At 46.4% G+C, this 144,179-nt stretch overlaps 2 protein-coding genes across 2 annotated transcripts in view; both read right to left on the bottom strand.

Annotated features, from left to right (window-relative positions):
- Positions 1 to 35,517, bottom strand: part of myo10 (myosin X) — a 312,484-nt gene extending 276,967 nt beyond the window's left edge. Inside the window, exons 1-10 of the mRNA XM_085988751.1 lie at positions 35,437 to 35,517; positions 29,627 to 29,730; positions 23,167 to 23,296; positions 22,623 to 22,741; positions 19,145 to 19,291; positions 18,821 to 18,921; positions 17,814 to 17,880; positions 16,395 to 16,487; positions 1,072 to 1,140; positions 820 to 902 (exon numbers count right to left, since the gene is read on the bottom strand). Coding sequence (XP_085844877.1) covers positions 820 to 902; positions 1,072 to 1,140; positions 16,395 to 16,487; positions 17,814 to 17,880; positions 18,821 to 18,921; positions 19,145 to 19,291; positions 22,623 to 22,741; positions 23,167 to 23,296; positions 29,627 to 29,728 — 911 coding nt within the window. The 5' untranslated portion in view covers positions 29,729 to 29,730; positions 35,437 to 35,517. The remainder of the gene's footprint in view (positions 1 to 819; positions 903 to 1,071; positions 1,141 to 16,394; positions 16,488 to 17,813; positions 17,881 to 18,820; positions 18,922 to 19,144; positions 19,292 to 22,622; positions 22,742 to 23,166; positions 23,297 to 29,626; positions 29,731 to 35,436) is intronic.
- A 5,922-nt stretch (positions 35,518 to 41,439) lies between these two features.
- LOC147117617 (unconventional myosin-X-like) lies at positions 41,440 to 111,700 on the bottom strand. Its single transcript, XM_085989386.1, has 5 exons — positions 111,662 to 111,700; positions 97,618 to 97,776; positions 76,171 to 76,358; positions 42,763 to 42,897; positions 41,440 to 41,672 (listed from the first exon to the last, which is right to left on the bottom strand). The coding sequence occupies exons 1-5, from the start codon at positions 111,698 to 111,700 to the stop codon at positions 41,537 to 41,539; spliced, it is 657 nt and encodes a 218-aa protein (XP_085845512.1). The 3' UTR covers positions 41,440 to 41,536.
- Positions 111,701 to 144,179: the final 32,479 nt, after the last annotated feature.

The following is a 144,179-nucleotide window of genomic DNA, read 5'->3' as shown; positions in this document are numbered from 1 at the left end:
GTGGCTGAGAGAGTGGTGTGGGAGACAGGGGTTTCAATTCATGGGGCACTGGCACCAGTACTGGGGAAAGAGGGAGCTGTAATGTGGGTCAGAAAAACTAGGCCCTTTATGCTTCGTTTGCATGTTTCCATGCTCAAAACTGTATTTACACTGCTCTTCGCTTTTTGTACTTTCCAGGCCTTAGAAAAACTCCTACCTCATCAGTAGAAAAGTGACTATCTTGCTCTAGCCCTCCCAGTTCAACCAGGCTCACTTCTTCCACCCTCATTCAAGTGGATAATCCTCCCACTCCTCCCTCAATTCAACCCTGCATGCTTCTCCCTCTTCAACACCGTTCAAGCTGGTACTCTTTCTACCCTCCCAGTTCAAGTTGGTATTCTCACTTACCCTCCCAGTTCAAGCTGGTACTCTCTCTCTCACCACCGTACTTCAGTTCACACTGGCGCTCTTTTGTCCCTACTGAGTTCATGCTGGCACTCTAACCGCTCCACTCCAGAGTTAGTGCTCTCACCCAAAAGCACCACTCTTAGCTTCTCCTCCTTTCCCCTTCAGTGTTAGTAAGTTGCAAGCAGAAAACAACTTCAACTGTATCCGAGATAGTGAATGAAAATGAGAGTCCATAAGCAAACTCTCTCGCTGTGATCCCATTCAGCCAAAAGTTTAAAACCTTTTTAGAATACAACTGCAGTGAAAACAATTTCTGCTATTTTAGGAATGAGTGGAGAAAAAAATCCCATGTATGATTCAGGCTCTACTCCCATCTCCCCCTCCCCACCAAAAAAAAGTAACTGTAAAATACATCTGATTCAAAGTTAGTACCTGCTTTCACGTAACAAGTTCAGTACATCATGCCTGAATGTGTCCCTGTTCTTCTCCAGAATCCCCTTTACATGGTATAAAACCTTTGGGATGGAAAAAAAAGTTTGTTTGTAACGGAGAAGTAAAAGGAAAATTGATAGAACAATGCTGTGAAGAGATTTGTGAAGTTTCCCTCAGTCCATTATTAATAGTCATACTAAAGTGCTGCTGAAAATAACAAGATGAAAATTAGATGAGATACAGCATAAATACCTCTCCAGCATAGTGTTTCACTCCAAAATAATGGTCAATGACTCTGGGCTTCACATAAAAGGGATTGTTCTAGGAAAAAAGTACAACATAGATTAATTTACTAATGGAACAGTGACAAATTAAAACATTGTGAATTGATCACAACTATTCTGCCAGCAGGTTGCTTTGAGCTTATTGGGGCAGAAATTCGGATCGGGGGCTTGCCGCGCGTGCAAGCCCCCGATCTGCACTTACCCGACGCGCCTGCCGTTCACCTCCAGGGACACCTGGAATTCCTTTTTGAAAGAGAAGAATCCCGGGCAGCGTCTGACGTCACGCCACCCAGGAGTGCAGCCAGCGCGAAGCCTGGAGCGCGCTGTGCAACTGAGACACGCCCCTTGAGGTCTCAGTTTAATAGGACATGCCCCCAATGTTTCTCACAAGCTGCTACGCATTTTTACATGCAGAGCAGCATTTCAAATAGGTTTTTGGTATTTTTATGAAGCTTTTGGTAACTTTTATAAACTTTTTAAAACGTTTACATTATTTTGAAGAATCTGAAGTAGTTTTAAACAGAATTAAAGCAATTTAAAGACTTTTAAAAGCCCTGAAAGAATTTTTTTCATTCCATTTATTTATTTAGCAACGTCGTCGTCATACATGTCTTCACACTGTTCCCTTTGGGGAACTGTATGAAGTGGTGGAAGGATTTATGGCCGTGATTAACGCTCCTTCCGTGACCGTAACCATCTTTGTACCAGCCATTAGGGTGGTTAGTCCTATGGCGGGAGGGTTTTACGGGCTCCCACAACCTATACGAGGAGGGGGGCCACCCACACCCACGGACGCAAATATCCCACTGGATGTCAACCCAGAATTTAGAGCCGGAGCTCCGACTCCACTTGCCGGGACTGTCTGGAGCGGGGTTCGAAACTCTACCCCGTCTGGCCCAGCGGCGGGGATCCTACCGCTACGCCAAAGGCCCACTCCGATTAGCAACGTGAAATGGCTGGAATGAGCACAATTCATGGCATTAAAAGAACTCACAATTGGACTGATGATGACGTCAGCAATCTCCTCAACGAGGTGGAGGCGCAGCGCCTGCTCATCATTGGTAATGAGAAGTCCAAGGCGCCGCAAAAAGGACAGATGATAGCTTGGTCTTTCAAGTGGCAGCATAGGGCTCCAGTCACGGGGAGGGAAAAGGCGCAGCAAACGTATGGGTGTCACCTTTTGCGCGGAGTGGGCCTTTTGCGTAGCGGTAAGCATCCCCGCCGCTGGGCCAGAAGGAGTAGGGTTTCGAACCCCACTCCAGACAGTCCCGGCAAGTGGAGTCGGAACTCCAACCATAAATTCGCCGGTTTCATTCATGCTTTCAGTGAGGTTAAGTCCTTACAACTTACACATGAAAAAAGCATGAGTACAGTTGCTCCAGAGGCTGCGGAGGAAGATATATTTGATCGTGGAGTTTCTGAAAGGCAATATTTTTGTTTGGGAAAGGGAGGAAAGTTATTTTAAGAAATGCTGAGGTAAGTTTTAAAGTTTATTTTTGTTTTTTAAAACGGGTTTTCAGTACTGTAGGTAGAAGGAGCAATTGTGGCTATGTGAATTGAATTTGCTGTGTTTATTAAATGTGAAAATGACTCCAACATTTTTAAGAAAGAAACTTTTCATCAGTAATATATTCTTTTAAGTAATTATGTATGTATGTCTGTATATATTCCTTTGCGTATATGTATATATTCCTTTACTTATGTGTATGAATGTATGTATTTAATTATGACTTTCAGAGAAAGTAACTTATTGGAAAATCATAATTAAATACATACATTCATACACATAAGTAAAGGAATATATACATACATATACGTAAAGGAATATATACGGACATACATACATAATTACTTAAAAGAATATGGCCTAGAAATTCAGTTGGGCGCGGCAGCCGTTAGCGCCTTGGGAGGAGTAGATTTCGAGCGCTAGGCGCTTAGCGGCCGGGCGCAGCGCGATCTGCGCCTCGCCCCAACTTCAGTACACATTTAGCGCCGGCGCAAAGTCTTAGCGCGCGCCCTGCTGCGCGCGCACATCATGGCGTCATTTGCTAGTGCAACGCCTTTTGTGCGCCCCGAACCGGAACTTCACTCGCGCCGGCCCATAGTCGCTCGGGCCGCCTGGCGCACAGTGAAGTGGAACGGTACACAGCCCAGCCGGGCCGCGGGGAGCGCAAATTAAAGGGCACTTACCCAGCAGTATAAAGGCCAGCCATTTTGCAGCATTCACTCTTGTGCAACGGTTTTTTGGACAGAGACCAAGGAGGAGAGTTTACTGGTTTGGACCAACACTTGGACAGGTATTTTTGGCTCAGGCCAGAGCTTACCAATTATCTTTGCCTTCATTCAGAGCTCAGTGTTTGCCAGCATATAATGGGGGCTGCATTGGGTGGCAACGCTGAATTTCAGCCTTATGCCAGAAGGGCTTACAGACGCCGTGAGAGAGTGGCAGCCCTGGCTAGATGCAGAGGGGGCAACAGGTGTCGCCAACTGAGGCCTTACCCACGCAGGGTATACCGCCAGCAGACCTCCTATCTGACCATGTCTGCCGCGATGTGTGTTAGGAGGCTGCGATTCCGAAGGGAGGTGGTTGCAGACATCTGCCGGCTGCTTCAGAGAGATCTGCAGCCACAGCTGATGCGCAGGACGTCTCTGTCGGTGGCAGTGAAGGTGACGGTGGCTCTCAACTTCTATGCCTCCGGTTCCTTCCAATCCGCTACTGGGGACATCGCTAACATCTCCCAGTTCGCCGTGCATTGCTGCATCCGCCAGGTGACCGAAGCCCTTTTCAGAAGGAGACATCAATTCATCTCCTTCCCCATGACCCTGGACAAGCAGCAGCAGCGTGCAGTGGGGTTTGCAAGAATAGCGGGCTTCCCCATGGTGCAGGGCGCCATTGACTGCACGCATGTGGCTTTGCGGGCACCTCTTGAGCATGCCGAGGATTACCGCAACCGGAAGGGCTACCATTCCCTCAATGTACAGCTGGTGTGTGACCACAGGCAGCGCATCCTAGCTGTCAATGCCCGCTTTCCAGGCAGCAGCCACGATGCCTTTATCCTGCGACAGACAACTGTGGCTGACATGTTCCAGGCACAGCCTCCCCCAAGAGGATGGCTTATCGGGGACAAAGGCTATCCTTTGTGTACCTGGCTCATGACCCCGCTCCGCGCACCCACGACCCCTGCTTAAGAGGCATACAACGAGAGCCATCAAGCGACGAGGAACCTCATAGAACAAACAATCGGCGTGCTCAAGCAACGGTTCCGCTGTCTCGATCGCTCCGGGGGAGCCCTCCAGTATTTGCAGGATCGAGTCTCCCAATTCGTCGTCGTTTGCTGCATGCTGCACAACCTGGCTATCCGCAGGACTCAGGCACTGCCACCTCACGTTGGACCACCACCTCAGGAGGAGGAGCAGGAGGACGACAAGGGCGAGGAGTACCAGCCCAGGAGGGAGGCACAAGGTCCAAGGGCCGCCCGTCGGCGGCTTATTGAACATCACTTCTAGGCCCGTCAGGGAATGGCTTGTGCCAATGATAGAACATGATTGCAGCCGCTCCGCAAGCCCTCAGCCGGTTAAGGCAACAAACACTTCAAAGATCAAACATGGACAATGTGAATAAATAAAATGGTTTATTGTACAAACTCTGGGCCCTTCCCACATGAAAACCAAAAACAGACGAAACCCCCAAAAAACACTCAAACACATTACTCGCTCCCACAACCTGGAGAGGATTAACAAAATAGGGCAACTAAAATGGCCGTCATTCTCGGCCTTCGTCAAAAACAAACATCACATCATCGGCCTTCAAAAAACAAACATCCAATTCTCGGCCTCAAGAAACAAACACAAATGGCCACACATTCGACTATTTGGCCCGCTAGGGCGATGCCTTGGCCATCTTTGGGTGGCCCCTGCCCGCCCTGCTGCTCCGCCTCAAAGTAAGGCCATTGGCTGCTGCAAGGCTGGGGGCAGGCTCCTGAGGGGCACATGTCGTGACGGCAGATGCCCTTGGGGGTCGGCCTAGTCGAGGTCTGGCCGTCGAGCGGGCGGCTGTTGATTGCTGCAGCTGTGGCTGGCCAGCATCAGTCACTGCAGCAGCTCCTGGCAGCTCCACTGGGGGACTGGCAGTGGCGGCTGGAGGAATGGCGGCAAGCTGGCGGATGGCAGGCGCTCGCTGGTCGCCTGAGACACTGGCACTCGCCCGGGCCAGCACTGCAGCATGCGCACCAATCTGCCGAGGGACAGACCGCTGTGCTGCTGCAGCGCGCCGGGTGCCCTGGCGATGCCTGGCTGACACAGCGAGTGTGGCAGCAGTGAGTGCCCGTGTTGACCTGTTCACTGACCGCATCAGAGCAGCCAGTGACTGGATGGCACCACTGATCACCTGGCCAGTCGCTGACAGAGCTGCCCCGAATTCCGCCCGACTCGCTGCCTGATCTGCCCGGTATTCCGCCCGACTGGTGGCCTCGGAGGGCCCGAACTCGGCCACACTCCGAGAGAGGGAATCGATGGACTCAGGCAACCGTGCCACTGCCGCCATGAGCTCCGTGTGCCGGCGCTCCGAGTCCGCGGACAAGTCTTCGAGGCGTTCCATCTCCTCGGCGAAGAGCATCTCCTGACTGGAGGCCGGACTCTCCCTCTGGGGAGAAGGCCGCCGAGCTGGCCGACCCTTCCTGCATTGCTGGAGGCCGCTGGGCCCAGCAATTGGACTCCCCTCCGACGCTTCCCCCCTCTGTGGAGAAGGCTGCCGAGCTTCCACCCCCCTCCCGCCTTTCTGCAGCCCGCAGGTCCCAGGAGCTCCCCTCCCCTTCGACACTTCCGCCACGCTGCCCTCCAGGGAAGACGTGTCCCCTACATTGGCCTGGGTGGCCGCGGCTGAGGGTTCCCCTGATGGGCCGCCTTCCTCTTGCTCCTCCTCCTGCTCCTCTTCGGAGGGTCTGTCACTGGCAAGTTCAGGGACCTCCTCTTCACCATCTGAAAGCAGGAAGGCACAAGAGTAGCTTTAGAGTGAGGAGAGGGCGTCAGTGCGGGATGCATGAGTGGTGGCATTCAGCGCATTGGTCGGACAGTGGCAAAGGATGTAGATCTGATGCGCAAGTGGGACGAGAGAGGTGCAAAAGGTGATGTCCTTACCAATGCTGCCCAGAACAGGGTCGGCATCTCCACATGCAACGGGCCCAATCACCCGGCCACCCATGAGGCGCTCCACGCGATGTTGCAGGTCGGTGAGTGGCTGGATATGGGGTCGGCCTCCCCCGGTCGCAGTCCAGCTCCTGCGATTATTCGCCAGCTTGGCCTGCAAGAGAAAGGACGGCCTCTAAGTACAGTGTGTCGCCGTGATCTTGTGTGCACTGCCTCCCATGGTGGAATAGCCTGGCCAGTGTGTCGCCATGATCTGGTGTGCAATGCCTCCCATGGTGGAATAGCTTGGCCAGTGTGTTAAGTGCAGAATGTGCAATTGATGCTCATGCCTGTCCCATAGCTGCTGGATGAAGGCTGGCCATTAGAGCTTTCAGGTCCCTTTGCCCATAATGTGAGGTGCATATGCAAAGATGAGGAGGTCACTGGAAAGGGTACTCACCCTGACAATGCGTGTGAGGTCATTTAACTTTTTGCGGCATTGGGCACCGCTCCTGGGGACGTCGCTGTTGGCTGACAGCTTGGTGGCGACATGCCTCCAGGCTCTCCTGTAGACGCGGACCGTCGCCTTCTTGCCATTGTCCGGGTACAAAACATGGCGCCTCTTCTCCACAGCAGCAAGCAGCACACTCAGATCACGCTCTGAGAAGCGCTGCGCACGTTCACGGGCCTTCTCCATGTCTTCAGGCGCTATTTGGGTCCAGCAGCAGTGTTCAGGCCTAGCTGGAGGGCTCCACTATCCAGGGCGTGGCAGCAGACACAGTCGACCCTTCCCCCTTAAGAGCTGGCCGGCGCCAGGGTGTCTGCTGTCAATCACGAGATGGCCGCACCTGCGCTGCGCCCGGCCTCGGCGCTATCGATCACCACCTCCGGCTTAGCGCCCAAAGAGAGGCGTCCAGCAGCAGTTTTAGTGCTCGCCCGAACTCCTAGGGCGAAGCTAATGAATATCGGAGAAGTGGCATCGATTTGGCGGCGGCCGCAAACTTTAGCGGACGCCCCACTTTAGTGCCCCAAAAGTGGCGTCAATGAATTTCTAGGCCTATATTACTGATGAAAAGTTTCTTTCTTAAAAATGTTGGAAATGTTACATTATTCATTTTAGAACAGTCATTTTCACATTTAATAAACACAGCAAATTCAATTCACACAGCCACAATTGCTCCTTCTACCTGCAGTACTGAAAACCCGTTTAAAAAAAAAAAAAATTAAACTTTAAAACTTACCTCAGCATTTCTTAAAATAACTTTCCTCCCTTTCCCAAACAAAAATATTTCCTTTCAGAAACTCCACGATAAAATATATCTTCCTCCGCAGCCTCTGAAGCAACTTTACACATGCTTTTTTCATGTGTAAGTTGTAAGGACTTAACCTCACTGAATCCATGAATGAAATCGACGAAGTTCACTGCGCACGTGCTGCCTGTGCAGTCGCACGCGCTGTGCCTCTGAACCCCTTCGTTCAGAGGACAGGAAATGCCGGTTTTCCCCGCATGTGCTGTGCATGCTGAAAACCGGCATTTCCTCCGGCCAGACGCGTGAGTGCCCCGACCGTACTCACGCGTTTGGAACGGAATTACTGGGCCATTATTCCCACCCGAAGCTAAACATTGACCATAATCATACACTCTAAACAAAGAACAATTTTAAATAAATTGTTCCTCACAGCACAGGACAACAAATACAACTCGACCATATCAAATAAAAATCAACAAATGTTATACAGTTAAACTGCGTATTTTATACCATTTACCTGCTGTGGTAGAACGGTATACAAGCCACATCCAGAAAGGTGACACAGATAATTCAAACAATATTAATGCAAAGGGTTAAATCAAATCAAAACAAATCAAATCAACTTTTATTGTCATTGTTAGTGCACAAGTGCAGTACAATGAAATGTAGGCTTGCGGCTCCCGAGAGTGTACATTTAGATTAAGACATTTAAACATTCAACATACATTTGGTTTGTAATACATTAACATAAACATAACCATAATAAAGTGCACTGGCAGAAGTGCAGGCTTTAGAGTTTATTTGTGGAGTTCAGTAGGATGACAGCCCTGGGAAAGAAACTGTTCCTAAATCTGGTCGTACGGGTGCGAATGCATCTGTAGCGTCTCCCAGATGGCAGGAGGGCGAACAGACTGTGGCTGGGGTGGGTAGGGTCTTTCATGATGGACCGTGACCTCCATAAACAGCGTTTCTGGTATATGTGCTCTATGGTCGGTAGCCGGGTGCCGGTAATGCGTTGGGCAGTTTTGACTACCCGCTGCAGGGCTTTCCGGTCATAGTAGCTACAGCTGCCATACCATACTGTGATACAGTTTGTCAGGATGCTCTCTATTGTGCAGCGGTAAAAGTTAGAGAGGATCAGGGGTGACAGGTTACATCCCTTCAGCCTCCTTAGGAAATATAGGCGCTGCTGGGCCTTCTTCACCAGAGAGGAGGTATTGAGGGACCAGGAGAGGTCTTCCGTGATGTGCACTCCGAGGAACTTAAAGCTGTCCACCCTTTCCACCACAGCCCCATTGATGTGGATGGGGGTGTGACTTCCGCCTTTAGACTTCCTGAAGTCCACAATGATTTCTTTGGTTTTCTTGATGTTAAGGGCCAGGTTGTTATCGGCGCACCACTTCACGAGATGCTGGACCTCCTCCCTGTAGGCTGACTCATCGTTGTTGGTGATCTGGCCTACTACCGTGGTATCATCCGCAAACTTGATGATGGTAGCATGATTTTCTTTTTATTGAAAATAGTAGCATGATTTTCTTTTTATTGTGCACTTATCCCTATTGATTTAGGAAGCCAGCAAATTAAATAAAAAGGAACCAGGCTCCCGATGAGTTCTTTATTCAGTTCAAGGTTCCTAAATGCAAATGGTATGTTAGCCTTTATTACAAAGAGATTGGAGCACAAGAGGCCGAAATTTTTACTCACGGACGCACTGGCAGCGCATGGGGAATCCGGAGGTTTCAGCGGCACGCTTTGCAGTGGCTTTTTAATGAAGAAACTGCATTTGCATCTGACTTCTGGGTTTCCCAACCAATTCATGTGAGCGAGCATGATGACGTCATGCATGGGTACAATTCAGCTCAGGTATTTAAAGAGGACAGTTGAAGGTTGGTGGAGGTTGCAGAGGCATTGGTGGGAAAGAGATTGGTTTGGTTGGAGAGACATTGCTTTGGTGGGAGAACAAACAATGCGTACGAAAGCTGCCCCAGTGATGCCTCCCTGGAACTCCTGCTGTAAGGAGTTAGGGCCCGCAGGGAAGTGTTATTCCCTGCTGATGGGAGGAAGAAGCCAGCCTTAGACACCAAGGAGGCATGGCTGGAGATTACGGCAGAGGTGAGCAGCAGGAGTGTGATGGCGAGATCTTGGATTCAGTACAAGAAGAAATTTAATGACCTCGAGGTCAAGAAAAGTGACCTTCCATTCACTGGCGAGGCCCAGGAAGCCGGGAATCCCATGCACACCCTTGAAACTCAGGTTAAAAAAGGCTCTTTGTAGCCTCTTAGCTAACTCTAAATTGCTAACTCACCTCTCCAGTGGGATTTTCTCACTCACAGTCGAACATGCTCCAGTTAAATACAGAAGCTGGCGGGTTGACGCCGACTTCCCGATGCAGTCAATTTCAACGCATTTAACCTCCCACCCACTCCCAAACGCACTCACTCTTTCCTGTTAAAATTCCGGCCAGTGTAAAGAAGTCTTACTACAATTATATAGGGCTTTAGTGAGACCACACCTGGAGTATTGTATACAGTTTTGGTCTCCTTACCTAAGGAAGGATATACTTGCCATAGAGGGAGTGCAACAAAGGTTCACTAGACTGATTCCTGGGATGGGGGGATTGTCCTAGGAGGATAGATTGAGTAGACTAGGCCTATATTCCCTAAAGTTTAGAAGAATGAGAGGTGATCTCATTGAAACATGTACAATTCTGAAAGGGCTTGACGGAGTAGATGCAGGGAGGATGTTTCCCCTGGCTGGGGAGTCTAGAACTAGGGGTCACAGTCTCAGAATAAGGGATCGGCCATTTAGGACTGAGATGAGGAGAAATTTCTTCACTCAAAGGGTGGTGAATCTTTGGAATTCTCTACCCCAGAAGGCTGTGGATGCTCAGTCGATGAGTATATTCAAGACAGAGATCGCCAGATTTTTGGATACTACAGGAATCAAGGGATCGGGCGGGAAGGTAGAGTTGAGGTCGAAGATCAGCCATGATCTCATTCAATGGCGGAGCAGGCTCGAGGGGCCAAATGGCCTACTCCAGCACCTATTTCTTATGGTCTTATGTTGTTATTAAGACAGAATCACAAGATGGAACGCTACAGTGAATTCCCATGGTCTGGGCCCAGACTGCATGGCGTTAGAAACCGCTCCAATTGTCGGGGGTGGGAGTGGCAAGAAAGTGACCACAAATGCAATCTTGAAGTTGCACAAAAGCATTATGGGGAAATTTAACATCATGCAACCAAATATATCAGAACACATATTTAGGTACGCATTTATGAAGGCCCTATTTATTCTATAAATTCAGTTAAGCCTTTAAAAGGCTGCACGGAGAAAAACCTTAGCCTGCAAAACAAAAACTATGTACTTGAAATTACCTGAACAATTCAAAACATTAAAAAATCTATATAGGATAAAATATCTAATACATATGTAAAATAATGCATCATACATTGGTAGCTTCTATCTCTAAAATGAGACTTAAAACTCTTTGGGGGGAATTTTCACAGGAAAAAAATGGGTAGGTTGGAGGCGGGGGGGAAGTGAAAGTTGGAAAAATCTAAAACCCGACCCCAACCCACCCAGGAGGCAGGTTGGCAATTTAAATATGATAATGAGGCCTGAAGCTTTCACTTCAACCTGCTTTGCAGGTTTAACTGCAGGCGGCCGGGGATCCCGGCAACTGCAACGAGGTGGTCACAGCCTCGGGGAACAGCCCTTGTGGGCCGGGAGGAGCAGGAGTGCTTCCTCCCGGGCCCCCAAACTCCCCCCACCAGCAGCCTGCACCTCTCCGGGGTCGGGGATCGAACTCCCTCCGCCCAGGCTTGGATACATCCCCCCCCACCCACACCCTCACCTGGACCCAGCACATCTACCTGTTGCTGCGGTGTCCAGCCTGCGTTCCCTGCCCAACTGGAAGCCAGCCTGTCAATCAGGCAGATTTCCAGGTGAGGAACCCGGCCATTACGTCACTGATGCGCCATCAATTACTCAAAAGACTGAGGTTAAGCGAGTAACAACCAGGATTTTATTAACTAAAGAATGAAGGTCTTGTCTCGAGTGGTCGACCCGTCCAGAATACTAAGGGACTGGGAGGTAGTCGCTTATATACCTGGAATAGTGGGAGGAGTCAGCCGAGGCATGTCCACACCTGTACCTAGTGGAATACACATACACTTACAGACAGGTATAACAGTGGTTTACCACATTCACCCCTTGTTTAAAAATGAGTCCGGCGGGGTGAAGTGTATTTAAAAGTTCGTGTATTGGAGTCTCTCCGGAGGTCTTATCTGCCGCTGTGATCGGCGTGGCGACGGCAGGGGTGGTGGAGCTTCCGGCGTCGCGTCCCGTGTAGGCTGGTGCACTGGAGTGTAGTCCTCGTGGGTGACGGGCTCAGGCGTGCCGGCTGCTGGGGTTGGATATCGGGTCGTGGGGGGGGGGGGTGGTAATGGGTAGTGGGTTACAGCGGTCCCCGAGGGTGCGAGGTCTCGTATGGAGACTGTGTCCTCCCGCCCGTCCGGGTACGCAATGTAAGCGTACTGGGGGTTGGCGTGGAGGAGGTCGACCCTCTCGACCAGGGGGTCCGTTTTATTGGTCCTCACGTGTCTTCTCAGTAGTACCGGCCCTGGGGACGTCAGCCATGGCGGTAACGATGTCCCCGATGTGGACTTCCTTGGGAAGACAAACATTTTCTCGTGAGGGGTGGCATTGGTGGCAGTGCAGAGCAGTGACCGAATCGAATGGAGCGCATCGGGGAGCACCTCCTGCCAGCGGGAGGTCGGAAGGCCCCTAGACTTTAAGGCTAGTAGGGCGGCCTTCCAAACTGTTGCATTCTCTCTTTCCACCTGTCCGTTCCCCCGGGGGTTGTAACTGGTGGTCCTGCTTGTGGCTATACCCCTAGCGAGCAGGTACTGGCGGAGTTCGTCGCTCATAAACGATGAGCCCCGGTCGCTATGGATATAGCTGGGGAAACCGAACAGGGTGAAGAGGCTGTTCAGACATTTAATGACCGTGGCACTGGTCATGTCCGGGCAGGGGATAGCGAACGGGAAACGGGAGTACTCGTCAATGATGTTGAGGAAGTACACATTGCGGTCGGAGGAGGGGAGAGGCCCTTTAAAATCGACGCTCAGGCATTCGAAAGGGCGAGTGGCTTTTATCAGGTGGGCTCTGTCTGGTCTATAAAAGTGCGGTTTGCACTCAGCGCAGACTTGGCAGTTCTTGGTCATGGTCCTGACCTCCTCGATGGAGTAAGGCAGGTTGCGGGCCTTGATGAAGTGGAAGAACCTGGTGACCCCCGGGTGGCAGAGGTCATTGTGGAGGGCCCTCAGCCTATCGATCTGCGCGCTGGCGCAGGTGCCACGCGATAGGGCATCTGGGGGTTCATTGAGCTTCCCAGGCCGATACAAGATCTCGTAATTGTAGGTGGAAAGTTCGATTCTCCACCTCAAGATCTTGTCATTTTTGATTTTGCCCCTCTGCTTGTTGTTGAACATAAAAGCAACTGAACGCTGGTCAGTGAGCAGGGTAAATCGTTTTCCAGCCAGGTGGTGCCTCCAATGGCGCACAGCCTCCACAATGGCCTGGGCCTCCTTCTCGACCGCGGAGTGTCTGGTCTCCGGGCCCTGGAGGGTTCGTGAGAAGGCGGCCACAGGTCTCCCCGCCTGATTAAGGGTGGCGGCCAGGGCAAAGTCGGACGCGTCGCTTTCCACCTGGAAGGGGATGGATTCGTCCACTGCGTGCATGGTGGCTTTGGCAATGTCCTCCTTGATACGATGGAAGGCCAAGCGGGCCTCTGCCGTCAGGGGAAAAGAGGTGGACTTGATCAGCGGACGGGCTTTGTCTGCATAGTAGGGGACCCACTGAGCGTAGTAGGAAAAAAACCCTAGGCACCTCTTCAGAGCTTTTAGGCAGTGGGAGTTCCATAAGGGGACGCATCCGGTCCGGGTCGGGACCGATGACCCCGTGTTCCACAACACAGCCAAGGATGGCGAGGCGGTCTGTGCGGAATATGCACTTCTCCTTGTTATATGTCAGGTTCAGGAGTTGGGCGGTGTGGAGGAATTTCTCGAGGTTTGCGTCATGGTCCTGCAGGTCATGGCCGCAGATGGTCACATTGTCTAGGTAAGGGAAAGTGGCCTGCAGCGCGTTTTGATCGACCATCCGGTCCATCTCCCTTTGGAAGACGGAGACCCCGTTGGTAACGCCAAAGGGAACCCTAAGGAAGTGATAGAGGCGGCCGTTTGCCTCAAAAGCAGTATACTGGCGGTCTTCAGGGCGGATGGGGAGCTGGTGGTACGCTGATTTCAGGTCAATGGTCGAAAAGACGCGGTACTGCGCGATCAGGTTGACCATGTCAGCTATGCGGGGAGTGGGTAGGCGTCCAGCAGGGTGTAGCGGTTTATTGTTTGGCTGTAGTCGATGACTAGGCGTTGTTTTTCGCCGGTCTTAACGACCACAACCTGGGCTCGCCAGGGGCTGGAGCTGCCCTCAATAATCCCCTCCTTCAGGAGCCGCTCCACTTCGGTTTTGATGAAAACCCTGTCCCCGGCACTGTATCGCCTGCTCTTTGTGGCGATGGGCTTACAGTCGGGGGTGAGGTTAGCAAACAGTGGGGGGGGGTGGGACTCTGAGTGTGGAGAGGTTGCATCTGGTGCGCGGCGGGCAATTTGGAGGCTGCTGGCTGCGGACTGTGAGTGGGGGGAGGGGGCCACCGTACGCCATCGTAACGCTTTTGAGGTGGCACTGGAAATCCAACCCCAGTAGAACGGCAGCGCAGAGGTCGGGCAGGACCAGGAGTTTAAAATTATTGAACACAGTCCCGTCTACTACTAGTGTCACCACGCAGTAGCCGCCAATGTCCGCTGACTGGGACTCGGAGGCCATAGAAATCCGCTGGTGCGCAGGCAGGACTGGGAGAGAGCAACGCCGCACCGTGTCGGGGTGGATGAAGCTCTCTCTGCTCCCGGAGTCAAAAAGGCAGTTTATTGCATGGCCGTTTACCTTAACGTCCATTTTGGACCGAGCTAGTTGGTGCGGTCTCGTTTGGTCCAGCGTAACAGAGGCCAGCGTAGGGGTCGGTGTGTCGCTGCGGGTATCAGATGGGGGGGGGGGTTGGCGGCCTGCTGCGTCCCGGCTGGTGTCCAAGATGGCGGCGTCCATGATTCCCATGTGGCTGGAGTCGTCCAAGATGGCTGCTGCTGCGGTGGTTCGCACATGGCTGGGGAGGCCCAAGATGGCGGCCCGCACGGCCCACACGCGGCGCTGTAGGGGGCCCAAGATGGCGACTCGCACGGCCCACACGCGGCGCTGCTGGCGTTCGGGGTGGCTTTGGCCTTGCAGACACTGGCGTAGTGTCCCTTTTTCCCGCAGCCCGAGCAGGTCGCATTCTTCGCCGGGCAGCGCGCTCTGGGGTGTTTGGCCTGGCCACAGAAGTAGCATTTCTGGCCTTGGGATACTGCTGTCTGGCTTTGGGACACTGCTGCGGTAGTTGGGCCGTCGTTGGGCTGTGGCTGGGGTGGCACGGTGCTATGGGGCTGTCCTACCGTGTCCCAGGTTGTCGTTCCCCGCGGCGTCCACGGTGCAGAGGAGTAGGCATCCATGCCCCGGTAGGCTGCGTCCAGCGTTAGTGCAATTTCGGAGGCTTTGTCGAGGGTGAGGTCACTCTGCTCCAGCAGTCGCTGTCGGGTGTAGTTGGACCTGTGGCCCGCTACGAAGGCATCCCGGATCAGTTCCTCCGTGTACGTAGTGGGCGTTACCGCCTTACACCCACAGGCCCGGCCAAGCACGGACAGAGCTTGGAGGTATTCCTCAGTCGATTCCCCAGGTTGTTGCTTGCGACTCCCCAGTAGGTGCCTGGCGTATACTTCGTTCACAGGGCGCGTGTACTTGGTCTTGAGGAGCTGGAGGGCGGCTGTGTACGAGGTCACGTCCCGGATGACTGAGTACACTTGGTAGTTCACCTTGGAGATCAGGACAGGCAGTTTGTTCGCATCCGTTACGACCGCAGTGGAGGCAGTCAGGAATGTATCGAAGCACATGAGCCAGTGAGCAAACTTGGTGGAAGCGTCCGCTTCCCGACTGTCCAGGTCCAGGCATGCTGGTGTGAGGATCTTCTCCATTATAAAAAATTTAGTTAATAAAATTGATGCGCCATCAATTACTCAAAAGACTGAGGTTAAGCGAGTAACAACCAGGCTTTTATTAATTAAAGAATGAAGGTCTTGTCTCGAGTGGTCGACCCGTCCAGAATACTAAGGGACTGGGAGGTAGTCACTTATATACCTGGAATAGTGGGAGGAGTCAGCCGAGGCATGTCCAGACCTGTACCTAGTGGAATACACATACACTTACAGACAGGTATAACAGTGGTTTACCACAGTCACACACACGTTAAAACTCCACATCGTGCGGGGAAAGGGTTTCCTGCCGTCTACCGGTCTCTCCCCGCGCACCATGCGGGTGGAAAACGGGAAAATCCCAGCCCTTGCCTTTTATGCCTACTTTTTATAGCCTGAAGTACCACTAGGTACATCTTCCACCCAAACACAATAACATCAACAGGCCTGCTAAAGGCCACTATTTTCATCAGTGATGCATAATTAATGAAAATTTCAATCAAAAGTAGACTGAATGAATGACACAGTTGCATACTTCCTTGGCTGCATTTTTAGTGGGAACTTGGCAGAAGCACGAACCGCCCAATTTCCCCATCCTTGCGCACCGAATTCAATGGTTGCCATCCACCAATCAGATAAGTCGCACTCAAAACTAGTAGCAGCAAGCTTACTGCATACGATGCCACTTAGATTTAGACTCTCTGCAGGATGATCGATGGTTTCCAAATAACCAGTTGTTAGTGAACACAAATAGTAGTCAGCTGACATAAGTAATACATATTTGTCAATGTAACACCTACCAAATGCTGACTGTGCAACTTTTCCAGCAGAGTACTGTCGGTGCCCTTTGGAAAATGACTCTCCTCGTTGATAAGGGCCAGAATGCCCATTTTCTACGAAGAAAATATTAAAATTAGGACTTCGAAGTAATTTAAGCTTTACACATCAAAAGCTTTATGTGATGAAAAATAAATACATACAAAACATCAAACTATTTAGGCAAACGCACAGCTAAGTATTTCTCTCTTCCTCAGTTAATCAATAAGTCCAACAAAGTCTAAAATAAAACTATTAATGAAAGTTTGTTTCTATCTTTAGCAGTTGCATTTCCAATCTGTAAGTAGATCAGTCAGTAACATATTTCCCATGCACATGTCCTGTAATACCTTTTCACACAGGACAAATATACGATGATTAAATTGCTGCCTTTCATCAATTTACAGGTTAAAAATTCCTAGCATTGCAGATCCTTAGGAAGATGAACTATTTATAGACCATGATGACAATAAAGTTTGGAACTGAATTTGGTTATGGCTATTGAATCCATTAAAAACTTATAGGCCTTTGTGAAATCTTCGAATCAAAAATGTCTACATAATAATGAAACATCAAATTGCACAAGTACCAATATTATACTTTCAATATAATTAAAACTCAGTTTCACAAACACTCAAACTTCAGGGGCAGAACCTAACTGGAAAGTGAAACTAGAACAGTCCTCAGACAATCTGGCTCCAATCAATCATTTGAGAGTTCCTGGATGCTACTTAATAATGCCACCCTGTACTTACATATGTTAGTAGTGGATTACATGCATGAGTTATCCAAATAAGGTGCTCCCTATATGGTTTTGAACCTATACCCAACTTGACTTGTTAGCAGAAGCCCGGGATCTACTACCTTTCTTTCCCCCCCCCCCCCACCACAGTGTCCCCAGTATTCCATGCTGCTTACCTCCCAATGATGCATGTGGTTTAAAACAAAGCAGAAAGTTACAAGCAACAACAGATCAGGACAGCACTTTACAACCCAACTAGAAAATAGTGAAGTAACATTTCTTCGGCACAGTTGAATCAAAATCCTTTCAGACTACTAACGCGCGCTCTGCTGACACTGTAAAGGTTGCACCCTGGAGCCAAGCCTTGCTAGATGGATCACAGGTTGGAGAATAAGAGAATGGAAAATCGGGCTTTTGGGGTAAATTTAATGACAGTGCTCTCAGCATACAGACTTGAGTGTATATAAGGAATTTAGCCACCCACATTAGGCACAAAATTCTGAGCCCACATAATTTTCCAACCATTAATCAGTTTTAATAGTCCCATCTCCAGCTCGCACTCCCGCCTAGCAAGGTTCCACTACAGGATCACGGCCTTACTGAGTTGCTCTCGTATCTACATGACTCGCATGTAGTGATACCAATAAATTGTAGACATCACCTTCTCGATGAGATCCAAGCACTCCCCATTGTCCATCCAATTAATGTCTTCCCAGACCAATCCATCTCTAGTGAAAAATAAATCTTGATCAATGAAATAAATACATCCACACCAGGTTTCCAGTTTGCTAACAGGGCTGATTATTATTACTGCAAGTATTAAAAGTGCAGCAAGACTCCCATTCACTGCTGAACTTTTACAACATATGTTGTCAATGGCATTCACCATTAGCCAGTTCTTAAATATTTCTCTCCAAATTATTGGGCACTGAATTAGATGGCCTGGTAGCCCTGAATTTGAAACCACTCAGCTATAGATTGAAATCAAATTTTAAAAAATGTTCAGAATAAGTCACAGCAAAAATGACTGATGATGCCTGAAATAAGCGATTAAAATGGTGATATAATAGGATGCATTTCAGAATCTAACTCTTTCTTGTGACTACCATTTTTATGTGAATGGAAGTGATTTTGGATATGCATCAATGGCGGTTCAACACAGGAGACTACTGAACACACTAAAGTTCGAAAGGTGTGAGCCCCAGGTCAGGCGGCAGCCTCATACTGTTCAGAATTACAGAATCACAGAAACCCCACAGTGCAGATAGAGGCCATTTCGGCCCATCGAGCCTGCACCGACACATATCCCACCCAATTCCCCGCAACCCCTACACCAACACATATCCCACCCTATCCCCGTAACCCCACGTACTTAATCCCCCTAACACTAAGGGTCAATTTATCATAGCCAATCAACCTAACCCGCACATCTTTGGACTGTGGGAGGAAACCGGAGCACCCGGAGAAAACCCACGCAAACACGGGGAGAATGTGCAAACTCCACACAGACAGTCACCCGAGGCCGGATTCGAACCCGGGTCCCTGGCGCTGTGAGGCAACAGTGCTAACCACTATGCCACCACTATTTCTACCAAGTAAAGTCAGCCTTAACTGTAGTTCAACTTTAATTATTTAATTTTTGAAGTGCAACTAACACAAGTTGCTTACCTGTTGTATTCCAGTTGTTCCAAGGAAAATATGTGCTTGTTGAAATACTCCTGAAGTTTTTCATTTGCATAATTGATATTGAATTGTTCAAACCGATTTATCTGTTGACAAATTATCAGTTATAAGTTAAAGAGAAATAAAGTGAAAGAGAAAATGTAAAACAGAGAAAGAGAAAGGCAGAGAGAGAGAGAACAGAGAAAGCAAATGACAAAGTGAGCGAGAAAGCACGCCAGACAGAAAGTGAGGGGGAAAAAAAGAGATAAAGAAAATGAAGAATTTTTCATGACAGCATTGTGAATAAAAATAAACTTCTATTTACTATACCTCAAAGTTTTCAAATCCAAATATGTCAAGGACTCCAACAGATTTGTAGTCCTCCTTTCCTTTTACTCTACTGTTGATTTTTCTAATGATCCATGCAAAACATTGGGAGTAAAGTGCCATGGCCATTGAATCTCTGGAATCTACAGCCTGTGGAGAAGGCAACATCATTTAAATTTCATTTACATCTGATCAAAATGTTTTAAGATTAATTAGTATCTCCAATGCAGATTTCTATATACAATTGTAACCTACCTACAGGATATTGCACAAATGCATGAAAGGCAACCGGTAATTCACTGATAACTATACAATATTCTACCTCACTCCCTCTTTACCAAAATGAACAACTTTCTTTCCAGCAGTCATGAATTAATACTATTCATATAAGGATAAAAGCAATGAATCCAACAACATACTATTCATATTTTAAGAGCCAGATCTTGTACAGATAACAAAAAGCACAGTGGTGGTCACACCATCTGTGACTCAATATTGGCAGAAGAATGCTGTTGGATTTTTTTATTCGTTTGCGGGATCTGGGCATCGCTGGCAAGGCCAGCATTTATTGCCCATCCCTAATTGCCCTTGAGAAGGTGGTGGTGAGCCGTCTTCTTGAACTGCTGCAGTCAATGTGGTGAGGGTACTCCCACAGTGCTATTAGGGAGGGAGTTCCAGGATTTTGACCCAGTGACGATGAAGGAACAGAGATATATTTTCAAATCAGGATGATGTGCGACTTGGCGATGAACGTGGAGGTGATGGTGTTCCCATGCGTCTGCTGCCCTTGTCCTTCTAGGTGGTAGAGGTCACGGGTTTGGGAGGTGCTGTTGAAGAAGGCATATGGGATTGGGGGCAAGGTAGTGACTTGGATAGAGAACTGGCTGGCAGACAGGAAGCAAAGAGTTGGAATAAACGGGTCTTTTTCCGAGTGGCAGGCAGTGACTAGTGGGGTACCGCAGGGATCGGTCCTAGGACCCCAGCTATTCACAATATACATTAATGATCTAGACGAGGAAACTAGATGTAATATCTCCAGGTTTGCAGGCGACACAAAGCTGGGTGGGAGGGTGTGCTGTGAGGAGGATGCCGAGAAACTCCAGTATGATTTGGACAGATTGGGTGATTATACTGCATCTGCCATGCATCTGCCCAATGTGGATAAATGCAAGGTTATCCACTTTGGTGGCAAAAACAGGAAGGCAGATTATTATCTGAATGGCAATAGATTGGGAAAAGGGGAAGTGCAACAAGACCTGGGTGTCCTTGTGCACCAGTCACTGAAGGTAAGCATGCAGGTGCAGCAGGCGGTTAAGAAGGCAAATGGTATGTTGGCCTTCGTAGCGAGACGGTTCGAGTACAGGAACAAGGATGTCTTGCTACAGTTGTACAGGGCCTTGGTGAGGCCACACCTTGAGTATTGTGTGCAGTTTTGGTCGCCTTATCTGAGGAAGGATGTTCTTGCCATGGAGGGAGTGCAGCGAAGATTCACCAGACTGATACCTGGGATGGCAGGAATGACGTATGAGGAGAGATTGGGTCAATTGGGCTTATACTCACTGGAGTTTAGAAGAATGAAAGTGGATCTCATTGAAACTTATAAAATTCTAACATGACTAGACAGACTAGATGCAGGAAGGATGTTCCTGATGGCGGGGGAATCCAGAACCAGGGGTCACAGTCTAAGGATAAGGGGTAAGCCATTTAGGACAGAGATGAGGAGGAATTTCTTCACCCAGAGAGTGGTTGAACCTGTGGAATTCTCTACCACAGAAGGCAGTTGAGGCCAATTCATTAAATATGTTCAAGAAGGAGTTAGATATATTTCTTAAGGCTAAAGGAATCAAGGAATATGGGGAGAAGGCAGGGACAGGGTACTGAGTTTGGATGATCAGCCATGATCTCATTGAATTGCGGAGCAGGCTCGAGGGGCCGAATGGCCTACTCCTGCTCCTATCTTCTATGTTTCTATGCCTTGTCGAGTTGCTGCATTACGTCTTATAGATGGTACACACTGCAGCCACAGTGTGTTGGTGGTGGAGGGAGTGAATATTTAAGGTGGTGGATGGGGTGCTAATCAAACAGGCTGCTTTGTCGTGGATGATGGCGAGCATCTTCAGTTTGTTGGAGCTGCACTCATCCAGGGAAGTGACTTGTGCCTTGTAGATGGTGGAAAAGCTTTGGGGAGTCAGGAGGTGAGACTCTAGCCACAGAATACCGAGCCTCTGACCTGCTCTTATGGCCACAGTATTTATGTGCCAGGACCAGTTAAGTTTCTGGTCAATGGTTAGACCCAGGATGTTGATGGTGGGGGATTCGGCGATGGTAATGCCATTTAATGTCAAGGGGTGGTGGTTAAACTCTCTCTTGTTGGAGGTAATCATTGCCTGGCACTTGTGTGGCGTAAATGTTACTTGCCACTTATCAGCCCAAGCCTGAATGCCGTCCCTGTCTTGCTGCATGAGGGCATGGACTGCTTCATTATCTGAGGAGTTGCCTGAACTGAACAGCTGGGGACATGCCAAAATTGAGAGAGCGGTCCCAAAGACTATTCAAGCAACAGCCTGACATGGGTATAATTCTGTGAGTATGACTTTCAGCCAATGTCCCAGACTCCTCCACCATCCTCGAGTATGTCCTGTCGCACCGGCAGGACAAACCCACCAGAAGTGGTGGCACAGCAGTATAGTCAGGCGGGAGTGGCCCTGGGAGTACTCAACGTTGACTCCTGACCCCATGAAGGCTCGTGGCTTCAGGCCAAGCATTGGCAAAGATACCTACTGCGTTCTGGATGGCGAGCAAGGGCAGGTCTGGTGCGTACCATCGTGTGTGTCAACATTCTCAGCAATTACTCTAATGAAATCAAATTACCGCTCACAGCTGCTGGACAAAAACCTACACCCAGAAATTTGGGATCATCCATATTTGGGCGCTCAAGTAAAAACTGCAAAGTTTTACTCTGAATGGTGATAGAGGTTTGTTAAATAAATATATATGTGAAGTACATTTACCTGTATAGTGTGTATGGCATTTTCTATTAAAATTAGTGCATGTGGCTACAATGGTGTTACCGTAGCCACACCTGCAGCTAGTCAGCAGTTTCTGTTGGACAACATTGTTTTAAAAGTTGCTCACATTTGAAACTTTATAATGCAAGTTTCAAATTTTAATTGCAGCACACAATGGTTTCCTCCAATGTAATAGATTCACGAGCTTTGTGAAGTTTCTCGTGTAAAATGGCCGAGCACGCTAAGGCACTGCATTTATGTAAAATACCATTACATCTATATTTCAACAGTCTTCCATCTAACTATGGAGCTTTAAATCAGTTTTAGGTTACCAATAGTTTTGTGATTCTATAGCGAACTTCATTCGTCTTTTCATACTGATTGGTTTGCATATCTGTCAATGTAACGAGGCTTATGTAGTAGACTCGACTATCAAGTTATGGTTATTATATCAATGTTTTCTCCATTCTTACCTGCTCTACTGTGAGTGGAGTACTGATCTCCTCACCCCTGAGAATCATGGACCGGTGAGTCAGCACTTCTGTGAGCTGCATGGCATCCAGCCCAAGCAACTCAGCTGCGCTCCCCAATGCTAAAGAGGAAGAATTAGAGTTGAATAAACTGGCTTTTTGCATCATTCTCATTTTGCCAGGTTAAACCCTCATTTATTTTCTCTGATCTATAATCGATCAGAATATATAGTTCTGCGATGTAACAATCATTTTGCCAAGAAAGGTTGGGTTTAGAACAGAACCTATTGTATATAAAATATATAATCTGCCTGTTCAGCCATATAATAACTCACGATGAATGAGAAGGACAAGAATCGCATTTCAGAATATTTCTATAGACGGTTCCAAAATCCTCAAATTGTAATACAAAACCCACTGCATTCAGAAGGTTTACAATACAGGTCATCCATGCTCCTGAAACATTCATAACACACCATTCACCACAGTGAGTTAAGCTGACATTTTCTTTTTCTCTGGCGGAAATCTATTCACATATAATATTTACCCATTTTTGAGGAAACCTGTGCCCCTCCAGCAATTACAAATTCGATATTCCCGAGATGTAGGACACCAGCGAGTAGCTTCAGTACCTCTCGAGTCTCCTCAGTTCTGAACTTCATTACTCTCATTGCGGTCTGGAATAGTGTGCAGAGAAATAGGCAATTGAAAATAATGTACAAATCAGACAAATTGTGATGGTTTTTAAACAATTCAGTGTTAGTAAATAAATATATTTTGCACAGCTGTTTCATATCACAGCCTAAATGTTTTCTGCTCCACCTCACTATATGCGTGGGTGATGTATGAAACATTCAAACAGCCACATACACGTGATTCTGTATCAACAAATTAATTTACAGCAAGGGTAGAAAAATGACATGATAAGGACACAAATATTACATTTTTACCATTTTATGACTTCCAGGAGTTAACTACTCAATTTCTTCACAATATTCATTTCAAATTACGTGCAATTAGAATATATTGTTAAAATATAGAATCTTACCAATTTATTGAAGAAAACAAATTAATGAACAGAGGAACTCTTTAGCCACCACTTACCTTTACAATTTCTAGTGCTAATCACATTACAACAGGTACGCACTTTGCTTCAGGTGGGTTTTAACTGTGACAGTAGAAACAGGAAGGCAGATTATTATCTGAACGGCAATAGATTGGGAGAAGGGGAAGTGCAACGAGACCTGGGCGTCCTTGTGCACCAGTCGCTGAAGGTAAGCATGCAGGTGCAGCAGGCGGTTAAGAAGGCAAATGGTATGTTGGCCTTCGTAGCGAGAGGGTTCGAGTACAGGAACAAGGATGTCTTGCTGCAGTTGTACAGGGCCTTGGTGAGACCACACCTTGAGTATTGTGTGCAGTTTTGGTCACCTTATCTGAGGAAGGATGTTCTTGCCATGGAGGGAGTGCAGCGAAGATTCACCAGACTGATACCTGGGATGGCAGGAATGACGTATGAGGAGAGATTGTGCCGATTGGGCTTATACTCGCTGGAGTTTAGAAGAATGAGAGGGGATCTCGTTGAAACTTATAAAATTCTAACAGGACTAGACAGACTAGATGCAGGAAGGATGTTCCCGATGGCCGGGGAGTCCAGAACCAGGGGTCACAGTCTAAGGATAAGGGGTAGGCCATTTAGGACAGAGATGAGGAGGAATTTCTTCACCCAGAGAGTGGTGAACCTGTGGAATTCTCTGCCACAAAAGGCAGTAGAGGCCAATTCATTAATTATATTCAAGAAGGAGTTGGATATATTTCTTAAGGCTAAAGGGATCAAGGGATATGGGGAAAAGGCAGGGACCGGGTACTGAATTTGGATGATCAGCCATGATCTCATTGAATGGCGGAGCAGGCTCGAGGGGCCGAATGGCCTACTCCTGTTTAAAAGGGAGTACAGGCTCAAACTGGTGAAAGGCAAATTTAGGACTGATGTTGGAAAACTCTTCACACAAAATGATCAACACTTGGCATGCACAAAGGTTGTAATCTCTGGATTACTCCCGGTGCCACGTGCTAGTAAGTATAGGAATAGGAAGATAGAACAGATGAATGCGTGGCTAAAGGGATGGTGCAGGGGGGAGGGCTTTAGCTTCTGGGAAAGGTGGGACTTGTACAAGTCGGATGGTTTACACCTGAACCAGGGGGGAACCAATATCCTTGCGGGGAGGTTTGCTAGCACTGCTGGGGAGGGTTTAAACTAACTTGGCAGGGGGTTGGGGTACAGAGTGGAGCTATAGTAGGGGGTGATTTACGGCCAAATACAGAGGGAAAAACAAGTCAGCTGGGAAGGCAGAGCAAATATGTGAAGGCAAAAGAGAATATGGCAGGGCTGGAAGGCATTTATTTTAATGCAAGGAGTCTTGCAAATAAGGTGGATGAACTGAAGTTGTTGTTGAACACATGGGAGTACGATATTGTTGCTATCACGGAGACATGGTTGAGGGAGGGTCAGGACTGGCAGCTCAATATTCCGGGGTATAGAATCTTCAGGCGAGACAGAGGGGGGTGTAAAAGGGGAGGGGGTGTTGCAATATTAATTAAGGAGTCAATTACTGCTGTAAGGAGGGATGATATATTAGCGGGTTCCTCTAATGAGGCCATATGGGTAGAACTTAAAAACAAAAAGGGGGCAAGCACTTTGCTGGGAGTGTACTATAGGTCCCCAAACAGTCAGGGGGAGATAGAGGAACAGATATGTAGGCAAATCTCAGAGAAGTGCGAAAATAATAGGGTAATAATAGTGGGGGATTTCAACTTCCCCAATATAAATTGGGACAGTCAGAGTGTGAAAGGCTTAGAGGGTGCAGAATTCTTAAAGTGCATCCAGGAGAGCTTTTTGAGCCAACATGTAGAAAGTCCTACAAGAGAGGGGGCGGTACTGGACCTAATTCTGGGGAATGTAGCCGGGCAAGTGGTGGAAGTCTCAGTAGGAGAGCATTTTGGCGACAGTGACCATAATTCGGTGAGATTTAAGGTGGTCATGGAAAAAGACAAAGACGGCCCGGAAATAAGGGTTCTAAATTGGGGGAAGGCCGATTTTAATATGATAAGGCAGGATCTGGCCAAAGTGGACTGGGAGCAGCTGCTTATAGGAAAATCCACATCAAAACAGTGGGAGACTTTCAGAAGGGAAATAGAGAGAGTACAACGCCAACATGTTCCTGTAAAGGTCAAGGGTGGGACCAACAAGCAAAGGGAACCTTGGATGACAAGGGATATACAAAAATGCATTAGAAATAAAAGGGGGGCTTTTGGCAGTTACAAAAGACTAAAGACAGAAGAAGCCCTAGAGGAGTATAAAAAGTGCAGGGGCATACTTAAAAAAGAAATTAGGAGGGCGAGGAGGGGCCATGAAATAACACTGGCGAGCAAAATAAAGGAAAATCCTAAGATGTTTTATAGTATATTAAGGGCAAGAGGATAACCAGGGAAAGGGTAGGGCCCATTAGGGACCAAAGTGGCAATCTGTGTGTAGAGCCAGAGGATGTAGGCGGGGTTTTAAATGAATTTTTTGCATCTGTGTTCACTATGGAGAAAGACGATGCAGACATAGAAATCGGGCAAGGGGACTGTGACATACTTGAACATATTAGCATCGAGAGGGAGGAGGTGCTAGCGGTTTTAGCGGGCCAAAAAGTGGATAAATCCCCAGGCCCGGACGAGATGTATCCCAGGCTGCTGTGGGAGGCAAGGGAGGAGATTGCAGGGGCTCTGACACTAATTTTCAGAACCTCTCTGGCCACAGGGGATGTACCAGAGGACTGGAGAACAGCTAACGTAGTACCATTATTCAAGAAGGGTAGCAGGGATAAACCAGGGAATTACAGGCCAGTGAGTCTAACATCTGTGGTGGGGAAATTATTGGAAAAAATTCTGAGGGACAAAATTAATCTCCACTTGGAGAGGCAAGGATTAATTGGGGATAGTCAGCATGGCTTTGTCAAGGGTAAATCATGTCTAACAAATCTGATCGAATTTTTCGAGGGGGTGACTAGTGGGGTGGATGAGGGAAATGCTGTGGATGTGGTTTACATGGACTTCAGTAAAGCTTTTGACAAAGTCCCGCATAGGAGACTGGTCAAGAAGGTAAGAGCCCATGGGATCCAGGGTGCCTTGGCACGTTGGATCCTAACCTGGCTGAGTGGCAGGAGGCAGAGGGTGATGGTCGAAGGTTGCTTTTGTGACTGGAAGCCTGTGTCCAGTGGGGTACCTCAGGGATCGGTGCTGGGTCCCTTATTGTTTGTGATCTACATAAATGATTTGGATGAGAATGTAAAAGGTATGATCAGTAAGTTCGCAGATGACACGAAAATTGGTGGGGTGGTAAATTGCGAGGAGGAAAGCCTCCGGCTACAGGACGATATAAACGGGTTGGTCAGATGGGCGGAAAAGTGGCAAATGGAATTTAACCCTGAAAAGTGCGAGGTGATGCATTTTGGACGGACAAATAAGGCAAGGGAATACACAATGAGTGGTAGGACCCTAGGAAGTACAGAGGGTCAGAGGGACCTTGGTGTACATGTACATAGATCCCTGAAGGCAGCGGAGCAGGTAGATAAGGTGGTTAAAAAGGCATATGGGATACTTGCCTTCATTAGCCGAGGCATAGAATATAAGAGCAGGGAGGTTATGATGGAGCTGTACAAAACGCTGGTGAGGCCACAGCTGGAGTACTGTGTGCAGTTCTGGTCGCCTCACTATAGGAAGGATGTGATTGCTTTGGAGAGGGTGCAGAGAAGATTCACCAGGATGTTACCTGGGATGGAGCGCCTCAGCTATGAAGAGAGGCTGGACAGGCTGGAGTTGTTTTCCTTGGAGCAGAGAAGGCTGAGGGGGGACCTGATTGAGGTGTACAAAATAACGAGGGGCATAGATAGGGTAGATAAAGAGGAACTTTTCCCCTTAGTGGGGGGGTCAATAACAAGGGGGCATAGATTCAGGGTAAGGGGCAGGAGATTTAGAGGGGATTTGAGGAGGAACTTTTTCACCCAGAGGGTGGTTGGAATGTGGAACTCAATGCCTGAAAGGGTGGTGGAGGCAGGAACCCTCACAACATTCAAGAAGCATTTGGATGAGCACTTGAAATGCCATTGCATACAAGGCTATGGACCAAATGCTGGAAAATGGGATTAGACTGGACAGGGATGGATGGGCGGTGCAGACACGATGGGCCGAAGGGCCTCTTTCTGTGCTGTAAAACTCTATGACTCTATGACTTCTGGGTAGAGTAGTGGAGTCAAATTTAATTTAAGAGATAGTTGGATTAGATGCTTTCAGTTTTTCGAGATGGATGCTCCAAGATAGGTGAAATGGCATCTTCATCCATATTTAACATATGATCTTGCAACGATAAGGTTCGAGGATGTTCTAATCAGCATCCTGGTGGCACCATGGGCTGTTGTCCCAATACACAGTGGTAGAAATTAGGTCTCTGTCTGAAATTTCATTCATTAGGAGCTCATTATCTCAGCTAGAGCCAGCTGGTTAAGCAGAGAGCCATGGCGGAGTATTTGCACTGAGGGGCGAAGTGCCAAAATTGGAAAGGGAGGGTTGCATAGCGATTTTGTACCAATATTTCTAGGATTCAGAAACAAGCTGCTGAGAAATCGTTGGGTTGGAGATGGGTATGTGGTGAACTGGATCTCCATGAAAATTAAAAGTCAAAAGCATGAGTTTAATATTCAGCATCATTAGAAATGAATGAAAAGTAAAAGATAAAGGGGGAAAAATTTGGTTGATTTGCGCTTCCCGTTAGGGCACTAATGGGGCGCAAAGCAACTAGCGCCTGGGTGCGGCGCCACCAACGCCTCTCGCGAAATTCAGCGGGAGGTTAGCGGCGGTGGTAACCGTTAGACCCCACGGCGCTGCGCCTCCGGCGAGGACATTATTGCTATGCGCAGCGCCCTGCTCGTGCCCCGGCTGCGATCTTCAGTAGCGCCCTCCTGACTTACCGCCGGACACTATGTCTGACAGTGTCAGGGGGGCCTACCTGCGGCCGGGGTAGCGCAAATTAAAGAGGTGCCGGGCGGCCATTTTTGTTGCTGGCCGCCTGCCAGCACCTGCCCCCGTTGCTGTCCCCGGCCTTCTGTGTAGCCCCCCTGCGGGGTGTTGGCTGCGCTCCGTGAGCCTGGCACTTCTCTCAAGTGCCAGGCTCCTTTGCCGGCACTCCGTTCCCTGGTGGCCCAGCTGGGCCCCGGGTCGTGCTGCGCTAGGCCCCCTCCCCTTTAATAAGGGGAAGAAACCCTGCAGTATCGCAGCGCAACAGCGCCATGATATTCACTTGCAGTGCCCCAAGAGGGAGGCGGGGCACTTCCAGTAGCGCCCCGCCTCCCTCTTGGGGTGGTACCAGTGAATTTCGGGCACAGGGTGCTAATTTTTTCGGGGCGCTGGCACGACCCAATTTTTCCCCCAAAGTGTCATGCAGATGGACTGTGCTATAGTGTGTATCGTCACTCTCGCTTATGCCCATCTTATACAGTTGCATAAGCCGATCCCCTGACCAAAATCCTTCAGCATCACTACTGTGTTTGAAAGCAAACTACCCAGAACAGTAATAAAAATAAGCTTAGGCTAAGTGCACCCTTTAAAAAAAAAAGTCTCATCATGTAATAGATCTTTAAGACTAAGAAAAAAGTGTATCAGCTGTATTAGATCTGAACTCTTATTAAACAGTTATAGCAAGCAATATAAGGGTTAATCTTGAAATACTTAAATGCAATCGCAGCTACTATTGAAAAGCATGGGCCAAATGTGCACAACAATAAATCTGAGTGACACTTCAATCTAAAGGGCCAACAAAAGCTTCCTGAAAGGTTCTGCTGATAAAAAAACTTGGAACTACATTTACAATTCTAGTAGTAAATGTAACTTTTATGACTCTGCAGTAAGGTGACTAAGAACGGTCATTAAGAATTGTAGAGTGTTCCCACCAAGAATCTTCAACATCTTACCATGACTTCCTGAAAGGTCTGTTTGTCATCAATTGTACTGTCCACAATACATCCAGACTGTCTTAAGTAATAGTAATTCTCCGCTTCAGATAAATAACACATCTCTGCAGAATAAAAATTAGAATGCGTTTAATTCTTGGTAGCACTGAAGATTACTTTTATTGCAAAGTATTAAATTCTTTGTTTTTTCCAAGTGTACAGAGATTTAATAGTGCTCTCCAGTTGTGAATATATTTATTGAAAGTTCATATTAGACTAGATAGTACTGGAAAATTAAGAAAACATCCCTGCTTCAAAGTACCTGTGAATTAATTTGAGTGAAAAGGGAAAAAAAACTGTAAATGCTAAAAACACACGGGCCCGTCAGTCGCTGTGCACAGAAAGACAAATTAACATTCCAGGCAAACTCTTCTTGCAGAACCAAAGAATGTTTTTAGCTCTGAAGACGGATTCTACTGAAATGGGAACCTGTCTTTTCTATCCACAGATATTGATTGAACTGCTGTGTAAAATTTGATTAATGCAGCTGAAAATGAGTTTATTACAAAAAATAAGCATTTTAAATCAGTGTCAATCCATCACCTGAGTAACTCAATTATAAATTACTGAAAATGTCCTTAATATATTTATAAAAAGCTATTTTCTAGTAAGATTGGGTACAGTAGTTAGTTCTTTAGTGAATTAAAAATAAAGTTCATTCTAAACCTTTCAAAATGTACCTATTAGTGCCCTTGTGCCCAAAAGATCCAGCTTAATTTTTGAAGGCCTGCTCATGAGCGCAATTAGCGGAAACTCCCAATGGTGATTAATTCGCCCTGGGGGCATGGCCAGTTCTTGTGGGCGGGACCAGCTTCTAGCACAATGTTTTTAAAACACTATTTGTGGTGTCCCATAAGCAGCCTGAGCATATTGTTCTGGAAGTTGACTCACAGAGTTGAAATCTACTTGTACAACAACTTAACCCAGGCATGAAACAGTAGCACCTTCCTGTGATCTGGACTGGAAAGTTGTGTCTTTTGCGCATGTGTTTCTAAAAAATCTGAAGGTAGACTAAGAAGAAGGCAAGAGAGTGGCAAAGAGGGTGGGGGGCAAAGGTGGTGGGAAAGAAGGAAAGAAAGGGAGAATGAAAGAAAAAAGAACAGAATGAAGAGAAAGAAAAGGAAAGAAAGGAAAGTTAAAAAAGTATTGATAGTGTGCCTTTCATGCTCTCAAGATGCCACAAAGTGCTTCACAGCCAAAGAAGTATTTTTGAACTGTTGTAATGAAGGAAATGTGGCAGGCAAACTTTGCACAGTTAGGTCCAACAAACACAATGGGGGGAATTTTTCAGGGGGTCAGGTGGGAAAAAAAAGTTTTGACAGCAGGTAGGCTGTCAACCTGCCTCCATGCTAGTCTCCCAGATGTCGGGTTGGTCATTGCTGAACAAACCCGACACCAAGCGGCAGCGGAGGCAATTTAGATTATTAAGAGCTTGTTAACAGGCACTTAACTATTTTAAGCTCAACTTTAGATTTTAAGAGTTCACCCACAGCTTCCCCACTGCTCGGGGACCACGTCAGGTAAGGAGTTCGGGAGTTGTGTCAGCATGGGATGATTTCTTAACTTGACAGCTGCAAATGTTCTACAATAGCTCCCATTTCATAGATGTTCACTTTCCAAGGTTAGAAGCTGTTGCTTACTGCATTTGGAAGACAGATTGAGCTTTATGCAGCTTGCAAGTGTTTAGAGCAAACTCTGTATCCAGTGTCATCTCATTGGAACAACCTCTCTCACCAATGACAGATCGCTTCTATCATTTCAACTTCTATTTCATCAGCATCAGTGCCCTTGAAACACTCTCACCTTGGTCCTCAAAATCTGACCACGATCAGCCCCAACACCAGCAGCACCAGGCACATCAGCAGCACCAACAACAATACCAACCTCTAGTACGATAGCAAAATACTGCAGATGCTGGAAATCCGAAATAACAACAGAAAATGCTGGAAAAACTCAGCAGGCCAGGCAACATCCGTGGAGAGAAATTAGAGTCAACGTTTCGGGTCAAAACCCTTTATCAATACCAACCTTCTCTGCAATCAACTGTTGCTGCAGAGGACACAGGGCATCAGCAGCCAACCACATTGCTGGCCGGGACACCAGGGATGGCCTCACCATGGCCAGATTTACTTCACTTGACGCTGTACACCTAAATGGCTGCCACATGATGCGTCAGGTTGGTACCACCACACACCAACACCATAAAGCATCCCTACAATGCCAAGCCATTCCTTTCACACGCATCGCCATTGCGGGGGTACCGTTATGTCTCGCCATTCACTGCAACTCACTAAGCAACTTCCAAATGTGCACTCAAATCTGTCCAAGAACGCAAAAGTGTTGAAAATAAAGATTTCAATGTTTGACAGCACATTAACGGAAACTTCACATGAACATTGGCTAAAACACACAAGTGCCTACCCTTGTGTGTTATTAGTTGGTATGATTAGACTAGGATGAGGGTGAGTGTGAGGGGTGGCTAGTGAGATGGGGAAGTGATAATGTAGATAGAGAGGGATGGTTGGAGGTGCAAGGTAAGCTGGTGTGAGTAAGGATGTGCAGGAGTAGGGTAGGGAAGGCAGAGTGATGGGGATGCGCTGAGTGGCACAGCAGGATGAGGTTGGGTGTGGCTTTGCAGTAACGTGTCGTGATCTGCTGAGATCATTGAAAGGTTTGTGCCACTGCAGCCTGGCCCTCCTGACGACATCCCTGCTTGTGCCTTCCTGTGCAATGTGCAACCAGGCTGCATATGGAGGGAATCATGGGAGAGCCTGGCTGCAGCCATGCAACTCTGCGCAGTGCTTGTCAGTGTTTTCAACACCTCAATGCTGTAGAATACTGACAACACAACTGTCAAAATCAATTTGCGCATGGTCCCTTTAAGGAAACCGGCTGATGACGTGTCATAGTGACATCGTCAAACCCGCTTCCTTCAATTGGCTGGGAAACGCGCTGGGCGGGCTTAACAAGCCCAATCAACATAAAATTATTTCACAGAGCGGGCTGGAGCCAGCAGCGGGGTTGCACCCCGCCACCGACCTCGGCCGCACCGGACCCGCCGAGGTAGGTGAAATCGCGGCCAATGTGATAAATGATCAGATAATCTATTTTTTTTTTTAGTGATGTTGGCTGAGAGATAAATATTGGTCAGGACACTGGTAAGGACTCTCTTTCAAAAGTTCCATGGGATCTTTTATGCCTACCTGAAAGGGCAGTCGGGTCCTCGGTCTAAAGGATAGCAGCTCTGACAGTGCTGCACTCCCTCAGTACTGCACTGAAATGTCAGCCTGAATTACATGCTCAAGCCTTGAAGGGTCTTGAACGAACGACCTTCTGACTCAGCGAGAGTGCAACCACTAAGCCAAGGTTGATATCTTATTTCACCGTAAGGTGAATATACAACCACAATTATGATCAAACTCACTTAAGTCAAACAACTTATCTTTGCTTAATGCTACAAAATAAAATGTGCCACATTTTCCTACAACAGTGGGGCATCTTACTTGGCTTAAACAAAATGGCCCAGATTTTGCTCTCAGTGGCGAAGGAATTGCTTTCGCCATTCACCTCGCGTAGTTGACCAGAGACTTTTTGCAGGCTGGTCAGTGGGGATTTCCACTAATTGGGCATTTGATCCAGCACGCTGCCCTCTACAGGGGATCTGTGACATTTATGAATAGGACAAGCAACAGCGAGGCACTTCAACCTATCAGATTGAAGGATCCTTATAGACACCGACTGCAAACTAGGTAGCAAAAAACAGGAAATATAAATTACATTTAATGCAGAACTAATGGGTAAGTACCACAAGTTCACGACATTGCATGTCTTTCACTTCAGAGTCTATCGGTGCATCACAGGAGTATTATAAGACAAAAAATTTGTCACCGAGCCACATAAGGAGAAATTAGGGCAGATGGCCAAAACCTTGGTTAAAGAGGTAGTTTTTAAGGAGCGTCTTAAAGGAGGAAAGAGAGGTAGCGAGGAGGAGGGGTTTAGGCCGGGAATTCAAGAGCTTAGGGCCTAGGCAACAGCGATTATAATCAGGGATGCTCAAGAGGGCAGAATTAGAGGAGCGCAGATATCTCAGAGGATGTGGGGCTGAAGGAGATTACAGAGATAGGGAAGGGCGAGGCCATGGAGGGATTTGAAAATAAGGATGAGAACTTTGAAACTGAGGCGTTGCTTAACTGGGAGCCAATGTAGGTCAGCAAGCACAGGGGTGATGGGCGAACGGGACTTAGTGCAAGTTTGGACACAGGCAGCTGAGTTTTCGATGACCTCAAGTTTACGTAGGGTAGAATGTGGGAGGCTAGCCAGGAGTGTGTTGGAATAGTCAAGTCTAGAGGTAACAAAGTCATGGATGAGGGTTTCAGCAGCGGATGAGCGGAGGCAAGTGCAAAGATGAGAGATGTTACAGAGGTGGAAATAAGCTTTCTTAGTTATGCCGTCGATATGTGGTCAGAAGCTCATTTCAGGGTCAAATATGACACCAAGGTTGCAAACAGTGTGGTTCAGCCTCAGACAGATGTTAGTGAGAGGGATGGAGTCAGTGACGAGGGAACGGAGTTTGTGGCAGGGACCAAAAACAATGGCTTCGATCTTCCCAATATTTAATTGGAAAAATTTCTGCTCATCCAGAACTGGATGTCAGACAAGTAGTCTGACAATTTAGACACCGTGGGGGGGGGGTCAAGAGAAGTGGTGGTGAGGTAGAGCTGGCTGTCATCAGCGTGTGTTTTCAGATGATGTTGCCAAGGGGCAGCACGTAGATGAGAAATAGGAGGGGGCCAAGGATAGATCCTTGGGGGACACCAGAGGTAACGATGTGGGAGCGGGAAGAGAAGCTGTTGCTGGTGATTTTCTGGCTACAATTAGATAGATAAGAATGGAACCAGGTGAGTGCAGTCCCACCCAGCTGGACGACGGTGGCGAGACGTTGGAGAAGGATGGAATGGTCAACCGTGTCAAAGGCTGCAGACAAGTCAAGAAGGATGAGGAGGGATAGTTTACTTTTGTCAGTCACATAGGATGTCATTTGTGACTTTAATGAGAGCCGTTTTGGTATTGTGGCAAGGGCGGAAACCTGATTGGAGGGATTCAAACAAGGAGTTGCGGGAAAGATGGACACGGATTTGGGAGGCAACAACACATTCATGGACTTTGGAGAGGAAAGGGAGCTTGGAGATGGAGGGTTGTTTTTTGAGAGGGGTAATGACGGCAGATTTGAGGGAGAGGGGGACAGTACCTGAAAAACTTACAAGAATAACGCTTTATTAAAAAAATCCCAAGTCCTTGCTCTAAAAAAAACTGGCCAAAACAAATCCCAAAATTTGACTGCGCTCAACAAACTTTTGTTTCCATACAATCCCATGTTCCTAGTAGGGAGTGATATTTGAAGGAGTGCAAGTTGGAAAGAGTGCTATAGCACTACAGCACCTTTTTTTTTTAATTTTAACTCCTTTCAAACATGGCTCTCAACTGGGAATGCAGGATTGGTGAATTAACCCCATCATTTCATCCTGCATCCTTGCTGCTCATAGAAATGTCATTGGGTTTAGCAATGGGAAATGGTCAAAACCAAAACCTTATCCACACTAACCCACTAACCCACCAGAGTAATGACTGCGCAGACACCATTGGAACCAACAGCGTCACAGTGGTTAAAAAAAGCTGGAGCAGGTGTCTTGTACAAAATCTTCTTGGTAATTTTAATGAGAGATTACACCTCCATTCAAACCCTGCTTACAAGGAATTGGTTCATCACTCACCTTCCTGCTCTTTATCTGTTCCAGCCAGCAGTGCATAGAAAATGTGATAATTCCTCTCCCCGGGGTTCTGTCTGACTACACGGTTCTACACAAAAGTATAAGAAGCATTTTCATTTCTTGAATCTTGCCAAAAGCGACTAGCATTTTGTTGCTAGGAAAATTAAAACTGCATGAAAAGTAAATATAACAGTTAAGTGTTTCAATCATGAAATGCTCTTACCTTTTCTAATAAATCTTTATTTAAAAACATCAGTTAAGAAAAACAATTTACAGCACAGCTTCTTTATTGTTGTACAAGCGCAACAAAAAAATGAAATTCTAATAAAATTAAACATGAAGAGGGAGAAATTCAGTAGGTTGCGCCACCCATTAACGCCTTAAGAGGGCACTAAGTGGGTCGCAAGCCAACTGGCGCCCGGGCGCGGCACTGCCCACGCCTCCCGCTAAATTCCACGGGACGTTAGTGGTGGCGCTAACCATTAGCGCTGCGCCACTGCCGATGATGTCATCGGTGTGCGTAGCGCCCCGCTGATGCCCCGGCCGCGATATTTGGCAGCGCCCCCTGATTTACCGCCGGACGCTATGTCCGACTGGTTCAGGGGGGCCTACCTGCGGCCGGGGAGGCGCAAATTAAAGGCGAGGTGCGGGGCGGCCATTTTTGTTGTTGGCCGCCTGCCAGCACCTGCTTGCGCTCCCGTCCCCGGCCTCCTGAACACCACCCCCTCCCCCCCCCCCGCAGAGTGCCGGCTGCATTCCAAGAGCCCAACACTTCTCTTCAATGCCGGGCTCTTTTGCCTGCACTCCCGATCCTCGGGGGCCCAGATCGCGCTGCACAAGGCCCCTCCCCTTTAAGAAGGGGAGGAAGGCCTGCAATACCGCAGCGCGATGTGCCGCAGTGTGTGGCGCTGCGGCACGTTGCGCCACGGTATTCAGTCGCAGTGCCCCAAGAGGGAGGCAGGGCACTTCCAGTAGTGCCGCGCTTCCCTTTGGGGCGCAACCACTCAATTTCCGGTGGGCAGGCGCAAACGTTTCCGGGGCGCTACTTTTAGCACCCTAGCGAGGCTGGCGCCCCAAACGGGGCTACACTCAATTTCTCCCCCGAAAAGTCTGAAATTTATGGGAATCAACAAAACAATGCTTTTAGTCCCTTGAGACTGACACTTTGCCTCCAAATATAATATTACATTAGTTTCTCAATTTTCTTGAAGTGGGCCACATTTTGTTTGGCTGTTCTAATTAACTTTTCCATTGTCCTTGGGGATTAAAGAAACATATGTATTTGCAAAGTGTTTTTCACAAAATAAACAGTTGTGGCGGAACTACCAGAGGATTATGGACAATTGTATATAATTCCTTTTACAGCAATGTAGTACAGCTGGGGGCTGCACCTTTAATGTATCTGTTAACTGTACTAGCTAGGGCTTCTTTCCTGTACTCCGCGTGATGACGTCATGCCGTCCGTCACGTGATCTCTCAACGGCGGGAAGAACGTGATGACGTCATGACGTCAGAGCTCGGAACCTCTAGCAGTTGAGCTCGGAACCTTCTAGCAGTTTCCAGAGAGGCTTTCAAGCAGACCAGACCTATTTACATTGTATCCTACAGTTTCCTGTACAGCTTCGTTTGTTCATTAAATTTTGTTTTTGATTTTCTGAGTCGATCTCAATTCTTCGGCTAGGAACCCCAGTTCCTACAGTGGTGACCCCGATTTCTTCGAACAATTTTCGTTGAAGTTACATCATGGACACGAACGCCGTCACCCTCAAACTGCCGCAATTTTGGGAGCAACAACCGGCCGCGTGGTTTTTCCAGGCGGAAGCCCAATTTGCAATCTGGAGAGTAGCAGCGGATTCGACCTGTTATTATTACGTGGTCTCCGCCCTCGACAGCACCACAGCCTCGTGGGTCGTCAGCCCCCTCGAGAGTCCACCGAACGATGGCAAGTACGAAGCTTTAAAAGCACGTTTACTGCAGATTTTCGGCCTGTCCAAGTCGGAGCGCGCTCGCAGACTTATCTCCATGCTCGGCCTCGGGGACTCAAAACCCTCAGAGCTCATGAGCCAAATGCTCACTTTTGGGCTCGGAATCGCAATGTTTTCTGTTCTGCGAGCTGTTTCTCTGTCAACTACCAGAGCCAGTACAGGCGGCCTTGGCTAATTCCGCGATCACGGATTGTGCTGAACTCACCGCAGAAGCGGATAAAATATTCACCGTCTCACAACAATCTTGTGCAGCCACGAGGCGCCCATCCCCCACAAGAGCGAATCCGACTTCTCCTCCTGCAGGCTGGTGTGCATACCACGCTCGTTTCGGCGCGAAGGCCAGAAATTGCTGTCCGCCCTGCAGTTTCTCACCAAAAAAAAAACCTACCTCAAACCAGCGGTTTCTGAGAAGATCAATAAGGCCTAAGGGACGCGCCGGAGTTGCGACGGCCGTCGGGTCCGCAGGGAAACTCCTATACATTACAGACTCCGTGTCAGGGCGACGTTTTCTCTGATACTGGCTCCCAGTGCAGTATCCTACCAGCGTCAAAGCTGGATCTTCAATCCAGCGGTCAAGGTCCCCCCCTCGAGGCAGCCAATGGTGCAGCCATTCGCACGTTCGGAACGTGTAGGGTCCAGTTGAGTTTTGGCGGCCAACGTTTTGTTTGGGAGTTCATCACGGCGAAAGTCTCACAGGCCATCCTGGGGGCAGATTTCTTCTGCGCAAACGAGTTTCTCGTTGACGTCCGACACTGCCGGCTAATCAGTGCCTCCACTTTTCACTCGGTCCCCTGCCACCGAAGCACCACGATGTCTTGGTCAGTTGTCTGTGCAGTCCCATCTCCAAATGAGTTCTCTCGTCTTCTGAGTTCCCTGAGCACACCAGGCCCACATTTTCTTCTTCAGTCGCGAGGCACGGTGTGGCGCACCACATTACCACGACAGGATCCCCGTTTATGCAAGAGCTCGAAGACTGGAACCTGGTAAACTCGCGGCCGCCAAGGCGGAGTTCCATACAATGGAACGCCTGGGTATTATTCGACGTTCGAATAGTCCTTGGTCCTCGCCATTACACATTGTTCCTAAGCCGGGCGGCAGATGGCGACCATGCGGCGACTACAGATGCCTGAATGAGGCTACTACACCGGATCGGTACCCAATTCCTCACATTCAGGATTTTTCGGCCCATCTGGCAGGGAATTCCATCTTTTCCAAAGTAGACCTCGTCCGAGGCTATCATCAAGTGCCCGTGCATCCTCAGGACGTCCCCAAAACTGCCGTCATCACACCTTTCGGGCTCTTGAGTTCCTTCGTATGCCGTTTGGGCTGAAGCATGCAGCACAAGCCTTCCAACGTCTCATGGATTCCGTGTTGCGCAATCTGCCGTTCATCTTCGTCTACCTAGATGACATCCTTATTGCCAGTAACAGCACGAAAGAACACATTACGCACTTGCGTACCCTTTTTTCTCGTCTCAGCCAACATGGCCTTATTATCAACCCGGCCAAGTGCCAGTTTGGGTTGCACAGCATTGATTTCCTGGGACACAGAATCACCTCAGAAGGCGCCGTCCCGCTGGCCACGAAGGTGGAAGCAGTCACCTCGTTCCCTCTTCCTCAGACCATCAGGGCCCTCCAGGAATTTCTGGGAATGGTCAATTTTTATCATCGGTTTGTCCCCAAAGCGGCATTGTTGATGCAACCTTTGTCCGAGGCCCTCAGAGGTAAATTGGGCAAAGACCCGATCGATTGGACACCCCAGATGGACCAGGCTTTCCTCGACACTAAGAACGTTTTGGCTGCTGCCACCATGTTGGCACATCCCCTTCCGGGCGCAACCATTGCCCTTACCACCGACGTATCTGATTATGCCATCGGGGCAGTAGCGGAGCAGTGTGTCGATGGCACATGGCAACCATTGGCTTTCTTCAGCCGCCAATTGCGGAAGAACGAACGCAAGTATTGTACTTTTGATAGGGAGTTGTTGGCATTGTTTCTGGCCATCTGCCATTTTCGCTTCCTACTGGAAGGACGCCCATTCATGGCTTTTGTAGACCACAAGCCACTTACTTTTGCGATGGCCAAGACAGCGGAACCATGGTCGGCACGGCAACAACGTCATCTTACGTACATATCTGAATTTACAACCGACATACAACATGTCTCGGGCAAAGACAACCTAGTGGCAGATTGTCTCTCCCGCGCCCAGCTCCACGCAATACACCTGGGAGTCGACTATGTTGGTTTGGCAAAAGAACAGAAGGCAGACCCTGAAGTGCAGGCATACCGGACCGCACCTTCCAGCTTACAAGTGGCTGATGTCAGTTTCCAGGCCGCAGGGACCACACTCCTGTGTGACATCTCGATGGGCATCCCACGTCCAATCGTTCCAGTCGAATGGCGCAGGAGAATTTTCGACACTATCCACGGGTTGTCACACCCTGGCATAAGAGTGTCACAACGACTCATGGCAAAGAAATTCGTCTGGAAGGGCATGCATCTCGATGTCCGTGACTGGACCAATACCTGCGTGAGTTGCCAGAAGTCCAAGATACAACGCCATGTTAAGGCCCCAGTCGCCACTTTTCCGGTTCCGGAGCATCGATTCGACCATGTGCACGTGGACCTGGTTGGTCCGCTCCCTTCCTCTCGCGGGTACACTCACCTCCTCACCGTGGTAGACCGCACCACCAGGTGGCCAGAGGCAATCCCTTTGGTTGCCACCACAGCGGCAGACGTCTCCAGAGCCTTCATCTCGTCGTGGGTAGCTCGGTTCGGGGTACCGGCAGGCATCTCCTCCGACCGGGGGCCTCAATTTACCTCTGAGCTTTGGAACGCCGTAGCTCAAGGTTTGGGCACCAAGCTTCATCGTACCACTGCCTACCCTCCACAGGCGAACGGTCTGTGTGAAAGATTCCACAGGTCCCTTAAAGCCGCACTGTGTGCTGGTCTCCGTGGGCCTAGTTGGGTGGACAGGCTCTCTTGGGTGCTGCTAGGTCTTCGCACGGCGCCTAAGGACAACCTGCATTCTTCTTCAGCAGAGCTGGTTTACGGCCAACCACTCAGAGTGCCTGGCGATTTTCTTCCTCCTCACACGGAACCCTGGTCCCCAGTTCAGCAGCTCGTCAGCCACCAGGAAGCGGCTAGGAATTTCATCCCAGTGCCTACGTCGCATCATGACCTGCAGCGCTCCCATGTCCCGGTGGATCTTAAGAGCACAGAATACGTTCGGCAGGATGCTCGCAAAAACCTGCTCAAACCGCCTTACACAGGTCCGTTCCACGTCATCTCGTCAGGTGACAAGTCCTTCACAGTCGACGTCGGCGGTAAGCCTGACCACATCTCCATCGATCGGTTAAAACCGGCGCATCTGGATCTGAGCGAACCAGTCGTCACCGCTCAGCCGCCTCGTCGTGGTCATCCACCGTCGACTGCCGGTCCAGTACAGCCACAGTCATCCGTCGAGTCGCCAGTGCCCGCCTCACTGGGTCGACCACAGCCGGCCTCCTCTTCTCCTCCGCCTGCGGCGTCATCACAACCACAGCCAATGGCCAGTTCGTCTTCTAGCGCTCCGTTGCAGCTGCCGGGGTATCGCAGTCGGTCGCACAGACTCGTCAGACCCCCTTCTCGCCTTACCTTCTCTGTTAAAAGCAATTCTGGGGGGGCGCATGTGGCGGAACCACCAGAGGATTATGGACAAGTGTATATAATTCCTTTTACAGCAATGTAGTACAGCTGGGGGTTGCACCTTTAATGTATCCGTTAACTGTACTAGCTAGGGCTTCTTTCCTGTACTCCGCGTGATGACGTCATGCCGTTCGTCACGTGATCTCTCAACGGCGAGAAGAACGTGATGACGTCATGACGTCAGAGCTCGGAACCTCTAGCAGTTGAGCTCGGAACCTTCTAGCAGTCTCAAGCAGACCAGACCTATTTGCATTGTATCCTACAGTTTCCTGTACAGCTTCGTTTGTTCATTAAATTTTATTGTTTTTGATTTTCTGAGTCCATCTCAATTCTTCGGCTAGGAACCCCAGTTCCTACACAGTCATCATTTTACTTTAAACTAGGGAGCATTGTTAGAACTTTTTTTTAGGGTGCATTGTGACGTCAGTCACATTAAAGGATACAATCTATGATTCTGCCTCCCTGAATGTTGCCCTTCTGACAGAAATTTAGCTGAATGAACTTTCCAAATCGACTGGAGTTGTTGTTATAGACAGTCTTCGCATTACCAAATGCTTCCATGATGGGACTGTTGGTTTAAAGATAGGTTAGAATTCAGCAAGTAAAAGTTAAGATTAACTCCACATAAAATAATGATGCACACAGACTGACTAATCGCTTACTTTATATCAGATATTTTTAGAATGAGGTACAGGATTATAGGAAAAAAAACTAATTAAAATATCTAAAGTACATGTAGTTAGAGTGTCTGCGAAAAGTTTATTACAATTAGCAAGTATAATAATTGTGAATGTTAAATGTAATAATTTCTACTTGTACTATAATTAAACTATAGGTGAAATCCATTATAGGCACAGCCACAGAAGTTTGAAATGCAGCCTCCATGGATTGGAGTTATGTTTATTTTGAGGACAACATAGGTTGAACTCTGCAAGATTAGTATTTGTAATCCAGTTGTCAGTGTTTACACTGATAGTTCAAGGCCCCTAATCCAAGCAGCATAATTGTAGACCTCAACTTTTGCACATCCAAAACTTTGCCTCTTGAATAAAAAAGCCAAATTTATTCGTGTAAATGTGGAGATGCATTTGCAGCTTTGTATTGTCTGCTTTCAACTGGCCAACGTATTAGTGTAGGACAATATTTGCAGAAGCAGGCAGGAAAGCAGCTAACACTAATCCTACCTCACAGAAGCATCACCTTTATTGATCAAGAAAATCCCAGGTTTCATCCCTAGTCTGTGCTGATTAAGTAGATTTCGATTGGGAGTGCGGACACTACCATTGGTCTTAGTGTCCCCAGACTGCTGAGGGAGGAAATAAATTGGATAGGAATTCAGCTCCAGACTGCTAGCCACTGGAAAGGTTCCGGTGCCCATGGAACCATATCCTAACATTACTTTCAGAAGAGGAAGGATAAGGGGAGAGGGACAAAAAGGAAAGGCTGCATTTAATGGATCATCATAAAAATCTCTGCATCTGGATAAATTGCCTCCTGGCTGAAGAAAAGGCTAAAAAAGCACAATAGCAGGAGTTGCCAAGGATAGCAGGGCTTGATGTTAGACAGAAGCATCACTAACATTATAGTTATAACAAATTTACTAAAGTAGGTTAAGATTTGCAAACTCTGAGTAATAACATTTGTGCACTTATCATTACCTGCTTTCCAAAATAGCCTGTTCAACATAGGAGATCTTTTCCTTTGCTGTTGCTTCAAGGGAATGTTGGCTCATTGCTGATAAATACTTCAGGATAAGTTTTGTGCTTTCTGTTTTTCCAGCACCACTTTCTCCACTGAGGGCAGAACATAAGAACATAAGTAAGAGCAGGAGTAGGCCATACGGCCCCTCAAGCCTGCTCTGCCATTCAATAAGATCATGGCTGATCATCGATCTCAACTCCACTATACAAAGTTAACACTAATAAAACATGATGGCAATGCTCAATAAATTACTCCGCAACATCACTCACTTTTGCTCTACTACATTCCCACTGCCGCTGAAACAATTACCCATGCTTTCATTACCTCAAGATTCTGCTTCCTAAACTCTTCCTTACACAAACTCCAACTTGGTCAAAATTCCATTGCCTGCATCCTGTCCCACACTAAATCCCATTCACCAAGCAGCCCTGCCCTCATCGGCTTGCACTGACTTCCTGAGTCCCAGTTCACCAAATTCTTGCTCTCCTTTTACAAATTCCTCTATGGCCTCTGAAACATCCTCTTTACAAGCCAGCTCAAGTCCTCTGACTGTGGCTTCCTGTGCAACCCCTAATTGCAGCCTCCCACCCCACCCGAGACATTCTTCACCGGGTTACAGAGCTTGCAACTGCCTCAGTCCTACCCGCTGGAATCCCCTCCCTAAATCTCTTTGCCTGCCTCTAGACTTAACTTAAGTCCAATGCTCTCCTGGCCGGCCTCCCATCTTCCACCCTAAATAAACTTGAAATTGTCAAAAACTCTGCTGCCCTTATCCTAACCATTGGTGGCCATGTCTTTAGCTGCCTAGACCCTAAGCTCTGGAATTCCCTCCTTAAACCTCTTCTTTTTGACTATGCTTTTGGTCAACTCAGTCTGTTCTCTCCGATGGGAAGCACACTGAGATATTCCATTATGCTAATGGCTCTATACAAATGTAAGTAGTAGTTGTTGAGTTACATATACTCACAAAATTCTAGGTTGTTTGATCTCTGAATAAACTCTACAGAAGGGGATGCTTATTTCTTACTAATTAATGCAGCTTTTAATGTTTAAACTCTCTAGGGAATCTCATTATATTGACACCAAAGGTGAATTTGCCTCATTTAAATACAGCTAAAACATTCCAGGAAGGATAACTGTGTAGAAAACCTATTTCTCCCATTATAATGCATTATTAAAGGCAATATTACAAATAAAATCAGTTAAAACATACACTGTAAAGCTCCTGGTTGACTGGAGGTTATTTCTTTATTAATTTGCAGTGATGATGTTGCAACTATTAATCTTCCAATGTGATCATCAAACAGCCTGCAACCAGTGCAAAAATAATCCTCCTCCAAAATGGAATATTGCAAATAATAGTAGCAAATAGGCAAATTTAATCTCGAAAGTTCTTGAGCTTCATTCTGAGAATTTATGTTGTTTTACCCATCCTATTGACAACTATTTTACAGTCACACCTTAGTCCTCCATTATTATTTACATATTAACCAGTAAGTGCTCACCTTTACAAACTGAGTTAGCTTATAATATTTTGTGATCAAAAACCAGTGATCACGCTCCTCAGCTGTAACCACGGCGAGGTGGGAGATGAACCGTATGGTGATTGAAGTGCCTGACCCCATGTGCATAATGCTGGAAGGCACCCGTTCCAGTATCAGTGCACTATGAACAGCCACCAGATGGGGTTACGATTGAAATGCGGCACTGGATAGCCATTTGACTGCAAAGCTGCCAGGTCCAGGAGGAATTTTGTTTTGAAAAAAGTTGAATTCACACACACACACACACACACACACACACACACACACACACACACACTGAAAACCCAGCTTCAGATAGGATACTCAGCAGCATTAGCGGATTACACCCCATTTCCTGCCCCTGCTCATCCCAGTTACACTGGCAGTCTGCCCCAATCCCAAAGGAAATTTGGGACTTTTAAATTTAATTCATTTTCAGGGCAATAAATTTCATTACAAATGTCAATGTACTATCTTGTGCTCTTTTTTCTATCCTATTCTGAATGAACCATCACTGGGATTTAATTGCACATTTGTTGCGGAATATGCTGCTCATCAGACCAAGAAAGAAAAACCAGACTAGAACTTGAAAGTTGGCATGGTTTAAAAAAAAGTGCTCCATCTTAATTGAGTAGGCCAATTCCAAATTGCATGCATCACCTTAAACCACAAAACATGTCCTGTGGTTTCTGAACTTTTAACAAACTCATCGGGCCTGAATTTGCATTCGGAGGCTTCCCACAGACGGATGCCTCCGACCGGCAATAAATCTATAAACATATCTTCTGCCTCGGGATCCACGGACACTTGCGCTCCTGGGTCTCTATGCATAGAGGCCCACGTATCCCAGGGATACAAGTGGTTCGCGAGTGCCCCTGGGATCACGTGGGCCAGACCAACGAATAACAGAAGGGGGATCCCATTCTTTATTATGGAGGTTCCGTATGTACAGAAACCCCGTAAGTATGAATGGGAATTGTAACGTCCGTGTGTAATTGAGACACGGACTGCAGAAGTTGGTTATAACAGGTGTTTACTGAATGGAGACAAAACTGTAACTACTATACAAAGTTACTGCACAGGCTTATATACAGGGGTGGTCACTACTGGTACTGCAGTATACAGGGGCTGCAGAATATAGTTCCTTCTTCAAGGTACATACACTACAATTCCTCCCCTTTTTAGCTAAACAGTACATAACATTCGATTAATAATTAAATAACATATTTACAATTACAGTTGCTATATACATTAGCTGAAGTTAAGCAATTATAAATTCAGTCTTTGAGGAGGCTTCCTGATTCTGTCCGGATAACACCTCTTTGGGGTATCAGGTTCTTCTGGCAAAGTTGATTCGGGATCAACGTCGTTGTTTGGTTCGTCTGCTTCCAATATCACCGATTCTGAGGTAGATGCAATTGGTACTTCGGTTTCATCACCAGGTGTATAGGATCGTGGTGTAGATTTGACTTTTTCCAGTGACTCTAGAATCTGGTCAGCATGGCGTCTTACAATGCTCTCTCCAACGTCCACGGTATACATTAGAGGTCCTTGCCGTGTGCAGATCGTTCCTGGCTGCCATTTCTCTGTGCGGTAGTCCCGGGCCAAAACTGGTTGACCTATCTTAAAACTCCTGGTTGGCCTTTCATTCATATTCTGAAACTGCCTGTTCTCCACATCTCTTCTGACGTTTGGCTTAACCAAATCCAAGCGGCATCTTAGTCTTTGATTGAAGAACATCATGGCTGGAGTTTGGTTGGTAACCGCATGTGTCGCATTCCGGTAGGCAAACAAGAAGTTATCCACCTTGTGTTGTAGGGGTATGTCTTCATTACACATTGCCTTGATAGCCTTCTTGAATGTTTGAACGAACCTCTCAGCCAATCCATTGGTGGCTGGATGATATGGGGCGGATGTGTAATGCTTAACACCATTGTTCTTTAAGAACCTCCGGAACTCTTCAGACACAAACTGTGGTCCATTGTCGGAGCAAATCTGTTCAGGCAGCCCATTTCTGGCGAATATGGTTCGTAAGACTGTGATAGTTTTTTCTGTGGTGGTTGAGGACATTTTTATTACCTCTGGCCACTTTGAATGTGCATCCACCGCAATTAAAAACATCGAGTCCATAAATGGACCAGCAAAATCAATGTGTACCCTTTGCCATGGAGATGAGGGCCACTCCCATGGATGTAGAGGGGCTTGTGGTGGGGCGTTTTGGACCTTCTGGCATCCTGTACAGCTCTTGGTCATCTCTTCAATTTCTCGATCGATTCCCGGCCACCACACAAATGCTCTGGCTAAGTTCTTCATTTTTACCCCTCCCAGATGACCCTCATGAAGCTCATTGAGCACTCTATCCTTCAATTTGGGTGGAATTACTACTCTGGATCCACACATCAAGGTTCCTCGGCACACTGACAGCTGTTCTCTTCTCGGCGAGAATGCTGGCAACAGTGGTTCGCCATGTGCTGGCCATCCCTTCACCGTTAAATCATAGACCCTGGAGAGTGTCGGGTCATTTCGTGTTTCCTTTTCTACGTTTGCATTCGTCACAGGTAGACATTCGACTATGGTCGAGTGGAATATCTCCACAGGATCCAGTGCAGGTGCTTCTTCCACCGTCGGCAACGGTAGGCGCGACAATCCATCAGCATTCCCATGCTGTTTAGTTCCTTTGTACTCGATGTCATATTGGTGTGCTCCTAGGAAAAGGGACCACCTCTGTAGCCGTTGTGCTGTCATTATCGGGACGCACTTCTTAGGGTTGAAAATGGAGACAAGAGGTTGATGATCAGTTAGTAGAGTAAATTTCTGTCCGTGCAGGTAGTGATTGAACTTCTTCACCCCCCACACCAGGCTGAGGGCCTCTCTGTCAATCTGGGTGTAGTTACGCTCGGCTGCAGTTAACGAGCGTGATGCAAAAGCTATCAGCCTCTCTGAACCATCAAGGGATTTATGTGACAGTACCGCTCCAACGCCGTAGGGAGACGCATCACACGCCAGTCTTATCGGTAGTGATGGGTTGTAGTGAGCCAATACTTCTCTTGAAGTGATCAGGCCTTTACACTTCTGAAAGGCCTGCTTACATTCATCGCTCCATTTCCATGCTACTCCAGTTTGTAGCAGGGCGTTCAGTGGGTGCAGAATTGTGGACAAATTCGGCAAAAACTTATGGTAGTAATTCACCAATCCGAGGAATGACCTCAGTTGCGACACATTTTCAGGCGCTGGAGCCTTAACTACCGCTTCAATTTTGTCAGGGGACTTATGTAACCCCTCTTCATCAATCACGTGGCCACAATACGATATTTGTTTCTTAAAAAACTCGCACTTGGGGCGATTGGCTCGTAGCCCATGTTCTCTTAGTCTAGTGAGCACCTGCTCTAGGTTGGCAAGGTGTTCACTGTCATTTTCACCTGTCACTAAGATGTTGTCCAAGTAACAGAGTCCCCGGAATCCCTTGCAGGACTTGTTCCATCGCTCTTTGCCATATAGCCGGAGCTGATGCAACTCCGAATACCAGTCGATTATACTGGTAAAGACCTTTGTGAGTGTTTATCGTGAGATATTTCCTAGAGGATTCTTCAACCTCCATCTGCAAATATGCTTGCGCTAGGTCAATTTTTTTAAAAACGTTTCCCTCCAGATAGTGAGGTGAAAATATCTTCGGATACTGTACTGTGTGAAGGACTGGGTTCACAGTCACCTTGAAGTCTCCACAGATGCGAACCTTCCTTGGCTCCTCAGACTTATTGTTTAACGTTTTCTTCATGACAGGAACGATGGGTGTCGCCCACTCGCTCCAGTCTACCTTAGTTAACACGCCTGCATTCTCCAGCTCTGCCTCGACGGCTGGGCGAATTGCATACGGTACCGGTCTTGCTTTGAAAAACTTGGGAATTGCATTCTCTTCTATTTTTATCGAGGCGGTTACGCCTTTAAGAGTTCCCAGTTCTTGTTGAAATACCTCTTTAGCGTTAGCCAAGATTTTTGACAATCGTCCAGGTGTGACGTCGTCATCCTTTTTACCAGCCACCATCAGTGCCTGAATGGAGTGCCAGTCTAAACTTATCTTTCTGATCCATTCACGTCCCAATAATGGTGGTCCACCATCTTGCAGTATGTACAGATACAATTTCTGTATTTCCTTGCCGTTGTATTCGACAGGCACCCTTATTTTCCCTCTGGGGTATACTTTCTGCCCCGTATATGTCTTCAAGACAATGGATGTGTCTTTCAAGGGTATGGGTGAGAATAGCCGCTCGTAGTCTCGTCGATTCATGACGGTCAGGGCTGATCCTGTATCCAATTCCATTTTGACTTGGGACCCTGCTATCGTGAGGGTGACCCAAATGGTTCGGTGATCCTCTTTTGTGATTACGTTGTGTAGTTTGAGACAGCTTAGTCTCTTGTTCCCGGATTCACTATCGCTCTTCTGGTCTTCGGAACTACTGTCCGTCATCTTTTGTACTTTCCTGTACTTTTCCTTAGTAGTCTTTTTGTTGTCGTTAGTCTTCTTCCCGGACCTGCAAACTCATGCAATGTGTCCCATCTTTCCGCATTGCCTGCATGTTTTGTCCTTGGACCAGCAGTCCTTCTGGTCATGGGTTTTTCTGCCGCAGCGATAACATTTTTCAAACCCCCGTGTCATTTCATGGGTGCCGTATTCCTGTGGCTTTTGCTGTATTTCCGCAGCTCCCCTTGCTGCTGCTTCGTACGATACTGCCACGCTGAAAGCCTTATCTAGCGTCAGCTCTTTCTCTGAGAGTAACCTCTTCTGGGTTCCTTCACTCAGGAGTCCACAGACAAATTTGTCCCGTAGGGTATCTGCCAGTTCTGCTCCGAACTGGCAGTGCTTTGATAGCTTGCGTAGTTCCGTAAGGTAATCAGCATTGCTCTCATCTGTATGCTGATTTCTCTTGTGGAATTTAAATCTTTCTGCTATCAGCAGCGGTGTAGGATTTAGGTGTTCCTGTAGGATATCAACAATTTCGTTAAAACTCTTCGCCATCGGTTTCACTGGAGTGATCAGGTTCCGCAATAGGCCGTACGTTCTTGCGCCCATTAAGTTTAGTAGTACCGATGCCTTTTTCTCATCGGCTACTTCATTTGCCTTGCAATATACTTCGACTCTTTCCACATACGTGGTCCAGTCTTCTATTGCATTATCGAAGGCAGTGATATTGCCAGTCTTCGGCATCTTGGAGATCTAAGATGGCGCCTCCCGCGCTTTGCCTTCTTCCCCGATTGAACAAAATGGCGCCTCCCGCGCTTTGCCTTCTTCCCCGCTGGATTAAGATGGCGCCTCCCGCGCTTTGTCTTTTCCGCTACTGCTAGCGTTTTTATGCCTTGATGGCGGCGCCCTATGGTCTTCGCACACTTCCCCCCCGCGCTGCTGCCAACGCCGCTCTCCGCGGTCCCCGTGGCAAACTGCAGCTCCTCGCGGCTTTCTGCGCTTCTAATTTATTTTATTTTAATTACCGTTCCCGTTGTCAGAGCAGACCCTATGGGACACTTTCCTCCCTCTTCTCGGGTCTGTACGCTGCCCGGCTTCGTAGCACCGGCCGCGCCCTGTGTGCTCCACCCTCTCTCTCTCCTCTTCCCGACAACGCTGCTCGGCCCCGTTGAAATGCCACCCGATCGAGCTCTAGCCCGCCGCAACCCAGGAAGGATCAGTGTACTACCTGCCACCAGCCCGATTAGCTGGAACACCATAGACTGGATAACCAAGCCCAGCTCTCGACAGCCTCTCCTGCAAATCTTCAAATTCGATGAATCAGGGGGCAGTTGCCCACGGTCGACGCCCGTTTCTTCTGGGTTTTTTTCTTTTTGAATTTCTTCCTTCTGGCCTCGACCTCTTAACAACTTCGCTTCAGAGATGGATCCCCATGAGGTGGTGCAGAACTGTAGGTAAGTTCGGATCTGTTCGTCGCCAGTGTAACGTCCGTGTGTAATTGAGACACAAACTGCAGAAGTTGGTTATAACAGGTGTTTACTGAATGGAGACAAAACTGGAACTACTATACAAAGTTACTGCACAGGCTTATATACAGGGGTGGTCACTACTGGTACTGCAGTATACAGGGGCTGCAGAATATAGTTCCTTCTTCAAGGTACATACACTACAGGAATACCCCAAAAAATACATCTACACATCAAAGAAATTTGTTTTAAATCACATTGAAAGTGAATTAAAATGACATTTAATTCAATATTTTAAACAAAAATTTAGATTTTTTGAAAAATAAATTTACATGTTTTAAAAGGGGCTAAAAATAAACTTAGCTTATTTCACAGGTTTTTAAATTTATAAATTATTGCAAATTTTTATTTTTGTTTTTTTAAAACTCATGCTGGTAAAACCGTTACTTACGCCTGCTTTTACCAGGCATAAGAATTTCACGGGCATTCACTGGGCAGGAGTTGGGCAACTCTGCCCTTTTCCCAGAGATGTGGGAGATCGGTCAAGAAAATTCTTAACAGATCGCAAGTTCCGGGTTTTAGCGCATGCCTAAACACCTCGTACGCAGTCGTAGGGGCCGCAAATTATGGTCCATCATGTTTGCCTGTTCCAGAACAAAGAGTCCCTTTTCAGAAAGCAGCCTATGATTGCTTTTGCATGCACAAAACCATTTGTCAGCTACTCCAACAAAAGAAACTGAACAACTTTATATACACACACACAAAAAAAATCTTGGACTGAACAAAATTTATACCCTAATAGAAATCTCTTTACTTCTCCATCACATTTGATACTTCTGTGCGGGTGCAGTTAGCAAGGTGTTTAACACACAGTTCATTGACAAAACAGCATTGTTCAATAAGAGACAAGTTTTAGAAGCATCCTTGCTGTTGCTGGAGTTTCAGTAAAGCACAATGGTGGTGAGGGGGGAGAGGTATAATATTTTTATACTATGTCCACTTGAACAGCGAACAGGCAACCAACAGTGCAATTATAGATTTTATCCTTTCAAAGTTAGATTGTGTCCTCAGAGACCATTTTGAACTAGAGTGATGGGAGCAATTTGAGGTGATTAATTGAGAATACTGGACAAATAGCCAATCGCACATTATTGAGTATTGGCTAAAATACAATTTAAAAAATATATATTAGTGCCCAGCACTAATGCTACCTATTGAGAATATTGGTTCTGGGAGGAAGCATTCCCACAGAGTATCCGATTCCAAACAGCGCACCTCAAATTTGCAGGGTTATGTATGTTTTCTCTCATCTACATAGCAACATAAATAAATCTTCAAGTAAGAGAATTATTTATTTTCAAGTTTCTGGCACACAAAAAAACACTGAAATAGCATCTTAGGTGGTGTTAACATTAGAAGGATTGAAGAAGACATACTTGTTACCTTATTGCCATCTAGTGTGAAAGAATTTCCTTGAACAATAATACCAGCACAAGGGGAAAAATAAAATGCAGATTGAGATGGTGGGCGTGATTTTCAACTGCTGGCTGCTCGTTTCTGGCTTGAAAATAAGCCATCCAGTAATTGAAAAATTCCGGTTGGGGGGCACCTCTGCTGCCTCATTGATGTCCATAGTCCGCCAGATGCAATTTTCAGGGGGGCCGGTAAATGGGTGGGAGATTGCTTAAATGAATGCCGTGCATGCTCCGTCCATTTGAATTACATGGGGAGTGCCCTCACTAGTTGTCTTTAAAAAGTGCAGAACCTCTTCCAGTTCCCATTGAGCCAATTTCACCACGTTAATTTTGTGGGACAGATTTTGACACCTGTGACAATTGCTCAAAAAGCACAATGTGACTTTAAAGCAACTGTACATGAGCAGCTGCTCAAAGTCACCTGCATGGCTACGATTCTTACCATAGACCTTCCCCAATGTTGGTGACAAGTCCACAGGAGGGGTGGGGCAAGAATGTCAGTACCACATTGCTGGTCTGTATAGGTTGGCTGAGAGCTTGCCCATCTACAATTAAATAGTAGCTACAACAGCCATCATCAGAGGCAGCGAAGAAAACTCAAGAGCTATTTCTCACTGTTTCTAGAGTACCTCCTCATTTAGATTACAGCACTGCCACAGAAGTAGGAATGATGCACTGAATAGAGGTGATGCACCAGATAGAAAATCAACAAATACCATCATAATGTTGGTTCTAGAGTTGTTCTGATAAAATAGTGAGATCAGATCATCTGACCACCTTCACAGTTCGAGATTTTCACTCAAATGTGGGAGAGGATGAGCCTATAATATGTAGAATTTATGGCTGCGAATTTAATCGCGCGGGTAGGAAACTCGCTGTCAACCCGCCTCCATGCGAGTCTCCCAGGTATCAGGTCTGTCAGCACAGAACTGATCCGACACCAAGCGGTGGGGGAAGACAATTCTGGTAGTTAAATGGTTGTTAAGAGCCAATTTAAGATTATTTTGAGGCTTACCAGTAATTTTACCTTCTCCTCCATTGGTTACCCGCTGTTCGGGTGTGTTCCCGTGTTGTGTTCCCGCTGGCATGCTGCCAGCTCAACCTGCCATGTTTTGAGTTTGCTCTGATGTTTGTGAAAAGCTGGCAGCTGCAGAAGTGGTGTCAAGGATGCCATGTTGCGGATGGTGAGTTTCAGAGCACAGAAAATGTTGGTTACTGCATTTTTAATACATGGAGACTTCTTTAGCTTACAAGTTTTTAGATCCAACTCTATGTCCAGTGCCACCTCATTGGGAGAACCTCTCTCACCAGTGACAGATCGCTTCTGTCATCTCACCTGCAGCTGCCATCTATTCCAGCAACATCGGAGCCAATGAAACAATCAGACCATAGTCCTCCGAATCCTTCCACGATCAGCCCCAACACCAACATCACCAGGCACACCAACAACATCACCAAACTCATCACCAACCTTCTCCGCAATCACCTGATGCTGTACTGGACACAGGGCATTAGCCCCTGACAAAATTGCTGGCCGGGAGGCCAGTGATGGCATCATCATGGCTAGGTTTTCTTCCCTTGACGCTAGAAACCCTGGCTGCCACATGATGCGCCAGGTTGACACCGTCCCACACCAACACCGTGAAGCATCCCTTTAATGTCCAAGCCATTCCATGCACACTCATCACTATAGCGGGGGGGGGGGGGGGGGGGTGGAGTTATCTTCTTCTTAGGCAGTCCCTCGGAACCGAGGATGACTTGCTTCCACATTAAAAATGAGTTTGCAGGTGACTGATGAGTCCAATGCGGGACCTACAGTCTCTGTCACAGGTGGGGTAGACAGTGGTTGAAGGGGCGGGTGGGTGGGGTGCTTGGGCTTGTTAAATCTCAAGAGTTTAATAACCTTGCTTGCAATAACAATTAAGAGAGTACGCAGGAGACAGAGTTCAGTTAACAGCCATCACTTTCCAGAGAATCTTCTCAACTCAATGCACTCTCTTTCCCATAGTGCATTGCACATCACAACTCCAGTAAGCTATGTGGGATAATTCAAATACAACATTCAAAATACACAACATCTCCTCCCGTCTTACATTAGATGTCCCAATAGAATACAGTGTAGTTGCTGTAACACTGGTTTCCATAGCGATGGTGGAATAACCACTCTCCTCCCCCACAGCAAACATCCAGACTGCACCAACAGTTCGTTTCCCCTTTAGAGATATGGTTTCAGGTTTGGGTCATCGCTGTCAAGCTTGCCCCTGACGATAATGTCCAGCACTGCAGACAACACTGGGTCGTTTCTGGTGTTTCGTCGGACCTGTGTCGAAGTAACAGGCACGTTCTCCACCTGCCTAAAATAGCAGATGTCCATGCTATGCGTCATAGGCTTGGTGACAGGCAGCGGCAACCTGGAAAGACCGTTGGCGTTGCCGTGCAGGTCAGACTTGCGATATCTAATGTTAAATGTGTGTGCAGACAACAGCAGCGCCCACCTTTGCATTCTGCTCGCAGCAAGTGACAGAATCCCTGTATGTGGCCCGAAGATGGTCGTGAGAGGGCGGTGATCTGTTAGTAGGGTGAACTGTCTCCCATACAAATATTGGTGAAACTTGCGAATGCCAAAAACGATGCTCAGTGCTTCTCGTTCTATTTGGGCGTAGTTAGTTTCAGCTCTGTTCAAAGTCCTAGATGCGAATGCTATCGGCTTCTCTTCCCCGTTTGGCATGATATGAGAAACGACCGCTCCCACACCATATGACGATGCATCGCAAGCTAACTGTATTGGTAATGAAGGGTTAAAATGCATCAAAGTCTTTGACTTCAGGAGCGCGTCCTTTGCTGTCATCAACGCCTCCTGGCACTTGTTAGTCCATTCCCACTTCTTGTCTTTACATAGCAACCAATGCAGCAGCCTCAGCATCGAGGCTAGGTTCGGTATGAACCGTCCATAGTAGTTCAGTAACCCTAGAAAAGAACGCAGCTGGCTGATATTTTCGGGTGCTGGGGCATCCACGATTGCCTTGGTCTTGGACGGTGCCTTGTGAAGGCCTGTGGCATCAATCACATGACCGAGGTACTCAACTGATGCCTGAAAAAAATCACATTTATCCCTGCGAACTCTGAGTCCGTAATCCCTCAGTCTCTGTAGCGTTGCGTCCAAGTTATGCAGATGGTCTTGGTCATCACACCCAGTAACTAAGATATCATCTAAGTAGCACTGGACTCCAGGCAATCCACTAAGGATCTGGTCCATAGCACGTTGGAAAGCGCTAGAGCTGATGCAATTCCGAAAGGAAGTCGACGATACCTAAATAGGCCCTTGTGCGTCACAATAGTCAGCATTTCTCGTGACTGTTCATCCACATGCATTTGCAGGTAGGCTTGACAGAGGTCGATTGTGCTAAACTTCTGGCCCCCAGCAAGTCCCGCAAACAAATCATCAATATGGGGAAGCGGATATTGCTCCACTGACAATACAGGGTTAACAGTTACTTTAAAATCTCCACATATCCTAACTCCACCCCCTTTCTTGAGCAGTGGTACGATGGGCGTTGCCCATTCACTCACGCTGACTGGTTCTAGTACTCCGCTTTCAACTAGGGCTTCTAAGCCAGCCTCGACTTTTGGTCTGATGGCATAAGGTACGGGTCGTGCCTTCATGAACTTGGGTTTGCTATCCTGCTTAATACGAAGCTTCACAGTAATATCTTTCATGCTACCCAGTTCTCCATTAAAGGCTTCTGCATGTTTTTTTAAGATGGCAGGTAAGCCTGGATCATTGTGTGACATCATGTAGACTGATGACCAGTCTAATTTTATTCTCTCCATCCACGAACGGCCCAGCAGGGAGGGGTAGTCTCCTTTAACTACGTAGAGTGGTAACTTCCTAGTTTGTCCATTCAACTGAACTGTGACCTCAGTAATACCTCTCACGGTTACTCTTTCACCGGTATATGTCTTTAACGCTATGTTAGCTGGCTGAAGTGGAAGGTGCTTTAATGTCTTTTTGTAGACTTATGTCAGAGACAGAGATACTGCTGCCCCGGTATCGATCTGCATTCGCACAGGCTGCCCCTCTAGCAAGGGTGAGACCCAGTAGCCATGCGAATCCCCAGTTACAGTCAGCACGTTCAGTGATAGTTCCTCCTCTGAAGTGTCACTTGCCTCTGTTTTGTCCTGTTCTACAGAGCGGACATGCTTCTTTATCTTTTGTCTGAATGTTTTTTTTCTTCCTTCCGTCTTTGACGTTTTCTCTGTGTCCTTTTTATTTCTGCATGCGCACTGAATATGTCCCTTTTTACCACAGCTGTGGCAATCCATGTCCACACACCAGCATGCAGACGCAAGATGCCCCGTTTTGCCATAACGGAAGCATGGCCCTTGGCTCTCTGTTGTTACTTTGTGCACTTTTTCTGTTGCACCCAACTGCTGAGCTTCCTTAGCTACCAATTCCATGGAAATACTGATTTCAATGGCCTTTTGCAGAGTCAGATTACTCTCCGTTAATAATCTCTTCTGTATGGCTTCAGTTCTCATACCACACACTAGCCTGTCTCTTATAGTATCATTTAGCACGTCATTAAACTCAGTGCTCTGATAGTCTTTTTAGTGCAGTTACAAACATGGTCACTGTTTCTCCTTCTTCCTGGTTACGCCTGTGGAACCTAAACCTCTCAGCTATGACTAGGGGTTTGGGTGAAAAATGCCCTTTTAGTATCTCCACAATTTCGCTCTATTGTTTAGTCCCTGGTTTATCTGGATGCACTAAAGTACGCAAAAGATTGAAAGTCTTTGGTCCCATCACACTTAACAATGTAGGTACTACTTTGTTCCCTCCAATGTCATTTGCTTGTGTGAAGTATTCATTTGCTTGTGTGAAGTATTCAAATCGTTCTGTGTATGAGCTCCATTGTTCGACATTCTCATCAAACGGTCCAATGTTACCGATAATTCCAGCCATTTTCCTTCTCTCAGGCTCCTAATTATCATTCACTAAGGATCCTTTCAATGTTGAACTCAACTAAAATCACTTTAGTGCTTCAATTCACAGATCGTTTCACAGTTGAATAAATGTCCTTCCCGATTTACTCACTGCTTTTCCTCCCCTTCCTCAAGTCGTTAGTACTTTATACGCCGTCTCGTCTTCCCGCCATTGCAAGCTCCTTAATCCTCGAGCCAGCCTCGCCTTAATTAACTGTCCACGGCAAAAATAACAGTTTAAACACGTAAAACCCGACTATCTTCCGCACAGCAGAGCCACGTAAGTTCAGATGTCCTCGTCGCCACTTTTGTTAAATCTCAAGAGTTTAATAACCTTGCTTGTATAACAATTAAAAGAATACGCAGGAGACAGAGTTCAGTTAACAGCCATTACTTTCCAGAGAATCTTCTCAACTCAATGCACTATTTCCCATAGTGCATTGCACATCACAACTACGGTAAGCTATGTGGGATAATTCAAATACAACATTCAAAATACACAACAGGGCTGACGTGCACTCCTTGCGCTTGCTCCCGGCGAAGAGACTCGAGGTGTTCATAGAAACATAGAAGATAGGAGCAGGAGTAGGCCATTCGGCCCTTCGAGCCTGCTCCGCCATTCAATGAGATCATGGCTGATCATCCAAATTCAGTACCCTGTCCCTGCCTTCTCCCCATATCCCTTGATCCCTTTAGCCTCAAGAAATATATCCAACTCTTTCTTGAATATATTTAATGAACTGGCCTCCACCGCCCTCTGTGGCAGAGAATTCCACAGGTTCACCACTCTCTGGGTGAAGAAATTCCTCCTCATTTCAGTCCTAAATGGCTTACCCCTTATCCTTAGACTATGACCCCTGGTTCTGGACTCCCCAGCCATCAGAAACATCCTTCCTGCATCTAGTCTGTCCAGACCTGACAGAATTTTATAGGTTTCGATGAGATCCCCTCTCAATCTTCTAAACTCCAGTGAGTATAAGCCCAATCGACACAATCTCTCCTCATACGTCATTCCTGCCATCCCAGGTATCAGCCTGGTGAATCTTCGCTGCACTCCCTCCATGGCAAGAACGTCCTTCCTCAGGTAAGGTGACCAAAACTGCACACAATACTCAAGGTACGGTCTCACCAGGGCCCTGTACAACTGTAGCAAGACATCCTTGTTCCTGTACTCGAACCCTCTTGCTACGAAGGCCAACATACCATTTGCCTTCTTAACCGCCTGCTGCACCTGCATGCTTACCTTCAGCGACTGGTGCACAAGGACCCCCAGGTCTCTTTGCACTTCCCCTTCTCCCAATCTATTGCCATTCAAATAATAATCGGCATACCTGTTTTTGCCACCAAAGTGGATAACCTCACATTTATCCACATTATAGTGCATTTGCCATGTTTCTGCCCAATCACCCAACCTGTCCAAATCGTACTGGAGTTTCACGACATCTTCCTCACAGCTTACCCTCCCACCCAGCTTTGTGCCGTCTGCAAATTTGGAGATATTACATCCAATTCCCTCGTCCAGATCATTAATATATATTGTGAACAGCTGGGGTCCTAGGACCGATCCTTGCGGTACCCCACTAGTCACTGCCTGCCACTCGGAAAACGACCCGTTTATTCCAACTCTTTGCTTTCTGTCCGCCAACCAGTTCTCTATCCAAGTCAATACCTTGCCCCCAATCGCATGTGCCTTAATTTTGCACGCTAATCTCTTATGTGGGACCTTATCGAAAGCCTTCTGAAAGTCCAAATACACCACATCCACTGGTTCTCCCTTATCTATTTTACCAGTTACTTCCTCAAAAAATTCCAGTAGATTAGTCAAGCATGATTTACCTTTTGTAAGTCCATGTTGACTTTGTCCGATCCTGTCACTGCTTTCCAAGTGCTCTGCTATTACATCTTTTAAAATAGACTCTAGCATTTTCCCCACTACCGATGTCCCCGCTCCTTCTCTACCACCTTTTTTGAATAGTGGGGTAACATTAGCTACCCTCCAATCCACGGCGCCTTCTCTGATGCGTCTCCTCCACTTTGTGCGGTCCTGGGCCAGGGATTCCCAGGTGTCGATGGGGATGTTACACTTTTTCAAGGAAGCTTTGAGGGTGTCCTTGAAGCGTTACCTCTGCCCACCTGGGGCTCTCTTGCGTCATCAGACCCGCTTGCTGTTAATTGGCTGGTAAGCCTGCAGGGCGGAGGCAGTTGGGAGTGGGACCGGAACCCGGAAACCAGCTTTCCCACCCCCTTCCCGCCTCCTCAATTAAATTCGCAGCCTATATTTCATACACATTTTTAAAATCTTAATCCAAAAGTAAAACTTTATCATATTCAAGAAGGAGTTGGATATATTTCTTAAGGCTAAAGGGATCAAGGGGTATGGGGAGAAAGCAGGGACCGAGTACTGAACTTGGATGATCAGCCATGATCGCATTATATGGCGGAGCAGGCTCGAGGGGTCGAATGGCCTACTCCTGCTCCTATCTTCTATGTTTCTATGTTTTACATGCTGTCCATCATTCAAACAATTGTGCGGAGTGTGATCACTTGTCTCAGCACATACAACAATGAAGCAATTCATATTAAAATGAAGTAAAAATCTAACAATCCTAATGTCAGCTGATGAGTTAAATTTGTGACGTTCAGGCTGGATTACAAGAGGCTAGGCCTCTCTAGTTTGTTGGATCGGGGGAAGGGAGAACCCAAAAAAAAGTAGTTTTAAATTTTAAAATATAAAGTTATGAGAGAAGGAAATAAAGTTCAAGTCTGTCCAAGACTTAAATCCTACTGCCATATCTAGGAATGCTTTTACAACAGTCTACTGGTTATAACACTGGACTAACAACCCAGAGGTCATGAGTTCATGACAAGTTGTGAAATTGAAATCTGTTAAGTTCCAAACTAGCACCTGAAAATGACCATGAAAGCTGCTGTTTTTGTTGCAAGTTCACTAATGTTCTTCAGGGAAGGGAACCCGCTACCCAGACCTGGTCTGACCTACCTGTGACCCCAGTCCCACACTATGTGGTTGACTCTTAATACCTTCAAGCCAACTTAGAACAGGATACAAGCAAACTGTGTCTTCTGATAGGCAACCACACTCTCACCACTAACCACACTCATCTTTTTTCTTTCCTTCCTCTCCAATCTTTAGGGCTTTTAAAACTCAAACTTGGTGTCACAATCATTAATTCTCAATTCAGCTCATGTTTTCTCTCACCGTTTTCAAGCTTGCTGGTAACCTGTGCTTTGGATAATAGCGCTTCGTTCAAGAATCTCAATAAAACAAATCAGTACAATACAGTAGTGTGTCTGGATCAAACTCAACGTAGGCAGAGTACAACAGTGTATCATTTAAAATAAACTTTTTTTTACTTTTTCTAAAACTTACTCTTTACATAGATGAGACAAACTTTGACTCACAGTATTTCACTTCACTTCCACTACTTTTTAGGTGTTCGCTAATGTACAGAAAACTGGACTGCTCATTGTTTGAAACGTCTACCTGAATAACCTCAGCTTCAAAAAAAAGTCTTCAAATTCCCCTTCATTACTTTACTGAGTGTGCCTCAGAATCTCCATTCATGCTCCCAGGAAGGAGAAAATGTTGGGAGGGGAGAAATAGGGGAGAGTTAGGATCTATATTAGACATAGACTTAAAGCTCTTCAATATTCTGAACTAAACAAGTGCCATTGTGGGGGAGCAGTGTCTATGCTCCACACATTTAGGCCCCGATTTTCCCGAAGGTGCAGGGAGTTGTCGGGTTCCGACCCGAATCTAAATAGGTCAGCCAGCGGCACGCAATTTTCGCTGAATTGGCCAATTTATTTCCAGCGTGTGGGCACCCTTACTAATTGTCCATTTCCAGTCAGAAAGCCCCACAGTATGATGTCATCATTCGTGGTGCTTTTAAAGTGTCCAGCAAGCTTTTCAACCTCTGCAGGCTTCCCAACCAGTCATACAGAATGGCAGAGGAGCCTGCACCAACTGCTGCCAGCGGCAGAGGCCGAGCTGCCGCCAAGTTTGACGAGACATCACTCCAGACATTGGTGGATGGGGTTAGGGCCCACAGGGAGGTCCTCTTCCCTAGCTCAGGGAGGAAGAGGCCTCCCAAAGAGACCAGGGCGGCATGGATGGAGGGAGTCACCCGCCGGACCTGGATCCAGTGCAGGAAGCGCTTCCATTACCTTCACCGTACAGGAAAAGTAAGTATGAAGTTTCCATCACCCTCAACCTGATCCCCATTGCCTTTCCCCAGCAGCACTCAGCTTCAGCAATCTCTTCCTCCACATCCCACTTCACAGTCACATCCATGCACCCTTACCCATTCCCTCTCTCTCTGTGCTCACATTCACAGAACTATTCCACCATGCAGCGCACTCACTGCCTCTCACTCTGATGCTTGGAACACAACTGACAACACATAGGGAGGGCCCTTGGTCTTGCAGCCTCACACCATCTTTGTCTCCTTCTAAGTATCTATGCTATGCAATCTCTACACTCACTCCTGCACTCTCACTCAAACTCCACTTGTCTCCCTCATTGCAGGAAAAGAGAGCTCACAATAGGAGAGAGCATTCGAGGACTGGAGGAGGACCACCCTCAATCGCACACCTGAGCCCCTGGGAGGAAGCCGTGATGGAGATTGCTGGGGGTGACATGCCTGTGGAAGCTGGGGCAGGAGAGACAGGAGCAAGCCCGCAAGCTGGTGACAGAATAGTTTCCCATCTCTCTCATTGACATAGCATGAGTCGCTGATATGACTCTGAAGCTGCATCATTTGGACTTATGAGCATATGCCAAATTTTTTGAGGATGTAACTGGTAAAATAGATAAGGGAGAACCAGTGGATGTGGTGTATTTGGACTTTCAGAAGGCTTGCGATAAGGTCCCGCATAAGAGATTAGCGTGCAAAATTAAGGTACGTGGGATTGGGGGCAAGGTATTGTCTTGGATAGAGAACTGGTTGGCGGACAGAAAGCAAAGAGTTGGAATAAACGGGTCGTTTTCCGAGTGGCAGGCAGTGACTAGTGGGGTACCGCAAGGATCAGTCCTAGGACCCCAGCTGTTCACAATATATATTAATGATCTGGACGAGGGAATTGGATGTAATATCTCCAGATTTGCAGACGACACAAAGCTGGGTGGGAGGGTATGCTGTGAGGAGGATGTCGTGAAACTCCAGTACGATTTGGACAGGTTAGGTGATTGGGCAGAAACATGGCAAATGCACTATAATGTGGATAAATGTGAGGTTATCCACTTTGGTGGCAAAAACAGGAAGGCAGATTATTACTTGAATGGCAATAGATTGGGAGAAGGGGAAGTGCAGAGAGACCTGGGTGTTCTTGTGCACCAGTCGCTGAACGTAAGCATGCAGGTGCAGCAGGTGGTTAAGAAGGCAAATGGTATGTTGGCCTTCGTAGCAAGAGGGTTCGAGTACAGGAACAAGGATGTCTTGCTGCAGTTGCACAGGGCCTTGGTGAGACCGCACCTTGAGTATTCTGTGCAGTTTTGGTCGCCTTATCTGAGGAAGGACGTTCTTGCCATGGAAGGAGTGCAGCAAAGATTCACCAGGCTGATACCTGGGATGGCAGGAATGACGTATGAGGAGGGATTGTGTCGATTGGGCTTATACTCACTGGAGTTTAGAAGATTGAGAGGGGATCTCATCGAAACCTATAAAATTCTGTCAGGCCTGGACAGACTAGATGCTGGAAGGATGTTCCTGATGGTCGGGGAGTCCAGAACCAGGGGTCATAGTCTAAGGATAAGGGATAGGACATTTAGGACTGAAATGAGGAGGAATTGCTTCACCCAGAGAGTGGTGAACCTGTGGAATTCTCTGCCACAGAGGGCGGTGGAGGCCAGTTCATTAAATATATTCAAGAAAGAGTTGGATATATTTCTTAAGGCTAAAGGGATCAAGGGATATGGGGAGAAGGCAGGGACCGGGTACTGAATTTGGATGATCAGCCATGATCTCATTGAATGGCGGAGCAGGCTCGAAGGGCCGAATGGCCTACTCCTGCTCCTATCTTCTATGTTTCTATGTAAGTAGCCTTGGCATCACATCTCTAACTCTTCCCTTTACTCCCCCACAGGACCATCCGGAGCCCCCGTCCCCACTGTGGAGGAGGAAGAGGCTTTGCAGCCAGACTCCTCAGAGAAAGCCCCAGCCTCTGAGGGCGCAGCGTCAGCAGAAGTAAGCGCACCCAGCACCAGCACAGACACTCACATCTCGGGGGGGGCCTTCGGGACATAGAGTAGTGTTGTCACCTGGTGTTTCACAGCTCACAAGTGAGCATCAGCAGATTGTGGAGACAGGGACAGCAGTGGATTGTCCTCGTTGGAGGGCGCAGGACTCTGCCAGCTCAGCTCAGCTGCATGTCGACCCTATGCCTCTGGGTCCATCCGCAAGAGAGGAGGTGATGGATCTCCATGCACAGATGCAGGAGTCTCTGGCAGGTTTTGTCTCCAGGGTCGCTGCGAGTGTGCAGCGTATGGAGGAGTCCATGGCGAGCATGAGCACAGCCTTATTGGAGTCATTGGCGCATCAAAGCATCACCATGGAAAGGATGGCTACCTCCGTGGTAAGGCTGGCTGCAGCCAAGGAGAGGAGGGCTGCGGCCGAGGAGAGGAGGGCTGCGGCCGAGGAGAGGAGGGCTGCGGCCGAGGAGAGGAGGGCTGCGGCCGAGGAGAGGAGGGCTACGGCCATGGAAAAGCTTAGTTGCCAGGTTATCGAAAACATGGTGAGTGCTCAGAGTAGAATGACATCTCTTGAGGAGCGATGGGCATCTATTGAGCACCGAAACCAGACCTTCATGGAAGTCCCTCTGAGCAGGACTTCCAGTGCAGAGACGGATCCCCATGGCCCCCCTGACGTGCAGCAAGGTGCTCTCCAGCCACTTGCAGGCACTTGAGGGGGAGCTGACCCATGAGAGGGAGGTTGTTGGCACACCTCAGGGAAGTGGGAGCTCCTCTCCACGCGCTCTCACTTCCGTGCTACTTCAGAGCCCTCGGTCAGAGCCCCGCCGGAGTCCACACCCAAGTGAGATAGGAGTCTCAACCCCTGCACAGCCGCAGGAGCAGCAGACTGCTGGCGAGCCCTCACAGGCTCGCCACCCCAGAGGACGCCCGCCAAAGGTGTCGAGACAGGAGCAGCAGCAGCAAACTGAGCAAGGAGCCTCCACATCTGCTGAAGCCACAGGGGTACCACTATGTAGGAGCACTCGTAAGAGAAAAATAAAGCACCACTAATCACAAGGGTAGTCACTTGGGCGAGAAGTCTTGTATATAGTTTTAATTAATGCCATCACTTTGTTGTACATAAAAAATCTGGTGGCAACTGTCATTTGGCAAATGCGGATTTCACATTGAGGCCTTAGGATTACTTGCAGATGTCAGCAAGCTGGTCCAATAGGTAGAAATGCGCAGGGATGGGCCACTGTCCATGTTCAGTTAAGAAGCAGCGAGGCTACAGTGTTTGAGGTACCAGGCTACGCAAATTGGCCCAGGATGAGTGCATTCCTTGCATTCCGCGCAGCAATGTTCTCGCACACTGGTGCCGCTGGTTGACGGGCCTCTGCAGGATGCTCGTTTCCGTCCTCCTCCTCCTCCTCAGCATCATCCTCATCTGAAGCGGCTCTGTGAGGAGCCTCTTGGTCCTGCGGAATCGGCAAGCCACGACGCTGTGCCATGTCGTGAAGCACACAGCATACCACAACGATTTTGGAGACCCTGGCTAATGAGTACTGTAGGGCTCCACCTGATCTAGCGAGGCATCTGAAGCGCATCTTTAGCAATCCGATGGCTTGCTCGATAATGCATCTGGTGGAAATGTGGCTGGAGTTGTAGCGCTCCTCAGCTTCGTTGGCTGGTCTCCTCACCGGCGTCATTAGCCAACTCTGCAGGGGATATCCCTTGTCTCCAAGTAGCCATCCCTGAAGCTCGTTTGGCAGACTGAATAGCGGAGGCACAGTAGACTGGCGCAGTATGAGGGAGTCATGGCAGCTGCCAGGGTACTTGGCACAAACATGCAAAATCACCTTCTTGTGGTCACACACCAGCTGAACGTTAAGGGAGTGGAAGCCCTTGCAGTTGACAAAAACTCCTGGATTGTGATGGGGTGCCCTAAGGGCCACATGTGTGCAGTCAATGATGCCCTGCACCCTTGGAAAGTCTGCCAGCTGAGCTAATCCACGTGCTCGTACCCTCACACTAGCGCGATCCTGGGTGAATAGGATGTGATTGTGTGCGAGGGCAAAGAGGGCATCGGTGACCTGTTTGATGCAAGTGTGTGCGGCCACCTGGGAGATGCCGCTGATGTCTGCTGCTGATCCCTGGAAGGAGCCTGAGGCATAAAATTTGAGTGCGGTGGTGACTTTGATGGCCACTGGTAAGGAGTGTCGACCTGGTGCTCTGGGCTCCAGGTCTTGCTGTAGCATTGCGCAGATGTCAGTCACTACCTCTCGCGAAAGTCGGAGCCGCCTTTGGCACTGCTGCTCAGTCATATTGAGGTAGCTCACCCTGTGTCTGTACACCCTGTTTGGGGGGTATCTCCTGCGTCGACGGCCTGCCATGCGCTGGCCCCTTCTGGCCTGTGCTGCCTCAGGTGGGTGAGCCGCATCCTGTCACTCCTGCTGGTGCTGCTGTTGTTGCTGGATCTGCTGTTGTTGCTGGATCTGCTGCAGCCTCCTCTGCTGTTGGAGATCCTCTAATGCCAAGAAGGGAAGGAACAAAAGGCCTCCCATGCTTGTGGCAGATGCCTCCGTTGAGGAGGCGCTGAGTTAGGGTGCTGAGAGGGGCTTCCCAGGAGCTCACACTGGAGAAGTGTGTGAGGCTCCAACCTTCCACAGCTGTGCCTAAGCCATCAACAAGTTGCCCCAAGCCTGGAGCTACAAGGTCCTGCAGCATACAAATGCTGGCTGATTAAATCTCTTCAGTCCTGATTGACCTGCAGCTGAAAGCAAGCAAGCCAACATTGTTCACGCCAGGTTTAATCAGCGGTGTTCCCACCTGGCGTGTTTTACGTGGGGAAAGGCTGAAAATTCCAAGGGCCCCATAAAATAGGATTAAACATGCCAATTATTGGTCATTAGGCTCCTGCCGACCATTCCCGCCTGCAGCGGGCAGGACTGATTCGGGTCGCACTGAAACACGGGTGCGAAAGTCGGGTGGGATGGGGAATCGGGCGGGGGGATCGCGACCCCCTATTTCTGCGATTTTCAGCTCCCGCCCGCCTGAAACCCCGCCCAACGGCTCCAGGAAAATTGGAGCCTTAGACTATTAAAACAGTCTTCCTGATCCAGGAAGGAAAATCATCGAATGCCATGATCACACACACACACACACGCGCACACACACACACAGACAGGTTGGATTTCTGCAGGGGCTTCCCACTCGTGCACCATAACTTTGGTGGAAAATCTGCAAAAACTCCAGAGAAACAGAGTAAACGCCATTTTTCCAGGAGGTCCCATGGCTCTTCCACCGAAGTTACAGCAGAAAATTAGGAGAACCCTCACAGAAATTCACTCCCATGTAGTTAAATTTTACATCAAAGGCAATTTATTACAGGTTAGGTAATGTTAAAAGATCCAAACTTTATTAGTACCATCCTTAGAGATGTGCTACATTGAAGTGCATTTCAAATGATCAGTGGTTGTACTCAGCAAAGTTGCTTTCAGGGAAATGGGTATAGAAAGACTATTTTAAATATCTTTAAATGCGAACCAGTTTAACAGAGCTAGCTCACAGAGGAAGAAACAATCACATCAAATTTAGTCACTTTAAACAGTAGGTTATTACTAGATGTGTTTGAAACACGATCAATGTCAGAGGTATTTCATTTGTTTAGGTAACAGAGAGCGCTGCAAGCACGCCAGGCATTTGCAAACAGCTGTCTTCCATCTGTGGTCTCACTGGTCTAATCTAATCATTCATGATTTCTTTCACACTCCCCATGCCTTTTTCTTCCTCAATTACTAATTGCACCTGATGTGACCTCCTCAATTGGCCTTTTGCTGGAAAGGGAGCAGTGACCCACTGAGAACTATGGTCAACTACTTCACCATCACACCACAGAAATTCTCCCAGCACCCTGCCCCGATCATATATAGTTCCTGCAACACAGAGGCAAAGCCATGACTTATCATTTTAACTTTACAAAAGCAGGAACAAGAAAGATATAAAAGTTATTATGGGGGTATAGGGTATCAAATGCAACTCATTTAAACTTTCAAGGTAGATAACTCATGAAGCTACACCCAACTTAGTTGTAGATCCGAAAATCTATATTTCACTAATGTTCATACAGTATTTTAATGTCACTCTCAAAGTTATCATTGCAAACATCTCCAATGATCCAGGAGTTGCTTGGGAATCTGCTTCTATCCTGTACCAGTAAGAACATTTAGTGGAGACTGCTCTTTAAGTGGCGTAGACAAAAGGAAACTACAGGCACCAAAGAGATTCAAAGATTTCAGCTACACAATTTTAGCTACAATTTTCCTGGAAAATTGGGTAGAATATATAATGGACAGCCAATCTGCTACTTCCCATTATATTCCCCCAAAGTTGAAAGTTTTGCCCTACATGTGGTAACCAAGAAACAAAATTAAAACTAAAATGAACATGGCAGGAGCACGCCAATCTTGAAGGAGACACTTGCAATAACGTAACATCGGAAACTAGGGAAATTGGAGCAAAAGAAACCCAATAACTGGGTCTGGACCTGGAATTATCAAGACTTCATCTTGAAATAAATTAGAAAACTTCTCTCATCCTATTGATTTATGGGGAGAGGCAAAAAATGGAAAACAACATGCATTGTTTTCCCATTTGAGCAGTTAAAACAAATGAGAACTATTCTAATTATATTGTTTGATTTTAAGGTACCTTTACAATAGGCTACTATTGTTCTAATTTGGAATGATAGATCAACTGCCAAGTTCTCTGAAGCCATTAGCTCAACTCCCTGACACCATCTTTTAGAAGTTGAAAGACCCTGTCATGTGATGATGTTTTCATTTTTTGTCATATATTCTAGCTCTTAAAAAAATCATAAAATCAGCTGTGCACTTCCCAAACATTCTCACATACTTAGAAGTGTTCTCATTAACTGCTACTTTCCCTCAAAAGTGACAGTAAAATCACACTGTTCCTTCCAATTAGGCAAGCATCAAAGCAATTATAAAAGATAATATCTGAAAATGAATTAAATTGCTGTATTAATACTACTAATCAGGCCAGAAGGGTTGCTACATGTCAATGAATTAGTTGTCCAACAAGCCAAACTATCAACACTACTGAAGAAACCATCGCAACCAAGTTTGGATGTTAGGAGGAAGCCTCCTCAGCAGACCAAGGCAGCCTGGCTGTGCATTGCTGAGGAGGTCAGCACAAGGTCCATATATGCACGCTCATGGATCCAGTGCCGAAAAAGGCTTAATGATCTTGTGCGAACATCAAAAGCGAACATCACACTTGCCTTCAATCTGCTTCCCTTCTCTTCTCATCACCAGCACTCTGTGTTGTAAGCCTCCTCCTTCACATTCCACCTTACCCTTACTTCCCTTGCACCCTTACCTACTCCAAGCTTTAGTGTGTGGAGAACCATTGGAAATATTGATTATCCCAACTTCCAAAAGACCAAAGCAGCAAACCAAAAGGAAAACACTGCCATCACTGTAGTAGATTTGCTTTATTAGTATCCAGCAACAGAAATAACATGCTGGTAGGTCAACAGAATACTTCAGAGCACAGGGGTGATGGGTGACTGGGACTTGGTGTGAGTTAGGGCAGCAGAGTTTTGGATGACCGTAAGTTTATAGAGGGTGGAAGATGGGAGGCTGGCCAAGAGTGTGTTGGCATGGTCAAGTCTAGAGGTAACAAAAGCATGGATGAGGATTCCAGCAGCAGATGAGCTGAGGCAGGGGCCGCAGGTTTTCTTCACTAAATGCATCAGGGAACCAGTTAGGCTTTTACTGACAATTCATGGTCACTTTCACTGATAGCAGCTTTTTAATTTCCAGATTTTTTCCCCCAGATTTTGAAAAAAAATCACGATTCAGTTTTTCAAACAGCCATGGAAGGATTTGAACTCATGGGGCTGGATTTTAATTGCCGAGGCGGTTTGGAGTCGAGTTGAGTGGTGGGCAGGTTCCGGAGCCGCTTCTGGCATCTGATTTTAATAAAATGAGCTTGTTGATTTCAATGAGGCGTGCTGGCCAGTCCAATGAGTGCGTCGGGTTAGCTGGCCATGTCTGATGACATCATCATAGCTGCTGCTTTTCAAGCTGCCATTCAGCCCAAGCCTTTCTCTTGTGGATTTCTGGACTCATTAATCTTGATTTAGATGCAATGGCTTATTCCAGAGGCAAGGCAGCTCCTCATTTTAATGATGACTCCCTCCATGTACTTGTGGATGCTGTCAGAGGGCGCAGGGAGATTCTCTTTCCTCCTCATGGCCGGAGGAAGCCTCCTCAGCAGACCAAGGCAGCCTGGCTGTGCATTGCTGAGGAGGTCAGCACAAGGTCCATATATGCACGCTCATGGATCCAGTGCCGAAAAAGGCTTAATGATCTTGTGCGAACATCAAAAGCGAACATCACACTTGCCTTCAATCTGCTTCCCTTCTCTTCTCATCACCAGCACTCTGTGTTGTAAGCCTCCTCCTTCACATTCCACCTTACCCTTACTTCCCTTGCACCCTTACCTATCCATCTCTGTCTCTGCACTGAATCACTTCAGCATCCTGCCTATGCACCCCTTAGACTTGCTCTCACAGTCATGCAGTGACAATAACTAACAACGCATAGGGAGCTAGCTTCCCCTTGGCACCTAAGTCCATCTTCGTCTTCTCAAAACTTTTATGGTAGGGATTCTTTGACACTCACTACATCACTGTGGCTGAAACGTCGCTTGTGTTCCTCCTTGCAGGAAAAGATAGCCCACAATAAGAGGGAGAGAGCAATGACTGGAGGAGGAACACCTACCCTAGCCACATTGGCCAGTGCTGAGGAGGCTGCATACCAGATTAAGCACCTATAGTCACAAGGGGAGTCACTTGGGTGATTTATCTTTATTTTCTGACTGTTCTTGGTTTATTATCCTTTTGTGATGTGATGATTATGGCAAACAGTTGATCGTGTGGCCTATGTGTTCTGGGAAATGGCAAAAGCACATTGAGGGCTCAGGATGACTTGCTTTTGTAATGCTGATGGTAAAAGTGATAGGAAATAACAGGGTATAGCAGAGGTGATGTATGATGTTGGACAAATGTCACCTGCATTAAACAGAGCCTTATGGGTAGCCACCTATGGTTGAAGAGTAAGCTTATTCTAATGTGGCATGGCAGCGTGCATACCCTGCTTGACGGGCAGCAGTGAACTGGAGGGATGCTGCATTGGTCACAACAGGGCATGCAAGGCGCTCCTCGTCCTCCTCCTCCTCCTCTTCCCAGGAAGATCTGCTGAGCCACATGGCTGCTACTCCTCCAATTATCCTCCGATTGCGAGGACCAGGATGAGAGGGCATAAATTTTTCCCATCCCCTTGCTATAGATTTCATTTGAGACAACAAGCTTGCAAGTCGAAGCAGCATGAAATTATTCCATTCGTGTCACACTGCAGATGGGAGTCAGCTTGAACAACCACAAGGTCAGTAGATGTGCAAAATCTTATCCCATATCTACAACAGCAAAGTTGTTGCATTTGAATGTCAGCCATGTTTCAGGGGTGCTTTTAAAGTGCTCCACCAGTGCATACAAATCATGTCCACCAGCAACTTGTCTCCTTGAACCTGGCCTTTTTCTGACAAGTCAGGAAACAGGAGCCTGAAGCACAAAAATGGGAAACGACTATGAAAATAGAATTAGCAAGGCAGTTAACAGGCTCTCACAGAATTCACAGAAACCCCACAGTGCAGATAGAGGCCATTTCGGCCCATCGAGCCTGCACCGACACATATCCCACCCGATCCCCGTAATCCCTACACCAACACATATCCCACCCTATCCCCGTAACCCCATGTATTTAATCCCCCTAACACTAAGGGTCAATTTATCATAGCCAATCAACCTAACCCACACATCTTTGGATTGTGGGAGGAAACCGGAGCACCCGGAGGAAACCCACGCAAACACGGGGAGAATGTGCAAACTCCACACAGTCACCCGAGGCCGGATTCAAACCCGGGTCCCTGGCGCTGTGAGGCAACAGTGCTAACCACTATGCCACCGCGCTTAACTGCCTTAAACACCAACAACCGGTTCCAGTCGGGTCAGTTTGGGAGCGGCTGAACAGACACTCACGAAAATCGGGTGGGGGCGGGATGGAGGTGGATTGGGTGTCTGAAGCCACATTTTCCAATTTTCACTACAGACCCACCTCCAAACCCACCTCCTCAGGGCTAAAAATTGAGCCCGTGTTCTTTGGATCATTAGTCCAGGCCTCTGGATTACCAGTCCAGTAACATAGCCACTACACATACTTTTTTTTTTAAAGGCACAGCATAAAATGTTTCCATACTTTTTAGGTTATACTTTTTTTTTTAAACGTACAGGACTAATAAAGATATTATTAAAGTTACATAAAGGAACATTCTGCTAAAAGCCTAATGAAGAGCTTGAACTCTGAAATTGGTGATGCAGACAGTAAAATGGGTTTTGACCACTACACTAGTCTGAACAGTAGGGACCTTGTACAGAGGATGTTGAGGATTCTGGCCCATTAGTCAAACGGAAAAAGGTCATGAATGTGTTTGGATTTAAATCTATTGTAGCTGTGTCACTCTTATTTCATCAATATCGTGTTTCAGGGGCAATAAAGTTTTCAGATTTACTATAACTGAAAAACATTAGACCGCTTGACCTCGTATGGTAATACAATGTACTGGCTAAGAGAAACACGAGAATATATTGTGAAATTAGAGTTACAAGTTAAAAATGTTAGAGAGCAAAATAAAGATTGGGACTCTCATGTGGGGATAAGGCAAAAGCTGAAATATCATGAACAAACTTTAAAAAAAAAAATTTAAGGTTTTTAAAAAATGCTTTTTATCATAATGGAGAAATTTGACACTCCACAAATATAAAAATTAGTATTTCAAGGCCAGAAATTTGTTTACCAGTCAATACGCTGTTAAAACCCCAGTTACACCTATTCCAACAAGGCTCAACATTTAATGGGGTATTTAACAGCGATATTACTGTGGAAAAGCCCAAGTTTTCAGCAGTTTCACTGATTTCACTGATTGTCGGCAGGGTGGGGAGGGATCCACAGCACAGCCAGTGTCGGAGCAATGAATGACTGACCGCAACTTCAGGATTTCTGCATTTAGATGCGCACGCGCTAAATCCTGAAGTTGTCGTCAGCTTCAGAGGGGTAATGATGGTGAAAGCTGTTAGTCCAGGTGGGAGTCTGGAACTCACTGCCTGAAAGGGTGGTAGAGGCAGAAACCCTCATCACATTTATAAAGTACTTGGATATGCACTTGAAGTGCCGTAACCTACAAGGCTACGGACCAAGTGCTGGAAAGTGGGATTAGGCTGGATAGCTCTTTATCGGCCAGCACGGACAAGATGGGCTGAATGGCCTCCTTCTGTGCTATAAATTTCTATGATTTTATGAAAATACTACTTCTCATATAGCCAACCTTCTAGGTTAAATTGTGAAGTTATAGTACTGTTTTGAATTTCTTTGTCTAGTTTTGGGTTCAAATCCCATTCCAGAATGGAGCACACTATCAGAAAGTTGCAGCACAAAAGGGCGAGATTTGGTTATTCTGAAGGCAGCTTCCGAGTGAGCGGATGGAATTGCGTGGGCGAAACTAGGAAGTCAACTCAGCAGGTTGGAATCTACGATCGCGACTCAATTGAAACAATTAATTTTGACTTCCGTGTTTCGCGTCTCAGGCTGCACAGTGAGAGGGGACGCGCACCCACTGCTGTAGCCATATCTTAGCTATATTTAAAAGGGACAATGCGCAATGATGGAAATTGGAGATGTTCATGATGGATGGTGCACACAGAGTAAGGGCAGCACCCAGATTCAATGGCATATCGTTGTAATTACTGCTGGCTGCGGTCAGGAGCAGGTGGGACATACTTTTCCCCAGCAATCGGAGGAAGAAACCTGTGGCTGTCACCAAAAAGGCGTGTTTGGAGGTAGCTGAGGAGGTGAGCAGCAGTAGCGTTGTGCCCAGGTTTTGGATGCAGTGCAGGAAGTGGTTTAATGACCTTACCCAGGTCAGGAAAAGTAAGTACATTTGCTGATTCAACCACATCTTGTGATTTAAGCCCCACCCCCTTGCCAAGCATTCTTGATCACATCACTCCTCACAACCACTCAACTTTCAGTTGCAGCCAGCCTTCACTTTCTATGCACTTCATCACCTCCCCATTTATCCATCCACTGTTGCCACTCAACCCAATCCTTATGCACAGCATCCATCGGGTGAATACCTGACCTTCACTCACAGGTCTGTTTTTTGCCCCTTGTAGGAGAAGATAGCACAAAATGCAAGGGAGAAGGACAGGACTGGAGGTGGGCCATCACAAATAGTTCAACTAGCAGATGCAGAGTAGGTGGTCCTGGAAATAAGTGACACACCTGCATCCCTTTCAGTTGGAGATGGAGAGACAGGGAACTCGCAGATAATTGGTGACAGAATTACAAATATCTGACACACATATGCTGACTTTATTTCATCAATGACTGAACTATGAGAAGGCTGAGTATGATGATTGTCAAGATTGTGACTTTGCCATGATTAAATCTTATCCCTTTCTTTTATCTTCCAGGGCCTTCACGCGTACAGCATGTGTCGCAGGACATCCATGAGGACAATTCCTCAGAGGACCTCATTCCTACTGAGTGTGCACCATCACAGGACGTACAGCCATGTACAAGCACAAATACTCGCACTTCAATGGGTCCACGCCAGCTTTCTGCAGGTGTTCAACACTGCAAGAGAGGGCCTCTACCCACAGGGGCCAGGAAGATGTGGGACCAGACCACCGAGGCTGTTACTGTCAGCAGTGTCACCCCAACGATCTGGCTCCAGTGACCTCAACCCCAATTCCCCTTTCAACATTTGTCCTACACCTTACCTTCCCTCTGTTACTGACCATCACAGCATCCTCTTGGCCACAATGCTGCAATAAAAGCTACCACAAAGCAAACTTTCCAATCCAACTTTATCCATTGATCCATCCAATATGACATCAAGAAATCAATTCTTATGTATTCCCTTAATGACGGTCTTTTGTGTGCCTTTGCCTATCCTGCTGATGTCATGTAGTGCTAACCCAGTGGCTGCAGCATGGCTGGTGGAAGGCTGCTGACTTCCAGTGGGGGACACTGCAAATGGCCTTGCTGGTTGACCCTGAGGAGCTGGTGGCTGGGAGTGTGAAACTGAATGACAGTTTCTTCGTCATCGTTGTCGTCGTCGTCTGAAATGAGGAAGGCACAAGGTTGGAGTTGTGGTGAAGGGCGGGCAGGAAAGCAAGAGGTGCATGCAAGGAAGAGGATAACTTATCCTTTCAGTCTCCCCGCTGGCCAAGGGCTCAGCCATGACTCTGCCAAGAATGGCCATGCACCGTCTCTTCCACGGGGGCGAGGTGAGGTTAGGAATGGGAGGTATGCCTTGTGATTGGTACAGATTGCTGATAGGTGAATGATGGAGGGTGGGGGGGGAGGGGGTTGGTGGTGGTCGGGCATTGAGATGTGTGAGGCTAGTGATTCAATTGGTAGGAGATGGCTTTTGAAGAGACATTCATTGACCTTGACCACTGGTCTGAGGTCAGTAATGTTGAGGTGTTCGTAGTATTTTTGGGGAAGGGTCAAGGGGAGGGGGGGAAGGAGAATAAAGGCTGAAAAATTTCATCAATTTCCTGCCCTCTCCCACCATTAGCACACCTAAGAAATTTTACAGAACTGCTTTCGAGGCACTCTGCTGAGAATCCGGTTTTAGTTGTTTAAAGTGCACAACATACTTGGATTGCAATTGTAATTAAGATACTCTTCCCAATTCAATGCTGGGAAAGTCCTTTGTAGATAGCAGCTGCAGCCCAAGTAAGGCCTATGGTCACATTCCTGGCCATGACTCCAGAACCAGCTTTAACTTCTTATCGCTATAAGCTTTCCATACAGGAAGCAAAGGAAAACCACAGGCATTCAGGTGGTGAAAGCAAATGAGAGACAGTAGAAAGGAGAAGACAGAGGGAAGTCTACTTGATGGTTAGAGAGCTGGTAAATGGGAAAGGCAGCAGGAGGGAGCATTTTTACAGGCTTCAAACAGATGGTACTGTAGAAGTACACAACATACAAATAAAGACAGACAAACAGACAGAGACAGTGTGAGAGGCAGACAGACAGAGAGTGAGATAGACACACACACAGAAGGAATTACATAAAATAATTTTAAAAACACTTGATAAAGATTCAGCTAATAACAGTATTTTTCTTCTATATGCTCACTAAATCAAAGAACATCACATTGAAGCCTGTTGCTCTATCTAATCTCACAGAAATTAATGCACTAACCTCAAGTGATACTTCCATGTATAAAATGTACTGCATAAATAAACAGGATACTCATAAGGAATCAACAGTTTATGGAAACAATCATTCCAGTCAAAGCAGAAATTACCCACTCATATCTACAGTACTTGCAAATTATGTGATGACAGTAAACAGTTTAATTTCAATGAATTACTCATGACCGGTGTTTATTTTTTTATGTAATCACTTCTACATATCGTTTATTTTACTTAGAAATATCTATTGGATTATATTATTTTCGGGAAGCTAACTACAGACTATTTCTCCATAAACCTACAATAAATATAGTACAATCATTAATTTTCTTGGACAAATGTCATCACCTATCAAAACTTGGAGCATAGTCACCATCTGCACCAACACTTACTGCTTGCAGAGAAGGAGAATGAAACCCACGCATTAAATGACAATGGTATACATTATATACTAAAGCAGGGAGGGATTTCAAGGCATTCATTAATCTAATATTGGGGCTCTGATGCTTGTTAATAAAAGCTCAAGCCTTGCTCTCATGTTGTAACAATGTCATCTGAACTCCTCAATTAGAATACTTCCTTATAATCATTCCTGGATATCCATTGCTCTCTCTGCAATTTAACCAAATATATCTTAGTTTGACTCTCTGGAGAAAAAGAAAACTCTTGCCACATCATTGTAATTCAAGGCTCCCATTAACTGATGAGTACATTTATATTTCATATAATAATACTACTAAAAGAATGTCTATGACAAAGGCCTTGTGTGCACCAAATCAGGTGGTGCAATTCTCATTGTAATAATTGAGTGGTTTTATGAATCCGCATGGGATGTACTTCCCCGCTAACAGCTTTTCTACAATGATTGAGCCTCCACTCAAAAGGCAACTGCATTCATTATTGAAAAAGTGGCATTTTACCTTATGAGGACACATTGATTGTCGTTGCGTTTCCAAAGGCAGCGATAACACTCATTTGCAATGGCAAAAATATGAGGTGCTATTTCACCCAGGTGATACTTGCTGTATTGCTCCATGGTGGTTTTATCATAAAGTCCAGAAATTGGCTTGTAGGGATTCACAGACGCCAAGATGGAGCCTATATAGGTCTAGAAATGAATCAAAACAAAATAGAACTGGTTATTATTCTGTTCTACATATTAATCCATTCACTCTTGAATGCTCGACTGTTAGAATTTAATGATGCTGATAATAAAGCTAATAATATTAGCATAGATGAATATATCGTTTCAGATTGAATTAAGAACCTGAAAATAGATTGAGCAGCTGGGCCAGATGATATCCACCCGAGGGCCCTCATGGAGATGGGACACGTGCTGTGCAAGCCCCATGCCTGTGCTGTGCAAGCCCCATGCCAGTATTTTTAACAGCTCACTGCACTCTGGGACGGTTCCCATAGACTAGAAGGAGGCTAATGTAGTCCCCATCTTTTTAAAGGTGACAAAACAGATCCGGGAAACTTTAGGTCCATTAGTTTGACATCAGCAATAGGAAAGATGCTTGAGGGAATCATTAGGGATGCAATATATGATTACTTGGCTAGAGAGGGACATATAGGGGACACCCAACATGGCTTCAAAAATTATTTGATTATATTTTTTGAAGAAGTCACCAAAATGGTGGATGAGGGATGCCCATTGTTTACTTAGACTTCCAAAAAGCTTTTGATAAGGTACCATAGAAGAGGCTTCTCTGGCTAGAAGGACATAGGCAGAAAGCAGTTATAGGTGGATCTGGATCTGTTTGGAGACTGGTCACCAGTGGTATCCCGCAAGGATCGGTGTTGGGACTGGGACTGTTGCTCTTCGCATTTTTTTTATGATCTAGTTGTAAGATCACTAAAGGTTCCTGAGAAATGCTGTGAACCGATAGCTGGAGTGATTAGGGTGTTGGGGTGCATTCATAAGACAGTTGATAAGACAATGCATACTATTTTGTCTTTGTACAAGACCTTGGTCAGGCCTCACTTGGAATACGATGTCCAGCTTTGGTGGTCTCATATGCTGAGTGATATTGAGGTTTTGGAAAGGGTGCAGAGGAGGACCACTGGACTAATTCCCAGTTTAAAGCATCTTAATTATCAACAATACGATAGCAAAATACTGCGGATGCTGGAAATCCAAAATAACAACAGAAAACGCTGGAAAAACTCAACAGGCCAGGCAACATCCGTGGAGAGAGAAACAGAGTTAACGTTTCAAGTCGAGAACCTTTCGTCAGAACTGGAAAAAAACAGGAAAGGGGATAGATTTTAAAGCAAGTAAGGGCTGGGAAAAGGGGGAGGGGATGAAAGAACAAAAGGGAAGGTCAGCGACAGGATAGAAAGCAGGAGAGATTAAGAGACATTGAGAGATATTCAAGGAACAAAGGATGGCTCTGGATGAAGTGTGAATGGCCCTGGCAGAATGAAGGACAGCTGCCATGCATCAACATAGGCTAAAAGAGCTGGGACTATACACTTTAGAGAAGCATAGACTTAGGGGTGATCTGATTGAGGTTTAAGATGATGAAAGGTATAGATTTGTTTGAGTGGACAGTTTGTTCCCATTAAATAGGTTAGTGAGGAGCAGAAGTCACAATTTTAAAGTTATATAATGCCAGATCTAGGTTAGATGTCAGGAGGCAGTTCTTTCCCAGAGAACAATGGACCTCTGAACAGGCTGCCGGCTTGCGCGGTGGACACCGATTCGCTAAAATTCCTTCAAGCGAGAATTAGACCCATTTCTGGCTAGGGCGGAAATCACCGCTTACAAAAGGTTGGTAATGCAGGGCCATAGTGATCTCCTGGACTAGTTTTAATCAACTATGGGAGTCAGAGAGGAAATTCCCAGATAGTTTTCCCCAAATTGGCCTGGATTCTTATCTGGTTCTTCACCTCTCCCAGGAGATCACATGGTTTTGGGTGGGGTGGAGATTGTATATATTGTGATACACAAGGAATCGCAATTGTGTGGGACACACTGGGTGGACCACAAGGTCTTTTCCTACCCGCCATTGTTCACATGTTCGTGTGAGCAATCACATTGTGATATGATTTTATATTTTGTAAATTACATTGTGGCCAAGGTGAGTGCACGAGAGTAATCTGTAATCCTACACAGGCAGCTTCTTAGATAGGATAACAGAAATTAGCTTTATAACTCAAAATTGACTAAGAAAAACAATTAAACGCTTGTTGAATTTGAACATCACTGTTGTGAATTTTACAATATCAAGCCAGAAATAAGAGTGGGAAATTCAGAGCAAGAGGAGAAAATGACAGCTAATTGCACAGTTGGTAGTCTTCGCTGCTGCACTTTAACCAGTATTTTTATTAAACCTACAAAACGAGGATGTAAATGGAGTAGATACAAGTATGTAAAGCAGTAGAAGACCAGTTAAAGTGCCTGTAGGGTGTTTATAAAACTGCTTAAATTAGATTAACTTTGGACAGCAGTCTCCAGAGTTTAAGATGAACGTTATAAACTCTTTTTTAAAAGCAGTCTCTGCATGATCTGTGTAGTCAATATCAACAAGCATTAACTCAACTAAGGGCAATTTTAATCCATTTTCAATCAATCAGTCTTGTGTGCATTAGTGTCAAGCTTCAAGGTAGCATTGTACTGTATCACAGTTATTATAGATACTCACTGCAGAAATATATTTAAATTAAGTTAGCAACTAGATACAATTCTGGATACTTTTCCAAGAAAACTTGGTTATCACAGTATTTTTCTTTGATAGTAACACTCACAAAACCAAAGAACATTACATTTAAAGCTGCTGTTCTATCTAATCTTACAAAAGATTTCGCGAATAAGTATATTCTTTTGAAGTGATTTAATATTGGTCAAGATTGTTTTGCCCCTCAACCACACAGAACAAAACTGTTCGGGTGTAACTATCGATCACAGCTAAATTGGGACCCTATATTGTTGCTTGAATCTTGGAAAAGCACAATTGTGGGCATATGAAATTTATACTGTGCACAGTTGAAATGTGAAAATATACCCAGAAACGCAATGATTTTGGCCTTCTAAACTTGGGTTGTGTCTAGAGACATTGTCCTGGCCAATGTTTACCTCTCAACCAACAGCAACAAAAACAGATTACCTGGACAGTCATCTCACTGCTATTGCATTTGCCTACAATACAATGGTGACTACACTTCAAAAGTGATTTAATGGCTGTAAGTCAACAACAACAACTTGTATCTATATAGCGCCTTTAACGTATAAAAACACCCCGAGGTGCTTCACAGGAGTGTAATCAGACAAAAATTGACACCAAGCCCAAGAAGGAGCTGTTAAGATAGGTGACTAAAAGTTTGGTTAAAGAGGTAGGTTTTAAGGAGCATCTTAAAGAAAGAGAGAGAGCTGGAGAGGCGGAGAGGTTTAGGGAGGGAATTCCAGTGCTTAGGACCTAGACGGCTGAAGGCACAGCCGCCATGGTGGGGCGAAGGCAGTGGTGGATGCACAAAAGGCCAGACTTGGAAGAACACAGAGTTCTTGGAGGGTTGTAGGACCAAAGGATGTTACAGAGATAGAGAGGGGCAAGGCTATGGATAACAAAGGGAGAGGTTAGTTAAATTTTAAGAAACGCAAAGGGTTGTAAGGCGAGAAACAGTGGTGGAAGCAGAAACCCAATAACTCTTAAAAAAATAGACGGTAAATATTTTTTTTTTTTTAATGTTTAAGTGAAAAAGTTTTGCAGAAAGACCAGCAGCATGGAACTAAGTGGAAAGATCTCTCAGGGTTTGGCATAGGCACAATGAGCTCAGTGGCATTCTTCAGTGCTGTAAAATGTTATGATTCTCTGGAAGAGTTGAAGAGTCTCACCCTTCTTTGTTCTGGAATCAGGTTAGGCTGTTGGAACCACTTGCACCAATGCTATAGTTGAAGTATAAATGCAAAAGCTTTGTTGCTGAACTTTAAAGGGGTGTAAATTAGTCTGTGCCCGCCTTCTGGTCCAGAATCGGGAAGAGTTGCCAGCACAACTACCGGGTTCAGTGAGCTATCGCAACTCTTGTGGAGTTGGGGGGCACTCCAGAGGAAGGTATTATAGGAAAAAAAGATTTGAAAAACTTGTCTTTGGTTGGTGGCTGTGGGGGCCACTGAACAATCCTGAGCGAGGCAAGCAAATGGGTTCTTTAACAGGCATTGGGCCCTGTTAGATCCGTGTATTTTGATGTTGTGTGTCCTTCAATAACTAGACACGAGACTGCAGGGAACAATCAACAGGTATTTACTGGATGAGGGTTACTCTAAAACTAAACATACAGGTTAGCACTGTTGCCTCACAGCACCAGGGACCCGGGTTCGAATCCGGCCTCGGGTGACTGTCTGTGTGGAGTTTGCACATTCTCCCCGTGTTTGCGTGGGTTTCCTCCGGGTGCTCCGGTTTCCTCCCACAGTCCAAAGATGTGCGGGTTAGGTTGATTGGCTATGATAAATTGACCCTTAGTGTTAGGGGGATTAAATACGTGGGGTTACAGGGATAGGGTGGGATGTGTGTTGGTGTAGGGGTTGCGGGGATCGGGTGGGATATGTGTCGGTGCAGGCTCGATGGGCCGAAATGGCCTCTATCTGCACTGTGGGGTTTCTGTGATTCTGTGATTCTGTGATCCCTACTCAGGGTTTATATACAGGTGTGGTCACTGCCGGTACTACAGTATACAGGAGCTGTAAAAAGTAGTTCTCCCCTTAAAAGGTACATACACTACAATTCCTCCCCTTTTAGATTGACAGTACCATAACATTCATTTAACAATTAACACTTTTAACTTGCACATTAACTGAAAATAGTCCATTTATAAATTCAGTCTTGGGGCGGCTTCCTGATCCTTTCTGGATAGCGCCTTTCCGGAGTGTCTTGTTCTTGGTGCGGAGGCCCCCTGTCGTCAGTTGGTTCATCAGCTTCCGATGCTACTGTTTCTGGGGTAGATGCTACCTGTATGTCGGGTTCATCACCAGGTGCGCGAGACATGGGGTTGACTCGTTCCTATGACTCTAGGATCTGGTCGACATGACGTCTCACAATGTTCTCCCCAACATCCATTGTGTACATTAGTGGCCCCTGCCGTGTGCATATCGTTCCTGGTTGCCATGTCTCTGTTCGGTAGTCGCGGGCCAAGACTGGTTGCCCTACATTGAAGCTCCTTGTCGGCTTCTCATTGATGTGCTGGAATTGCTTATTCTCAACATCTCTTCGTACATTTGGTCTGAGCAAATCCAGACGAGATCTCAACCTTCGGTTAAAGAACATCATGGCCGGGGTCTGGTTGGTGACTGCATGTGTCGCATTTCTGTAGGCTAACAGGAAATTGTCCACCTTATGCTGCAGTGGAATGTCGTCATCGCACATGGCCCTTATTGCTTTCTTAAAGGTTTGTAATAGTTTTCTTCGTAGTGGTGGACGACATTTTGATCACCTCAGGCCATTTCGAGTGCGCATCCATGGCTATTAGAAACATTGAGTCCATGAATGGACCAGCTAAATCAATATGCCTTTTAGTGTTCCAAGTCCCTCCTGGAACACTTCTTGTGCGTCAGTTAGCATTTTTGACAGTCGTCCAGTTGTGGCGTCGTCATCCTTTTTGGCATCTAGTCAGTGCTTGTATGGAATGCCAATCTAGCTGTATCTTCCAGATCCATTCACGTCCTAGTAGTGGTGGTCCTCCATCTGGCAATACATATAGGTCCATTTTTGGTGTTTCCTTACCGTTATATACAATGTTCACCCTTATTTTTCCTTTGGGGTAGACTTTTTGCCCCGTGTACGTCTTCAAGACAATCTCTGTATCTCTCAAGGGTATATGTGAGAATAGCCGCTTGTAGTCCCTTCGGTTTATGACTGTTAGGGCTGATCCTGTGTCCAATTCCATTTTCACTTGGACTCCAGCTATCTTGAGCGTGACCCAGATAGTTTGGTGATCCTCCGTTTGGATCACCTTATGTAGTTTCAGACAACCCAGCTCCTTGCTTCCGGAGTCTGTATCACTTTTCTGTTCGTCTGAACTACTCTCCGTCACCTTATGTACCTTCTTGTACTTCTCCTGTGGAGATTTCTTGCTGCTGGTTTTCTTTCCCGACCTGCAGACTCTTGCTATGTGTCCTACTTTTCCACACTGTCTGCACACTTTGTCCTTAAACCAGCAATCATTATGGTCGTGTGTTGTTCTGCCGCAGCGATAGCACTTCACTGTTCCGTATGACATTTCATTTGTGCCATATTCTTGCGGTCTCCGTTGTATCTCTGCAGCGCCCCGTGCGGCTGCTTTGTGTGATACTGCCATGCTGAAAGCCTTGTCCAGCGTAAGATCCTTTTCTGATAGAAGCCGTTTCTGGGCTCCTTCACTTTGAAGCCCACACACAAACTTGTCCCTTAAAGTATCTGCTAGTCCCGTTCCAAACTGGCAGTGTTTCGATAGCTTGTGCAGTTCTGTTAAATACTCAGCATTACTTTCATCTTTATGCTGGTTCCTTTTGTGAAACTTAAATCTTTCTGCTATCAGCAGCGGTGTGGGGTTTAAGTGGTCCTGTAGGATTGACACTATGTTTTCAAAATCCTTTTCTACTGGCTTCTCTGGGGTTACTAGGTTTCGTAGTAAGCCATACGTTTTTGCACCCATTGAATTCAACAATACCAGTGCTTTCTTGTCATCTGGCACTTTATTTGCCTTGCAGTATACTTCTATGCGTTCGACATATGTCATCCAATCTTCGACTTCATTGTCGAACGCTGTGACACTGCCACTCTTCGGCATTTTTGGGTGTGGTTAGACTGGCTTAAAATGGCGTTTTCCCGCGCTTTCCCTTCTTCTTGCGGCTCAAAATGGCGTTTTCCCACGCTCTCCCTTCTTCTCCGCTGCGGCTCAAAATGGCGTTTTCCGCGCTCTCCCTTCTTCTCCGCTGTGGCTGCTCGGCCCTTGAACACCAGCTGCGCTCTGCGCGTTTCCCTTTCTTCCCCGCTGACGCTGCTTGTCCCTTGAACACCGGCTGTGCTCTGCGCGTTTTCCTTCGCGCCTCTCTCTCTTCTCCCATCGACGCCGTTCGGTCCTGAACACCGGCTGCGCCCTGTGCGCTCTGCCCTCTCTCTTCTCCCGTCGACTGCGCTCGGTCCTGAGCACCGGCTGCGCTCTGCATGTTTTCCTTCGCACCTCTCTCTCTTCTCCCATCGACGCCGTTCGGTCCTGAACACCGGCTGCGCCCTGTGCGCTCTACCCTCTCTCTTCTCCCGTCGACGCTACTCGGCCTTTTCTGTGCCGTCGGTCGGCTCTAGCCGCCGCTGTCCGGGAAGGGTCTGCGCCGTACCTGTTGCCAGCCCGTTTCGCTGGACCACCGTGACTGGAGAACCAAGCCCAGCTCTCAACAGCCTCCCCTGCGATGCTCAAATCTCCGCTGGATGACTGGGCGGTTGCTCGTGGTCGACGCCCGCGCTTCTGGCCTCAACTTTCTTCCACTGTTCTCCAGGAGCGAATCCCTGGGAGGTAATGCAGAGTTGCAGGTAGGTTCGAATCTGCCTCGTCGCCAATGTTAGATCCATGTATTTTGATGTTGCGTGTCCTTCAATAACTAGACACGAGACTGCAGGGAACAATCAACAGGTATTTACTGGATGAGGGTTACTCTAAAACTAAACGTACAGATCCCTACTCAGGGTTTATATACAGGTGTGGTCACTGCCGGTACTACAGTATACAGGAGCTGTAAAAAGTAGTTCTCCCCTTAAAGGTACATACACTACAGGCCCCTAATCTACATATTCAAGAGGCCTGCCTGGGATGCCTGAAAAAAGTTAGTCCCATGAATTTGGCAGTGGGACAAACATCTCACTGCTAAATTGGTATGCTTTGCGTCCATTTCATGCCTGAAAAATGGGTGCAATGCATTCCAATTTCTACCCCCAAGTCCTTCAAAACAGGAATTTGTTTGTTAAATGTTTGTGCGTGTTTAAGATGTAGAGAAAATGATTTTAAACTACTGTAAACAACTTTGTTTTCCACAAAATACCTCTAAAAAATTTGCAGGTAAAGCTATTTTATAACTTTGTCTACTAAAATTTGAAATTTTGAACTGCAGCTGTTAAGCAAGTCATTTTACATTAAAATAAAAAGATTTCCACCAAATTCCCCAGAAGATTACGGAGCAGAAAAAAAAGTTGAAAGCTTATTCCAGAATTGCTACTGTTAACAGCTGATAGAGGCCCTGGTTAGACACTAGTACAAAAGGCTGAAAGCTTACTTGGTTGATTAGGCGACAGGCAGATGGCTGTAATCAGTACCACGCAGTAAGGCTATGAACTTGCCTCTGCAAAATGCCAACAACTTCCTCTCCTCATTGAGCATTTATTAATGCTGACCGGCTGTCAAGTACAAAGCATGCACCCACCTATGCTGCAAGGCAGCGGTCTGTGCTCTTGATACCCCAGCTATAATGACAAGCCTATCTGCTGCTGAACACTCGTCATTGCAAAACATGAGGCTCCCTCGGGGTATGGTTAATGAGTGCTGGGAACCTTCCCCAAGAGACTATTCTAAACATGTAAGCCCAGACAATGAGCATCTGCAGCCTATTCAATTGTGGAGCGTTACAGCAGAACTCAATCATGTCCTCACCCGATGTCCATACAAGCACAGTTTCCAGCAGGAACTGGGTAGCAGTCAGCAGTGGGAAGTCTGGTTGATTTCTACCCTTCCAAATTCCAGACAGGCTTGGCCCAATAAAAGTGCTAATTAAATTAACTGCCCTAATTGAAATTTATTTTAATCTTTTGTAACCAAAATGTGTTCATTTGTGGTGAATTGTGCTGATCACAATGTCATTTGTGAGAAGCTCCTGGTATTGCATATAACGATGGCTGAAGCTATTCAATAACCAACTAATGACTAGGCAAAGAGGGCATCACTGGAGTCAAGATGGCTTGAAGGCAATATGCCTGGTGTTAGAAAACTGGAATCAAGTCAATTCTCAGTGGCAAACTAGTAATCTAAAGCTTGAGCCAAGCAGGCCTGTACTACTTTAGGGCACAGTTGATTGACCAGCCAGCTGACTCATTCATGAGATTTGGAAGGGTAAGCCTGTCACTGGGAACTGGGATTGTCCCTACTTAGTTCCAGATATCTGTGACGAAGGGTCCCAGACCTGAAACGTTAACTCTTCTCTCTCCACAGATGCTGCCTGGCCTGCTGAATGTTTCCAGCATTTTCTGTTGCTTTAAATGCAACTCACTTCCAGGTTTATTGCTGATAGTCAGATTAGAAAAGTAGAAAAGTGTTACAAACATTCAAGGAAACCAATGGAAAGTGCAGGTAACAAGACAACGATCACAGGCCTAGAAATTCAGTGGCCTGCGCCACCAGTTTGCACCCAAAGAGGGCACTCAGTGGCTTTTGCGCCACTGGCCACACCTACCGCGATATTTAGCGGGGCGCTAATGGCGGCGTTAGCCTGTAGCGCTGCGCCGTCACCGATGACGTCATCAGTGTGCGCAGCGCCCCGATCACCATATTTGGTCGCGCCCGCCTCTTCAGCGCCGGCCGCAAATAGCGACCGGTACACAGGGGCCTACCTGTGGCGGTAGTGGCGCTAGTTAAGGTGGAGGTGCGGCCGGCTGCTTTTTCGGCGGCTGCCTGCCAGCAACTCGTCCCCGGCCTCCTACACCCCCCCCCCCCCCCCCCGCGGCATTGCCGGCTGTTTCCCGAGAGCCCGGCACTTCTCCTTGGTGCCGGGCTCATTTGCCGGCACTCGCGAGCGGGGATCGCGCTGTTGCAGGCACCTCCCCCTTAACAGTGGGAGGAAGGCCTGCAGTACCGCAGCGTGTGGCGCTGCGGCCCTTAGCGCGTCGATATTCGGTTTCAGCGCCCCAAGCGGGGCGCGGGAAGCCTCAATTAGCGGCCCGCTTCCATTTGGGGCGCAGAAACTGAATATCCGGATGGCGCAAGTGGCTCCGCTCGCAGCGGTAATTCCGGCGCCCAGGCGAGCTTGGCGCCCCAAACGGCACCCAACTGAATTTTTAGCCCATAGTGTTTCAAACTATGGGAACAAACATTACTACATTGTAACCAAGTATCCTAGGCATAAAGATTCCAACTAGTAACAATGAAACCATGCAAAATATTTAAGATTCATTTATACTTCAATTCTAGCATTGGTGCAAAGTGATTTGACTTTGCACAGACACTGCCAATACAATGTAAATGAAGCCTGAAATGGAGATCAGGGACTAAACGGACACAAGAAGGAAGCTAAGCAAGACTCTCCAGATGAGGTAGTCTCATTCTGCTTCACTCTAGTCAGTTTGCCTTCATCACCTCTAAATTTGACTACTCCAAATGCTCTCCTTGTTGGCATCAGCCCCCCACCTCCCCATAAACTCCAGCTTATCCAAAACTCTGCTGCATGTATCCTGTCGCACATTCGGTCCCGCTTGCCCATACTTCCAGTTATTGCTGACCTACATTGCTCCATGTCTCCCAATGCCCAAGTTTAAAATCCTCATCTTGATCTTTAAAACCCTCCATGGTCTCACCCACCTTATCTGGGCCTCATGTGCATTGTTACCCCCCCCCCCCAATCCACTGCCACAGCCCCCACCCCTTCACCCCACCATTGGCGGCAGAGCCTTCAACTGCCTATTCTCTGAAATTCTTTTCAACCAAGCTTTTGATCACCCTCATAATCTTCTTTCCTACCTTTATGTCCATTTTGCTTATGCCTTCTGCAAAGCACATTGGGACATTTTTTACCTATTTAAAAAAAACTATATAAAATAAATGATACACCCATCAATCAAAACTGGCACTCAGTTTCTGCTTCACACTGACACAAAACTTGTCAACTCTGAATACACCCAAAATACCTGTTTTTGAAAAATATCAACTTCGATTTATTGAGGCAGAGGGGCTTGGGGAGAGAATTCCAGAGAGTAGCACCCAGGCATTTTCAGGTGATGGTGCACAAGAGGACAAAGTCAGGGTGCCCAGGTACAGTATGATGAGGACAAAGAGAGATTTAAAGACAAGGTTAAGGATTTTACACCATGCTTTGGGGGACAGGAAGCCAATGCCACTGACAATGGGTGAGGAGAGTGCAGGATGGGATACATGCAGCAGAGTTCTGGACTGGTTGGAGTTCATGGGGGAGGGAAGTTGGTTAGCACGGAGAGTATTACAGTAGTTCTGTCTGGAAGTGAAATAGGCATGTAAAAGTGTTTCAGTGACAGAGGGACTGAGGTGGAGCTGGGGAGAGTAAGCAGAAGACATTGGAGGTGAAATTAAGAACTTTTTGTAAGCAGTTTTTGTGAAAGAGAGGACATGCGGTCTAAGACCAGCTTAATATGGACCAGGAAATTATTTTACCATGGACTAAAATTCTGGGATTTTGATTAAAGGTTATATTTGCAGAGCAATAGTTATTATAGAAATTGTAGCAGATTGTTTTTATCTTGGGTACATTCCCATGTATTTTTCTACAGGGAAAATCCCAACCCTCTTCCTCCCTCCACTCAGCATCCACCAGTCCATAAAAAGCTCAGAGATGCCAGTTTGCAAGTAATGATGCTATAGAAATGTAAGTTGCTGTTCTAGATTTTGGAAAAACTTTGAGATGCAATTTAGGAACAAAATTAGGCAAAATACAAATGAATCATAGAAACGTACAGCACAGAAGGAGGCCATTCGGCCTGATGGGCCTGTGCTGGCTCTTTGGAAGAGCAGTCGTGCTTGGTCCCACACCCCTGCTTTATGTCCTGAACCCTGTAAGTTCCTCATCCTCAAATGCCTGTCCAACTCTTATGGAATCAGCTTCCACCACCTTTTCAGGTAGAGCGTTCCAGATCCCAACTCTGTGGGGGGAAAAAATTCCTCATCTGCATTCTAGATCTTTTGCCAATGATTTTAAATCTATGACCTCTAGTTATTGACCAACTCACCAGATATAATTTTTTCTATTTACTCTATCAAAACCTCTCATCTTGAACACCTCTTAACCTTCTCTGTTCCAAGGAGAACAGTCCTAACTTTTCCAACCTCTCCTCATAACTGAAGTCCCTCATCCCTGGTAACATCCTGGTAAACCTCCTCTATACCCTTTCTAAGGCCTTTACATCTTTCCTGAAGTGTGGTGCCAAATTGTCCACAATACTCCAGCTGAGGATTAACCAGTGATTTATAAAGTTCAAGCATGATCACTTTGCTTTTATATTCTATTTCTCTATTTATTTTGTCCCGGATAATGGTTTCCAATAACTTCCCCACCACTGATTTTAGGCTGACTGGCCTGTAGTTTCCTGGTTTATCCCTCTCCCCTTTCTTGAATAGTGGTATAACATTAGCAACCCTGCAGTCCTCCAGCATTACTCCTGTATCCAATTAGGATCGAAATAGCTAACTTTTGAAAAGGACTTGTGTGCAATACTCAGCAGTGACATACAGGGTTAGGTGGTGCCACCAGATGGCAGTGCGCAACATTATACTTCAATAAATCCTGGTGGCAACCAATAAAAAAAAAGCAGCTGCACTAAAAGTAAGGAAAATGTCTCCAATCTTTGTGCAGATAAAATATTTTGAAGTTATAACTACAATCTTTAAACAGTTTATACATAATGAAACTTGGCTCACTTAAAACATAATGATTTTTTAAATCAATGGTTAAACCTTTCATATATTAACAAATACTTGAATTCTTATGAACTGAGTGATTAAAATGATGCACTCAATTCAAATTAGACATTGTGATTAAGGGAACGGGGGGGAGAAATTCAGCATCACCCCGTTTGGGGCGCAATTATCGGCCGGGCGCAAAGATTAGCACCTGGCACTAATTATCGCCTCCGACTGCAAACTTGGCTTTTATTGCCCTTGGAGGTGATTGGAGCACTAAATCAGGCACTACACACCTGTCTTAAGGCGCTAACGCTGAGGAGCAAGGCGCTACCTCAGAGCGCTGGCGAAGCTCATGTGATGTCAGTCAGCAATGGAACACAGACACACTGGCGCCGGCCAGCTCTTAAAAGGGGAGGGTCGATCTTGCTCTCCATCCACACCCTGCTCATTGCAGCCTTGAATCTCAGCCTGGAGAGACCTGTACATCAAATCTGTTGGAAAGAACAAAGGAGAGACCCAGGGAAAGAGCTCAAAGTGCAGCCCCCATATTCTCTTTTAAATCAATGCAAGGAAGATCAAATCAGAAAGAACCTGCAAAGTGCTGCTCAGTACCCAAAACTCCTCAACACAGCATTGAATATCTCCTGCAGTCTCGCTCACTCAGAAAGCGTGGTGCAAAAATTTCGCCGACAAAAAAAGGCAGGAAGCGGTCGCCTTTAAATAGCGCTTCCCCAGTCCCTTCCTGACTGCAAAATGCCCCCCTCAGCCTGTCGTTGCTAGCGGCAGGCGGTAAGACAAGGGGCGCCACTCAATATCCAGTCCGGGGTGTTGCACTCTTGACTGACGTCACGATCTGCCGGCGCAGGAGATCGTGGCGTTAGTGTTCAGCGCTGCCGCAAAATGTCTAGTTAATTTCGTGAGCGGTGCAAACATCGCCGCGCACAGACGCTAGTTGCTTTGCGCCCCATTAGCGTCCTCTTAAGGCGCTAACGGGAGGCGCAAACCAACCGAATTTTTCCCCCCAGGTGTTTAAACATTGTCATTATGTTTTAGGATGTTTCTTAACCTGTGTCACTTGGATCTAACTTCCAAAACAGTAACTCAGTAAATGACATCAAGGCCTGGTTTTCTACTTGAAGCAAATTCCTTTAATGCTGATAAACATCGTTCAATAATTTTAAACCTGGCTGCAATTATAAAGAATGGTTCCTCATATCTTCTGAATTACCTATCACTGAGACAAGAACATACTATTTTAAATGATTGATCAAGAGCAAGATGCTTCAATAGGTGAGGTGCAGTGCCAAATAAGTTAACAGCAGCTAATTAGCCTATTTACTATGACCCTAGGATGCCAATAAAATGACTGAAAGCAGTAGGACTGTGCCACTTCAAAGCAACGCTCCTAATCATTAACAGCATAGTAAGTCATACTATGCGCCAAACAAAACGTATGGCTACAAAGAGTAAAAGTGCATTAATCCTTTTTTTAGGTTAAGTAGCCATTTTGTTTAATAACAACATCTAATGCAGGAACAAGTTTGCACTATGATATTATGCTAATAGATATACTATAGTATATTTCCTAGGAAAATAAAATGCACATTACACTAGCGGGACATATTATTTTGTAGTAATTCTTCAATTCTTTGAGTATTCAAGGAGATGATTTCATGAAAAACAAAATAAATAAACTGCAATATGTCCGTACGGACATACTAAAGTGTCAGACAGGAAAAGTCCAACCGGTTCATCCAGCCTGTCCCATACAGTCATGATGCCCTGTGCCCTTATGAAGCCCCATTCACCCATCACCAATGTTCCCCCGAAGGTGCGCAGCCGTGCACCAATCAGGAGGTCCCACGCAGCCCGCACACCAGCGGCTGCCGCTGGAATAAACTGCACACGCAGCAAATTTAAAAGGACTGTGCACTAGACTGCAAATTAGAGGGAACATTGCTCATTACCCCTGTGCTTGCTGAACTACATTGGGTCCTGGTCCACCAGCACCTTGATTTTAAAATTCACATCCTCATGTTCAAATCCCTCCATGGCCTCGCTCCTCCCCATCTCTGTAACCTCCTCCAGCCCTACAACCCTCCGAGAATGTTGTGTTCCTCCAACTCTGCCCTCTTGTGCATCCGCCACTTCCTTCGCCCAACCATTTGTGGCTGTGCCATCAACCATCGAGGCCCTAAGCTCTGAAATTCCCTTATAAACCTCTCCACCTCTCCCTCCTCCTTTAATATGCTCCTTAAAACCTACCTCTTTGACCAATTGTTTAGTCACACATTCCAATATGTCCTTCTTCAGTTCAGTGTCAATTTGTTCATAGAATCATAGAAGTTTACATCACAGAAGTTTACGTCACAGAAGGAGGCCATTCAGCCCATCGTGTCTGTGACAGCTGAAAAAGAGCAATCCAACCTAATCCCACTTTCCTGCTCTTGGTCCGTAGCCCCGTACATTACAGTACTTCAAGTGCATTCCCAAGTACTTTTAAATGTGAATAGGGTTTCTGCCTTTACCACCCTTTCAGGTAATGGAGTTCCAGACCCCCACCACCCTCTGGGTGAAAAAAGTTCTCCTCAACTCTCCTCTAAGCCTTCTAACAATTACTTTAAATCTATGCTCCCTGGTTATTAATCTCTCTGCTAAGGGAAATAGGTCCTCCTATCCACTCTATCTAGGCCCTTCATAATTTTATGCAACTCAATTAAGACTCCCCTCAGCCTCCTCTGTTCCAAAGAAAACAACCCCAGCCTACCCAATCTTTCCTCATAGTTTCCAGTCCTGGCAACATTCTTGTAAATCTCCTCTGTACCCTCTCTAGTGCATGTACCCTCTCTAATGTCTGAACACTCCTGTGAAGCATTTTGGGACGTTTTGCTATATTAAAGGGCACTATATAAATGCAAGTTGTTGTTGTAGGCCTCCTGATACAAACACTCCCTACCCATCTACAGCCATGCAATCTCTTGGGAGAAGCAAAATATTGAAAAATCCCTCTCCAACCCCTTTAGAATCACAGAAACCCCACAGTGCAGATAGAGGCCATTTCGGCCCATCGAGCCTGCACCGACACATATCCCACCCGATCCCCGTAACCCCTAGACCAACACATATCCCTCCCTATCCCCGTAACCCCACGTATTTAATCCCCCTAACACTAAGGGTCAATTTATCATAGCCAATCAACCTAACCCGCACATCTTTGGACTGTGGGAGGAAACCGGAGCACCCAGAGGAAACCCACGCAAACACGGGGAGAATGTGCAAACTCCACACAGACAGTCACCCGAGGCCGGATTTGAACCCAGGTCCCTGGCGCTGTGAGGCAACAGTGCTAACCACTATGCAAACTAGCTCATTGAACCTAACTTAAATTACAGGGTACCTAACTCTTATACTGTAACATTTGCATATTGAATTATCATTGGCCCGCAGGCATCTGTAAGGAATACCTATTATATTCACATGTGATTACATGCTGAGTTGTCATTGGCCTGCGGGCATCTGTAAGGACTACTATTGTTTTGAAGACCAAGGCTAGGGGTCCTAATGCCAGGCTTTTCCCCACTGTGTTGCTATGAGTAAGATCACAGACCTAATGCTTATTAAAAGAGTTAAAACTGTAATACTCCGTTGTCCTGCAATTTATTATTTTTGTACAAAGTGTGCAAAACAAGACATAACAAAACAAGAGGTGATCTCTGTCCCAAACAGAAACAGGCCCAGCTTATCACAGAAATCACAGAAACCCCACAGTGCAGATAGAGGCCATTTCGGCCCATCGAGCCTGCACCGACACATATCCCACCCGATCCCCGTAACCCCTACACCAACACATATCCCACCCTATCCCCCTAACACTATGGGTCAATTTTTATCATAGCCAATCAACCTAACCTGCACATTTTTGAAGGTGTACAGCAAATCAATGTTCGCACGAGTCAGCAACTTGCTCCATAGGTGTATTATTCTGAGAAAGAAAGACTTCCATTTATAAAGCACTTTTCATGACCTCAGAACATCCCAAAGCTCTTTACAGCCAATGAAGTGCTTTTGAAGTGTAGTCACTGTTCTAAGGTAGGAAACACAGTAGCCAATTTGCATGCAGGAAGCTACTACAAACAGCAATATAATGACCAGATAATCTGTTTTAGCGATGTAGATTGAGCGATAAATATTGGCCAGGACACCGGGGAGAACTCCCCTGCTCTTACTCAAAAGAGTGCCATGGGATCTTTATTGCCCACCTGAGAGGGCAGATGGGGCCTCGGTTTAATGCTTCATCCAAAAGATGGCACCTCTGACAGTGCAGCACTCTAGAGTCATAGAGTCATAGAGTTTTACAGCACAGAAAGAGGCCCTTCGGCCCATCGTGTCCACGCCGCCCATCCACCCCTGTCCTGTCTAATCCCATTTTCCAGCATTTGGTCCATAGCCTTGTATGCAATGGCATTTCAAGTGCTCATCCAAATGCTTCTTGAATGTTGTGAGGGTTCCTGCCTCTACCACCCTTTCAGGCAGTGAGTTCCAGATTCCAACCACCCTCTGGGTGAAAAAGTTCCTCCTCAAATCCCCTCTAAATCTCCTGCCCCTTACCCTGAATCTATGCCCCCTTGTTATTGACCCCCCTACTAAGGGGAAAAGTTCCTCTTTATCTACCCTATCTATGCCCCTCATCATTATGTACACCTCAATCAGGTCCCCCCTCAGCCTTCTTTGCTCCAAGGAAAACAACCCCAGCCTGTTTAGTCTTTCTTCATAGCTGAGGCGCTCCATCCCAGGTAACATCCTGGTGAACCTTCTCTGCACCCTCTCCAAAGCAATCACATCCTTCCTATAGTGAGGCGACCAGAACTGCACACAGTACTCCAGCTGTGGCCTCACCAGCGTTTTGTACAGCTCCATCATAACCTCCCTGCTCTTATATTCTATGCCTCGGCTAATGAAGGCAAGTATCCCATATGCCTTTTTAACCACCTTATCTACCTGTTCCGCTGCCTTCAGAGATCTATGTACATGTACACCAAGGTCCCTCTGACCCTCTGTACTTCCTAGGGTCCTACCACTCATTGTGTATTCCCTTGCCTTATTTGTCCGTCCAAAATGCATCACCTCGCACTTTTCAGGGTTAAATTCCATTTGCCACTTTTCCGCCCATCTGACCAACGCGTTTCTTTCGTCCTGTAGCCTGAAGCTTTCCTCCTCGCAATTTACCACCCCACCAATTTTCGTGTCATCTGCGAACTTACTGATCATACCTTTTACATTCTCATCCAAATCATTTATGTAGATCACAAACAACAAGGGACCCAGCACCGATCCCTGAGGTACCCCACTGGACACAGGCTTCCAGTCACAAAAGCATCCTTCGACCATCACCCTCTGCCTCCTGCCACTCAGCCAGTTTAGGATCCAACGCGCCAAGGCACCCTGGATCCCATGGGCTCTTACCTTCTTGACCAGTCTCCTATGCGGGACTTTGTCAAAAGCTTTACTGAAGTCCATGTAAACCACATCCACAGCATTTCCCTCATCCACCCCCCTAGTCACCCCCTCGAAAAATTCAATCAGATTTGTCAGACATGATTTACCCTTGACAAAGCCATGCTGACTATCCCCGATTAATCCTTGCCTCTCCAAGTGGAGACTAATTTTGTCCCTCAGAATTTTTTCCAATAATTTCCCTACCACAGATGTTAGTCTCACTGGCCTGTAATTCCCTGGTTTATCCCTGCTACCCTTCTTGTATAGTGGTACTACATTAGCTGTTCTCCAGTCCTCTGGTACATCCCCTGTGGCCAGAGAGGTTCTGAAAATTTGTGTCAGAGCCCCTGCAATCTCCTCCTTTGCCTCCCACAGCAGCCTGGGATACATCTCGTCCGGGCCTGGGGATTTATCCACTTTTTGGCCTGCTAAAACCGCTAGCACCTCCTCCCTCTCGATGCTAATATGTTCAAGTATGTCACAGTCCCCTTGCCCTATTTCTATGTCTGCATCGTCTCTCTCCATAGTGAACACAGATGCAAAAAATTCATTTAGTACTATCTAGTCAGCCTAGATTTTTGTGCTCAAGTCTCTGGAGTGGGACTTGTACCCACAACCTTCTGACTCAGGTGAGAGTGCTACCAACTAAGCTACAACTGACACAAACCACCTATTTTTTTTATTCGCTTATGGGATGTGGGCGTCGTTGGTAAGGCCAGCATTTATTGCCCATCCCTAATTGCCCTTGAGAAGGTGCTGGTGAGCCGCCTTCTTGAACTGCTGCAGTCCGTGTGGTGAAGGTACTCCCACAGTGCTGTAGGTAGGGAGTTCCAGGATTATGACCCAGCGACGATATACTTCTAAGTCAGGATGGTGTGTGACTTGGAGGGGAACTTGGAGGTGGTGGTGTTCCCATGCGCCTGCTGCCCTTGTCCTTCTAGGTGGAACAGGTCGCGGGTTTGGAAGGTGCTGCCAAAGAAGCCTTGGCAAGTTGCTGCAGTGCATCTTGTAGATGGTACACACTGCAGCCACGGTATGCCGGTGGTGGAGGGAGTGAATGTTTAAGGTGGTGGATGGGGTGCCAATCAAGCGGGCTGCTTTGTCCTGGATGGAGTCGAGCTTCTTGAGTGTTGGAGCTGCACTCATCCAGGCAAGTGGGAGTATTCTATCACACTCCTTACTTGTGCCTTGTAGATGGTGGAAAGGCTTTGGGGAGTCAGGAGGCGAGACACTCGCCGCAGAATACCTAGCCTCTGACATGCTCTTGTTGTCACAGTATTTATGTGGCTGGTGCAGTTGAGTTTCTGGTCAATGGTGACCCCAAGGATATTGATGGTGGGGGATTTGGCGATGGTAATACCGTTGAATGTCATGGGGAGGTGGTCAGACTCTCACTTGTTGGAGATCGTGATTGCCTGGCACTTCTGTGGCGCGAACGTTACCTGCCACTTATCAGCCCAAGCCTGAATGTCATCCAGGTCTTGTTGCATGCGGGCATGGACTGCTTCATTATCTGAGGAGTTGTGAATGGTGCTGAACACTGTGCAGTCATCAGCGAACATCCCCATTTCTGACCTTATGTTGGAGGGAAGGTCATTGATGAAGCAGTTGAAGATGGTTGGGCCTAGGACACTGCCCTGAGGAACTCTGGCAGCAATGTCCTGGGGCTGTGATGATTGACCTTCAACCACCACAACCATCCAACCTAGTTCTGCCATTATGTAACTTGTAAGCGCGATCCCTGGTCCTCCCTAACCTACTCATTTGAAATAATTTGTACACATGAACACAATCTAGTCCCTTCGTTATTGTATAATCCTCAATCAAATCATCCCAGATTCTATGCTTCTCTAAAGTATGCAGACCCAGCTCTTTAAGCCTATCTGGGTAGCTCAGGTGTTTCAAACTAGGAATCAATCTAGTGGCCCTCCTCCAATGTTCCTGTTAAGCTGCGCGTGCAGCGGTCTGGAGGTCCCACGCAGACCGCTTGCCGGCTTTACAGTGGAAAAACCGCACACGCGTGGAAATTTAAATGGACTGCGGCAGTCCGTTAAAGGCGCCCCCCAAAAAAATTAGTGGGAACATTGCCCTCCTCTACACCTTTCTCAAAGCTTGAATATTCCCCACCATGTGAGGGGACCAAAACTGGATACTGTATTCAAAATGAAGCTTAACCAAGGTCTTGTACAAGGACAAAATGGTACCTTTTGTCTTGCAGTGAATTGTCCTATGAACACAACCTTTTACCTGGTTTGAAATTCATCTTCACTGATCCTTAAATAGAAATGTTCAGAGAGAGAAGGTGTGCTGTAATCCTGATCCCTCAAACATCTCTCACTTCAGAGAAATGTTGTGCTATTTGCTAAACTTAACCTATGACAAGACAATGCAAAATTATTCCACTATAGTCCTTTGTGAGCCGTAGCTCAGTTGGTAGCACACTCACCTCGGAGGTCAAGTCCCACTCCAGAGAATTGAGTACAAAAATCTAGGCTGACACTCCAGTGCAGTACTGAGGGAGTGCTGCACTGTCAGAGGTGCTGTCTTTCAGATGAGGCATTAAGCCGAGGCCCCGTCTGCTTTCTCAGGTGAACGTAAAACATCCCATGGCACTATTTCGAAGAAGAGCAGGGGAATTCTCCCCGGTGTCCTGGACAATATTTATCCCTCAATCAGCACCACTAAAAACAGATTATCTGGTCATTATTACATTGCTTTTCATGGGAGCTTGCTGTGTGCAAATTGGCTGCTGCTTTTCCTACATTACAACAGTGACTACTTCATTGCCTGTAAAGCATTTTGGGATGTCCTGAGGTCATGAAGGACGCCATATAAATGCAAGTCTTTCTACTGTTAAGCAATAGCATTCTTTGTATTAACCCTACAGACAAGCTAGCTTGTTCAGGTGCAATTGTTTACCAGAAGCTGTCAAGACGTGTCCTGCCTAACTGACGCATTTCATACCCATCCAGATGTTGATTTGGGCACATCATACACATGCCCAAATCTATATGTCTATTTTTAAATTTTTGACATAAATCAATCAAAAAATGACTTTTCGAGCCAGTTTTAAGCAAAAGAGTTGCCCTCACCTCCAAAAAAGGGGGAAAAAAATAGAAACATGGGTTTGTACACAGTCCAGTAGTTAAGAATTGATTGGCCATCTTCTCATGGTTGTTGATGGTAGGATTCTGGCACAGAATGGCTATTACCATTTGGTTGTACAGCAGTTACCGCGTTTCAACACCACTGTGCTTTTTTGAACTTACGTATATATTGTCCTGTTTATAGCGAATGTGTAAGTTATACATGATTGCCCCTTCATGTAGCTCTGCCAGGGTTGCCATATCCTCAACGCCCTCAATACTGGTTGGATGCATGGCCACCACTTTTTCCCTGGTTAAGGCATTTAGTTTATAAGTGTAAACCTGTTCAAAAGAAAGAAAAACAAAATTAATATGTAAACAAATCAAATACGTGAACATGCTGGATATGTAACTGCATTCAAAAGTGTCAATGCTGAAAGGGCCAGAAGCAAGTTATTGATGGATACTAATGAAGTGAAAATTGTGATCTCATATAATTTCGAATGGGTTTAAAGCATTGCGTCTCCCTCTCTCTCGCCATCTCTAAAGAGGTTTTGAAATAGTTACTGTTGAAGTTGTGGCCCACATTATGAATGGTTGCTTAGTTATATTACTCAAAGATACAAATAGATTGGAGAAAGTACAAAAAAAAACACACCTGGCTTAAATATCTATATTAATGACTTGGATGAAGGGACCGAGTGTAATGTAGCCAAATTTGCTGATGATACAAAGATAGGTGGGAAAGCAAATTGTGTGGAGGACACAAAGAATCTCCAAAGGGATATAGATAGGCTAAGTGAGTGGGCAGGAATCTGGCAGATGGAGTTTAATGTGGGAAAATGCGAGGTTATCGCATAAAAAAGCAAATTATTATTTAAATCGGGAGAGATTACAAAATGCTGAGGTACAGAGGGATCTGGGAGTCCTTGTACATGAATCACAAAAAGTTAGCATGCAGGTACAGCAAGTAATTAGGAAGACAAATGGAATGTTGGCCTTTATTGCAAAGGGAATGGAGTATAAAAGTAGGGAAGTCTTGTTACAACTGTACAGGGCGTTGATGAGACCACATCTGGAGTACTGCGTGCAGTTTTGGTCTCCTTATTTAAGGAAGGATATACTTGCATTGGAGGCAGTTCAGAGAAGGTTCACGAGGTTGATTCCGGAGATGAAAGGGTTGTCTTATGAAGAAAGGTTGAGCAGGTTGGGCCTATACTCATTGGAGTTTAGAAAAATGAGAGGGGATCTTATTGAAACATATAAGTTCTGAAGGGGCTTGACAGGGTAGATGCAGAGAGGATGTTGCCCCTTGTGGGGGAATCTAGAACTAGGGAGCATAATTTCAGAATAAGGGGGCACCCATTTAAAATGGAAATGAGGAGGAATTTCTTCTCCGAGGGTTGTGAATCTTTGGAATTCTCTTCCCCAGAGAGCTGTGGAGGGTGGGTCATTGAATATATTTAAGGTGGAGATTGACAGATTTTTGAATGGGAGGGGAGTCAAGGGTTATGGGGAGTGGGCAGGGAAGTGGAGTTGAGGCCAAGATCAGATCAGCCATGATCTTATTGAATGGTGGAGCAGGCTCGAGGGGCCAAATGACCTACTCCTGCTCCTACGTCTTATGTTCTTATGTTCCCGCAGGTCTTGTAATGGCAAAGCCGCCACCAGACCCTTAGAAGGCCTGTGGTGTCAGAGGGGGCAAAGCCTAGGCTGGGCACTCCTTGTTCCCTGCTTCCTAGGTCTCTCAGAAACTTGTTGGTTCCTTGGCAACTGGTATGCCAAGAAGAAGTGGATTGACCTCTTCAGTGGTAGAAGTGGGGCCCAGGTCAGGTTCGTCCCTGGACCACCACCATGCCCCCCACCTCCACCAGAGAGGATCAACATATTTTTATAAGTGCTATAGAAACATAGGGACAGGAGTAGGCCATTCAGCCACTCTGGCCTGTTCCACCATTCAATTAGATCATAGATGATCTGCACCTCAACTCCATTTCCCACCTTTGTTCCATATTCCTCGATATCCTTACCTAACAAAAACCTATTGATCTCAGTCTTGAAAGCTCTTATTACAGCAGTAGCTGAATATTTCTACCGTTCCCCAGCTCAACTACCAAACAATGTTCCCCCTATTTACAGTTTTGTATATTTGTGAAACCGAACCTTGAAAAAGTCCCGGGCTGTGCGAGACCAGCAGAGAGCTGCGCGGCCGCGTAGCTTAGTTGGTACTAAGGCCACATTTTCTAGCCTTTGGAGGCAGGTGAGCGCCCAAAATGTGCCATTAGTGCATGGGTCAATGGCGGCGGTCACCAGAAGGCTCTATTCTGGCATAATTGCTGGGATCATGGCAAACATTTAAAAAAATATTACAAAACTCTCAACAAATATATATTCCATTGAGAAATAAAAACTACATGGGAAAAGTGATCCATCCGTTGCTAACTACAGAAGTTGAGGATAGTATTAGAGTAAAAGATGAGGCTTATAATGTTGTGAAGAATAGTAGTAAGATTAAGGATTGAGAGAGCTTTAGAAACCAGCAAAGGATGACCAAAAAATTGATAAAGGAGAAAAGAGAATGAGAGTAAACTAGCAAGAAATATAAAAACAGATTGTAAGAGCTTCTACAAGTATGTAAAAAGGAAGAGTAGCAAAAGTAAGCATTGGTCCCTTAGAGGTTAAGACAGGAGAAATTATAATGGGGAATAAGGAAATGGCAGAGACTCTAAACAAATATTTTGTGTCTGTCTTCAAAGTAGAAGACACAAAAAGCAGACCAAAAATAGTGGGGAGCCAAGGGACTAATGAGAGTGAGGAACTTAAAGTAATTAATATCAGTAGAGAAAAAGTACTTGAGAAAGTAAAGGGACTAAAAGCTGACAAATCCCCTGATGGCCTACATCCTAGGGTTCTAAAAGAGGTGGCTGAAGAGATAGTGGATGCATTGCTTGTAATTTTCCAAAATTCCCTAGATTCTAGAATGGTCCCAGTGGATTGAAAGGTAGCAAATATAACCCCGCTGTACAGGGAAGGAGGGAGAGAGAAAACAGGAAACTACAGGCCAGTTAGCCTGACATCAGTCGTTGGGAAAATGCTGGAATCCATTATGAAGGAAGTGGCAACAGGGCACTTAGAAAATCATATTATGATTAAGCAGAGTCAACATGGCTTTATGAAAGAGAAATCATGTTTAACAAATTTATTAGGGTTTTTTGAGGATGTAACTAACCAGGTAGATAAAGGGGAACCAGTGGATGTAGTATATTTGGATTTCCAAAAGGCATTCGATAAGGTGTCACATAAAAGGTTGTTACGCAAGGGCTCATGGGGATGGTGATACTATATTAGCATGGATAGAGGATTGGTTAATGGGCAAAAGACAGAGGCCTAGAAATTGAGTGGGGTTAGCGCCCAATTAGCGGCGCTGGAGGGCATTGCGCTGGAATTATAGCCGTTTCTGAAATTGACTTGGGCCTTACCATCGGCGTTAGCCGGTAGTGCTGCGCCGGCACCGATGACGTCATCGGTGTGCGCAGCGTCCCGGTTGCCGTGGTAACCCGGCCCCAAGCCCAAATTCAGTTGCGCCCGCCTCGCCCGTGGCAGGCGCAACCAACGATTGTGGAAAGGGTTCTTACATGCCTTTGCGCCGGCGCATAAAGGTGGAGCGGCGGCCGGCCGCGTTCCCGGCGGCCGCCTGCCCGCACCTCCCTTCCCGGACCCCTGCATCACCCCCCCCCCGCGGCCCTGATGTGTGTGTGCTGCGAGCCCGGCACTTCCCCGAGGTGCCGGGCTCAGATGTCGGGGGAATCCGCCGGTCAGTTGTCGGCTGCAGGCAGCTCCTCCTTAACAGAAGGAGGAGGCCTGCAGTTCCCCAGCCTGCCGCACCGCATCGGGTGCCGCAGCGGGGGATTAGCGCCGGAAAACCCAATTGAACGCCCGTTTTGAGGCGCTAAAACCCTCCTTTAGCGCCCGCCGCCGTCTGGGCCCGGCGCAACCGAATTTTTGTCAGGCGCTGCCGCATTAACGCTGGCGCAAAATTTCTGGCGCTACAGCCCTGGCGAACCCACAACCCAATTTCTAGGCCAGAGAGTGGGGATAAATAGGTCATTTTTCAGGTTGACAGGCTGTAATTAGTGGGATGCCACAAGGATCAGTGCTTGGGACTCAGCTCTTTACAATCTATATTAATGACTTAGATGAAGGGACCGAGTACAATGTATCCAGGTTTGCTGACGATACAAAGCTAGGTGGGAAAGTAAGCTGTGAGGAGGACACAAAGAGCCTGCAAAGGGATATAGACAGGTTAAGTGAGTAGGCAATAAGGTGGGTGATGGAGTATAATGTGGGGAAATGTGAGGTTATTCACTTTGTTAGGAAGACTAGAAAAACAGAATATTTTTTAAATGGTGAGAAACTAGTAAATGTTGGTGTTCAGAGAGATTTAGGTGTGCTCGTACAGGAAACACAGAGTTAGCATGCTGGTATGTTGGCCTTTATTGCAAGGGTGTTGGAGTACAAGAGTAAGAAAGTTTTGCTACAATTGTACAGGGCCTTGGTGAGACCATACCTGGAGTACTGTGAAGAGTTTTGGTCTTCTTATCTGAGGAAGGATATACTTGCCTTAGAGGCAGTGCAACAAAGGTTCACTAGATTGATTCCTGGGTTGAGAGGGTTGTCCTATGAAGAGAGATTGAGCCTATACTCTCTGAAGTTTAGAAGAATGAGAGGTGATCTCACTGAAACATACAAGATTCTGACAGGAATTGACAGGGTAGATGCGGAGATGTTCTTTCCCCTGGCTGGAGTGTCTAGAACTAGGGGGCATAGTCTCAGGATAAGGGATCGGCCATTTAAGACTGAGATGAAGAGGAATTTCTTCACTCAGAGGGTTGTGAATCTTTGGCATTCTCTACCCCAAAGGGCTGTGGATGCTGAGTCGTTGAGTATATTCAAGGCTGTGATTGATAGATTGTTGGACTCTAGGGGAATCAAGGGATATGGAGATCGGGCGGGAAAGTGGAGTGGAGGTCGAAGATCAGCCATGATCTTAATGAATGGCAGAGCAGGCTTGAGGGCCTTATGGCCTACTCCTAACTCCTGTTCCTAATTCTTATGTTCACATCACAGTCCAAAGAATTTCACACCTTGGTATACAATCTTAAATAAGTTACTTAAATGCTGGACAGCAGAGAGTAAAAAAAAGACCCTCTCACCCACATAGCATATAGGCAGCTGAGCTCCACTACCACCAACTCTAGATAATCGTCAATAGAAGAGAAAGATAGAGAAAAACTTCCAAGCGGTTAGAAAAGTTCTTGGAATTGAAAAAAAAAATCAAAAGCTGGACATTCAATAACAGTTGGTTAAAATTGAAAAAGCCTTAGGGGAGGATACAACTGGCATTAGTACAAAGTACTCCCTCAGACTTTCCTTCTCCTTTGAGACATTGTGGGATTTTTGAATAGCAAAACATACATGCACAGCATCATGGGGATTACACACACCACGTTTAAATTGGGGAAGAATTCCAAAATCATCAAGATCAGAAGCTTGCCATGTAATGAAAACACACTGCTAAAATCATTAGGTTTCTGAAACCAGCTTTACAACATCTGCTCCCTCCATTCCTGTTTTCTCAAATGAGGTCAGACATTGGCCCAGAAATTCGGGTCCCAACGCATGAGTACGCACGGGGTACTCACGCGTGGACCCGATGGAAGTGCAGGTTTCTTGCATGCACTACGCATGCGCGGGAAACCGGCATTTCAGATCCTCTGAACCAAGGGGTTCAGAGGTCGAACGCATGCGTGCAGGAGTCTGCGCGTGCGCGTTGAACTTCCTTTTTTTTTCCACAGGCTTGCCCATGCGTGAAGGCCTCTACTATTTGCACATCTAAAAACCAGGCGTAAGGACTTCATTTTAAAAGGTAAGTGGTCAATTAATTAAAATTAGAACATTTTTCCACAGGTTTATTATTTTTAAATACTTTACAGTAAGGTAAGTGTATTTTTAGCCCTGATTTTTCATAAAATTATTTTTTTCGAAAATTTAAATTATTGTTTAAAATAGTTATTTAATGTTATTTATAGTTGATTTAAATAGTGTGATTTTTTTTCAAATTTATTGTAAGATTAAGTACTGTTTTGGGCGCCCGGAGTTTTCATGAGTTTGACAGTTCTTTCTGTCAAACTCATGAATGGACTTTTCCCTCCTCCGATTGGTTGCCCAGTGCTCACGTGATCCCAGCCGACGCATCGCACTAAGTACGCCGCTGGATCACGCAAGCACAGCGCACCAGGAGCTGGACCGGGCCACAGACAGGAAATCCACGCAGGCCCAGGCCTCAACTGCCGGCGCGCTAGGTAAGTGTAGGTCGGGGGCTTGCACCCGCGTGAAGCCCCCGACACGAATTTCTGGGCCAATATGTAGTGAGCCTTGTTCATTTGGCACAAGCAAAGCATCACCCTTTTGATGCATGATGGTGGGTCTAATTATGAAGAGAATGGAGGGGAACACAGAATTAGCATAGCTAACATGCCAATAAATGATTAGTCTTTTAAGCTGCCTGCCTATCTGAATTATTACAAAGCCTCTGCAGATGACTCCCAAAGATTTCTGGTATGAAAACTGTTTTATTTTAAATTATTGGCAGTAAGGAAACAGGGGATTACAGAGATTTTGTTTTTAATAAAGTTTTATATGCATTCACCAACATAAAGTTTAGAATTTACGTGTACCAATTCATGAAAGAAGAGTAGTCACCGTACAAAGAGACTGCAGACCTAAATATGAGAGGGCCCCTCACAGGCTCTGGAATGTGGCATTCCATAACTGTCAATGTGCCATGATTCAACTTACTGAATACTGTATTACTCTATAACTAATTTACAAGCTAATGTAATCTCAACTCAAACCCACCACATACAAGTACAGTTCACAAGACAGAGGTAAAGTAACTGCAGAAAAGCTACAAACTTGCTCATCTTGTACTGACTTGGATTTGGATACAATTAATCATAGAATGGTTACAGCACAGGAGGAGGCCATTCGGCCCGTGAGCCCATGCCGGCTCCCTGCAAGAGCACTTCAGCTAGTCCCACTTCCCCGCCCTTTCCCCATAGCCCTGCAATTTTTTGCAAAACTCCATGAAGAGCAAGGGAGGCTGGACTGCCTGGCCTCAAAAGCACTAACAAAATCAGTGGTTGAACAAAATCCTATGGCTTGGTAAGCATACAACGGAATCCTTTGCAACTTTTAGTAATGAATGTAACCAGAAGCAGAACTTTGGTTTCAGTGCTGCTGCTGCTGCTGTTGGTGCTGAGACTTTTGGTGAACAGTGATTTTGGCTCATCTTTTGCATCAGTCAATGTAGTGAAGTGGAGTCACATGCAATAAATTAAAACTGCTTTAAAATAACCAGCAGCCTTGGTTCTTGACATAATGGTCTTTTGTGCTCTTGCATTTATACCAAACATGAGGTAGGAATTAATAATAACGTTCCAGCTGTGTGTCATCACTCGCCTGACTGCTGCTCCTGAAGTTTCAATTTATAACTGAAGCCATTTTGATCTTTTAAAACTAGCACACAAAAATTAAAAGGCAAATGTTAAATGGGTTTGTAAGCACTGCAAAATTTACAAGTGTGTTGCAAAACAAAAATACTTTGCAATGTCAGCCTCAGTCTCCAAACTCTCAAAATGTTTTTATATTTGCCAGGTCCTGAATGTTAGTTACAACATTCAGTGATTTCCTGCTGCAGAAAGGTGCCTGAACTTTGGAGAGATTTACAGGCAAGGTAATTATTATGTCCGTGTATAATTGAGACACGGACTGCAGGAGTTGATTATAACAAGTCTTTACTGAATGGAGACAACCTGGAAACTGAAACTACAGAAGCCTGCTAGGGCCTTTTATACAGGGGTGGTCACTGCCGGTACTGCAGTCTGAGACCAGTTATTCCCTTAAAGGGACATACACAACAGTAATGGAACAGGATTATATTAGGAATGAACAGGAATGAAAGCAAACAAGTCAACAGTTAAAAGAGATTTAAACCTGCACTGGCAAAATGACCATGTTGAAAGGTCATATGGGCATTCACTTCAGATGGTTGAGAATTAAATGTTAATTTAAATTCAAATGTAGAAAGAATACTTTTTTTCCCTTTAAATATTTCAATTCTATATTAAGGATATGAGTCATACAGGGAAAAGGAGTCAGTCAGCTGGGGGAAATTTTCCCAGCCCTGAGGAGGCAGGACTGCCGGTAAAATGGCAGAAACTGGGAGTAGGTACCAACCCCGCTCCCAACCCGCCTCCATGCCATCTTCCCGGGAGGCGGATCCTCGAGTCGCGCAGGGACCCGTCTCTGTGGCAGGAAGGGGATTAGAGCCAATTAAGCCAGTTTTGAGGCTTTTCCCCATTTTACGCCTCCTGATGCGGGCTTCCCGACGGCTACGAACCTCACCAAGGTCAATGAGGCGAGCAGTGGGCCTGAGGGGGAGAGAGGGGTCGAAATGTTAGCTGTAGAGGTGAATGATGGGTGCAAGTGTGGACAGCTAAGTATGTGAGGTGAGTGTAAAGTTTTTGAAAAAGTTTCCTTAACTTTGCTTCTTTCTGCAGACTTCAACCGTTGACGATCTGGAGGTGCCTCATCTCAACGGCAGAGATGACAGAATGGCTGCTGCATTCTCAGATGCTGCAGCCATCTGCTTTCTGCTGAAGAAAGGTTTGGTGAGCCTTTGTGCAAGGGCTCCTCAAAGCTGTCAAATACTAGCAATTAATGTCAAAAAATTTGACAGATGAAGCATCATACGCTGACATCATCTGTCACCGGCTTGCCCTTAATTGGCCGGTAGGGCGGGCTTAACAAGGCCAATCAGGGAAAAATAGCATGGGTTCATCACACGTTGCTGGGGGCAGGACTAGAACCCGGAAGACTGCAATCCAGCCCCCAACTCATCTCGGCTGGCAAAATCCAGCCCCTGATTTCTGCCAGGCAAATAGGATTAAAATCGACCTCAATATATCTTTGATAACCAAAACTAAACAGCTCCTCTAACTGGTCATTAAAAATACTAAGAAACAGATATCAGTCGATACCTTTGCATTCAATCTGTATTAAAACACCATTGCTTCATAGAAACCACAGCCAGACACGTTAATTTCCCTTCATCTGCCATAATGAAAAGTGCATTTTCAAAATATGTAGCATTCCTCGTTAATAAGGCATTCAAATCAATAAATGAATGCAAATAAAAATTACATTTTGTCAGACTCCTCGGGCCCGATTTTGTGGATTGTGTGGGAAAGGGTCGGATTCCCCGAATGTGGGGTTCTGACCCACGAAAAAATGTGAGCCAGCTGTATGCAACTTTCCCTCAAGTGGCCAATTAATTTCCAGCATGTGGACAGCCTTACTAATTGTCCATTTCTAGTCAGAAAGCCCCACAGTATGATGTCATCATTCGTGGTGGTTTCAAGGTCTACAGCAAGCATTGTTTCCTCTGTTGGCTTCCAAACAAACCATACAGGATGGCAGAGGAGCCTGCAGCAGCTGTGGCCAGTGCCAGACCCCGAGTTGCCTCCAAATTCGACGAAGCTTCACTGCAGGCATTATTGGATGGGGTTAGGGCCCACAGGGAGGTCCTCTTCCCGAGGTCAAGCAGGAAGAGGCCTCCCACTGAGACCAAGGCTGCATGGATGCAGGTGTCAGCAGGTGTCAACTCGAATGTGCATGTAACCTTGGCATCACATCTTTAACTCCTTCCTCTACTCCCCCACAGGACCATCCAGAGCCCCCATCCCCACTGTGGAGGAGGAAGAGGCTGTGCAGCCAGACTCCTCAGAGGAAGCTCCAACCTCTGAGGGCGCAGCGTCAGCAGAAGTAAGTGCACCCAGCACCAGCGCAGACACTCGCACCTCGGGGGGACCTTCGGGACATAGAGTAGTGTTGTCACCTGGTGTTTCACAGCTCACAAGTGAGCCTCAGCAGATTCTGGAGACAGGGACAGCAGTGGAGAGTCCTCGTCGGAGGGCGCAGGACTCTGCCAGCTCAGCTCAGCTGCGCTGCATGTCGACCCTCTGCCTCTGGGTCCATCCGCAAGAGAAGAGGTGATGGATCTCCATGCACAGATGCAGGAGTCTCTGGCAGGTTTTGTCTCCAGGGTCGCTGCAAGTGTGGAGCGAATGGAGGAGTCCATAGCGACCATGAGCAGAGCCTTTGTGGACTCATTGGCGCATCAACGCATTACCATGGAGAGGTTGGCAACCTCCATGGAGGAGATAACTCGCCAGGGTACGGAAAACATGGTGAGTGCTCATAAGAGAATGACATCTCTTGAGGAGCGTTGGCCATCTATTGAACAGAGAAACCAGACCTTCATGGAAGTCCTTCTGAGTAGGACTGCCAGTGCAGAAACAGGTCCCCATGGCCCCCTAAAGCGCAGCAAGGTGCTCTCAAGCCACTTCCAAGCGCTGGCCCCTTCTGGCCTGCGCAGCTTCAGGTGAGTGAGCAGCAGCCTGGTGCTCATCCTGCTGTTCCTGGTTCTGCTGCTGCTGCCTCTGCTGCTGGAGATCCTATAATGGCAAGAAGGGAAGGAAAAAAAGGCGTCCCATGCTTCTCGTGGATGCCTCCGCTGAGGAAGCGCTTATTGAGGGTGGCGAGAGGGGCTTCCCAGGAGATCACATTGGAGAAGTGTGTGAGGCTCCAACCTTCCACAGCTGTGCCTAAGCCTTGAAGAAGTAGCCCCAGCCTGCAGCAACAAGATCCTTCACCCAACAAATGCTCTCCGATTAAATCGCAGCTTTCCCGAATGACCTGCAGCTGACAGCAAGCAAGCCGGCAAGCTTCACGCCAGGTTTCATCAGCAGGGTTCCCCGCAGGCGTGTTTAGCGTGGGGAACCCCACAAAATCGCAACGGCCCCTGAAAATGGCATTAAACATGCCAATAATTGGTGATCAGGATCCCGACGGCCAGTCCCGCCATCGGCGGGCGGGACTGATTTGGGTCACGGAGAAACGGCGGTCCGAAAGTCAGACGGGGCGGGGAATCAGGCGGGGGGGGTCGCGACCCCCTATTTCTGCGATTTCCGGCCCCCGCCCGCCTGAAAACCCGCCCAACGGCTGGCAGAAAATCGGGGCCCTCGTTACCATTCTGCCCTGAAATATCCTAGCTGAAAATATTGGCCTGGATCTTTCCTGGTCAATCTTTTAAAACATATCACTGAAATGTGTTCAGCAACCTTCAAGAATAACTGTCCATGTTTAAAAAATAAAAGCATTCTTGTTTACACTGTTATTATGTACTTTGCTGAACAATTCTCCTGACAACCTGGTTCAGAACAACTACTTGTGTTGTGCCTTGATATCGATTTAATTAAACAATGAAAAAAAACTTAACAGCTCATTTACATTGCAAGTTTTTAAATGGTACGAGATAATTGTCTGATGAGCATGAGATAATAGGAGTAATTGACATCTCTGTTTATAGGCAGGAACAGAGCTCCAAAAATCTGAGGGGGCTGAACTTACCACCCTGTTCCTACTCAAAATCCACCCACTGGCATGTTCATTGGGGAATCCACATGGTCAGCCCAGGAGGCTAGAAAAAAAGCAAAATACTGCAGATGCTGGAAATCAGAAATATAAACAGAAAATGCTGGAAACATTCAGCAGGTCAGGCAGCACCTGTGAAGAGAGGAGATTAGGCTTAGCGTTTCAGGCCAATGACCTTTCGTCAGATCTGACCTTGAAGCTCTGCTCTGTGACATGATTTTCATTTGTCCCCGAGTGTTTCCAACATTTTTTGTTTTTAATTCAGCCCAGGTTGGCGCCAGCTTAAGGCAGGAGCCTACTTACAACATACAAATCGGGATCCTACACTCGCTGCCAGTGGGTAGAACGTGCACCACACATCTCTGTAAATTGCTATTAGATGTTGAGTGACGTTAACCAGTGGTCCTTTAAGGGAGAGCTTCAGGTTACTCCTAAAACAAGTAAGTTTCAGTTTGATTTTTCCAAAAAAAAAATTTTGTGCAGCCAGGAGGAATAATTTGCAACAAACATATATTCCTCTAGAGCATAAAAACCCAAAAGGAAAAGGGATCCAACCATGGCTAATAAAAGAAATTAAAGCGAGTATTATGTCAAGGAGGAAGCTTATAAAGTTGCCAGAAAAAGCGGTCAGCCTGAGGATTGATATCTTTTTCGATATCAGCAAAGGGGGAACCAAAAAATTGATAAAGAAAGGGAAAATGAAATATGAGCACAAAATAGCAAAAAATATAAAAACGGATTGTAAAAGCTTCTATAGGTATGTGAAAAGGAAAAGACTGGTGAAGGTAAATGTAGGTCCTTTACAGTCAGAGATGGGAGAATTTATAATGGGGAATGAGGAAATGGCAGAGAAATTAAATAAATACTTTGTTTCTGTCTTCACGGAGGAAGTCACAAAAAACCTCCCAGAAATACCAGAAAGCCAAGGGTGTGACGAGAATGAGGAACTTAAAGAAATTATTATTAGTAAAAAACACAGTAATAGCAAAATTAATGGGACTAAAAGTCGATAAATCCCAAGGACCGGATGACCTACTGTGATTCCTACATCCTAGGGTTTTGAAAGAGGTGGCCATTGGGATAGTGGACGCATTGGTTGTCATCTTCCAAAATTCTATAGATTCTGTAACGGTTCCTACAGAACCCTGCTGTTTAAGAAAGGAGGGAGAGAGAAAACAGGGAACTACAGACCTGTTAGCCTCACATCAGTAGTTGGGAAAATGCTGGAATCTATTATAAAGGATGAAATAACTGGGCACTTAGAAACTAATAGTAAGATTGGGCAGAGTCAACATGGATTTATGAAAGGGAAATCCTGTTTGACAAACATATTGGAGTTCTTTGAGGGTGTAACTAGTGGAGTAGACAAAGAGGAACTGGTAGATATGGTGTATCTGGATTTTCAGAAGGCCTTTGACAAGGTCCCACACAAGAGGTTGGTGAACAAAATTAGGGCACATGGAATTGGGGGTAATATACTAGCATGGATTGAGAATTGGTTAACAGACAGAAAACAAACAGTAGGGATAAACAGGTCTTTTTCAGGAGGCAGGCTGTGACTAGTGGGCTACCGCAAGGATCGGTGCTTGCGCCCCAGCTATTCACAATCTATATCAATGATTTGGATGAGGGGACTAAATGTAACATTTCCAAATTTGCTGATGATACAAAGCTAGGTGGCAGTGTCAGTTGCGAAGAGGATGTGAAGAGGCTTCAAGGGGATCTCGACAGGCTCAGTGAGTGGGCGAGAACATGGCAGATGAAATATAATGTGGATAAATGTGAAGTTATCCACTTTGGTAGAAAAAACAGAAAGGCAGAGTATTTCCTAAATGGTGAAAGATTGGGGAATGCAGATGCTCAAAGGGACCTGGGTGACCTTGTACATGTGAATGTGCAGGTGCAGCAAGCCATTAGGAAGGCAAATGGTATGCTGGCCTTCATTACAAGATGATTTGAGTACAGGAGTAAAGAAGTCTTACTCCAATTATATAGGGCCTTGGTGAGACCACACCTGGAGTACTGTGTACAATTTTGGTCTCCTTACCTAAGGAAGGATATACTTGCCATAGAAGGAGTGCAACGAAGGTTCACGAGATTGATTCCTGGGATGGTGGGACTGTCGTATGAGAAGAGATTGAGTAAACTAGGCCTGTATTCTCTTGAATTCAGAAGAATGAGAGGGGATCTCATTGAAGCATACAAAATTATTACAGGGCTTGATAGGGTGGATGCTGGGAGAATGTTTCCCTTGGCTGGGGAGTCTAGAACCAGGGGCCACAGCCTCAAGATAAAGGGTAGGCCATTCAGGACTGAGATGAGAAGAAATTTCTTCACACAGAGGATGGTGAATCTTTGGAATTATCTACCCCAGAGGGCTGTGGAGGCTCAGTCATTGGGTATATTCAAAACAGAAGTCGATAGATTTCTGACTAGTAAGGGCATCAAGGGATATGGTGATAGGGCCGGTGAATGGAGTTGAGGCAGAAGATTAGCCATGATCTCATTGAATGGTGGAGCAGGCTCAAAGGGCCGAATGGCCTACTCCTGCTCCTATTTCTTATGTTCTTATAGAGGAGAGAGAGGGAGGGAGAGAATGAGAGGGGGGAGCAGGTTTCTTTCTCAAAGAATAACACTCATTTATAGACACTTGTACATATGCATCTCTTACAATTTTAGTGTCCACATCTCCAACAGAGAGGAGACCCATCTCCACCTGGACGCCTTTACATCTTCATTATACTAACAAATTAAGAATAGGTCACCGGATCTACTGCCAAGTGCCACTCTAGGCTGCGCACTAGCTGCCTTCGACTAGAACAGGGCATAGTAGAAGACGTAGTTACAACATTAGGACTCTACTACCAGCAGACCAGAAATATCCTCATCCCTTCTGCAGTAAACAACTATCTTGTCCAAGGTTTTCTAGTAGAAAAAACTAAACAGAAACAAACTCACAAGCAACAAAGTTCCAAATGCCAAACCATCTTGCTCATGAATAGATTGAAAACACATATTAAACTTTTCCACTTGAGCTATTTTATGTGGCGAGTGTATGACTCATTGAATAAGTGTTAAAAAGTGAGAACCAAAACCAGAAAATGCTAGAAATGTTCAGCAATTCCGTAAGCCTGTCAAGAGAACAGAGGAGTTAACAGTTCAGATGTGGACCCTTCAGACGAAGGGCTCACACCTGAGACTTTGATTCATCTGCTCTCTCCACGGATGCTGAATGAATTGAAGTTTCCAGCAGTTTGTTTATGTTTCAGATTTCCAGCATCTACGATGTTTTGCTTTCTGCTACAAACATCTTTTTTATATATAAAGTTCAATAAAATTAGAACAGAATGGCAAAAAATTGAAAAGTTCATCATATAGCAAATAGCATCCTTAAGGGCTATGAAGTTTTTGGAGCAGACTATTCCAAGAATTGCATGTGTCTGGACTCCTTGAAAGAATGATCTGACATCTGGAATGCCCCCAACAGTAGACAGTGCCTTATTATCAAAATGTTGTAATGTAATGATCTAATTCGAGAAATGACTAAGTATGAAGATTGCTGACTAATCAGATAACCGGTATATTTGGGCAAATAAATTTGGCCAAATAAAAGCAAAAAAAGCAGAAAACCTGTAGCAGAAGAGTGAGGCTAAGTTCTGAACATAATATTTTTGAAAGAGGAGAGAATTCTGGGTAATATTGTGCCCACAGCCCAGTGACCTATTTTAAGTGTACCAACCACACTGAAAATAGGCAATTTGGGAAGAAAATTACTTGCGCATGTAAAAAATGCACGTTTGTGGTGAAAAATATGTGGTGTGCTACTGGTTACTTGACACTACATCCATATAAATGACAGATGTGGCATAAACCACAGAAGCAAACCTATAATTAACCTGATCGGATTACGTGTGTGCCTAGAATGCCCTGATTAGAACCCAATTTGCTTCAATGGCTGCTCACTGCAGCTGTTCTGTTGCACAGTAATACAGCTTTATCTACACAGTCTTTCTGACCCATCATTCAACAAATTACTAATTTGTCACTTCAATGGAGATGGCCATTATTATTATGTAGAGTTTGAACTATTTTTACAAAATGACCTTTGTTTTCCAAGTGGAACTCCAGGAAAGTGTTCTAGAAGGAGCAGTGAGTGATACCTTGGCCAGTCACAGAGAAATATTCAAAACGATAAATAGTGACTTTGCTGTGACTCTAATTTAAATTCTAAAATGTGACCGTTTCTAATGAGTAATTGATGTTAAGTCTTGGGTTTGGCAAACCTTTCTAATTTTTCCTCTATGAAGCACACTCCATACACAATAAACAAGAACAAATATTACCTAAAATTGGGAACAGGTATACCCAGTTACTAGTGCTGCACTGTGGACTGATAGGAACTTAAAATGGCGCATGTGGTCATTAGGAGGACCCAATACTAGAACAAATGCAATGGCCCAGAAATTCGGGTCTCCACGGGTGAGTACGCATGGGGCACTCACCCATGGGCCCAATGGAAGTGCTGGTTTCCTACATGCACTGCGCATGCGCAGGAAACCGGCACTTCTGTTCCTCTGAACAAAGAGGTTCAGAGGTCGAACGCGTGCACAGGAGGGGCTGCGCGTGCGCATCGAACTTCGTTTTTTTTTAAAACAGGTTTTCCCAGGAACGTAAGCCTGCAGAATTTAGAAATGTAAAAAGCAGGCGTAAGGCCTGCTTTTTACAAGATAAGTGGTGAATTAATTAAAATTAAAACATTTTTTCCACAGGTTTATTATTTTTAAATACTTTAAAGCAAGGTAAGTTTATTTTTAGCCCCGTTAGAAAATAAGATTATTTTTTTCAAAAATTTAAATTGTTTAAAATAGATATTTCATGTAATTTAGTTTATTTAAAAAATGTGATGTTTTAAAAAAAAAAATATTTGAAGATTTAGTGCTATTTTGGGGCCATAGTATTTATAAGTCTTGACAGCACTTCCTGTCAGACTTATGAATGGAACATTCCCTGCTCCGATTGGCTCCCCATGGCCCACGTGATCCCAGGGGACGCATCGAACTAACTGCGCCCCTGGGATACGCAAGCACTGCGTGCCAGCAGCTGGACCAGGCCCCAGATCGGAATTCCACAGGGGCCCACAGCAAGGCAATTGCAGGTCGGGGGCTTGCACCCGCGGGAAGCCCCCGACCCGAATTTCTGGGCCAATATGTGTCAGAGTTGAGACACATGCAGTTCCTGAAGCTACATTTTACCAGATTACTCATTTATATATATTTTTTTTTTTTTTTTAAAGGAGAACTGCAGTGCAGTGCATATGTACAACTGTCCATATATATTTCAAATTTAGGCAATTCAACATATATCTTCAATTGTACATAATGCAAATATATTTCTTTGAAGTCTACAGTTCATATAAATTTATTCTAGATAAATATTCTTTCTTCGTTTATAATGAAGCATGTCTTATTTTCAGTGGCTGCTCACCACATACCCTTAGATCTCAAGGAAAGATTGGCACTCAAACACAAATCTGTGAAGATTGATATGTGACCTTTATGGTGCAAGCAATTTGTTCCTGAGGGGCTTTATGGTCTCTTCTTCACTGAGACACTTTAATACTCATGCTATTATTTTTTTTCTTTTAACCATGACCAATACAAGTGCCAAGATGTAGTCCAATGTATTTTGAGTAAAAAATGTAGCAAACTTCTCACTGGGCGGTTCAGAAAAGTCGAGTAATTTTGCTATAATGCTAACTTATAGGATTCCACAACCTTCTGCTGTTCCCATTTGGGTTGGCTAATTCATTTTTAAACCCAACACTTGCTGGAAGGGTTGTTATTGTTGTTGTTGTTGTTGAAGAAGAGTTGTTATAACTGTGTGGATAGAGAAAATTTTAAAGACAATTCTGCCCTTTCAACTCTAAGCAGTTAAATAAAATAGCTAAATACTGCGGATGCTGGAAATCTACCTGGACTACACTTCCTCCCACCCCGCTTCCTGTAAGGACTCTATTCCACTCTCCCAGTTTCTCCGTCTCCGTCGCATCTGCTCCAACGATGCCACCTTCCATACCAGTGCTTCCGACATGTCTTCCTTTTTTCCTCAACCGAGGATTCCCCTCTACTGCGGTTGACACGGCCCTTGACCGTGTCCGTTCCATTTCCCGCACTTCTGCTCTCACCCCTTCCCGTCCCTCCCAGAACCACGATAGGGTTCCCCTTGTCCGCACCTTTCACCCCACCAGCCTCCACATTCAACAGATCATCCTCCGCTATTTCCGCCATCTCCAACGTGATCCCACCACCAAACTCATCTTCCCCTCACCTCCCCTTTCAGTATTCTGAAGGGACCGCTCCCTCCGCAACACCCTGGTCCACTCCTCAATCACCCCTAACAGCCCCTCCCCTTCGCCCAGCACCTTCTCGTGCAAGCGCAGGAGATGCAACACATGCCCTTCTACCTCCTCCCTTCCCACTGTCCAGGGCCCCAAACACCCCTTCCAGGTGAAACAGTGAGTTACTTGTACTTCTTGCAATCTAGTATACTGTATTCGCTGCTGACAATGTGGTCTCCTCTACATTGGGGAGACCAAACGCAGATTGGGCGACCACTTTGCGGAACACCTCCGTTCAGTCCGTAAGGGTGACCCTGAGCTTCCGGTCACCTGTCACTTTAATTCTCCACTTCACTCCCACTCTGATCTCTCTGTCCTCGGCCTATTACATTGTCCCAATGAAGCTCAACGTAAGCTCGAGGAACAGCACCTCATCTTTCGATTAGGCACTTTACAGCCTTCCGAACTCAACATCGAGTTCAACAATTTCAGATAATAATCCCTGCCCCCATTTTTCATGCTGTATGATTTTGCCATTCCCATTTGCAACATTTTATCTTTCCTGCCTCTTACATAAGCACAATATGTTCTTTCAATTCCTTCCTTCCTCCCCTCCTAACGCACCCCCCCCCCCACGCCGTCTCTGCACCTGCTTAATATCTGTTACATCTCCAGCTTTTTCCAGTTCTGATGAAGGGTCCCAGCCCTGAAACGTTAACTCTGTTTCTCTCTCCACGGATGCTGCCTGGCCTGCTGAGTATTTCCAGCATTTTCTGTTGTTATCTAAGCAGTTAAATGGTGCTTTGATATTTGGCATGATATAATCTCATCTCCTTTCATTATTTTCACCACAAAATGGTGTGATGTTTACAATACTGCATAGTTATAAAATAAATTTATTTATTTTTTTACTCTGAGGCACAATAGTAAGAGGTCAATGACATCCAAAATTAAGTTTGCAACTGGTTTACCCAGACATTGTGCAAGGCAAGCTCAACTTAGTTAACAGCATTTGCACTTCTGGCTTTCACATATGTTGAGCACATAATCTAGGCCAACACTCCCATTCTGTACTGAGGGAGTGCTGCATAACTGAAAGTGGTGCTCTTTTGTGCAGATGCCATCCTTTGTAGGAGATGTTAAACTGAGGCCCCTCCTCCCCATCCCCCCCCCCACCCCATTTGCTTGTTATGGTTCAAGTGGATATTAGAGACCCTGGGGGGAAAATTCAGTATTGCCCCATTTGGGGCGCAATTATCGGCCGGGCGCTAATTATCGCCTCTGACTGCAAACTTGGCTTTTATCCCCCCTGGAGGTGATTGGAGCGCTAAATCAGGCGCTACACACCTGTCCTAAGGCGCAATGGCCGAGGAGCAAGGAGTTACCTCAGAGCGCTGGCGAAGCTCATGTGATGTCAGTCAGCAATGGAACCCAGACACACTGGCGCCGGCCAGTTCTTAAAGGGGAGGGTCGATCTTGCTCTCCATCCACACCCTGCTCATTGCAGCCTTGAATCTCGGCCTGGAGAGACCTGTACATCAAATTTGTTGGAAAGAACAATGGAGAGGCTCAGGGAAAGAGCGGAGAGCAGCCCCCATATTCTCTTCTAAATCGATGCAAGGAAGATCAAATTAGAAAGAACCTGTAAAGTGCTGCTCGGTACCCAAAACTCCTCAACACAGCTTTGAATATCTCCTGCAGTCTCTCTCACTCTCTCTCTCTCTCTCTCTCTCTCACAGAATGCGTGGAGCAAAAATTTCGCCAACAAAAAAAGCCAGGAAGCGGTCGTCTTTAAATAGCGCTCCCCCCAGTCCCTTCCCAACTGCAAAACGATCCCCTCAACCTGTCATTGCTAGCAGCAGGCGGTAAGACAGGGGGCGCCACTCAATATCCGGTCCAGGGCACTACTGGGGCGTTGCACTCTCGACTGATGTCACGATCTGCCAGCACAGGAGATCGTGGTGGTAGTGTTTAGCGCTGCCGAAAAATGTCTAGTTAATTTCGTGAGCGCCACAAACATCGCCGCGCCCGGGCGCTAGTTGCTTTATGCTCTATTAGCACCCTCTTAAGGCGCTAACGGGAGGCGCAAACCAACTGAATTTTTCCCCCCTAACACGAAGGGCTTGATTTTGCCAGCTGAGACGAGTTGGGGGCAGGTCTGCTGCCTTCTGGGTTCTAGTCCTGCCCCCAGCGACGTCCGATGCACAGACGCTATTTTCCCGATTGGTCTTGTTAAGCCTGCCCTGCGGGCTTGCCGGCCAATTAAGAGAAAGTCGGTGTCAGATGACGTCAGTTGATGATGCTTCATCTGCCGGTTTTCTTAAGGACATGAAGCATTTATTTTTGACAGGTGATTTGACAGCATTGAGGTGCTATCAAACACTGACAATCACTGTACAAATGTGAGCCCTTGCACCCAGGCTCTCCAATGACTCTCTCCTTAGGATAAAACAGATGACAGCTGCAGGCAAGGGTACAGAAGCGATCGGTCACTTCTCCCAATGAGGTGAGGCCACACAAACAGTTCAAAGCTCGTCACCTACCGAAACATCTAAACACATTAAAAATGACTTTCCCAACATTTCCTTACTTCTGATACTCACCAGTGTCCCATTGCATCATTCACACTACTTCTGCAGCTGTCATCTATACACAAACATTACTACAGATCCACATCATGCCTTACCTACCCTGGCAGGGTTTCCCAACGTCTGAAAGTCCGCAGATGTCTCAAAATGGGAAAAAGCCTCTTAACTGCCTATTAACTACCTGTTAAGTGGCTGCAATCCTCTTCCAGCCTCTAGTAGTCGAGACCCTGCGCAAATCGGGGACCCGACTCCCGGGAAGATTGGTTGGAGGCAGGTTGGGAGCAGGTTCGGGACCCGCTCCCATTCTTTTTGATTTTCCCAGCAGTCCCAGCTCCTCAGGGCTGGTAAAATCCAGCCCTAAGAGTACAGGCCAACAATCCTCATTCAAACAAACCACCGTTGCATTTGCCTACAAAACACCATTCACTGTATTTTTGAAGTAATTCAATGTGTGAAGTTATTTGAGGCTCGATAAGTTGCAACATCAATTCATAGAATCATTGCAGCACAGCAGCAGACCTTTCAGCCTGTGCCGGCTCTCTGCAAGAGCACTTTAGCTAACCCCACTCCCCTGCCCTTTCCCTGTAGCTCTACAATTTTTTTCCCTTCAGATACTTATCCAATTTCCTTTTGAAAGCCACAATCGAATCTGCATCCACCACCCTTTCAGGCAGTGCATTTGAGATCCTAACCACTCGCTGCATAAAAAAGTTTTTCCTCGTGTCGCCTTTGGTTCTTCTGCCAATCACCTTAAATCTGCGTCCTCTGGTTCTCGACCCTTCCGCCAATGGGAACAGTTTCTCTCTATCTACTGTCTAGACCCCTCATGATTTTGAACACCTCTATCAAATCTCCTCTCAACCTTCTTTGCTCCAAGGAGAACAGCCCCAGCTTCTCCAGTCTATCCACGTAACTGAAGTCCCTCATCCCTGAAACCATTCACGTAAATCTTTTCTGCACCCTCTCTGAGGCCTTCACATCCTTTTTAAAGTGCGGTGCCCAGAATTGGACACAGTTGAGGCCAAACCAGTATTTTATAAAGGTTCAACATAACTTCCTTGCTTTTGTACTCTACGCCTCTATTTATGAAGCCCAGGATCCCACATGCTTTTTTAACCGCTTTGTCAACCGGCCCTGCCACCTTCAACAATTTGTGCACATATACCCCAAGGTCTCTCTGTTCATGCACCCCCTTTTGAATTCTATCCTTTAGTTTATATTGCCTCTCCTCATTTTTCCTACCAAAATGTATCAATTCGCACTTTTCTGCGTTAAATTTCATCTGCCATGTGTCCGCCCGTTCCACCAGCCTGTCTATGTCTTCTTGCAGTCTATCACTATCCTCATCACTATTCACTATACTACCAAGTTTTGTGTCATCTGCAAATTTTGCCCTGTACACCCAAGTCATTAATATATATCAACAGAAGCAGTGGTCCTAGTACTGACCCCAGGAGAACACCACTATATACCTTCCTCCAGTCCAATAAAGAACCGTTCACCACTACTCTCCGTTTCCTATCATTTAGCCAATTTTGTATCCATGCTGCCATTGTCCCTTTTATGCCACGGGGCTTCAACATTGCTGGCAAGCCTATTATGTGGCACTTTATCAAATGCCTTTTAGATGTCCATGTACACTACATCAACCGCATTACCCTCATCAACCCTCTCTGTTACCTCATCAAAAAACTCGATCAAGTTGGTTAACACGATTTGTCTTTAACAAATCCGTGCTGGCTTTCCTTAATTAATCCACACTTGTCCAAGTGACTGTTAATTTTGTCCTGGATTGTTGTCTCTAAAAGCTTCCCTACTACCGAGGTTAAACTGACTGGCCTGTAGTTGCTGGGTTTATCCTTGAATTGAATTGAATTATTTATAATTCTGCAAAGTGTTAATATTTATAGTTGTGCTTGATGAGTAGTGAGAATAAAAGTATGACAAAAGGTATTTTTTTTTAAAGTGCCATGAATAATACAATGCATTGGAAACAAAATCACTGTGGCAATTAATCAGTTTAACTGTTGATAGAACTAGGGAAGCAGGGGCTGCTGAACCCTGGGGCACTATTGCTTAGACTTGGGGATGGATTTCAGCCCTACTGTGCTCAATTCTCTTTTTGAGCTACGCTGAGTAGGGAGGCATTGAGTAAGGGCCATGAAAAAATCTCACAGGATACATTCATGCCTGGAGGTATCCAGTGCATCCTGGCAGCCCAGTTAGAAGAATCATTGTTGGAATTCTGGGATCAAGCCTGCCACTCAACCACCCGGTTGCACAGATCATAGTCAGAATTGAGGATGGGGTTTAATTTACAAGAAGAAAAATGATACAAGTGTAAAAACAACATTGAGAAGTAGCTCCTTAAAATAACATTCTGATATGACAAGACTCTGAGTAGAATGTGCAGTGGTAACACCTTCCTTAGAGAAGTCATCATATATAAAAAATACCAAACACATCGTTGCTAAGATGTATTTTTGTATATTTCTCAGCAACCGGTTGTCTGAAAAGAAGACTTCCTCCTTAAACTAATTAAAAGACGATCTAGTGTGACATGTTTTGTATTGCTGCAATGATGGTGTCCCATTCTCATGAGGGTAAACATCATGTGCCTTCCTGTGCCAGAGGGTGATCTAAAGTTCACCAGTATAATTAAACTGGGTCAAATGAACTGATGTCTATGCACTGGTAAGAAAAAAAAATCAAAGTACAGGTAGACTATCCTTTATCTGAAAACCTTGGGACCAGCTATGTTTCGGTTTTCGGAATTTTTCAGATTTCAGAAGGTTTTCATCTCCGTATCTGACAACACTGTTGCTTAGCAACAGCTTGTAAACACTCGGGCCCTGCCTTGGAAGCGTCTCTGAAGCTGTTGCTAAGCTACAGAGACTCTTTCCACAGCCTGACTGTTTAAAAAAATGCTAGGGGAAGAAAAAAAACCTAACCAAACGGCTGCTGATTTCTGCCGTTAGATCGAGGTTTCCGGCTCCCCCTGAATTCCTTGACTTAGCGGGGGTCTGGGGCTCGACTGCCGCCGCCAGTTGTGGGAAAGCCAGATATCGGCTGACTCCTACACTAAGCTGGCCCGCAAATCAGGTCGGGGGGGTGGGGGTAGAAAGACTATCGGACGGGCCGCTGCAGCTATCGGACGGGCCGCTGTATTGTTGGGTTCACTCTCCCGGTACCTCCTTCACACTGCCTGGCTCGGCCTGCAATCTCCTACCCAGGAGGGAATTCTGTGACCCCCTGCCCTGCTCACAGGGAAAGGCAGAGCTCCCGGACCACTCCTGTCATGTTTGGCGCCACTCGGGTCATGTCGTGCGCACGACTTACGCTCCACGAAAAAACTTTCGGTTTTTAGAGGTTTTCGGAAGTGCGGATAAAAGATAGTCTACCTGTACCTGAAAGCCTAGTCAAATCTGTCTGAAAGAAAAAAGCTCTTCTACCCTTCTAAATTGGCACAGGGTAGTCTCAGCAAAATAAAAATGAACAGAGACAGATGTCTCACATGATTATCAATAACAGAAACAAGATTAATTACTGATACCTAAAGAGTACAATGAATATCGTTGTGAACAAATTTGGAGACTGGGGCAACATCAAAACTACGGGTATTGTTTATGAAACCACTGCCAGCCTGGGAGAAACCCCTAGCTCTCCGTCATATCAGAGGTGCGAGTGCCACTTCATTTATATTGCAGCGCTTTCACCAGGGCCTTCGGTGTCAGTACTGTAACTTAGCACACGACACAAATGAACACAATCAGGCAGTGTGAATAATGGTGTTTTCAGGTTTCATCATACAGCTGTAACCAAACTTACGACTAAGTCTACCACTTTTCAAAGGTAAGAAATTAGTATTTCTTGGTGTGCAAAAGAGAAAGGGAGATAAGGTTGGCCCCTGGGTATTTAATCCCTTTTGTCTGGCAAACTGTCTTTGAAAAACTCTTGATAAATTGAAAAATGGATAATGGCACTCTAGTAATTCATGGACAGCTAAACACTTAACTTTGTTGTAATATTTAGATTTTTACCTGCAATCCCTGTATTGGAACTTTTTTTAAAAAAAAGTTACGCAATGAGGGTTAATTCTCAGGCTATGCAGCATTTTGTTTTCGAATCATAGAATCTTACAGCACAGAAGGTGGCCATTTAGCCCATTGTGCCTGTGTCAGCTAGTTGAAAGAGCTATCCAATTAGTCCCATTGCCCTCTGCTCTTTCCCCATAGCCTGCATTTTTCTTTCCTTTTCAGGTATATATCCAATTCTATTTTGAAAGTTACTATTGAATCAGCTTATACCTGTATTGATTTGTATATGGGTTCAATGACGACACATTCATGAAAGAGAATGTCTTTTTATCTAAAGTATGTTCAACTCAGTTAACAGCATTACAGGAGACACCATCTTAGAGATCCATCTAAAAACGAAACTAAAACTAAACTCTGCCTCTCTCACATGCCCTCTGCTGGTAAGGCATAAATAATCAAACAGGCAAATATGCTGGTAAGGCATCATAATCAAACAGGCAAATACCATCACTATTTGCTGATATCATTACATCTCCCTTTCTTAAAACAAAAGTATTTTACTTTTATCTAACAACATGTTTTCTTTGTATTACTCTGCATTTTAACTTTAACACTTAATGAACTTACATTATCATTATCAAGGTTTTTTAACCTTGTTTTGTGTGTTCACATGAAATATGTAAATACACTAGAACTTGAAGAAAGAATAAGATAACATTACTTCCTTCTATAACAATAGTCCTTAAATTTGCTCAATGAGTCTCTCAGGAGGCTTCACGCGTCTTGAGGATTTTCTGATTGATTGTCCTTGAATCTGAGTTGTTGCCTCAGATGATGTTTTCTCAGCTGTGTGATCAGGTTGTTCAACAGTATCAGTCTTTTGACTTGCTGTGGCTGGTCCCATGAGAAGATCTCGACGATTTCTTCTCAGAACAGCACCCTCATCTGTCTGAATGGTGTATAATCTTGGTTGAACTTCACTCAGGACAGTTCCCTTCTGAGTCCACATGTTTGTTTTGTCTTTGAACCTTACTTGGTCACCAGTGTGGAGTTCAGGTAGGTTTTGTGTTCCTCTGTCATAGTAGTACTTTTGCTTTTCTTTCTGTTCTTCTTTGAACTTCCTCACTTTCTCCCCCTCTTTTGTTTTCAGGAGGTTCTCCGGGATGGGTAGGTTTGACCTTAGCAGACGTCCCATAAGGAGTTGGGTTGGTGACTTACCACACTCGAGCGGCATTGTGCGGTATACAAGCATGCTCTGGTAGAAGTCAGTTCCACTGTCTTTTGCCTTGTACATCAGTCTTTTCACTGTCTGGACCGATTTTTCCACTAGTCCATTGGACTGTGGAAAGTGAGGACTTGACGTTGTGTGGACAAAGTCCCACTCTTTGGCAAAGTGTCGGAAACTTGCATTGTAAAACTGGGGTCCGTTGTCTGTGAAGACCTCGCTTGCCACGCCATGTCTGGAGAATATGGCTTTCATACATGTTATCGCAGCATCTGCAGCGGTGGTGTACAGTCTACAAACCTCTGGATACAGGGAGTAATAGTCTGTGACTACAAGATAGTCCTTCCCTTGACATACGAATAGGTCAGCGCCTACCTTCTGGTAAGGTCTGTCTGGCGCTGGGTGTGGCTTTAGTGGTTCTACCGGATTGCTTGCTCGATATTTCAGGCATATTGTGCAGTTTGACACCTCATTTGTCACATCTTGGTTGATTCGTGGCCAGTACATCACCTCTCGTGCTCTTTTCTTACACTTTTCGATTCCCAGATGTCCTCCATGGATCCTTTTTCGCATCTCTTTTCTCAGACTCTTTGGGATAACTATTTTACTTCCTTTGTAGATGATGTCTTCGACCACTGATAGTTCCGCCCTGCAGTTCCAGTACTCTGCCATGTCAGGTGAGCAGTCTTGCTTCATGTTGGGCCATCCATCCAAGATGCTTTTCCTCAGTCGTCTCAGTGTTTCATCTTTGTTTGTCTCAGTCTTTATGAGCTCCATTTTTGCATCTGCTATGGGCAGTGCACTTGTGATCATGTCCACGTAGGCGTTCACTTTTTCATCCATTGTGGTGTTTGCGGGCTCACTTGGGTCAACAGCTCTGGACAACGTGTCTGCTGTATACATCAGCTTACCCGGTGTGTACGCAACATTCAGTGTATAGCGTTGCAGCCTGATCATCATTCTTTGTATTCTAAGCGGACAGCTATTTAGTGGCTTTTGGAACAATGCAATCAAGGGCTTATGGTCAGTCTCTACACTGATTGCTTGTCCTGACACAAACTGGTGAAATCTTTCACAGGCATATGTGATGCTGAGCAGCTCCTTTTCTATTTGAGCATATCGCGTCTCCGCGTCTGTCATTGAGCGCGATGCATATGCAATAGGTTGCCAGTAGTCATATTTTTGCAGAAGAACGGCACCGAGCCCACTCTGTGATGCATCTGATGATATCTTGATGGGTCTCGCTGGGTCATAAAACCTCAGAACTGGTTCCTCTGTGAGCAGTTTCTTTAGATCGCTCCATGACTTCTCATGCTCATGATTCCATTCCCATTCTATGTTCTTTTCAGTTAGTCGTCTCAGTGGCGCCATCTTTTTTGAGAGGTTGGATATGAATTTACCCATGTAGTTGATCATTCCATTAAACCTCTGCACGTCCTTTTTGCATTGTGGCTTTGGCATATTCTCAATGGCGGACACCTTTCTGGGATCTGGTCTGATGCCCTCACTGCTAAGGATATCTCCCACGAATGTCAGTTCTGTCACCCCGAGCTGGCATTTCTCTCTATTCAGCTTCAGGTTTGTTTTCCTTGTTGCTTCCAGCACTTTTTTCAGTCTCTCGTCATGCTCAGTTCTCGTGGTTCCCCATACTATGATGTCATCCATTGATGTATCAACTCCCTCCAGGTGCTCATAGATCATATGGATAGTCTTGTGATACACTTCAGGAGCTGAGGCAATGCCAAATGGTAACCTTAGGAATCTGTATCTGTCAAATGGACTGTTGAACGTGCACAGTCTTGAACTTGCCTCATCCAGTTTCATCTGCCAAAATCCTGATGATGCATCTAACTTGCTGAAATACCTTGCATTTGCAAACTGTGACATGATTTCCTCATGTGTAGGAAGCTTGAAGTGCTCTCTCTTTATTGCTCTGTTTAGATCTCTTGGATCCAGGCAAATTCTGAGCTTTCCATTCTTTTTGTCCACAATGACGAGGGAACTCACCCACTCAGTTGGCTCATCTATCTTCTGAATCACGTTCAGGCTTTCCATCCTGTCCAACTCTGCCTTCAGTTGCTTTTGAAGAGCAAACGGAACTTTTCTGCATGTATGTATGACCGTTGGCATACTTTTATCTACTCTGATCGTGTGTTCTCCTGGAAGGCAGCCTAGACCCTGAAATAGGTCATTGTACTCTTTCATGAGTTCATCATAGACTGTCTCTCCTTCGCTTTCCACAACAAGGACTCTCTTTACCAGGTTCAGTCTCTCACAGGCTATTAAACCTAGTATGGCTTGCACATCCTTTGGCACCACGATTAATGCTAGCGTGTGCTCTCTGTCCTTGTGTGTTACTTTGACAATGCATCTTCCTTTCACTGGTATATCAGTACCTGAGTATCCTGTCACTTTCACTTTTATTCCATGTATCTTTGGTCTGGGTCTAATTTTCTTAAAATCAGTCTCTGATATCACATTAACTTGTGCTCCAGTATCCAATTTAAATGGAATGTGTATGTCATTCACTTTTAGTGTCAACATCCAGTCTCTTTTTTCTTTTTTGTTTTCAGACACAACATCCACATAGAACTCCTCTATCTCGCTTTCATCTACTGCATGGACCTTGCTTTGTTGCGCTTGGTTCTTACAGCAACGGGCATAATGGTTGTTTTTGTTGCAACTATTGCATGTTTTACCATATGCTGGACACTTTTTTGGTGGATGCTGTGTACCGCATCGACTACATGACTTTCGATTGCCCCTTTCATTTTTGTTTGCTGGCCACGCCTCTTTTTTCACATTGGCGCTCTTTTTGTTAAACGGTTTGTGTCCGTTCTTTCTCACTGCATCCACGTTGCAGCTACTGTCACTGAACAGCTCCTTTGCCTGCGACTTCACAGTCTCTGTAGCCCTACACAGTGCTATGGCTTTTCCCAGGTCTAGATCTTGCTCTCTTAGCAGTCTTTCCCTTAGACCATTATCTGGAATACCACACACCAGTCTGTCTTTTATCAGCGAGTCTGTCAGTCCCCCAAATTCACACGTTTTGCTTCTGTTTCTCAGCTCAGTCACATACTGATCAATAGTCTCTCCCGTTTTCTGTACACGTGTGAAAAATCTGTGCCTCTCAAACATCACGTTACGTTTAGGTATGCAGTAGGCCTCAAACTGTTCCATTATTTTATCCAGCTTCATTTTGTCTCCATCAGCAGCGAATGTGAAGTTATTATACACCTCCAGCACTTCATCACCCACGACATGTAAGAACACTGATGCTTTCATTTTATCTCTTTTCTCGTCAGCTCCGATTGTCGCTAAATACAACTCCAAACGTTGTTTGAACCTTCTCCAATTTTCAGCCACATTACCTGTCAACTGAAGCTTCGCCGGTGGGTGTAAACCTTCCATTTTTCACTTTGTTAGCTATTCTCCAAAGGTAAGTAACGATGTTCTCTTTTGGCTTGCCAATCTGTGGAGAGCTGATTTCACTTCAGATTTTTCCTCTTCATCTCTTTCAATCACTTCTGACACCATGTATTGATTTCTTTGTGGGTTCAATGACGAGACATTTATGAAAGAGAATGTCTTTTAATCTAAAGTTTGTTCAACTCAGTTAACAGCATTACAGGAGACACCATCTTAGAGATCCATCTAAAACCGAAACTAAACTAAACTCTGCCTCTCTCACATGCCCTCTGCTGGTAAGGCATAAATAATCAAACAGGCAAATATGCTGGTAAGGCATCATAATCAAACAGGCAAATACCATCACTATTTGCTGATATCATTACAATACCACCACCCTTTCAGGCAGTGCATTCCAGCTCATAACAACTTGCTGTCAGTAAGAGAGAGAGTGTGTCAGTGAGAGTGTGTCAGTGAGTGTGAGTGAGTGAAAGAGTGTGTGTGTGTGTGTGTGTGTGTGTGTGTGTGTGAGAGAGAGAGAGAGAGAGTGTGTCAGTGAGAGTGTGTCAGTGAGTGAGTGAAAGAGTGTGTGTGTGTGTGTGTGTGTGTGTGTGTGTGTGTGTGTGTGTGTGTGTGTGAGAGAGAGAGTGTCTCTCTCTCTCTCTCTCTTGCTCCGCCCCCCCCGCACCCCACCACCACCCACAGGCCTCATTGCACCAGCGCTCAGGTTCTGCCTAAGGTTGCTGCAATGGTGTAATTAGTCTGGGTTGAAAAGGGTCTCCCATGTGTGTGCCATCCTTCCACTCTACCTTCTCCTTAAATAAGGCTGGCAAGGACGATTGTCACAAAATAAATGCAATGTTTGAGCTGCTGGGGAATCTGGCATTGATAACCTGGGCATTAGAAGAGCAACACTGTTCATGTAGGCCACATTATGGACAGGGTCTCAAATGGCTAAAAGGTTGCAATCAGTCACCTCCTGCATTTGTGGAAAGCTTGCAGCTCAATAGAACTTGGCAGCGCCCCCCAAGCTACTGCTGCCACTCTGTGATGTTTGCTCTCCTAAACAATGCATCAGTCACCTCTTTGATGCATCTGTGGTCAGCACGGCACATGTCCCTATGTTAGCCCGGAAAGAGCTGGAAGTTGATAACTGTTTGCTGGGGTGAACTGGATGGCCACTGACAGCATCATCCAGATTGCAGACGTTGTCTGGGAGTTTTTCTGTAGGGGACAGTAGACATCCAACTGTCTGTCTTACTGGTCCCACCGAAGTGCGAGTATCTGAGCTGGTGCATAGTAAGCATGAGTCCTGTGACAGTGCACCCTCAGAATGAATCAGCTCCTGAGGAATTGTCATCTGCGACATCCACCAACTGCTGCTGCATGCGTGAAGGCCATGGCGGAGATAAAAGATATGAATTAGTACTGGCAAGGTAAGAATGTTGCAACTTATTCATTATGAAGATGATCGTATTTCACTGGCTGTTGAAATCAAGTCAACATGACTGTGTGCTGAATGACATGTGGGTCGCTGATATTTAATTGTGTCACCAGGTAGCTGGAAGTCCCCATCTCAGAGGGCCAGTGACAGCAAACCTCCACTGATCTCCAGCGCCTCCTCCTCTGCAGTTGTGAGTTGTGAGATCTGTGACAGCCCACCCTCTCCCTCGTGTTCTGTGCTCTCTTCTCCTGCAATGAGGTGAAGAGCAGAACCATGACTGAGTGTAATGACATGTGTTCACCCGACGGATGCAGTGCATTTGGTGAGGGTGACTATCAGGGAGAGGCATGAAATTGCGTAAGGATGAGGGTGTGTACCAGTGGTGGATGGATAGATGGGATGGGGAGGAAGTGCACAGAAAGGGTGTGAGGAGTGATGTGATGGAGTAGGCTTGTCAAGCCAGTGAGGGGCTGGGGTGATGTGCACAGCAAGATGTAGATGAATGTGCAACTGCACTCACCTTTCCTGACCTGGTTAGGTCATCAAAGTGTTTCCTGCACTGAATCCAGCAGCATGGCACAATGCTCCTGCTGCTGATCTCCTGCGCCACCTACAACAGGTTGTGTCAGCAGCAGGTTTCTTTCTCCCGTTGCTGAAGAAGAGTATCTCTCTCCAGCTCCTCACAGCCCCCAGCAGCACATCAAGAGAGGCGTCATTAAAGCAGGGCACAGTTTTTGATCGTCCTGATTCCATATTGGGAGTTCTTCCTCTGTTGCTTCCAATTCCAAGCTCCTGCAAATTCCATCTTTGGATTGGCCCTTTAAATACTGGAGTTGAGATTGCATCATGCGGGTCCTTACCACGCCCGCTGCTGTGCAAACAACGCCAAACCCGGACAAAATAATGAGGTGGCTGCATTAAAAAGCCACAGACAGATGTGCTGAAACGTGTTCCACAATTACATATAATTATCACTTTAAGCAAACTCCACTACCACCACCCTCCCGCCCGCTCCCAACGCGTCTCCAAGTTAATTATCAGGGCCTATGATTCTATGCTTTTACTTACCTGTCCTAATGTCTACTTCTTTAGCTCGGGATCAATGTTTTGTCTGATTACGCTCCAGTGCAGCGCCTTGGGATATTTTCCTATAATAAACAACTAACAGGAGGAGACAGCTCCATGAATATCCCCATCCTCAATGATGGTAGAGCCCAGCACTTGAGTGCAAAAGACAAATCTGAGGCGTTCGCAACCATCTTCTGCAAGAAGTACCGAGTGGATGATCTATCTTTGCCTCCTCCTGAGGACCCACCATCACAGTCTTCAACCAATTCGATTCACTCCATGTGATATCAAGAAATGGCTGAGCGCACTGGATACAGCAAAGGCTATGGGCACCGACAACATCCCAGCTGTCGTGCTGAAGACTTGTGCTCTAGAAATAGCCTCAGCTCCAGCCAAGCTGTTCCAGTACAGCTACAATATTGGCATCTACCTGACAATGTGAAAAATTGCCCAGGCATGTCCTGTCCACAAAAAGCAGGACAAATCCAATCCGGCCAATTACTGCTACATCAGTCTACTCTCAATCATCAGCAAAGTGATGAAAGGTGTTGTCAACAGTGCTACCAAGCAGCACTTACTGAGCATCAATGCTCAGTTTCAATTCCGCCAGGACCACTCAGTTCTAGACCTCATTACATCCATGGTCCAAGCATGGACAAGAGAGGTGAATTCCAGGGAATGACTGCCCTTGTAGTCAAGGCAGCATTTGACCGGATGTGCCATCAAGGAGCCCCAGTAAAATTGGAGTCAATGGGAATCAGGGGGAAAACTCTCCACTGGCTAGAGTCATACATAGCACAAAGGAAGATGATTGTGGTCATTGGAGGCCAATCACCTCAGCCCCAGGACATTGCTGCAGGTGTTCCTCATCAGTGTCCTAGGCCCAACCATCTTCAGCTGCTTCATCAATGACCTTCCCTCCATCGTTGTGTCAGAAGTGGGGATGTTCGCTGATGATTGCAGTGTTCAGTTCCATTCACAACTCCTTAGATAATGAAGCAGTCTGTGCCCGCATGCAACAAGGCCTAGACAACATTCAGGCTTGGGCTGATAAGTGGCAGGTAACATTCATGCCACACAAGTGCCAGGCAATGACTATCTCCAACAAGAAAGAGTCTAACCACCCTCCCTTGATATTAAACTGCATTTCCATTGCCGAATCCCCCATCATCAACATCTTGGGGTCACTTAACTGGGCCAGCCACGTAAATACTGTGGCTACAAGAGCAGGTCAGAGGCTAGGTGTTCTGCGGCGAGTGTCTCACCTCCTGACTCCCCAAAGCCTTTCCTCCATCTACAAGGCACAAGTCAGGAGTGTGATGGAATACTCTCCACTTCCCTGAATGAGTGCAGCTCCAACAACATTCACGAAGTTCGACAGCACCCAGGACAAAGCAACCCATTTGATTGGCACCCCATCCACCACCTTAAACATTCACTCCCTCCACTACCGGCGTACCGTGGCTGCAGTGTGTATCATCTACAAGATGCACTGCAGCAACTCGCCAAGGCTTCTTCAACAGCACCTCCCAAACTCAAAACCTCTACCAACTAGGAGAAGGGCAGCAGGCGCATGGAAACACCATAACCTCCAAGTTCCCCTCCAAGTCACACACCATCCTGACTTGGAAATATATCGCCATTCCTTCATCTTTGCTGTGTCAAAATCCTGGAACTCCCTCCCTAACAGCACTGTGGGAGTACCTTCACCTCACTGACTGCAGAGGTACAAGAAAGCAGCTCACCACCAATTTTGCAACGGCAATTAGGGATGGCCAATAAATTCTGGCCTTGCCGGCAATGCCCACATCCTGTGAACGAATAAAAAGGGCGCTATATAAATGCAAGTAGTTGTTGTTCTTGTTGAAACTCAAAAACAACCTCACTTGCTTGCTGTTCGATCATAACTTAGCTGTAATATTCAGGCTATATGGGCAGAAGAATGCAATGCATGTAGAATGTGGAAACTTTGGAATATGGTTCCATAATTATATTGAATTATTAACTTTAAGTGAGCTAACATACTTTAGCTTTAGTGCAGGGAAGCCTCTGCTAATTACCAGTAATGTGGACACTGCAGACACTGATCAGGAAATGTCCAAAATGTGCCACAATACCAATTTCACAGTCCTATATCCCTAAATCATCACTGGCATAAATCATTACGCCAATAACCATTTAATTCACTGCTATCACGTTCAAAGATTGTAACTATTCTTGTTCTCCCAAATATGCGCTTCATCTGAAGTTGAGCCACTAATTTCCGCAATGTTAACATTCACGGACTGCAGCGGTTCAAGGCGGCGGCTCACCACCACCATCTCAAGGGCAATTAGGGATAGGCTATAAATGCTGGCCTTGCCAGCAACGCCCACATCCCATAAACAAATAATTAAAAAATATATAGTTTTGCTGGCACCTCTCCATCCCAACATGTGCCGCAGCATTGAAAACCACAGTGGCTTAAATTTCTTCTGGTTGGTACCTGCAGCAAATTAAAAACAAAGCAATGCCAGGCAAACAAAATATTTTCCTGTTGGTTTATAACAATTCCCACCACTACCATGGTTCATTATTAAAAATCATGGGTTTTTAAATATCAACATTGTATTCCACAATAAATTCTGGCCATTCATAGACAAGGCTAAGCGTTCGTTGCCTAATGAAAAGTTTGGTTTAGCTATGACTCAAAGAGGCAAGAGATTGCACTGCAGTAAAAAGTGCTGTATGTCGGATTCCCAAACACTATGCAAGTTTTATCAACAGGGACAAATGGTTGTACTGTACCAAAAGTCAGCTTTAATACGTCAGCCACTAGTCACCATGGCTAATTGCATTTTTGATCAATCAAAAATGAATAACAGGCACCATTGTTGGGCATATGATCTCAATACTCATATTCACACGACTCATACTCATGTGCACTTTAATCTTTTTATGCATTTGTCGGTAAAATGGTAAGACGAAGAACTAGCCCTATGTAAAGCTGAAAAGTTTGCAGATTTTTTTTAAAACAATAAATAAGATCAGTAATTTTCCAAATCTATCTGATGGTTTCTGATCATTTTTTCTGTATCTCATTTAGTGGTTTTCAAATTTGGCCCAGAAAAAAATAGGCTTTTGAAGTGTTTCCCAGTGCAGCAGAGCGAGCATTTTCATCCAAAGATGTCAGCACAGACACATTTCAACTCACAGCAGATTAAAATCAGTTTCCTTTGTAAAAATAATGTATTGGTTATCTACAAGTTGTTGAGGGGTCAAAATCAGGAGGGGTCTGGACATGATAGAGAGAGAAACTGTTCCCATTGGCAGAAGGGTCAAGAACCAAAGGACACAGATTTAAGGTGATTGGCAAAAGAATCAAAGGTGACGTAAGAAAAAACTGTTTTACACAGCGAGTTTTTAAGATCTGAAATGCACTGCCTGAAAGGATGGTGGAAGCAGACTCAATCTTACCTTTCAAAAGGGAGTTAGATAAGTATCTGAAAGAAAAACATTTGCAGGGCTACAGGGAAAGGGCGGGGGAGCGGGACTAGCTGAGAGTCGGCACGGGCTTGACAGGCTGAATGGCCTTCTTCCGCACTGTAACCATGCTATGATTCTATGTTGCCGAGATGAAAGTAGCAATGGATGGATGACTATTAAACCCCAGCCCTTTCTGCATGTTCCAACTTGCCGATTCCCCACATTCCCTTTCATGTCTCTGCAAGCTTATTCAATTCTCAATTAGATAATGAGCGGGGGGGGGGGGAAAGAAAAAGAAAGAATTACAATCCGTATTGTCTTGATACTTATTCCAAGAACATCCAAATTAAACTGATATTAGCTTTTTCTTCTATTATATTATCAACATGTTTATGACCATTTTACTTTGATAAAAGATCTTTGAATCAAGACCAACTAATGAAAAAAGAATGATTTGTTCAATTAGGTCACTGCACAGTATCCCTGTCAATTTTGCCACTTACAGAATCTTTGGTCAATAAGTCACATGGTGAATTACCTCCAACCTTTTGAAGTTGCCAATTGTTAGAATGATATTTTCAGATTAAGAGTGCATAATGGATAAGAGCCAAATGTGCCTTTAAAGTTCGGCCCATCTATGCTTTAGAATTGTCTGGTACAATGGCCAAGTTATATCAGGAATCATCCTGAAATGACAGAATATATAAATTAAGCTAAAAGATAATCCTTGGGATAGAGAGGGGAAAGAGAGTCACAACTTCAATAACACTGCCATACACGACACTTTAAAGCAGTCACACAGAGTTGCCAACTCTGGGTTAACATATTCCTGGAGATTTGATCATACAACATTGATCACATGGCATTCGATCATGTGACTCTGCTCATGTGAAGCTTAATTGCATGGCATTTGATCACATGACATATGCCCACTGTTTGCAAATGTTATTGCATTTAACGAAGTTAAGTGTCTCTGCCAGAGTAGCCACTTGTAATAAAGCATTCCATGTTTGAGTAACACAAACATTTCTTTCATCTTCCCCCTTTACTCTTTGTGATAACCCTGACTTCATGCCCCCTTGTTACAAATTCAGCACTTGGTGGGAACAACTTTTCATTACTTATCCTCTAAATCTTTCATTATTTGAAAAACTCAGGATTAAGTTTCCCTATCCTTCTCTAATCCAGTGGAAAATCGTCCCCAATTTTTTGAGTCTTTTTTCGTAAGTACAACTTTTTTTCATCATTAAGCAATGTCTTGTACAAATTCATCATTCTTTCCCTGCCTTTGTATTCATTGGCGGGCAGCTGCCAGAATTTCTTGCCGCCATGGGCAGGTGGGTAAAGATCTACGGTCTACAGGTGGGTAAAGATCCACTGACTGATCCCACAAACTTTGGAAGAGGCCAGTGGGAACAAATCCACAACCAAGGAATGGTGTATAATTTCCCCTCCCCTTCCAACAGTCCCACCTGAAACAGGCAGAAGCCTACTTTACTATTCAAGTCAAAGTCTTACTCTGGTTGTAGGACCCTGTTTGCAGTTTTCAGGATCAGTGGCAGACCACATGCCACACACAGTCCACCCAGTGTAACAACCTGGTGCACACTCTGCCAACTGGTACTAGGCCTCGCGTGATCTGACCAGTGGTCCTTAAAGAGACCACTGAAGGCCGCTCACAAAACAGCTGCTAAATATTTTTTCTGTGCATCTTTCTGACCCGCTGCCAGCCGCCCTGTAGTGCTCTCCACCTCCCTTTACAGTATTCTTCTCGCTTGGTTCCACTATAGAGTGGCTGGACTTCTTGCACCTGGATCGGCAAACTGCCCACCAGCACACACTGAGCACTTGGGATCTTACAGACCCAATGCAAATCAGAGCCGAACTTAAAAATGGTTCGGCCTTCATGCATTGATGTTGGGTAGGCAGTGCAATTGCACCCATCATACATCAGATTCAGGCAAGTGTTGAAAGATCGCTTCACTTCCCCCCCACCCCACCCCAACATGTCCTCAATTGATCTTGGCTTCTATCTGAAAATCTGTCATCAATTCCAGTGTCCATACTCCAATCAAATGGATGCACCCCAACACACTTGGTTGCCATCGAAGGCTACCAAATCAACTAAAGGATATGACTGCAGTCTCATTAGCTGTACACAATGACAACCCACTATATGATTGTACTGCTATCCTGTCACAGATTCAACTTCAGCGCCAATTGCCTATGGTTAAATTCAGTGTTGCATCAAGTAACATCAGGGAGCCTCTAGTCCAGCACAACTGTCCTTTCATTAAGCACAATAGAATATTTTCAGCACATAAAAGCAGCAACATTTCTTGTACGTCATTTATGAAAGTTAGGGCCTCTGAAAAAGCTGTATAAGGTACAGATGGTGCAAACGTAGCAAATCCTTTGAAGATTAATGAAGCTTTTAGTGACTTTTATATCTACACACATAGCAGCCAGAATATAATTGTACAACATTTAAAATGTCCGTTGACACAATTAAATCTGCCAAATTCACTTCTCAGCAGTTTCCTAAATCTGGGAAAATATCTCCACTTTGGGCTTGGTGGAGTATATTCAACCCTTTCCTCAATTGAAAGTGACTGGCAGAAATAGATTCTCTGCAAGTTCTTACAAAAAAAATGGTTACATTTGATGATTTCAAGATGTCAGACTTCTAATTATAAGGCAAAGATAAAGAATGTTCCAAACATTCATGTTCGTTCTCTGCGATGTGTCATTTTATTCAGTCATTCACGGGCAGTCTAAGTTCAGAGAACGCACAGCGCTGACACGAACGTGTTCAGAGAACGCACGGAGCCGACACGAACATGTTCAGAGAACGCACAGCGATGACACCGTGTTCAGAGAACGCACAGCGCTGACACTAACGTGTTCAGAGAACGCACGGCGCTGACACTAACGTGTTCAGAGAACGCACGGCGCTGACACCGTGTTCAGAGAATGCACGGCGCTGACACCGTGTTCAGAGAACGCACAGCGCTGACACCGTGTTCAGAGAACGCACAGCGCTGACACCGTGTTCAGAGAACACACAGCGCTGACACTAATGTGTTCAGAGAACACACAGCGCTGACACTAATGTGTTCAGAGAACGCACAGCGCTGACACCGTGTCCATAGAACGCATGGCGCTGACACTAATGTGTTCAGAGAAAGCACGGCGCTGACACTAATGTGTTCAGAGAAAGCACGGCGCTGACACTAACGTGTTCAGGGAACGCACAGCGCTGACACCATGTTCAGAGAACGCACCGCACTGACACCGTGTTCAGAGAATGCACAGCGCTGACACTAACGTGTTCAGAGAACGCACAGCGCCGACACTAATCTGTTCAGAGAACGCACAGCGCTGACACTAACGTGTTCAGAGAATGCACGGCGCTGACACTAATGTGTTCAGAGAATGCACAGCGCTGACACTAATGTGTTCAGAGAACGCACGGCGCTGACACTAACGTGTTCAGAGAACGCACAGCGCTGACACGAATGTGGTCAGAGAACGCACAGCACTGACACTAATGTGGTCAGAGAACGCACAGCGCTGACACTAATGTGGTCAGAGAACGCACAGCGCTGACACCGTGTTCAGAGAACGCACAGCGCTGACACTAACGTGTTCAGAGAACGCACAGCGCTGACACTAACGTGTTCAGAGAGCGCACAGGGCTGACACTAATGTGTTCAGAGAAGGCACAGCGCTGACATTAATGTGTTCAGAAAATGCACGGCGCTGACACCGTGTTGAGAAAACGCACAGCGCTAACACTAATGTGTTCAGAGATCGCACAGCACTGACACCATGTTCAGAGAACACACAGAGCTGACACAAATGTGTTCAGAGAACGCACAGCGCTGACACCGTGTTCAGAGAACGCACAGCGTTGACACTAATGTGTTCAGAGAATGCACGGCGCTGACACTAATGTGTTCAGAGAACGCACAGCGCTGACACTAATGTGTTCAGAGAACGCACAGCGCTGACACTAAGGTCTTCACAGAACGCACAGCGCTGACACTAACGTGTTCAGAGAACGCACAGTGCTGGCACCGTATTCAGAGAACACACGGTGCTGACACTTATGTATTCAGAGAACGCACGGCGCTGACACTAACGTGTTCAGTGAACGCGCAGTGCTGACACTAACGTGTTCAGAGAATGCACAGCACTCACATAATTTGTTCAGAGAACGCACGGCGCTGACACTAATGTGTTCAGAGAACGCATGGCGCTGACACTGATGTATTCAGAGAACGCACAGCGCTGACGAGAACACACGGCGCTGACACTAATGTGTTCAGAGAACGCACAGCGCTGACACTAATGTGTTCAGAGAACGCACGGCGCTGACACTGTGTTCAGAGAACGCACGGCGCTGACACTGTGTTCAGAGAATGCACAGCGCTGACACTAATGTGTTCAGAGAACGCACAGTGCTGACACCGTGTTCAGAGAACGCAAAGCGCTGACACTAATGTGTTCAGAGAACGCACAGCGCTGACACCGTGTTCAGAGAACACACAGCGCTGACATTAATGTGTTCAGAGAATGCACGGCGCTGACACTAATGTTTTTAGAGAACGCACAGCGCTGACACTAATGTGTTCAGCGAACACACGGCGCTGACACTAATGTGTTCAGAGAACGCACAGTGTTGACACTGTGTTCAGAGGACGCATGGCGCTGACACCGTGTTCAGAGAACGCACGGCGCTGACACCGTGTTCAGATAACGCACAGCGCTGACACTAATGTGTTCAGAGAATGCACGGCGCTGACACTAATGTGCTTAGAGAACGCACAGCGCTGACACCGTGTTCAGAGAACGCACAGCGCTGACACTAATGTGTTCAGAGAACGCACGGTGCTGACACCGACTTCACAGAATGCACAGCGCTGACACTAACGTGTTCAGAGAACGCACAGCACTCACACTAATTTGTTCAGAGAACGCATGGCGCTGACACTAACGTGTTCAGAGAATGCACAGCGCTGACACCGTGTTCATAGAACGCACAGCGCTGACACCGTGTTCAGAGAACGCACAGCGCTGAGACTAATGTGTACAGAGAATGCAAGGCGCTGACACTAATGTGTTCAGAGAATGCACAGCGCTGACTAATGTATTCAGAGAACGCACAGCGCTGACACCTTGTTCAGAGAACGCACAGCGCTGACACCGTGTTCAGAGAACGCACAACGCTGACACTAACATGTTCAGAGAACGCACAGCGCTGACACTAATGTGTTTAGAGAACGCACAGCGCTGACACTAACGTGTTCAGAGAACGCGCAGCGCTGACACTAACGTGTTCAGAGAATGCACGGTGCTGAATGCGTGTTCAGAGAATGCACAGCGCTGACACTAATGTGTTCAGAGAACGCACAGCGCTGACATTAATGTGTTCAGAGAATGCACAGCGCTGACACCGTGTTCAGAAAACGCACAGCGCTGACACCGTGTTCAGAGAACGCACAGCGCTGACACTAATGTGTTCAGAGAATGCACAGCGCTGACACTGTGTTCAGAGAACGCACAGCGCTGACACCGTGTTCAGAGAACGCACAGCGCTGACACCGTGTTCAGAGAACGCACGGCGCTGACATTAATGTGTTCAGAGAACGCACGGTGCTGCCACCGTGTTCAGAGAACGCACAGCGCTGACACTAATGTGTTCAGAGAACGCACAGCGCTGACACTAATGCGTTCAGAGAACGCACAGCGCTGGCACTAACGTGTTCAGAGAATGCACAGCGCTGACACTGATGTGTTCAGGGAATGGACAGCGCTGACACTAATGTGTTCAGAGAACGCACATTGCTGACACTACTGTGTTCAGAGAACACACAGCGCTGACACTAATGTGTTCAGAGAACGCACGGCGCTGACACCGTGTTCAGAGAACGCACAGCGCTGACACCGTGTTCAGAGAACGCACAGCGCTGAGACCATGTTCAGAGAACGCACGGCGCTGACACTAACATGTTCAGAGAACGCACAGCGCTGACACTAACGTGTTCAGAGAACGCGCAGCGCTGACACTAACGTGTTCAGAGAATGCACGGTACTGAATGCGTGTTCAGAGAATGCACTGTGATGACACTAATGTGTTCAGAGAACGCACAGCGCTGACACTAATGTGTTCAGAGAACGCACAGCGCTGACACCGTGTTCAGCGAACGCACAGTGCTGACACCGTGTTCAGAGAACGCAAAGCGCTGACACTAATGTGTTCAGAGAACGCACAGCGCTGACACCATGTTCAGAGAACGCACAGCGCTGACACTAATGTGGTCAGAGAACGCACAGCGCTGACAATAATGTGGTCAGAGAACGCACAGCGCTGACACCAACGTGTTCAGAGAATGCACAGCGCTGAGTCTAACGTGTTCAGGGAACGCACATTGCTGACACTACTGTGTTCAGAGAACGCACAGCGCTGACACTAATGTGTTCAGAGAACGCACGGCGCTGACACTAACGTGTTCAGAGAATGCACGGCGCTGACGCTAACGTGTTCAGAGAACGCACAGCGCTGACACCGTGTTCAGAGAACGCACAGCGCTGACACCGTGTTCAGAGAACGCACAGCGCTGACACCGTGTTCAGAGAACGCACAGCGCTGACACCGTGTTCAGAGAACGCACAGCGCTGAGACTAATGTGTTCGGAGAACGCACAGCGCTGACACAGTGTTCGAAGAACGCACAGCGCTGACACTAATGTGTTCAGAGAACGCACAGCGCTGACACTAATGCGTTCAGAAAACGCACGGCGCTGACAGCGTGTTCAGAGAACGCACAGCACTGAGACTAATGTGTTCAGAGAACGCACAGCGCTGACACTGCGTTCAGAGAACGCACGGCGCTGATGCCATGTTCAGAGAATGCACAGCGCTGACACCGTGTTCAGAGAACGCACAGCGCTGACACCGTGTTCAGAGAACGCACAGCGCTGACACTAACATGTTCATAGAACGCACAGCACTCACACTAATGTGTTCAGAGAACGCACGGCGCTGACACTAATGTGTTCAGAGAACGCACAGCGCAGACACTAATGTGTTCAGAGAACGCACAGCGCAGACACTAATGTGTTCAGAGAACGCACAGCGCTGACACTAATGTGTTCAGAGAACGCACAGCGCTGACACTAATGTGTTCAGAGAACGCACGGCGCTGACACTGTGTTCAGAGAACGCACAGCGCTGACACTAATGTGTTCAGAGAACGCACAGCGCTGACACTAATGTGTTCAGAGAACGCACAGCGCTGACACCGTGTTCAGAGAACGCACAGCGCTGACACTAATGTGTTCAGAGAACGCACGGCGCTAACACTAATGCGTTCAGAGAACGCACGGCGCTGACACTGTGTTCAGAGAACGCACGGCGCTGACACTGTGTTCAGAGAACGCACAGCGCTGACACTGTGTTCAGAGAACACACAGCGCTGACACTGTGTTCAGAGAACGCACAGCGCTGACACTAATGTGTTCAGAGAACGCACAGTGCTGACACCGTGTTCAGAGAACGCAAAGCGCTGACACTAATGTGTTCAGAGAACGCACAGCGCTGACACCGTGTTCAGAGAACGCACAGCGCTGACACTAATGTGTTCAGAGAACGCACAGCGCTGACACTAATGTGGTCACAGAACGCACAGCACTGACAGTAATGTGGTCAGAAAATGCACAGCGCTGACAGTAATGTGGGCAGAGAACGCACAGCGCTGACACCAACGTGTTCAGAGAACGCACAGCGCTGACACTAACATGTTCAGAGAACGCACAGCGCTGACACTAATGTGGTCACAGAACGCACAGCACTGACAGTAATGTGGTCAGAAAATGCACAGCGCTGACAGTAATGTGGGCAGAGAACGCACAGCGCTGACACCAACGTGTTCAGAAAACACACAGCGCTGACACTAATGTGTTCAGAGAACGCACAGCGCTGACACTAATGTGTTCAGAGAACGCACAGCGCTGACACTAATGTGTTCAGAGAATGCACGGCGCTGACACTAATGTGTTCAGAGAACGCACAGCGCTGACACTAATGTGTTCAGAGAACGCACAGCACTGACACCGTGTTCAGAGAACGCACAGCAGTGACACTAATGTGTTCAGAGAACGCACAGCGCTGACACTAATGTGTTCAGAGAACACACGGCGCTGACACTAATGTGTTCAGAGAACACACGGCGCTGACATTTATGTGTTCAGAGAACGCACAGCACTGACACTAATGTGTTCAGAAAACGCACAGCGCTGACAATAATGTGTTCAGAGAACGCACGGCGCTGACACTAATGTGTTCAGAGAACGCACGGCACTGACACTAATGTGTTCAGAGAATGCACAGCGCTGACACTAGTGTTCAGAGAAGGCACAGCGCTGACACTAACATGTTCAGAGAACGCACGGTGCTGACACCGTGTTCAGAGAATGCACAGCGCTGACACTAATGTGTTCAGAGAACGCACGGTGCTGACACCGTGTTCAGAGAACGCACAGCACTCACACTAATTTGTTCAGAGAACGCATGGCGCTGACACTAATGTGTTCAGAGAACGCAGAGCTGACATTAATGTGTTCAGAGAACGCACAGCGCTGACACTAATGTGTTCAGAGAACGCACAGCGCTGACAGTAATGTGTTCAGAGAACGCACAGCGCTGACAGTAATGTGTTCAGAGAACGCACAGCGCTGACATTAATGTGTTCAGAGAACGCACAGCGCTGACACTAATGTGTTCAGAGAACGCACAGCGCTGACACCGTGTTCAGAGAACGCACAGCAGTGACACTAATGTGTTCAGAGAACGCACAGCGCTGACACTAATGTGTTCAGAGAACACACGGCGCTGACACTAATGTGTTCAGAGAACACACGGCGCTGACATTTATGTGTTCAGAGAACGCACAGCACTGACACTAATGTGTTCAGAAAATGCACAGCGCTGACACTAATGTGTTCAGAGAACGCACGGCGCTGACACTAATGTGTTCAGAGAACGCACGGCACTGACACTAATGTGTTCAGAGAACGCACAGCGCTGACACTAGTGTTCAGAGAACGCACAGCGCTGACACTAACATGTTCAGAGAACGCACGGTGCTGACACCGTGTTCAGAGAACGCACAGCACTCACACTAATTTCTTCAGAGAACGCATGGCGCTGACACTAATGTGTTCAGAGAACGCACAGCGCTGACACTAACGTGTTCAGAGAATGCACAGCGCTGACACCGTGTTCAGAGAACGCACAGCGCTGACACCGTGTTCAGAGAACGCACAGCGCTGACACTAATGTTTTTAGAGAACGCACAGCGCTGACACTAATGTGTTCAGAGAACGCACAGTGTTGACACTGTGTTCAGAGGACGCATGGCGCTGACACCGTGTTCAGAGAACGCACAGCGCTGACACTAATGTGTTCAGAGAACGCACGGCGCTGACACTAACGTGTTCAGAGAAATCACAGCGCTGACACGAATGTGTTCAGATAACGCACAGCGCTGACACTAATGTGTTCAGAGAATGCACGGCGCCGACACCGTGTTCAGAGAACGCACAGCGCTGACACTAATGTGTTCAGAGAACGCACGGTGCTGACACCGACTTCACAGAATGCACAGCGCTGACACTAACGTGTTCAGAGAACGCACAGCACTCACACTAATTTGTTCAGAGAACGCACGGCGCTGACACTAACGTGTTCAGAGAATGCACAGCGCTGACATTAACGTGTTCAGAGAACGCACAGCGCTGACACTAATGTGTTCAGCGAATGCACAGCGCTGACACTAACGTGTTCAAAGAATGCACAGCGCTGACACCGTGTTCATAGAACGCACAGCGCTGACACCGTGTTCAGAGAACGCACAGCGCTGAGACTAATGTGTTCAGAGAACGCACAGCGCTGACACCATGTTCAGAGAACGCACAGCGCTGACACCGTGTTCAGTGAACGCACGGCGCTGACACTAATGTGTACAGAGAATGCAAGGCGCTGACACTAATGTGTTCAGAGAATGCACAGCGCTGACACTAATGTGTTCAAAGAAGGCACAGCGCTGACACTAACGTGTTCAGAGAACGCACAGCGCTGACACTAATGTGTTCAGAGAACGCACAGCGCTGACACCATGTTCAGAGAACGCACAGCGCTGACACTGTGTTCAGAGAACGCAGGGTGCTGACACTAATGTGTTCAGAGAACGCACAGCGCTGACACTAACATGTTCAGAGAATGCACAGCGCTGACACTAATGTGTTCAGACAACGCACGGCGCTGACACTAATGTGTTCTGAGAATGCACGGTGCTGACCTAATGTGTTCAGAGAACGCACAGCGTTGACACTAACGTGATCAGAGGACACACAGCGCTGACACTAACGTGTTCAAAGAACGTACAGTGCTGACACTAATGTGTTCAGAGAACGCACAGCGCTGACACCGTGTTCAGAGAACGCACAGCGCTGACACGAACGTGTTCAGAAAACACACAGCGGTGACACTGAGTTCAGAGAATGCACAGCACTGACACTAATGTGTTCAGAGAACGCACAGCGCTGACATTAATGTGTTCAGAGAACGCACAGCGCTGACACTAATGTGTTCAGAGAACGCACAGCGCTGACACTAATGTGTTCAGAGAACACACGGCGCTGACATTCATGTGTTCAGAGAACGCACAGCGCTGACACTAATGTGTTCAGAGAACGCACAGCGCTGACACTAATGTGTTCAGAGAACGCACAGCGCTGACACTAATGTGTTCAGAGAATGCACAGCGCTGACACCGTGTTCAGAGAACGCACAGCGCTGACACTGTGTTCAGAGAATGCACAGCGCTGACACTGTGTTCAGAGAACGCACGGCACTGACACCGTGTTCAGAGAACGCACGGCGCTGACACAGCACTGACAGTAATGTGTTCAGAGAACGCACAGCGCTGACACTAATGTGTTCAGAGAACGCACAGCGCTGACACTAATGTGTTCAGAGAACGCACAGCGCTGACATTAATGTGTTCAGAGAACGCACAGCGCTGACACTAATGTGTTCAGAGAACGCACAGCGCTGACACTAATGTGTTCAGAGAACGCACAGCGCTGACATTAATGTGTTCAGAGAACGCACAGCGCTGACACCGTGTTCAGAGAACGCACAGCAGTGACACTAATGTGTTCAGAGAACGCACAGCGCTGACACTGTGTTCAGAGAACACACGGCGCTGACACTAATGTGTTCAGAGAACACACGGCGCTGACATTTATGTGTTCAGAGAACGCACAGCACTGACACTAATGTGTTCAGAGAACACACGGCGCTGACACTAATGTGTTCAGAGAACACACGGCGCTGACATTTATGTGTTCAGAGAACGCACAGCACTGACACTAATGTGTTCAGAGAACGCACAGCGCTGACACTAACATGTTCAGAGAACGCACGGTGCTGACACCGTGTTCAGAGAATGCACAGCGCTGACACTAATGTGTTCAGAGAACGCACGGTGCTGACACCGTGTTCAGAGAACGCACAGCACTCACACTAATTTGTTCAGAGAACGCATGGC

This window comes from Somniosus microcephalus, chromosome 5 (assembly GCF_052327205.1).
Source record: "Somniosus microcephalus isolate GS21.2 chromosome 5, FLI_Smic_1.0, whole genome shotgun sequence".
NCBI lineage: Eukaryota > Metazoa > Chordata > Chondrichthyes > Squaliformes > Somniosidae > Somniosus > Somniosus microcephalus.
Note: the sequence above shows the minus strand (reverse complement) of the source record. Positions and strands in the feature narration are given on the sequence as shown.

Coding starts and splice junctions, on each gene's coding strand:
- LOC147117617 (XM_085989386.1), bottom strand. CDS start 111,700: ATGGGTCTCCTCTCTGTTGGAGATGTGGACACTAAAATT. Junction 76,359..97,617: donor ATAAACAGGACAATATATAC/GTAAGTTCAAAA, acceptor ATTCATTTCTAG/ACCTATATAGGCTCCATCTT. Junction 42,898..76,170: donor AATCAATGTGTCCTCATAAG/GTAAAATGCCAC, acceptor TTCTGCCCTCAG/TGGAGAAAGTGGTGCTGGAA.